At 41.8% G+C, this 116,855-nt stretch overlaps 3 long non-coding RNA genes across 4 annotated transcripts; 2 read left to right on the top strand and 1 right to left on the bottom strand.

Annotated features, from left to right (window-relative positions):
• Positions 1 to 64,456: 64,456 nt before the first annotated feature.
• On the bottom strand, positions 64,457 to 68,255 carry LOC111097852. The gene is made up of 3 exons (XR_005366000.1): positions 67,834 to 68,255; positions 66,945 to 67,096; positions 64,457 to 64,699 (listed from the first exon to the last, which is right to left on the bottom strand). It is a non-coding gene; the product is annotated as an uncharacterized LOC111097852 (long non-coding RNA).
• Positions 64,477 to 116,562, top strand: LOC119873684. 2 transcript variants are annotated; one of them, XR_005366003.1, is made up of 3 exons: positions 64,477 to 64,555; positions 82,661 to 82,755; positions 115,405 to 116,562. It is a non-coding gene; the product is annotated as an uncharacterized LOC119873684 (long non-coding RNA). The 2 variants fall into 2 exon arrangements; XR_005366002.1 differs by lacking the exon at positions 115,405 to 116,562 and adding an exon at positions 108,354 to 108,887.
• LOC119873683 lies at positions 68,347 to 70,215 on the top strand. Its single transcript, XR_005366001.1, has 3 exons — positions 68,347 to 68,477; positions 68,658 to 68,802; positions 68,877 to 70,215. It is a non-coding gene; the product is annotated as an uncharacterized LOC119873683 (long non-coding RNA).
• Positions 116,563 to 116,855: the final 293 nt, after the last annotated feature.

Here is a 116,855-nt window from a genome sequence, read left to right on the forward strand (position 1 = left end):
ATTAATAAATAAGTAATATCTTATAAAATCTTACAAAAATTAATGGAGATGATAAAAGTGCTAATGTCAGTGTTAGAAAGCTTGAAATCATTGGTGCACTACTTGTTAGGCTTATTCAGCCCTCATTGAGGTTTCAGCTGGAAACTTAAAGAGAATGTGTCATATGTAAAAAAGATATCATCAAAAACCAGGTCTGTAAGAAGAGGAATGTTTTCTAATATATTAGCTCTCTGAGAATGAAACTGCTCTTACAGCATATAAGTCACGTTCTGGTTTTCCTTTTTCAAATCTGGTGGAAGTTTTCAGGAATGCTGCATATATATACTATTTGTGTTGTTGTTGTGGTTGTGTTGTTTTTTTAGAGGACTGCTAGACACACAGGCATTACCCAAAGGGAACAAATATCATTGGTAGATTTTTTTTAGGGTCTGACATAGGTTATTGTGAAAGATTTGGGGGGGAATATTTATTGAGCACCTAGTAACTATAAGGCCCTCCTGAATCATCACAGGAGTCCTGGTAGTAGGTAGTCTCATTTAATAAGGCAGCACAGTGTCTCAATCTGTGGGCCCATTTCCCGGTTCCTCTACTGACTTGCTTGGGAACCTTGAGCAAGTGACATAACTTTCTAAGCCTCAGTTTTATGATCTGTAAGATGGGTTGTTGCGAGCATTACATGAGGCAATACGTGTTGACATAGTGCAATTCCTAGCACAAAATAAGAACTCAGCAAATGTTGGCTGTTGCTGTTATTTGAACTCTTGAAATCCTTCCACTTTGGACAGGTGCCTACTCTTCCTCCATGTTAGTTTGGGCTTAATGTCCCAGAGATAGAGATGGACACTTCTTATATCACGTGACCCCCTCCCCCATTCTCAGACCCATCATGGAGGTTGCTTGGAACCGGTGGCTTGTGCCCCTCTGGTTCCACCGTTGGTCCCTCCCTTTCTCACCCTGACCTCCTGCACAGCTTGACTTCCAGTCTACTGCCTCTTCTTCGCTTAAAATGCAATTAACTCCCTGTCTCTGACACCCTTCTACTCTGTTGCCTACCTGCTACTTCCTCATGAAGTTCAAATGATTTCAGTGTCTCAGGGAACTCTTTAAGGTACAAAACCCTGGAGCTGAGGGTCCTTAGCCTGGCCAGTTTAATTAGAATGACTGTGGAGTGTGCTGTTAATTAAGGAGTTATTTTTAGATATGGGTGTTTATTAGTCCTCCTGAGCACCTTTTCCTTCAGTTTGCAAAACAAACAAACAAACAAACAAAAAACACACAAAAAACAAACAAACAAAAAAAGGTTAATTTATGGCTTGGTTAGAAGTCATTAACTCTTTATCTTCACCTTGTTCAGCAAAATCACTCATGAGGCTTCTCCATTGTGAAAAAAACCCAGTGAAGGCGACATGAACATCACAGCTGGGGAGCAAAGCTGCCTGCCTTCCTAAGAGTGCACCCTCCCCAGTGATACCTTCCAAAGACAGCGCTCTGGGGGGTTGGGGGAGATTTGCTCCAAATACTCTCATATTAGGTGCCTTTCAGCTTTATCATAGACTCCAGCTCTCAGAGCTATTGAGCCATTTTAAAAGCACAGAGCTCGGCAGACCACACTCTGGAAATTTTCTTCCCAGGGCTGTCTCTAATGTCTTGCTGTAGATTGAATCAAACTGAACTTAGAAACACTTTAATAAAATTTGAGGCAAGATTATACCACGTAAATATATGAATGTGATTTTATATATATATAAATATAAAACAAATCTAAACATATATAAAATGTTTTATATATATATGTATGCCATATATATACTTCAAAAAATAGGTGAATCTTCAATAAAAAGATATATCCCATATGATTTCATTTCTATAACACTCTAAAAATGACACCATTATAAAGACAGAGACAAGAGAGTGGTTGCCAGGTGTTAGGGACAGTATATGACTATAAAAGGGTGGACAGGGAATTCTCTCTTGTATGATTCAGTCCTGTATCTTGATTATGGTGGTGGTAGTTACACAAATCTTTACATGTGACAAAATTTCACACACTCACACAAATAAAAAAAGAAAAACAATCCTAGCAAGATTATATGATATAACGTTCATTAAGTCAAATAAACATAACTACCACAAATAAAGTAGAGAGTAAATACAACACGTATTGCTAGGATTTGGAGCAGACTTATAGGCTGTAGCTGGACAGGCAAGAGAACACATTTAATCAAATCATATTTACACTCAATGTCAGTTGAAATAGGTTCACTGAAGTCTGCTTTATTGTAGCCTTTAGTGCCTACTAATGAATAATAATGCATTTAAATTCCCGACAAGTGTGTTACACTTTTAGTTCCTTGCATTTTGGGCCTAGTTAATAATTTCATGTGGCTCTGTGATTGAGGCACAAAAATCTTAAGTTAACAAAGGTTTTTTTTTTTTTTTTCTCATCATAATAGAACAGAGATTTAATGCATGAGTTTGTAAATGCTCATTCCTGTTGTGGACATTAGCCTCTGTGTGGCCAGTCATCAATAACATAGAATTTATGGGAAATATCTCTTTTTTTTCTCTTTCCCTTTATCACCATGATCCTACTTCGATATGACTATTGACTCTGATTGATTTTTAGGGGTGTGGGAGCAACTGAAAAGAATATCTTTCTTTTCTGTTTCTGACTCTTGATTTTTTTGGTAACATTAACTCCTTATACACACCTAGTCTTGATAGATTGTGAGGAGTTTAAGCTTATTTTATAGGATTCTTTCCCCTGCCTTTTGTGTATATTGTCTCCCTTTTAATGATCCTTCCTTTGCACAAAATTCCCAGTGCCTTCATGGGGCAGGGGTACTATTTCTCATAGTGGAAAGTGACCTGATAAGTATATGACACGAAAACATGTTAAATCACCTATGAACAATTTCATCTTAAGTGAGATTATTGGAAAGAAGCTATCTATTACAGTAATTTATTTAGGTGGTTCTTATATTGAAAATGCCAGCAATTAAATATGCCTAGGAAAATCTAATGACCCATTGGCATTGTAAGGAAATTGGAGCAGTGCCTAATATAAATAAGTGAATTTCTAAAATATAGTAGAATTTCAGTCACTATAACACCTGGGAAGGAAAGATAATTTTTTAGGGGTACATACAGTTAGCTTTTTAATACTGTTTGTTATGATAAGCAATTGCCTAAGTCAAACATGAAGCTTTTCTTACCTCTGAACATTCAATATGTTAAAGTGTATATATAGGAAATAGAATACTTTTAGCACCTCTTAGCATTTCTACTAGATTTTAAGTTCTCTGAGAGTAGATATTATGCCTTTTATATAGTACCTTAGTACTAAGATTTTTATTTATTTTTATTTTTTAATAATTTAAAAAAGATTTTATTTATTCATTTGAGAGAGAGAAATAGTAAGAGAGAGCATGAGTAGGGAGGAGAGAGAGAGAAGAAGTTTCCCTCACTGAGCAGGGAGCCCAATGCAGGACTCGATCCCAGGAGCCCAGGATCATGACCTGAGCTGAAGGCAGACACTTAACCAACTGAGCCACACAGGTGCCCCCTATTTAAGATTAATATATTTAATATACTTAATATAATTAATAGTTGATATTTAATAAATATCAGTAGATTTAATGGGTATATTGATATCCTCAAAAAATTTAGATGCAAACATAGGGTTGTATAGGTGAGGTCATTGGCTACCATATTCACATTCTTAGATCTCTGATTCATCTTAACTAAGATCTCATTCAGCAAGAATATATCATTACTTGCATTGTATTTTTTGCATTCATATTATTTAAGAGATCATTTGGGATATTATCATTATTTTTAAAAGATTTTATTTATTTATTCATGAGAGACACAGAAAGAGTGAGGCAGAGACAGACAGAGGGAGAAGGAGGCTCTGTGCAAGGAGCCCAATGCAGGACTCAATCTTGGATCCTGGGATCACACCCTGAGCGGAAGGCAGATGCTCAACCGCTAAGCCACCCAGGCGTCCCCATTTGGGATATTAATGGTAAACTTACATACATGTGAAAAAATTCTATGTTCATGTTTCAAGCATGTTTCCTTGCTTATGAAGAAAACATCTGTCTTTGGGAAAATGCCAGTCTGTCTTCTAATGGGTATCTACAACTATGGTTCAAAGAGAAAACCTAACATTCCTTTTCAACAAAAGTTACTGATAAACAACCCATGTCATTATCAATAATGTTTTTTACAACATTTCTGGGCTTATATTTCCAAATTTCATCCCTAGGTATAGAAAAACAACTGTATGTTATTCTGCTCTAAGAAAAAAAACCCCTAATTTCTGAATTTGAAAACTATAGAAGAAAAAGGTTTTAACTTTTGTTTTTCATCTTTAGTACAAAAAAAAAAATCCACATCACAAAACAGAGTTCGGCAAACTTTTTCTATGAAGGGAAAAGACAGTAATTATTTTTGGCTTTGCAAGCCAAATAATCAGCTTTTGGTTCAATTACTCTGCACTGCCCTTGTAGGGAAAACAGCCACACAATATGGAAACAAAGGGTGTGACTGATGTTAGCCCACTGGCTTTATTTAGTTTGCTTATCCTTGCTATGGGCACTATTAAAGGTATGTAAAAAATATACATATACACATACACACACACACGTACATATACATATAGGTGTATGTGTATATATGTACTTTTTCTTTTGCTTACTTTGTGGAGAAAACAAGTATAGGGGAGATTCCCTTCTGGAAGCACTATTAAGATCTCAAAATTCTGGCACTAATGAATGTTTAGGAAGAGATTAATAATAAACCTGTGGAATCTACAGAATTGGCACACACAGTTGGCACTAGCTTCACACAGAAAAATTAGGTCCTCTGGTGCCCAGATAAAAGGCAGATAATTTCGCTCTTAACCTCATTTTAGTGATAGCAGTTGGCAGGTATCTATTGGTGCTCTCCCCAGGTGATGCATATGGAGCAGATGGTCAAGTACTAGCACAGAGCCAAAGGCTGAGAAGTGGAGTTTTGATTGGTTACTCACTGCCACCTCTTTGATACCAAAATGGGTACCAAATGAATATCCAGAGGGGGCCCGTGGGCACTCACTTTCTATATTAGATAAAGGAGAAAAATAGCAATCTATTGCTCTTCCATTTAGACCAATTTAAATTGATCCTCCTACTCCCATTTACCCCGCCACATGTCTCTCTTAAACCGTAATTTCAGGAGTGAAAGTATTTATACATTTTTGCTGAGTTCAAGGATTTAATGTGCTGAGCAACATATCATTCAAGAGCTGACCTGCAATTTTCTGATTGATAATGGAAATGCTAATGTATTATTAGCCCTCTTATTTTTGGCCTAAAGTGAGCTAGTAAATAGAGTCATTATGTGGTGCCTGTAAAGTGTGCAAAGCAAAAGGGAAAGTGCGGATGTTGAGGTCTGTTTCTCAAGTTAATTAGTATATTGGAAAAATGAATTAGATGGAAGGGAATATCCAATTTCAGACCCTTTAGCTGGGGAAAAAGGTGATAGGAGAATCCACTCTGAGCTCTGCAATGCTAGTCTTTGGAGAAGTTTACTGCAGGGAGTTTTCCTACCGAACCCATGTATTATTATTAGTGCAACGCTTGCTGCTGTGGAGGTTGAGCTTTTCACTGCATGAAGCCCATCAGTTCTCTGCACCCTCAGTCTCTCTGCCCTAACAGCCTCATGTTGCCGTGGCATTCCACGGAGCAGTCCCCCAGTCACCGTGGGCCTCCTGGCCCTGTGCCTACAAGGCTCATACTGAGTCTGAAGGAGAGTGAGAGAAAAGAATGAGAAAAGAATCCGGGGTTGTGCCCAGGAAGTGTTCAGTTGCTTCTCAACCCAAGGGGTGGTCCATGACTTGCATTCTTAAGGGAGCAGTATTACCCCTGGAGGGGGGTATGTGTTAGTGTTTGAGGGACCGAAAGATCTGAGGCATTACAAGGACTTGTGGCCTCCAGGGGGTCCAAGTACGCAGACAAATATACCCTGTGTCTGTGGCAATTAAATATCCAGGGGAAGCAGTTTGGAAAAAAAATGTCTAAAAAGAATCCTTGGTGGGGAATCCCTGGGTGGTTCAGCAGTTTAGCTCCTGCCTTTGGCCCAGGGCGTGATCCTGGAGTCTCCGGATCGCGTCCCACGTCAGGCTCCCTGCATGGAGCCTGCTTCTCCCTCTGCCTGTGTCTCTGCCTGTCTCTCTCTCTCTCTCTCTCTCTCTCTCTCATAAATAAAATATTTTTTTAAAAATAAAAAGAATCCTGGGTAGAGTGATAATGAAAGAAAAGTGGACAAGCACTGCCCGTGAGTAAGAAGGAGGCCCCTTTCACCTTTCTGCTCAAACTTCCCAGAGTGGGCTTGATCAAGTGAATGATGGCCACCCATCTGCTGGTGAATTGTATCAAAGCCTCAGAAGTGCCCAGTGTTTGCCTTGATTTGGGGGGATTAGGGGAGTGGAGAGAAGCCAGATCCTCCACCAGACCTGATCTCCCAAAGTACTGTGCCACCGGTAGTCCTCTGGTCATGGTTCTCCACCTCCACGTGCTGGTAGGCTGAGAAACCAGCCAAATACTGGTTACCGTGGTTGGAGCTACCATCTAGAAGGGCCTACATAGCGCTGTTTGTAAGGGGAGACTCCATAAGACTTGGAAATCTGGGCAGCATTTTTGTGCTGACCAGTTTTGCGGTCCCAAGAGGAAAGGATTGGGATTTTCCTTTTCACCAGAAGAATTTAAACTTTTTCCAATTGTCAAAATTCCAAGTTAAGTCCCCTTCTCTAATATGTTACTTTGGGAGGGGAAAGAGGGGGAAGAAACAGCTCACTAGTCTTTCCTTGGTCCCACCTTCTCCCCCTGCGAGGCTGACCAGTTTCAGGGAAAACCGAGTGCCCTGCAAGAGTGGGGCCCTTCTCCTGATCCTGTTTCCTTTGCTTCTGGTGCTCCCAGCTCTGTTTCTTGGGTAAAACAGCAGCTGTGCGGTGCGGACCTTGAACACCCCAAGGTCCCATTAACAGTCTTGGACTGACATGTTCACCCTCAGACACCTCTTTGGAGACAGGCCACGTGGCAGTTACTGAAAGGATGTTCTCACTTCTGGGGCTGAGCTCTATCAGTCAGGAATTGGTTAAGGAGAAAAAAAAAAAGCATTTGGTGAAATTTGGGAAAGCCATTGGAATGTAATGACCCCTTTTCTTTGCCATATATTTTCGCACACTATCCTTCTATGGCCTGGGAGAAGATTAATTTAAGGTCAAGCAGGTATTTATCAGTGTCAGGCACTGCTCCTGGCATTACCAAGAAGTAAAAACCAGTCTGAGTGTGAAGGAGGTAAGAAAGTATAAGGCCAATGGTGATACAAAAAAATAAATAAATAAACAAATTTTAAAAAGCAGAAGTCAAACGTGTCCTAAGAAAGACACAAGAAAAGAGTTGTGGGTGATCAGAGATATATTGAGCACATCTGGTTGGCAGGACTAGAGGAGGCCTCCTGGGAGAGAGGTGGCCCGTGAGGGAGGCTGGTAGAGGAGGGTAGGATGTGAAGGTGGGGCGGTGGGCAGCGTGTCCCAGGGGATGGGGAGGACGTGAGCAGAAGTCACTGCTGGGAAAGCAGCAGGTGCGTGCAGGGAATCAGCAGCTGCTTTCTGGGCTGGAAGTTACAGGTGATGTGTGAGAGTGCGGTTCCCCCGAATGGCGAGCAGAAGCTACGTTGCACATGTGGGAGAAGGAGGAGGAGCAGTGTTGGTGGAGGCTACAAGGTTCGATGGCTCTTTAAAAGGGCCCAAAATGGGGTTCAAGGCCAGAGTAGCTCATTTTGCAGTGACACCCATATGCATCTGATTTCTGAAGGGTCTGTGAGCTGACTCCCTTGATGGCAGGGTCAGCTGTCTCGGTGTGAGATTTTGAGTCCTGCAGAGGCATGGAGGAGAGCCTCAGAGAGAAAGGCTCCTTTCTCTGAAGCTATTGGGAATTCAGGGTGTCTCTCTGAATCCAAGAGGCCATTCTAGAGGAAACGTGTGACTCGGTAGGATGGGCTACAGGATAGCAGCCTGGAGGCCTCGGGTCTTGCTGGAGAAGTAAGACTCCTCCGCTGGCTTAGGGACTGGGTTTACTGGGTGGCATCAAGTCCTGACCTCTCCAAGCTTCCTTTTTCTGGCACAGTAGATGGTGTAGATGATGCTATGCCCTTCCCCACGGATACAAGATCCAGTGACACTCTCCAGTGATCACATCTGTGAAACCACCTCGAAAACTTATTTTCATGCTAGTATGAGCCGTTAGTTTTGGTTCATAAATTATAAATTGTTTTTCATAAACCCTGTACTCCATTGGTCTAAAATATAGAAGCTGAGCCTTTAGGGGTCATGTTAAACGCATAGATCAATAGAATGTGAACATTAAGAGGGACTTTAGTACCATCTAGTTCTTCTCACCTACCCCAAAGGCAGCTCATCATATTGCTCAAGAGCGTAGATGCTAGAAATAGATTATGTCCAAATCCCATCTCTGCCACTCACTAGTTGCATGACTCTGAGCAAGGATATTTTTGCTTCTCTGTGCTTCAGTGTTCTCAGCCTGGAAAGTGGGTATGAAGCTGCTGTCCATCTCACAGACTGGTTGTGAGGATTAAGCGAGTTAGTCTGTGCAGAGCCCCGAGAATCTGCACGGACGAAGTACCGAATGCAATGTTATGGCAAGTTCCACTGGCTCATTATTCAGATGAGGAAACTGAGGTCTGGAGAGACAAGGCGACTTGCTCCAGGCATTTCTTAGTTGGGTGGCCAGGCTAGGACTAGAACACATTTATGACTTCTAGGTCAGTGTCCTTCTACTTCTTCCCATCGTCCTCTGCTTATTCCTCAGTCAGCAAGATTTGCTTCTCATGAAAATTTTGAAATGAAGAAAACCCTGCCAAAATCTTTCAGGTATCTTCGAGGGAGGAAAAAAAATCACCTATCTTCAGGGAGAAGGAAGAGGCTCTCAGGAAGAACTGGAGGATCATGTCCTCACACTGCATAAATTCCCTGAAAGCCCTTCACACTGAAGCTGCTCGCTGCGGTGCCTTTTCTTGCCTGCCTGAGGCCTCACATCACACCTGCTTGTCTGGGTCTCTGGCATAGTGAATAGGAGAGGTATACAAGGTTCTCCCTCGGCTCTAGGAAGAAATAAATTGTAAACTGTTGCCTCGAGAGTAAAGTCTACATTTCTTCATGATTGCATTCTAGGCACCTAACAGCATCTAATAGGGACTCCGTAAATGCCCGCTGAATTGACATGGACCAAAATAGTGTTCAGCTTGTGACACTGGGGAGTTCTGTGTGTGCAGCCTCATTGTTGCCCGGGAGAGACATTCATTTTATATTATTCCTACCCTGTCCTGTGACTCAAATAGGCTGCAGAGAGGGCTCATTCCTGGGTCTCTGGGGAGAGCCTCTTGACCCCTGGGGACCCCAATCTATGTATCCATGACACAGTAATAATAACATGCACAACATCCTGCAGCTAAATGAGCATCTGCCTGTAAAATGCTTAACCAGCTGAGGTGAGAGATGCTGGGAAGCATCACCTAACAGCCTGCACTGGGGGGCCTGGTTGGACCAGGATGTCTGCCTCAGAGAGGAGGGGAGGACACTGCACAACTGCAGAGCAAGTGGGTGGGAACTTTGACCCTTCCATTCCTCAGATGCTCAGAAGGGGAGGGGGCCGTGGGATCTGGAATCTGAGACCTGGAAGAGGCATATTCCTCCCCTGCCTACCTAGGCCAGAAACAGTAGGAAAGCCTCTGAGAGTGTAGGGGAGGCCAGCTCTAAGATAACGTAAGTCAGGGGTTCCCACTCACATTTGTGCGCCATCCATCAGCATAATGTGGGAATGTTTCCCACATTAACAATAAAATGAGAAGACAAGGCAGGTGTGTATATGTGTGTGTGTGTGCAAGGAATACTTTGTGTTCTCCTGATTTGTATGCTTCTTAATGATAAACTGTTGTTTCTTTCACAAAATGTCAGTATTGACAGATGGTAGATAAAGACAAAAACAGAATCTTTTTATTGAGAAAAAATTCTGGTGCCTGAGTTTTGAGCCCTATTGGGAAGAATAGATAATATAATTAATATATATAATGTGCTTATTATGTATATTATGTATAAACATACATTTCCTGGTGTGTGAAATCCCAAAGTCTGGGCACCACCTATGGAAATGACTTATCTAGACTTCCATGGACACAGAAATTAAGTAGTAGTGTGACTTTATTTGGAGACTGAAAGCTGTGGGAGTGTCTTTGAAGGAGCTGTTCAGAGTCCGGAGTTCAAAGTCAAAGGCAGGACTTACGTTCTGACCCCAGCTGCATGAAGGGCAATATATTTAATACTATTTGTACTAGTTATTAGTTGAGTACCTCCTGGAAGAGGGCTAGGAAGTTTATGTATCTTTATTTTTAAGCTTCATCACAATCCTGAAGGGTGAGTGAATTATCCTCACTTAATGAAGAGACTGCGGCCCAGGTATATATTAATTTGTCTAAAATTATCTGACAAGGAAGCAACTGGGCTGGAATTTTAAAGCCTGTGCCATTCATTCATAATGTGGGCTTTCTACAATAATAGCTGCCATTTATCCAGGCTGTTCTGTGTTCCAGGCACTGTGCCTAAGCTCTTTTTATGCATTATATTACTCAAAAATTATCATAACTCTATGAGGCATGTATGTGTGCATTATTCCCACTTTGCAGAAAAGTAAGTTGAGGCTAAGAAAGGCTCAATTATTTGTCAGGAGTCACAATTTATTAAAGGCCTGAACTCAACCTCTGTCTAGTGCTAAGGCCCTGTACTAAGTTGTCACCCACTGATACAAGCTTCCTGAGAAAGGGATTGTGTCACCCTGTGTGTCTTGGCAATCTCGTGGCTCATTTAAGACCTAAAAGAAAATGGATCACCTAAGGCTTGGTCGAGATGTGAGGATCTGGAATTTACCAAAGGGGGTTCTGTGGATACAGAGGATTGGTGGAAGGCACGAGTGTTTTTCGGCCTCAATAAGCAGGAATCCGGAGTTACCTTGAAGTTGAATAAAAATAAGAAAAGCACTATTGTTAAGGGGCCCTGCAATCCATACGAACTAAAGGGCTATGTCAAAATGAAGTGAAAACTGGAACAGAGAGGCAGGAAAGTCAGAGTAGTGTCTAGAGACCACTAGTGTTAGCATTTCCGAACGGGTGAAAAGGCCTCTGACCAATGGAAAGGTGGCGGTATGTTTTAGAGGTAGAAGCATGAAATCCAGAGAAGGGAAGTCTCTTTCTTACGCATGCTAAGACGTGAGCCACGCTGTACTGCAGTCTTCTCCCCCAGTCCCATTTTGTATCAGCCTTGGAAGGGCTCCAAGCTTTAGGACACCATGTCACCCAGCTGTCAGCGCTGGAACCCTGAGCACTCATCACTCGTCTGGCACCCAGGCCTGATGCTCTGGATCGTGACACTTCCCTCTCAGTCTCCATAACAACTCAACAACCACGAAAGAAGTTTCTGCTGTGCCTTCTGTAGGAGACAGCCTTACATCCCATGTCTGAAGACACCAGTTCGAAGAGACGACAAGTCACATCTTTTTTTCTGGCACATGAGGAGGAATCGATTATGATTGTAAAGATTCTATGTTAAACCTTTTAGCAACATTTTTCTCTTCAAAATGGGAAACAGAGAAGCCTACTGGAGGACACAGAACCCAGTGGGCCTGGCTGTCAAGAGGAAATACACGAGCCTTAAGAAGTAGTAAGAGGCTAAGGGCAAGTGCTTGGATCGCTTGCCTTGGGATGAAGAATGTGTCCACTTTGGAATCCATGAAAGCGTGGGGCCTGTTAGCGCTGTGGGAAGCTTTGACCTAACACAACCTGGGCGCTCTCCTTTCAGTTTGTCCCTGGCCCAAAGAGCGTGCAAAGGGTGACCTGGCAAAGTCTAGAAAAGTGACACTTACTTCTAAATCTCTCTCTCACCAAAATCCAAATCGCCTGAAATGCCATCATTAGACATTCATTGCTTTTCCTTCAGGCGTCTTTCTTACAGATCTGGGGAAAATACAGCCTATTGACATTACAGCCCATGTGAGATGGGACCCTGAGGAGCTGAGGTATCTGGTCACATGATGGGGAGGAAATAAGAAAGGGAAGAAAGTGTGCAGAAAGGAAAGGAATACCCTTCCTAGGGCTTGACCTGGTGAGAACTCTTCACTCTCCCTGACACCTCTTAAAGCCCCACCTGACCAGCCTAGAGTCCGCATTAGGAGTTGACAGCCCTGCTTTCATTGAATGTCCTTGGCCGGGGAGTCCCTGACTAGAGAATGCAGTTGGTTCTCTTGGCTTTGGTCTGTAATTGAGGAAAGGACAACTTCTTTGACCAGCGGGGGACACTGTTGTCAACCAGCTGATGGTTCTCTCTGGCTAACACTACCGAATAGGTTGAGTGGCTCTTTCAAATAGATGGACTTAGCTCCTCCCCTCTGAAGGGGCTCAGGCTCCCTTCTGTGCATCTCTATTGAGATGAACCATCAGCAAAGCCACGGTGGTCAGGGAGCTGAAAGTCCCTGGTGGTAAAACAACAGCACATACATCCTTCGGGCTGGTAGCTGGCTCCATTTTTGGAGGAGTCTAAACAATCATTTCTTTAAAATTTCAGACTGAAGTAAAGAGCTGAAATCTCAAAGTGGCTCTTCAAGCAAGTGGGCAAAACATTTTAAACATTCAGTTTCAAAAGGCTCCCTCCCCCAAATTATTTTAGAGACTGTCTTTGAGAGTAGAGAAGCCAAGAATGGAAGCTCATTTTAATCTGATTTACCCTTAGTTCAGAGGGACAGGGCCACAGTTCGTATTTGAAGGGGTAAAATAGAGCCCCAGATGCTGCTTGGAGTCTGGAAAGCTTCCATTCTCTTCTCAGTGTTACAGAGCACACCCGCAGGAAAATGACTGAAGCCTGGGTATTATGAATATCAGATTAGCTAAGAAAACCAGTGAATGGCTGCAATTTTCTGCCATGAGGTAGTGTTGTTGTTGTTGTTGTTGTTGTTTTTAATTTAAAGGTTAGGAAGCCTCTTATACCTTGTGTTTTCCAAATTTATTCCAAGAGTATATTATGCTAATCGATAGAAGCTTACAACATAAAAAGACCTTTGGCTTTCTATTCTGAATTTCATGGCATCTCCACTTTATATCATACTTATTCGCTCTGATGAAAGAAAAGAAAATTGAACATTCAAAGCTGAAGGTCATCCATACAGTTGTCCCAATAGCAATCTGTGTACCTTTAACCCTGTGGAGGAAAAGTAATTACCCTTTGGCTTCTGGTGACCTCAACTAACCTTTGTTGAAGGGCCAGAGAAAATAAAGGCTGACCATCAGCCTGCCCTGGCTGCCCTGGGCTTAACCTGCTGTGTGAATGAAGAACACCCAACAATAGGACGGGAGGATGTTGCCATGGAAATAGCCCTGGACGAAGGAGCAAAAATCAGAAATTTATCACAATTAATTGTTTTATTAAGAACCTCCGATCTTTTGGATTATTCCCTGGAGAGGAGGGGGGAAGACGTGCTCTCATTTAGATCTCACCAGAGAAAAATTCTATTCAAATAAATGAAGCAGCCCATATAGGAAAACCATCTGAGTTGTAGCTCCAACTAGACAGCTTTTTGAGAGACGAAAGGATCTATACCTCCACATAATCTATAAAGATGCAAATGCAGACGGCCAGGATGAGGGCCTAGAATCTCATGCTACCAGACGTACTGGTTGAAGGTGAGGGTTCGGGCATCTGTCTTTTAATATTTTTGGTAGGCTGTTGCCTGTGCATCCATGCCTTGGCAAGATCTGGAAAGTGCAGGTAATCATATGAACAGAAATGCAATGTCACATTTTGTTGTCCTTGTTTGACCTCCCTGTTCAATAGAATCCACCCTCTATGTGCTTTTGAGGTGAGCTCATTTAGATTAGGGACTAGAAATTTGCCATTCAATTATGTTCAGATTAAACTAGGCTAACCCGAGACACTCTGGCTGCTGTGGACTAATTGAAGGAAAAAGAGAGAGACTGAGTGAGAAACAGCTCTTTTATGGGGAACCTACAAGTTATCTCTTCGGTGTAAGCAGATTTATTTAGAAGTAGTAGTATTTATTTTTAACACCAGAAGTTTTCGCTTGTATTCACTTTTATTTTAATGCAAGGATGAAAGTAAAAATGTGAAACTTTCTTTCTTTTTTACTAAGTAGATTAAGCAGTTGCTAAGTAAACCAGAACCGGATATCACCTTACCTTTTCTATTTCGGCAAATGCTAGAAAAGCAATGTGAAACATTCATCTGCTGTGTTTCCTAAACAGTGAGTTACTTATGTTAATCAGTTTTTAAAATAATTTGAGGTACTAAAACAAAGCAGGTGGTTAAACTCAGATATTGATTTTTTTCTCTTTACTGGGTATTTCATCGGTGAAATTGTAACCACCGATGAAGGAGAATAAACCATAGCAGGTGTTCACTGAAGACCCCGTTCACGGTGAGATTTGCTTTTTTGGTCACAGACTAAGATGCCAACTTGAGTTTCACGTATGCATTTTAACTCCAGGTGTTTTAGGAAATTAATCTCATATTGGGGAGAGGGATTCTTTGGCTTTGTTAGAAATTGGAAAGTTATGATAAGTTTATGACATAAACTTTTTAAACAAAGAGGCTCTGTTGGCACTCTGTTGACCGGCAGTGAAAACCAGTTTTTGGCCTTCTTGTTTACCTACTTCCTGCCTGCAGTTAGCTTATCACTCATGTTGTGTGTTGCTCCTACTGTTAGGGCCAGGGTTTTCTGTTTGCTAACACGCCAGGTACCTGTGGTCATAAGGCCCTCCTCAAACAATGTAATAGACGTGGCTGGACTCCTTAACTACCCTCTGTGGCCTTTGGCAGTCTTTGAATCTTTTTGTCTGCTATAAATAACAGTTTATCCTAAGTGGCAGCAAACGTCCCCCAAAATAAGCCCACAACAAGGTCCCTCTTGTGCTTACCTTGCAGTTCAGCAGCACCTTGGTTGTGATCATGCTCCTTCATTTCCATGTGCTTTGGTGAGCTCATACCTGCTTGGAGGTGCTGAGAATGTTCCTTCTGCCTAAGGCCACCAGTCACTGGTCACTGTTGAGCTTGGTCTTCACAGGCCTCACGGTATTTGGTCCGTCTCCAGGTTTTCTGTTTTTTATTAACCCTTCCCTGGACAGCTTGATTGAAGCAGCAAAATGAAAAGCAATGATGGTAAGGGGTTTCTGTTGTTTCACCTGTTTGGGCCAAGAGAAGAGTGAGAGAGGGAATGAAGATGGGGAGCAAAATATAAGAATTGAGGCTCATCTGCCTTGGGTGGAGGCAGCAAACATTTCCTTGGTCTCCCCTTCTCAGGAGGATTATGTGCAGTTTCTGCTAATTTGGGTAATCATTTTGGTATTACAATTCCTGAAAGATATTTCACTACCTATACAGTTTACTGTTGGAGTGCCTCTTTATCATTCGAATTTTATTTAGAGGAAAGACACCTTATGCATGCATTTATTTAGTTTGCAGAAAGATCTTTCCAAAATAATTTTGCAAGGAACAGGATAGATCAAATCTGTCAATGACTAGATATTTTAATGAAGACATGAGAATATTTACTGACTTCTAACTGACAGTGCTTCGACTTTAATTGCTCTTCAGTAACACCTATAAAAATGGAATTAAAGTGTGAAGAATCATTTAAAAAAGGACTACTGAGGATAGTTCTTCATATTTTTCTAATTTTCTACTTTTTGCTTCTAATCCTTAATCCTACATATGCACACTTAGCTACAATATAAACCTACAAACTATGCAATGTAAATGAGCAACTAAATACATTATGCTAGGTAAAAAAGACAATTATGTAATAAATGAAAGAAAAAAATTAGATGAGTGCATATGTGGGAAAACGCTAAAAATTGCCATCCAGTACACTTTGAACATGTGTAATTGAAAAACAACATGAAATTTGTTAGTAGAGTTTATGATAATTTTTATAGGGTTAACATCCATATTTTAAAAACAACATGGAATTTTGTCAACAGAGTTTACATACTTTGTATAAGGTAAACATACATATTTTAAAAATAACATGGCATTTTGTCATGAGAGCTTGTAATAATGTTAGGTTGAGTGGATACTTTCAATGAAGGAGAGAAAAAACTAGTTAAATAGCTTATGGGTGTTAACACTCCCGGCTCCAAATTAAGCAGACATTAGTGGCATGGCATTATTCTCCTACACTCAGTATTTAAAGTATCTTTCCATGTATTATGATTCAGTGTAATGAATCATATATGGAATACAGGATATTTATGGGGGAATACCTAGTGTGACATTAGCACTGTATCTTGAGTTAAAGGTTGTAAAAACATTGAAAAAAATTATATGGCATCAACGTGCCTCCTAAATGGCCATAATTCAGTCTTCTTCAACAGACTGATGGAAATATGATGGTCTCAAACTTCCTATAGTTTCCAGCACAATGCAGAAAGCAGGTAACTTAAAAAATTTTTAGATCTATTTCAATGCCCATCAAAAACCAAAGATATTCCAGAGAGATGGTCAAATGTGCCCATCACAAATTCCTCTATGGTTCATCCTGAGTTTGAAGCAAAAGTAGGCATTTTAGAAAACATTCCATTAAAAAAAAATATATTATGTCTTTCTAAAGCAAATGATTAACCCGGTTTAAAGTTACAACCACCAGAACTCAATATACAATAGTACCGTGTATCCAGCCGCGAGGTAGCTGGCTTTGGTGCGATTTGCACCCTCGCACCACAAGCACATAACTACAGTGAGGATCTAAGCTGTGAGCAAGAGCCTAAAAGTTACCTTCAGGATGCAATCGCTTCATGCTGCAGCGCCCTGGATTTCCAGCTAACCAAACTCTGTTTCCAGCAGAAAGTCCTGGGGTAGAGAGAGAGTTCTCATCTGGAAGCCCTTCCCGCTGGTCTTCTTAGGAAGCGGTGCTGGAACGTTTTATTATTATTTTTTAATCCTGTTTCATAATTGGACTCTCTGTCAACTAGTGCTTGTCGACCCATCACTGGCCTCTCTTAGGGTGGAGATGACCGGAAGGTGGAAGGACTGCAGGCCATACATCACTCTCCCCTTCTCGGTACACCTTAGTGTGAGCGTGGCATCAGGACTCTGAGGGGAGCTGAGCCATCAGATAGTCCGCAGATTGCAGGCTTTCCCTATGTCCTGCAGTGCTGGAGAAGGGGATTATTGCTGCAGGAAAAAAAAAAAAATCTGGCCACACTGTAGAAATAATCACCGCAGTTCAGCTCGCCCCCCACCTCCCTCTGTGCACTCTCTCTTCCTCTGTCTCTCCCTCTCTCCTTCTCACTCTCTGTGCGAGGCCCCAGCTGATTCAGGCTGCATCCATCCATACATAAATCATTCCCCTTATTCTATTGGTTACATGGTACATGGCAAGTATTGATTTTTTCCGTTGCCTCATTGCTGGAGAACACTTGGTTTTTGTGAGACAGAAAAAAGAAAAAAAACACACACACAAAACAAAACCTAAACCAAACAACAACAACAACAAAAATCCTCACCAGAGTTTTGTCTAGACGAAAAATAATGAAGCAGATTTGTATCATGCTAATGACAAGCATGTTCTAAAAAGAGCATACTTTTGGGAGGCCCTTTACTGTTTGTTTGCATTGCTCATGGTAAACCCTGTCTCAAAATAAGAAAGAATTGTTCCCAGTCGTGGAGAGCTCTAGGTTCCAGGAAGTAGGGGACACACACACAGGGTCTCCCTCTGTAATTGTGCAGGGCAGGGAGACGTCTAATTGATCGCTAACTCCAGGAAAAAAGAAAGTTTAGTTAAAACATCACTCGCTCAAAAACCAAGGATAAGGAAGCAAAAATAATGCCTCATGGCCAAATAGCATGTGCGAGAAGAAAGAGATGTTTATCTAGGTTTGTGTGGTGACAAAATGTGCACGTGTGACTTGTTTGTGTGAAGTATCAATATAGAATGTGCCTCAGCTGTCAAAATAGTGTCTTTTGATACTCGGGACACAGCAAAAAAGTGAATACATCTTAGTTTAGGATTCTGACATTTGAGTGTCTGAGACAGAGAGAACAGAGAGCGAGCATTCTGCAGACCCAAGTTAAAACACACAGGAATCTTAATATATGACTTGTCACAAAGACCAATTTGTTTTAAAGTGGTAGTGGCTCTTGGAGTCTGTCCAAAGGGGTTTATTCCTGAAATATCAAAATGACTTCTTTATGAGGTAATGCTATCCAAAGGATTGGCCCACTATACAAGGAGATTGTTAAAATGAGGAAATTGTTATAAGAAGGCTGCAGCGCAACCATAAGGCTTGAAAAGACTGTAAAAAGCCCATTTTAAATTTTATAAATTTATGTGACAACTGATTATCAGTCTAACAAAGGGTGAAGTTCAGGAACAAAAATAATTCAGCATGTTATGCAGGTCATGGGACATTTTTTTAGGTTCTCCTTAGAGCCATCAGCTAGGAGATTTACCATCCACAAATTACAAATGAGCAGTGTAATGGCTTCTTGAACTTCAATTATGGCTAAGAAGAATTCCTTTTAGCCCAGAACACTTACTCTGTACATCAACAGAGTTTATGAAGTTAAACTGTCACTGTCCTCAGAAGTCAGACTAGGATTTCTCCTTTTTTGCCTCACAAAACCTGTTCTGGGAAATTCTTTTTGTCCTTTTCACCTATCAGTTTACCTTGTGACCCTCGGCCCTTGGTTCCTGTCTGGGACAGGGGGCCCAATGGAAGATTCTATGGAGCAGGGCTGAGAGGGGCTCGCCCATGTGGAGCTGGGGCCAGCCTGTCTGGACGTCTCGCCCTTTGGTGCACAGCATTGCACTTCTCTTTCTTTGCATTGTTGAGTTCCTTTTTTTGAAAGACTCTGAGCATCTCTGCATAAAAGCTGGTTTATCTAAATTGCCCTTTCAAGGGAAACTCCGTGACTTAAGGCGTGGGAGGAGGCCTGCGTGGAATTTTGTCCAAGTAAATGTTTTGCTTTGTTTCATTGTGTTTGTGCGGCTGTCATAGTTTTGGGCTGCAATCCAGTTGCACGTTCTCTCAATTCATATGCAGTGACTGGGGAGGAAGACAAGCGTGCCTATCTATTTGGCTGCCTGGTGAAGGAGTCCATAAAGGATTGGAGCGTTTTTAGATTTAAAAGGAAAACAGACAAGAAAACAACCCCAGCACCAATAGGAAACCCTTTGAACGTGACCTCTTCCTTTCTCTGCCTCATCCTTTCCTGCTTCAGCAATTTGAGCAAATGTTTATGGGCCACTTACTCTGGGCTGGGGATTTGCTGGGGCGAGGGAAGGTGGCAGAGCTAAATGCCCGTGCCTGCCGCCAGCCCAGGGAAGTCACTGAGCAAACACTCAGGTGTCCAAGCTGCTGCCTGGCGGGGCGGGCCCCTCATGCGCTGCTCCCTGTGCTCTATGGGCCTGTCTCTCCAGAAAAGTCAGGTAACTACATTAAGTGATGAACACCCAGAGAGGTCTTTAACGTCTTATCTTCATTGAACTCAAGCGAGATTTTGAGTGACCAGCATAAAGCTTTGCCCACACACAACAGGCATTTATTAGTGTTATTTTAAGACAATATGGTTCCAAAAGGAGAACTAGTTAAAATCAAAGCTAACAATTATTATATAGTTAGGGTATCAATGCATTATGTCATGTAACTTCCCAATAACCCTGTTTTTTAAAAAACTTCTTTTATGCCCATTTGAAAGATAAGGAAATTGAGGCAGAGGGAAGTCAAGTAACTTTCCCAATCAAGGCTGTCTGGCTAATAAACGGGGGGGGGGGATTGGGTCTCAGACTCTGCTGCTCTTAACCGTTACTCAGTGTGGAGGACCAGTGGCAGCTGGCAGGGGCTCTTAAATTCCAGCTGAGAGCCTTGAGAGAGGGTGTCACCAAGAGAGTGGCTTCTGTACTGGCCCGGAGGCATGTTACAGCCCATAATTTTTGTACCCTATAAATTATACTTTGATTCAGTATGAAAAGAGGAAACGTTTTAGATCTATTCATGGAGATTCTATCACAAGGAATTGGGCTTTGGGGAAAGAAAATATTTACCTGTTAACCTGTCCAGACCTGGACAGGTCTGGATATTTGCGAATGGGGTTTTCCTAAGGTGAGGTCACCCGTGGAAGGAGCAGTGACAGGCCCCAACAAATGGGAATAATCCCAGGCTGAATCCAAACACTTCCTCTGAGGAACAGTAACTTTCCACAACAAGTGGCAAGTATGCTCAGTTGAACTCATAGGGTTTTGTTTTGTTTTGTTTTGGAGATTTTATTTATTTATTCATGAGAGACACACACAGAGAGAGCAGAGACACAAGCAGAGGGAGAAGCAGGCTCCCTAAAGGGAACCTGATTCAGGACTTGATCCCAGGACCCCAAGATCATGACCTGAGCCGAAGGCAGGTGCTCAACCACTGATCCACCCAAGTGCCCCGAATTCTTAGGTTTTTAAGAAAACTGGGATACTACTCTTTCTTACTTCTTTTCTACTCCAACACTACCAGGTGAGACTATAATAATAGCAAGTGGAATTTGTCTCAGAAATTTACCCATAGTATTTCCTGACCTCCTCAAGAATTTTGAAGTATAGTTGTGGCGCAGGCTGATTAGCCTCTGCAACAAATCCCTAAGAGGAGAAAGCTGGTTCAAACCTGTCCTGAAGGGACTGACCTGAGATTCGCCTGCCTGAGTCTCCTTCTCAGAGCTCTTGGTCTCTGCAACACAGTGATTTACTTAAAAAGCACTCATTCACGCATTGAGGGCAAGGAGGTATTTCAAGATATAACAAATAATAATGACAATAATAATATGATTATTATTATAGAGTTGATGCTAATGTAGATAAAACATCATCAGGCACACATTTTCCTTCCTTTCCATGAAAGCTCTGTCATTGGCTTTGGTCTTTGTGCTTGTCTGGCTGCTGTATCGGCCAATCCCAAACCTGAGATCCAGAAAGTATGTTAGACAGTGGCAACGTGAGGGCACACCCCAATAAGCCCTGCTTCCCCAGCCATTTGCTTGCTCCCAGCCTGCGTGAGCAGTAGACAAGCCCCAGTGAACAAGAGCTGTCCAAGTTATCACACTCATTTCATGGCCCGAGAGGGAAAACAAAAGAGGACTGGGCAGCCCGTCAGGGACACAACCTAACCTATACCCCATGTTATAAAACTGGACCGATAAGCACCAGGGAAAGGTTGTTTTACCTGAATTTATTGCTTAGCAACAAAGCTTCTACCTCGAGAGAAGGCTGTTCTGTGGGTTACCAAGTAACTGGCTGTGACAATTACCACACAGCTGGCCAACTAATCTACATACCCTTTAACCCCAGCCAGCTGAACGAGGGACCGTGGACAGCTCACCAACAATAGACACAATCTAATATTTTATTTAAGAGCTGACAGGGGCCATAGTTGTATGGGTCCTGCAGGCTTGTGGATTTAACTATCTTAATTTGGACATCCGGTTCTTGAGGATCTGCTGTGCTTAAAGGGATGTCGAATCAGGGGAGACACCCAAACCAGTTTCCATCAGAATGCTACCCTATGGGGCTTATGGGGAAAATATTTCTTATAATTGAAAGCAAAGTTTTATTGAGAATGAAGACTCTGCAAAGACAGTCATTTAGAGAAATGAAAACAAGATTTGATTCTTCCTAAGTTCTTACAGGTAAATGCTGAGTTGGCCTGGCCGTAGAGTATAACACATCCACAACGGATTAGAACCTTTTGGTATAGTTAGATGTACACAAGTATTTAGGATCATTTTGACACTAGGAAGATTGGATTTCGACATTCTTGTTCTAAAGGATCCTATTATAAGTCATGATTACTTACCAAGTAATTTCTGTTCTGGACTTCAAAGGAAGAAAAGAACCCAACCATAGATATACTTGTTTGAATATATTTTTCCCATTCACATCTTTAAGATTTTTACTTACATCTGGAAATACTTTCCCCTGTATCTGTGAACCCCCAAAGTGTCTTTGCTTCAAGTTGCAGGCTGACACATTTTCCACCCACAAACAGCTGTGGAAGGTGAACTATGCAACAGCACAGTAGAGTGTCCAGAATAATTTAAAGGAGACCTTATTACAATCCTCCCCCTTGTGCCTCCACAACACCCAGTGTGGGCACCAGAGAGAACCCATTTCTAGGAAATGGAATCATGAGAAGATGAAACCCATTTTTCAAAAAACCAACCCAGAACCTCTACATGTAAGTAAGTCATTTTTGAAAGCTTTGCTTCTGTTTCAGGTATGCTGCTATGTACTGCCACAGACTTCCTGAAACTTTTCAGAATTAGTTTACTGTCACATAATAAAGCCCATGGTCTTAATAGCCACATTTCATTTGGGGCCAACTGAATAATCCAGCATCTAGAATGGTTGGCACACAGCTGCCCTCAATATGTACTTGTTGAATGAACGAGTGAATGAACCCGGCTTCATCTACCCAACTTATTAACCAGAAAGCTCTGAGTGAACTGGATTAAAAAATTCAAATTGACATCCATTAGATGGAGGTTTGCCTTTTTTGAGACTATTCAAAGGAATCTAATGTTCCTAATAAGGCACGTTCCTCACTCTTTTATTCATTTAACAAATATTTATAAGATGCCATCCATGAGCAGGTACTATTCTAGGCCCTGGGTTACGGTGGTGAACTACACAGAAGATCTCTTGACTCCCAGTGAGGGGAGACAGAAAATGAGCACATGTATAATAAAATGTCAAATAATAATAGATACCAATGGTAAAACCAAAGCAGAGAGCAAGAGAGAGTGAGGGATGGGAGGAGTGTCTCTAAGGAGATGGCATTTGATCAGAGATCTGAAAAGATGAGGGAGTAAGACATATGAAATCTGGGAAGAGGTCTTTAAGGGGAAGCAATGGGAAGTGCAAAGGCCCCAAGGTGGCTATTATAATTTAAAAAACAATTAGTGTAGACAACTTAATAGTATTTTTGTAGTAATTGAAAGCCTCCCCACCCCAGCATCCACTTTGTAGGAGGAAAATATCTACTGCATGCATAAGTTTTAGGAGACATTTGCTGCATAGATCTTATCAATCCAATCTAGGACTGCTATGGTTGTTGCTGAAGAATTTTTCAGTAAGTGTTCTGAACCTTATCCTTAGGAGATAATCTTTGAGATGCCAAGAGTCCTTTGAAATCATATAATATTTTCAGGATGCTTAAAATGGGTGCATTGTGACATGTATCCTGCGTGACCTGATGTTGGTGGTAGTTGTGAGTTTGTCATGCCTCCCTGCTGGAGTGGAAGCTCCCAAGGGGCATGGACCCCATCTGTACCTTTGTATCCTGCCCACTCCCCAGTGTGGGGTCTTCCATACAATAGGTGCTCAATAAATATGTATCTTAAAAGAGCATGAATATAATAAAGTAATGATAAAACTCACAGTTTCCCACCCGAGTGCACCCACAGCAAGTGCTGTCCCATCAGAACCATGCTTTTGGGACACCTGGGTGGCTCTGTGGTTGGAGCCTGCTTCTCCCTTGCCTGAGTCTCTGCCTCTCTCACTGTGTCTTTCATAAATAAATGAAATCTTTAAAAAAAAAAAAAAGAACCATGCTTTTGAGAGGATTCTACTTTTGTTTTTTAAGAGAGAGAGGGCGGATAGAAGGGAGGAAGGGGGGAGGGACATAGAGAGAGGGTGGGAGAGAATTGTAACCAGGATCCATGCCCATTGTAGAGCCTGACATGAGGCTCAATCTCATGACCCTGAAACCATGACTTGAGCCAAAATCAAGAGTCAGATTCTTAGCTGACTGAGCCACCAGGCATCTCTAAGAGGATTCCATTTTTTCCAGTACCAATTTCTTACTATCATTCCTTGGCACATCACATGCCAGGCAAGGAGATGAATTTCTCTGCCTTCTAGACCTGGCCTGTTCCTTCCTCTTGGAATGATCTTATTGATAAGTGGTCCATTATGTTTTGCCTTGGTAACGGCTAAGAAAAAAGGAAAACTCTGACCCCAGTTACCAGAACAATAGCAGAGTTTGAAAAACCAAGGGTTGTTTAAAATAATGTGCTTCTGAAGTGGTGGGTTGGGTGCTAAAATTCAATCAGACAGCCCCTGGAAATTCTAATGTCTTTAGGATTTCACATAATTTTCCAGCCCTATACATTTTAGAGATAGTGGCTCTTCTATTCATTTATGAATACATGGTTATTTTTAGTGACAAAATCCCTCTTAATGTTTTGAGAAAAAAATTCAAACACCATGTATTTTCCATGAGTACACAACTGTCTAAGTATTTCATATGTATTTCATTAATCAAGTTAATAATCCCAATATGAATAATAGTTGTCATTTATTAAATGCTCCAGCCACTTTATATATTTCACCTTTCATCCTCAAACCAACTCTGCATGAAATATTGTCATCCTCATTTTTAAAATGAGGAAACTGAGGCTCTGAAAAGCTCAACAGGGCAACTGGGTGGCTCATTTGGTTGAGCCTCCAACTCTTGGTTTTGGCTCAGGTCATGATCCCATGGGCTGTGAGATCAAGCCCTGTGTCTGGCTTTGTGCTCAGCAGGGAGTACTTGAAAGATTCTCTCCTTCTGCCCCTTCCCCCATCCCCCCTCAAATCAATAAACAAAAATCTTTAAAAAAGAAAGCTTAACAATTTTCTGGGATTCAAAACTGGCCTCCTAGTCTTTGAAGTTGATACTTTTTCCAGTATATTGCAAACATCTCATTTTTTTCTTAGTAAAACATTTTTTTGGTATGAGAACAATTTGAAGTCTCTGACCCTAATACAGAAAAAAATTCCCTGAACTTTCAACATTTATTCAGCAAGACATTCATTAAGAACTACTCTTGCTCATGTCCTGTACTATCTGCTGTAAAACAGCATTAGTAGAACAGAACGCCTCCCTGCAAAGATCTGCAAGTGGAGCTGGGAGCACAAAGGTGTATTCAGCCTGTGAATGTACATTTGGGCTGAGGGTTATAGTGGAGCTACAAACTCAGAGCCAAACGACATAAGTGAGAAGTTTTGCTGGGACAATGGCAGTTGAGGAACGCTGACTGTTTCATTCATGTCTTGAGGGATGAGTGGTATCTACTAGGCAGAGAAAGTCTGGTGAATATTCTAGTCAACATGACCATGAGATTGGTGAAGTAGATGAGTATGGGTAGTGTCTTCTGAGAAGAGTCTGTCACTAACTGAGGCTGGACTGTAGAAATGACTCTTAAGGGTTATGGTGGGGTTGAAAGTTGGAACATGTCATGAAAAGTGACCGGAGAATTCACCCTAAATTGAATACTTGGCACTTGTTTCCAACACTTCCTTTCTTTTTTCTTTTGGTATTTTATTTTCTCTCTTTCCTGATTATTGGAATTATGCAGGTCTGTGGGGGAAAGCATACTATTCTTCACATGTTGGAGGTAATATCAACTAACAAAACTTTGTAGTAGGCTATTCTTGCTTAATGAAGCTCCATGTTCATATCACAATACCATCAAATGCACAGTAGATGTGTCTTTGGTGCCTGCCCATCCCACATCCCTGTCTTTGGGGTTGCATTGCATCTGGATCTGCTGAGAAACAGTTAGGCCTCACCAGTTCCATGTCCATGGGATACTGTTTTTTGGTCCAGTGGCCATATCTTGCTAAACTATGTACGGATACCTGACCTAGGTTGGGCCTGGCACATCTTCTTCCCATAAGTTTAGAACAAAGGTACTGAAAGACTGAGCCATTAAAATGGTGCTGGGTTCTGGAGCCAGGATTGGCACCAAGGCCAGTTGTAGAGGAGTAGTGAGCATAGTTCCCTTGAGAGAGAGAGAGAGAGAGAAGAGAAGGAAGTGTGCAGATTGAAAAGAGCCCATGTGGACCAGAGAGAGATGAAGATGAAGAGGGGAGCTGTCTAATCTTTTCCTGTTCCCATGAATCCACCTGTACTACTTTAGTTAGATTCTTCATCAGTTTTTCATAGGAATTCATGTAAATAGATACCCATTCTTTTTAACAAAAAACATTCTTAATTATAGCAATTTATTTAGCATTTTTTTTAAGCCTTAAGATTTTTCCCCCTGATTTTTGCTTTTGGTGTTTTTAAAAAATATATATGTTGTGCAATTTTTGATAGTTATATCTTTGATCTTTTCCTTTGTCATTACTTACATTGCATTTACACATAAATTTTTTTCCCCTAATCAGAGATCAGGTAAAAATTCACCTCTACTTTTTTGTAGATTTGAAAAATATGATATTGCCTTTATTTAAATCGAATCCATATGGAATTTATTCTTGTGTATGTGTGCAACAAGGCTATAGCTGAAATATCTTATAAAAATGAAAATAGCTAATTAGTTGCTACAGAATAATCCTCTCCTTTCTCACTGGTTTGTGATATCTTCTTGATCATATGTTACATATATATATATATATATATATATATATATATATATATGCATATATTTCACATGGGTCTCTTACTAGGCTATCTATTCTATTTATTCAGAAGAAAATATTTTTTAAAAAAGAAAATACTTTTAGTCTGTGGTCAGTAATGATCCCTGGAGAAATTGACTTGGATTCTGAGAAGGATGGTGCTAAGTTAGAGGACTTAGGTTAGCATGTCATTTGATGCCTATGATTTTACCCTCCGGACTTTGAATAACAAGTTGATATTTATATTGGAAGGCTTCCATCTTCTTTCGGGGCAGCTTGGATAACCCTTACAATTCTGGTAGTTTTCGAAGACTTAATAAGGGTTTTTTATTACAGAATTTCAATTTATGAAATTATGTTTTATTTTAGAAAACACAAAACTATACAGAGTTTTAAAATGTGCTAGATTCAAGTACCTGGCAAAGATGACAAGTGCATATTGTCATTTTCTCTTTTGTTTCTGTAGTAAACATGTTAATTGATTAGGGTCGACCTTACTATGAATTTGGACACAACATCAGAATCCTTCTTAACGCAGTGCTCCAAGCAACTACTATTACCACTTGGTCTTGCCTGATAAATGTTAATCTATTGTCAGATTAATTATAGTAAGGAATATAAATTCTTAAGTTAAAAGTAAAGAGGAAGAACCCTCAACAAAGTTGGTTTAGAGGGAACTTACCTCAACATAATAAAAGTTATGTATGAAAAACCCATAGCTAATATACTCAATGGTGAAAAACTGAGAGCTTTCCCCCTAAGATCAAGAACAAGACAAGGATTGTCCACTCTTACCACTTTTATTCAGCATAGTATTGGAAGTCCTAGCCATAGTAATCAGACAAGAAAAATGAAGGAAGGAAAGAAGGAGGAAAGGAGGGGAGGGAAGGGAAGTAGAGAGAGAGAAAGGAAGGAAGGAGGAGGGAGGGAAAGAAGGAAGAAAGGAAGGAAAAGAAGGAAGGAAGGAAGGAAGGAAGGAAGGAAGGAAGGAAGGAAGGAAGGAAGGAAGGAGAAAGAAATAATAAAGGAAAAAAAGACATCCATACTGGTAAGGAAGAAATAAAACTTTCACTATTTGCATATAGCATACTATATAGAAAACTCTAAACACTCCACAAAAGACTATCAGAACTGATAAATTCAGTTCAGTTGCAGGATATAAAATTAATATACAAATGTCTGTTGTGTAATTCTATACACTTCCAATGAAGTAGCAGAAAGAGAAATTAAGAAAACAATCCCATTTACAATTGCATCAAGAATAATAAAATACAAGAAAACCAGACCCAGGGGCATCACAATGCCATATTTCAAGGTGTATTACAAAGCTGCGATCATCAAGGCAGTGTGGTACTGGCAAAATAACAGACACACAGATCAATGGAACAGAATAGAGAACCCAGAAATGGGCCCTCAACTCTACGGTCAACTAATATTCAACAAAGCAGGAAAGAATATCCACTGGAAAAAGGACAGTCTCTTCAATATAACAGAACTAGAACAAGTTTTCACAGAACTAGAATAAATAATCCTAATAATAAATGGTGCTGGGAAAACTGGACAGCCACATGCAGAAGAATGAAACTAGACCATTCTCTTACACCAGACACAAAGATAAACTCAAAATGGATGAAAGATCTAAATGTGAGACAAGATTCCACCAAAATCCTAGAGGAGAACACAGGCAACACCCTTTTTGAACTTGGCTGCAGCAGCTTCTTGCAAGATACATCTATGAAGGCAAGGGAAACAAAAGCAAAAATGAATTATTGGGACTTCATCAAAATAAGAAGCTTCCACACAGCCAAAGAAACAGTCAACAAAACTAAAGACAACCTACAGAATGGGAGCAGATATTTGCAAATGACATATCAGATAAAGGGCTAGTTTCCAAGATCTATAAAGAACTTATTAAACTCAACAGCAAAGAAACAAACAATCCAATCATGAAATGGGCAGAAGACTTGAACACAAATCTCACAGAGGAAGACATAGACATGACCATGAGCCATGAGCACATGAGAAAATGCTCCACATCACTTGCCATCAGGGAAATACAAATCAAAACCACAATGAGATACCACCTCACACCAGTGAGAATGGGGAAAATTAACAAGGCAGGAAACCACAAATGTTGGAGAGGATGTGGAGAAAGGGAAACCCTCTTGCACTGTTGGTGGGAATGTGAACTGGTGCAGCCACTCTGGAAAACTGTGTGGAGGTTCCTCAAAGAGTTAAAAAGAGATCTGCCCTACGACCCAGCAATTGCACTGCTGAGTACCCCAAAGATACAGATGCAGTGAAACGCTGGGACACCTGCACCCCGATGTTTATAGCAGCGATGTCCACAATAACCAAACTGTGGAAGGAGCCTCGGTGTCCATCAAAAGATGAATGGATAAAGAAGATGTGGTCTATGTATACAATGGAATATTACTCAGCCATTAGGAACGACGAATACGCACCATTTGCTTCAACGTGGATGGAACTGGAGGGTATTATGCTGAGTGAAGTAAGTCAATTGGAGAAGGACAAACATCATATGGTCTCATTCATTCAGTGAATATAAAAAATAGTGAAAAGGATTAAAGGGGAAAGGAGTGAAAAAAAAAAAAAAAACCTCAGAAATAAACTTAACCAAGGAAGTGAAAGACCTGTATTCTGAAAACTACAAAACATGGATGAAAGAAATTAAAGACAACACAAAGAAATAGAAAGATACTCCATGCTCATGGATTGGAAGAACAAATATTGTTAAAATATCCATACTGCCCAAAGCAATCTACACATTTGATCTAATCACTATCAAAATATCAACAGCATTTTTCACAGAACTAAAACAAATAATCTTAAAATTTGTATGGAGTCACAAAAGACCCACAAAGCAATCATAAAAAGGAACAAAACTGGATTTATCGCAATTCCAGATATCAAGATACACTAAAAAGCTATAGTAATCAAAACAGTATGCTACAGCATAAAAACAGACACATAGATCGATGAAACAGAATAGAGAACCCAGAAATAAAACCACGATTATATGATCAATCTTTGACAAATGAAACAAGAATATTCAATGGGAAAAAGTCTTTTCAATAAATGGTATTGGAAAAACTGGACGGCTACATGCAAAAGAATAAAACCAGACAACTTTCTTACACTATACACAAAAATAAGCTTGAAATGGATTAAAGAGTTAATGTTCTATCTGGAACCACAAAAATCCTAGAAGAGATCATAGGGAGTAATTTTTCTGACATTGAGCATAACAACATCTTTCTAGATACGCCTCCTGTATCAAGAGAAACAAAACCAAAAATAAAGTATTGAGACTCCATCAGTATAAAAAGCTTCTGCACAGCAAAGGAAATAATCGACAACACTAAAAGACAACCTATTGATTGGGAAAAGATATTTGCAAATGACATCTCTGATGAAGCATTAGTATTCAAAATCTATAAAGAACTTATAGAACTCAACACACACAAAAAACAATCCAATTTAAAAATGAACAGAAAAAAAAATAAAAATGAACAGAAGACATGAACAGACATTTTTTCCAAAGAAGACATATAGAAGGCCAACATCATTAATCATCAGGGAAATGCAAATCAAAACCTCACTCATGTCAGAATGGCTAAAATCAGCAACACAGGCAACAAGTGTTGGCAAGAACATAGAGAAAAAGAAATCCCTGTGCACTGTTGGTGGGAATGCAAACCAGTGCAGCCACAGTGTGGAGAAATTACCATGTGATCCACTAACTCCACTATTGGGTATTTACCCAAAGAATACAAAAATATTAATATGGAGGGATATATGCATCCTTATGTTTATTGCAGCATTATTTACAATAGGCAAACTATAGAAGCCACCCAGGTGTCCACCAATAGATGAATGGATAAAAAAGAAGTGGTATATACTCAAATATACAATGGATTATTACTCAGCCATATAAAAGAATGAAATCTTGCCATTCGCAAACAGCATGGATGGATCTGGAGAGTACAATGCTAAGCAAAACAAGTCAGTCAGAAAAATACAAGTATCATATCATTTCACTCATTTATGGTATTTAAGAAACAAAACAAAGAAAAAAGGCAAACCAAAAACAGACTCTTAACTATAGAGAACAATCTGATGATTACCAGAGGGGAGGTGAGTGGGGATATAGGTGAAATAGATGAAGGGGATTAAGAGTACACTTATTATGAGAAGCACTGAGTAATGTATAGAATTGTTGAGTCACTGTATTGTAATCTGAAACTAATATAATATTGGATGTTAACTATACTGGAATTTTTTTTAAAAAAGGTAAGTAGAAGAGCTATATTATAGAAATAGCTGGAATAGATTTAGAAGCATTCTTTTAAAAAAATTTTTTTAAGATTTTATTTATTCATTCATGAGAGACACACAGAGAGAGAAAGGCACAGATATGGGCAGAGGGAGAAGCACGGTCCACGCAGAGAGCCCCACGTGGGACTTGATGCCGGGCCTCCAGGACCACGCCTGGGCCGAAGGTGGCGCTAAACCACTGAGCCACCCAGGCTACCCTTAAAAAGTTTTTGACTGCAAACCATAATGATTAAGATGTTTGACATTTCACATTTAGCCATATAAAGAGGAGGACAATTGGACAAAAGATTGATGCATTTTTTTTAAAAAGGTACTTTATGCTAACTCTGCAATACTGGATTGAATAAATTAGCCTTTAACTAATTCTTATTATTCAGAAATAAAACTCATGTTTCAGACTCTGAGATTGATATAATCAGACAGAATGAGTTTGTCCTAGTCTTTTTGTGATTAATTTGAAGGGAAAAATCCAAATCTTAATTTCCCTGAACTTAGGTACCCCCTCAGGACTTAGAATAGGCCTCAGTAGAAATTTGCTAATATATAGGAAAAAAAATTCTACCATCATGGCTTTTAGCTCGGGCAATATTCATTTGGTTTGAGATAGATTTACAGATTTGAGAACTATCATCTCCCCTATTGCCTGATCATTATTTAGTTAATAAAACAACAATTCTGGAATGGACTCTTAATGTTACAAGCTGTGTGACCTTACCCACCTTACTTAATCTTGCAAATTTGAAACCCTACAATAGTTTTATAATACTTAAAAATCTATATGCTTTAAAAAAAACTGTATCAAACTTGAATATCTCTTCTTTTAAGAAGTTTTGATTACTTCCCTTATACTTTGCACTTGTTCTCTCAATATTTTATCCTGTGTTAAACCGAGTAAGATGAAGTGATCCTAAGACGTGTTAAGCCAAGCAAAGTGAAATAATGCCAGGGGTATATTAAAGCAAGCAAGGTCAAGTGAAGGTAGGAGTGTGCTTACAGGCTGGATGAGGATGGGGAGTGAGGAAAAAACATGGTGACCTTGCATCTTCCAAAGCAGATTGCACAGCATTACCTTTTATCCTCTGGTGATTTAACATTTGGATTTGGCATTTTAAAGTAGGCAGTGGGGATATTTCTAGGATTTAATAACCATTGTTTCCATCTTTGTCATTAGGGTCCAGAAGTTTCTAAGATTGCGAGTGCTCTAAAGTGTAATCAGTACCCTCTGCTAAGGCTCAAAGTTGGAATGTCTTGTCAGGATTTCAGTTCTGGCAGCTTTTTCTTCTCTGGTAGTTCCCAAATGAAAAATCTCTGGATTTAATCAGCACACCTTACTGAAGAGACCTAGTGAGAGATTGATGATGCCTGGTGGTACGATAAGATGGCATTCACAGAAAATGGGTGATTCTGGCAGGAAAAACAAGCAGACAGTTGGAGATAGTTCAGAAGTATCTGCTTTTATAGCTCACAAGGTAATATGTGCAAAACAGAGAGTGCCAGTGAGGTGGCTACTGACCTCAGAGGGTTGAAGACCATGGAGATTTAACCTGCTGTCAGGCTTTGGTCATGGTATGGAGGCATTGCCTCACTGGTTGAGGATTAGAAAGTTGAAAAGATAGAAAACTTGGGATGTTAGAACTCAGCATACTGATGAAAATCTTGAAAAGTACATTCTCATGGAAATAAAATTTCAATCAAAGGTAAGAATGCCAAATGAAAAATGCGTCTCTTTCCATTATGCATAGCCCTATCCCCAAGAGGCTACCACCTACAACATTTTCTGTTTTTAGCTCTCCCAACAGTTATCAGGATAGCTCTAAATATCGATTTTATAAAACTTTAAATATCTATTTTTTAGCTTGAAAGTTCATCTTGTAACTCTTTGCTGTTAAAAAAAAAAAGTCTATTTCAGCTCACATCTACCAGCCCTCTTCCTTTTTCTTATATCTTCCCTCAATTTTTTTTCTTTTGATCCTCCTATTGGTTATACTTAAGTAACATATTTGGCTTTTATTCTTGTTCCATCAATCTCAGACGTATGGGGTAACTACCCGTGGTATAAGTTATGTTAGAGTTGATGACCCCTATACTTTCTCCCATCCCTCTTCCTCTACTGCTCTACTACTGGCCAATTATACCATCATTTTTATATCACCAAGGCTTAAGGCATTTACATTCCGAAGAGTAACTTTAATTAAGTCTTCCATGCTTTCACCTATATGTTAATCCTGAAAACCGGAGAGAAATGAATGTCATTGACCATGTAATGATGTTACTGCAGAGCCAGAATGTGACTATAGAATGTAATTTATGTTCTTAAATCAAGTCTCTTAAAGTAGAGTATTTCAAGTTCCAAGTTCAAGATTTTCTTTTTTTAGATTCTCCATAAATGTATTATAATCATGCTTCATATTTTTGCTATAAATTTTTATATAACATCTTATTTTTCCTGGAATTTCTAATTTCCTTTAATTTTTCTTATTGACATGAGAAACACAAACTTTCTTTGTTATTCACCACCCAAAAGCCAACCCACAGATTCTTCAGTCAGCTGCATCAGTGTCTGCTGGGTTCCAAGGGTTCATTTTGTGAAATAACAGCTCTCACCTTTACTGTTGCTTCCCTTGTGCCTTCTCTTATACTCTTAATGCCATTCTCTCTTCTGTTTTATCCATTAGTGCAATCTCATATGCCATTCATCTTCAGGAAATTTTATACCTTTGACCCATTCATGTTCTATTCTTCACTTCCTAGAACGTTTATGACTTTATTAATTTATTTATTATCTTTACTGTCATTTCAATGGGTTTGAGAAATAATGAATATAGGGATGCCTGGGTGGCTCAGAGGTTGAGCACCTACCTTTGGTTCATGGCGTGATCCTGGGATTTGGGATCCAGTCCCACATCAGGCTCCCTGCAGGGATCCTGCTTCTCTCTCTGCCTATGTCTCTGCCTCTCTCTTTGTGTCTCTCATGAATAAATATATAAAATCTTAAGAAATAATGGAGGTAAAAATATTTTCCAGGTCCAATATATTGCACAAGGGATCCCCAATTCTTGACTGGCTGGCAGACATTGATATCAGAAGGGTAAATATACATCTAAAATTTAAATATTTCTCCCAGAATGTAACTTAGGAAGGATTTACTGCAATATGCATGAAAGTTCTGTTTTAAAATTGGATTACCCTTTCCATTTATTTGATCTTATAACCTGCTCTGAATTAAGACACCACTTGAAGTTAATGGAGCTGTAAAAACTCCTGGTGTCTCACTGGCCCAATGCAGGTATTATCAGTCCTGGGAATGGAAATTCATTTTATCAATAAAAGAGATTCAACAACTACAACTCCAGAGTTGTCCAGGGGACAGAGTACAGTACCTCATAGAGAATTTAAATACAACACGTGGGTTTATTGGATTCTGGAAATCACCAGATAGGGCCAGGGAGTTTGGGCCTTTACTGGAAAAGAAGCGTGTGTTGCTGCTGGCAGTTTCTAAAAGGAATTTCAAACTTGTTAAGGAGGTCATTTCTTCCACTTTCAAGTATAGGAATTGCCTCCTAAAAGAGATAGTGTGGCAATTATTTTGTAAAGTTAGACTCCAGAAGGAGAAGCTGTTGACTAAAATGATGCCTTGGAAAGTCTAGAGACAAAAGTTTGTGTGTGGCAGCCAAGTGCAGAAACAGAAGTGATGGGAGGTGGTTCCATGGCCCCCTGGATTAAGATTGTTCTTTATGTGTTCTTGGAAAAGCTCTTTTGTTTGTCCATTTTGAAATTGCTTTGTGGTGCTAGGAAAAAGCTGAAAGAGCCATTTATGATACATGTGCCCTAGCCAGTGATGGTTCTAGAAGGCACTGGCAGTAGAGACTAAGGGAAGTTTTGGAGTAAAGACTCAATGTTGTTCAAGTGCCTCCTCCTAACATGCCTTTCTTGGCTTGCCTAGGTACAGAGAACCAAGTCCCTATATGTACAGGCAGGGCAGAGATTCTTTTCATGCCCTTGAAGATCTCTGAGGAGTATGGTGGGTGAATGGAAGCAACAAGAGACAGAGGCTAAAGAGCATCAAGAGACTCTGTGATAGGTAAACAGCCAGAGTAATATGTGGTATTTATAAAATGTGAAAATAATCATGTGAATTTCTAAAAACTATAAATCAAGGAAACACCCCATGAATATATGAATTCTTACTAGATATAAAATGCTGATGTTAAAATCCCGTTTTTAGAGAAATAACTCCCCAACTCCTGCCAATTAGAAACTTGTTTGAATCAGTGCACTACTAATTAAGGGGTTCCAAGAGCCTCATCCTTTTAAGTAAGTTTTTGTTTAGCAAAAAAAAAAAAAGTCTCCAATAACTTTTCATGAAGTAAGCATACCCTGTATCTACTATTCAAATCAAGAAACAGATGTAATTGTAAATGGAATTGTTTTTTAAAATGTCTCTTTCTGGTAGTTTACTATTAGTGTATAGAAACAAGTTTTTGTATATTGATTTTGTATCCTGAAACTTTACTGAATTTATTAGTTTTAACAATTTTTGGTAGAGTCTTTAGGGTTTTATATATATATAATATCATGTCATCTGCAAATAGTAACAGTGTCACTTCTTCCTTTCCAATTTGGATGCCTTTTATTTCTTTTTCTTGCTTAATTGCTCTAGCTAGGACTTCCAACTATGTTGAATAAAAGTGGCAAGGGTATTGGCATAAAAACGGACACATAGTCAATGGAACAAAGTCGAGAGCCCAGAAATAAACTCATGCATATATGCTCAATTAATCTTTTGTAGAGGAGCCAAGAATAAATTATGGAAAAGAACAGTCTCTTCAATAAATGGTGCTGGGCAAACTGGATGTCCAAATGCAAAAGAATGAAACTCTACCTCCATCTTACATTGTACACAAAAGTCAACCCAAAATAGATTAAAGATTTCAACACAAGGCCTGAAACCATAAAACTAAAAAGAAACAGAGGGGGTAAGCATTTTGACATTGTTTTTGGCAATGCTTTTTTGGAATTGATATAAAAAAAAGGGGAACAAAAACAAAAAAATATATAAGTGAGGCTATGTCAAATTAAAAGCATCTGCACAGCAAAGGCAACCACGAACAAAATGAAAAGTAAACCTATGGAATGGAAGAAAACAATTTGCAAACCCATCTGATAAAGTGTTACTATCTAAAATACGCAAAGAACCCATACAATTCAATAGACAAAAGCCCAAATAACCCAGTTTAAAAAATGGGCGAAGGAACTCACTAGACATTTTTCCAAAGACCTACAAATGGCAAATAGGTGCTCAACATCACTAATCATCAAGGGAGATGCAAATTAAAGCCACGATGAGATGTTTACCTCCCACCTATTAGAATATCTGTTATCAAAAAGGCAAGAGATAATGAATGCTGGTGATGATGTAGGAGAAAGGGAACACTTGCCCACTGTTGGTAAGAATGTAAACTAGTGAAACCACTATAGAAAACAGTATGGAGGTTCCTCAAGAAATAATAAGTAGAACTACCATATGATCCAACAATCCCACTTCTGGCTATATGTCCAATGTAAATGCAGTCACTTTCTCGAAGATATATCTGTACTGCCATGTTCACTACAGCATTATTCACAATAGCCCAGGTATGGAAACAAGCTAAGTGTCCATCAATGGACACATGGATAAAGAAAATGTGGTATAAACACACAATGGAGTATTATTCAGCCTTAAAAAAGAAGGAAATCCTGCCATTTGCAACAATATGGATGAACTTGGAGGGCATTATGCTAAGTGAAATAAGCCAGATTGAGAAAGATAAATCCTGCATGGTGTCATTTATATGTCGAATTTTAAAAGAAAAAAAATGTTGAATTCACAGAAGCAGTAGAATGGTGGTGGGGGAAGACTAGGAGGTGAGGGAAATAGGGAGAAATTGGTAAAAGGCTACAAACACTCAGTTATAAGATGAATAAAGTCTGAGGATCTAATGTATAACATGGTGGCTATAGTTGATAATACTGTATTATAGAATTGAAATCTGCTGAGAGTAGAACTTAAGTGTTCTCACAAAAAAAAGGTAAATATCTGAGGTGATGCATGTGTTGACTCAATGTTGAGAATCCTTTTGCAATGTATGTGTATCAAATTATCATGTTCACTTTAAATATATTTCTATGTTGTCAGTTATATCTCAGTAAAGCTGAGGTATAAAAATAAAATCAAAGAAAGAACATATTGGCCCAGAATTAAAACATTGATTTCTCAAACTGTAATTGAGTCCTGGTATATAATTCCCAATTTTGGTTAGGATTTGGGCTGATGACAAGGTTAGTAATGGTGTTAGTTAAAATACCACTGTAAGAGGAAGACAGAGACATTCTAGAAAAGATCATGTTAACTGGTGATCAGTGGGATTATGCTTGCTCTCAGGTTGAATATTTTACAATTGGAAATTTTAACCATATCTGACTTTCATCTAATTATCCAAGAAACACTTACTACCCAGCATTGCTCAGAGCTATGCATTGTGGGTGATATAAAGACGAAGCAAACACATACTATCCCTCACATAGAGTAGCAAGAGAGATCTAGCTCTGAAATTATTATAAAAATAAAGCAGAAAGTAGTAAGTGTCGTAGGAAAGCTGCAGGCAGGTGAGATTTTTCCATATAATCTGAATCCCTTTTCTTTTTTTAGGGGAAGGATAAAATTGATGAACTTGGATGAGTGAGAAAAAAAAATTAGATTTGGGTCAGATGGTCTGAGTTATGTCCTGCTTCTTCCATTTCCTATGTGGCCTTGGAAGGCTACTTAACCTTTTCCACCCAGATTTTACTATCTCTGAAGTGAGGACAATAGTACTTTTCCTGCGGATAGCACAGAGGGCTTGTAAAAGACAGTAGCGCTAGTTTTTTTTTAAACAGCTTATGTCAAATAGGCTTTTTTTTTTTTTCCAGAGAGCAGTCAAATATTTATTTTTTTAAAACAAGGGATTAATTTATCCCCTTCTAATTCCAGTGGGGCGTTACCATAGGCCAGTCTTAGGAATAACTTCATGGGCACAATTGAATTATTTTAGATAACACACATAAGGTAGCAAAGAGCCTCTTTATGGTGCCTCCATCGAATGTCCCTCTCTTACTGGCTTAGAGAGAGCCAGTGATTTTTACTATGACACTGCTTTTGAAAGCCATGGCTGTAAGGCAGTTTGCCCAGAGTTAGCTTTCCCCCAGACCCTGGCATTTGGTCATTATCCTTGATCCTCTCCCATTCTTTCCCATTGCCCACCGTTTGCTGAATGGAGTTGATACTTCAGATTGTAAATGAGCTAAGGTGGGAGAGAAGCCCCTGAACCAGTGATTCTCACCCTGACTGCCCAGTAGAACCACCTGAGGAACTTCAAAGATAGGCTGATGGCCAACCCCATCCCAGAGATTCTGATTGATCGGTCTAGGGTGGGCCAGGGTTTGTTAGTGAACAAAATCTCCCTGGGTGATTCTAATGCATAGATGCTGCTGAGAGGCCCCCCTGCACTGGTTCTCTAAGTTTGGAGTGCACAGAATCACATAGAGAGCATGAGGAAAGGGATGCTGAACCAAGAGACATAACCTATAAACTTATAAATAAGTCCTTTGCGGATACTGGTTCCACAGACGGAAACCATCTCCATGGACTCATGTACCTGTTAGTTCCACCTGAGACTGGTAGTGTTGAGAGAAACTGAGTCCTGACTTCAAGAAGATGGAAGGCTTGTTTCCCTACATACCTTGTTGTCTTACTTTGGGGCTTCAGTTGTTCTATGTTAACTTTTGGTGACTCAGACACTGGCCGCACCCTCTGATGTTTCAGCACCTGGGATGAGAGGACAGAGGCTCACAGACCGTACTTATGTCCACACACATGAAGGTTCTAGGTCAAGCTAACACACTGCTAGAAGAAATATATTCTTTCTTTCTACCTTCATAATGAGAAGTAAAAATAATGTGTGTAAAGCCATGTTTTTTATATGATAGAAAGTTGGCATTTAACCGTTTTTAAATGTTAACATGACTAGGTTTAAGTATTATTGTGCATGCTGTGGTATTATGGTATAGACTAATGATGTTTGGATGAGTAATAAAATAAATACAAGCATGTTTTATTCAAATGTTATATATCCTGTAAGATACCTTTTTTCTTTATTTTAGCAAAATCACAACATATTGTTATACCTAATATTTTTCATAATTTAAGTGCTATTTTTAGAAATGAACTAAAGGATTAAAAGCAAAATATATTTGTACTCTAAAGTGCACAATTGATTCCATTTTGTCAAAAATATAGAGTAAATGTAAGAATAAAAACATTAAATTCATTTATCCTGTCTTAAAAATTACATTGATCTTAAAATATTCAAGATTTAATAAAAATGAGCTAAAAGTACAAATTGTAATTTATGAATATAACTTATTTTAAAAAGTGGCATTTAAGATTTACTTTTAGATTCTGAACATTTTTATAGATATAAAACTATTCACAGTTCCAATGTTGAAAGTTCACCTGTTGCCAATAGAGAGAATTTTTATTATTCTTCACATATATTATGTTTAGATCTACATGAAGATAAATTTAAGAGTAACATGAATTGCTTGATGTTGTGCACGTTTTTCAACTTCTATCTGCAACAACTGTAAATATAGTGCTTGTATCTTCAGAATCACAAATTGGTCCTTGAAGAGAAGTAACTTTTAGTTTTGTGAGAATTGAAATATTTATTCTATCTGAGAAGGAAAGTTTGATAACAGAATTTGTCCTTTCTCTTGCCTAAGTGCTTTTGTTGCTCAAATCCTATTCTACTCTTAAGCAATGTTTATTTGGACTTTAATGGTATCACAATCTATAAACCTTCACAGCATCCAGACACAGTTGCCTTTTGTTTAGAGGATATAGGACAAAAGATATAGGGAAGCCTAAATGTATTAGTCATGAGACAGAAAGTTTAAGGTCTGGATGGGTCCTATGCCAGTATTGAGTGTCAAATCCTGAGTTGTGACAAAGATGTTTTTCTTTCTTATTTATTTGAGAGAGAGAGAGAGAGAGAGAGAGAGAAGAGAGGGAGAGAGAACCTTAAGCAGACTTCTAGAGCTGGATGTGGAGCTCAGTCTCGCAACCCCGAGATCATGACCTGAGTTGAAGCCAAGAGTCAGTCACTTAACTGACTGAGCCACCCAGGTTCCCCAGTGTTCATGTGTTTCTAATACACACTTGGGTGGTTGTGTGTACATAAAGAGTTCTTAGTTCAGAGATAACACAGTCAGCACATACCCTGAGAGCAGGGATTCTGTTTCATTCATCTTTATAGCCACAGTACTCAGCTCTGTGCCTGATGTTTAGTACATAGTCAATAGACCTTTCGTGACTTAATGGATAATACACTGCCTGATGAAAGAAAGCTTCAGGAAGTATTGCCTTTTTTTTTTTTTAAGTCATGCACTATTCATGTTTTGGTCCATGTCAGTCAGGGATGGAGATTTAGACCAGGGCAGACCCAAAGACACTACTCTGGAGGTCAACTACTGCACAAGATCTGACCTAGGGGCAGCCTCTCTTGATTCTAGATAAAACTGAAACCATCCTAGAGGGCCTTCTTACATCTCATTAGCCTCAAATTATGTGTTCTATCATTTCTTTTTTTTCTTATTTCTTATACGAAGATAGTTTTTAGATAGTGTTTATATCTCTGGGGAGGAAAAAGAAATAGAGCAGCTGGTGTTGTCTCCCTCTTTCTGAATCCAGCTCAACTGTCAGAGCCTTCCCTAAACCCCTTCATGAGCATTAGAAGAAATGGAACCTCGATGAAATGAATCAGGCTTGTTGACTGGTATACCAAGTCCTGGGCAGGAAACAGGGAGACTTGGATTCTATTCCTTCTCTGCTATTCACCAGCTTTGGCTTAACTTCTTGGAAATCTAAGATTTCTCATCTACAAAATTAAGAGATTTGTACTAAATATTCAAGATCATACTTGTTAAAAATTATGTGATTTATTAATAGTGTAATTGGGCAAAATAATTTTTAGGCTTTGCATATAATGAACTACGGTAAGGACCTTATAGGACTGTTAGGTGGGTAGGCAGCAGGTCAAACAGATACTTCCAATGTTTATAGAATTTGTGGGCCATGACTAGGTGGTATTTGTTTAGTGATTCATTAAGAACAAAGAAAATCTACCTGAAGATCATTTTGTCACTGCCACGCATGTGAGGCGTTGAGGCTTCACAGATGAAGAAGCCCAAGCTCCTGTTCTCAAGAAGCATGCAAACAAATAATTTTAGCAGAATGTGATCGATCATTGGTATTACTGAGAGTTTTTCAAAGTGTAGGAGTGAGGCACAAAGGAAAACGAATCTACCATATTATTCTGAAAGGGAAGGTTTGATCAGAGAATTAATTCGTCCTCTGTCCTTTCTCTTGCCTAAGTGCTTTTGTTGCTCAAATTCTACTCTGCTCTTAAGCAATGTCCATTTAGACCTTAGTGGTCTCACAATCTACAAAAGGTTAAAGAAAAAGGGTGAGAACATCGAGGAAGGCCCCCAGGCAAGGAGATCCTAGAGGAGAGTACTAGGTGATTTTCATTCCCCAGGAGTAGGGAAGCGGTTTGAGCAGTAGCTTTTAATTAGTCTGTTCTTTTCAGCAAACCACTAGGATATCAGTGATTGGAATTACTATGGAGGATGAGCCAGTGAGCATCGGACTCTGCTGTGGGCATATGATGCATGTGCTTTTCTATGGCAGCGGATGGTTCAGGTTTCAAGTGATGCATACTTTGCTGCAGTGGGCCCAGGGGAGGTCATACTGTTGAGCAGAGCCTTAGAGATGGATTTATGGGCACGTTGCTCAAGCTCTGAGATTACTTGTCTCATTAGCAGTGGTGGGAATGGCTACGTGTAGAGGAAGGAAGAGGCCAGAGATGCTTGGTATGCAAATGATTTCATAGTCATAGACTCAGGCTCTGAGAGAAAAAAATTCCCATCTTGGCTTCTGAATCATTTCAGCCAAGGACTTCAGTACTGAGTCTGCATATAGTGAATGCTCAAAAAATATTCTCTGCATCAATAGTCACTAAATGCCTACTATGTAGCAAGAACTATTGTAGGCACTTAATATTTGTGGAATAAATTAATTTCACTTAACTAATAAAATGCCAAAGGATAACCAAATAACTTATATGAGCATTTCGTTGCCCTGAAATAGATATGAAATATTGATTACTCTCTAACCACACATTATACAAATGCATCCCTCCCTGAATATGTAGCTTGCCGATGCCTTCAACGGGAACAATAACTTTTGTCTTTGTAAAATGTTTACTTGTTAAGTAAAATGGGAAATGAAGAGATTTGTTTGGCTTTGTGTCTCTACTGGGTACTCTGCTTTCTCTAATGGTTTTTCTTATACCAGAAATACACATTTGGGGTCACCTATGCAATACTGCAGTAATGGAGACCAAAAATTAACATTTTAAGGTAACAGGCCCTCCTCTCAATATTTATGCTGGTAGGGGGCAGGGTATAAACCAGGTAGACATTTGAATCATTTCAAGACTCTAAAGGAGCAAAAACAAACATAAACATCTTTTTATTACTTTTGGAATATTGAGAAAGGAAAAAGAAGAAATAAAGCATTCTGATGCATTGTTCGTTTCTTACTCTTTTATTATAGGGATGTAGTGTTCTTAGTAAAAAACATTAGCAAACTATAGTTTTCATTATGAATGCTCTACTTTTTTGTCATAGGAAAATAAAACATTCATCAGCCTAGTCTTTAGTCATCTAATGTACAGTTGGTGTTTAGAAATCACATCCAGTAAAGATAGAAAAGCTCCTTTGGTTGTGTCAGGGAATATTGTCTCCTTAGACATTACCCAGACCCAAATGTCACAATTATGTGTCCAATATCTCCAGATCAACCCAAACTCTACCTTTTGGACCGCCCCTTTCCTTTCAAAGCACTCACAGAAAAATTGGAAAACTTGGAAAAATTGGAAAGGACCCAGTAGAACAACATTCTCTATCTGAAAATGGCCAAAGTGGTTGTCCAAAATAAATTGGTCAAGATAGGAATTACCTAGAAAATGAGAAATAGAGGGAAGGAAACCTACTTAGCTCCTAGGAATCTCAACCAGCTTGTGCTTATCTAGAGAAGGAAAAAGGTTGCACTGGAGTGGATTTTCAAGCAGCTAGGTTCATCTTCAGTTCAATTTACCAACGATGCTAATTCAGTACACTGAGCTTAAGGGAGACATCTGGACCTTGATTTCCTTGCTGAATGCTCAGGCCTTCCTTTGAACTTTGACTTATTCCTCCTCTCCTTCCTGAATTTGCATTTCACCTGTCCTCTCTGAGTTCTGCCTTCATTGCCTTTGCCAAGTGACCTTTCCTTAGTCATTGGGTACCAAAAAGGACTCTCAGTGTTCGTAGGTGTTTCAAGGCATGAAACATTTTGCTAGAGGAGAGATGAGGCCGTAAGTTACAAACATGGTAGGGAGAGGTAGAGGAAAGGCAATGATCATAGTTACGACATGTTTATTGATCAGAGTCTGCAATATGTGGATAATATTTGGAAGAATAAATGAGCTTCTAAAATTGTACAATTTAAATTAATTGTGTCGTGGTCGTGGGGGTGCTAAAATCAAAGGGTCATCTGTTCACTTAGGAATCAACTAGAGGTTAAATAATGGGTTTTTGATTTTTTTTAAAAGAATTTATTTGTAGTAAGTCGAACCTAATATAGGCTATTTTTTATCTCCAAAAGCTCTGGTGTAAGTGAGGCTTGGTATTATACTCTTATGGCCTGTCTTTTGTATATATACAAAAAACCCTGAGGACAAAATAAAAACCTGTTACTAGTGTCCTGTGCCCTGAATATAAACCTTTATAGTATTTCTCACTTGCAGGTTCCAGGGTCCCTTAAAGAGTAGACCGTACCTAGTTCTGGACAGGGAGGAGGACTGTCGACTGGTGGTGTCAAATACAGCTTGAGGAGAAAGTGAGGGGATGCTTAGAGGATGCATTAAATCAGTGTCTCAACCTTTAGTGAGCCTCACAACCACATGGAGGGCTTCTTAAAATACTCATTGCTATCCCCTACCTACGAAGTTTCTAATTCAGTGGATCTGTGATGAGACTTGGGAATTTGCATTTCTAACAAGTTTCCAGGAGACACTGAGCTGCTAGTCCGGGAAACCATTGGAAATCATTGCTCTAAGGTCTAGGGGGATTTGAGAAGGAGAAATAGAGGAGGAGTAGGGCTGTCAGTACAACACAATGAGCCAGGTTGATTCACTTTGCATGCCAGCATTTTACTACAAATTAGTTTCCCCCATTTTTCTATTTTTTTTAGTGTTTTGTTTTAAGATGCAGTTGGTTCCCTTTGAGTAGCAGGAACATTGTGCCTCCTTGACATTCCTCTTCTAGGAATAGTTGAGTCCATTTGCCTTTAGTCTCCCTGTACACTGAAGTCTGGAATATTCCATCAATGGGAGTCACTAATGACCTGGACACTGCAGAAATAAGGACACTGATGCCCAGCTAGGGCTCAGGAAGATCAACAGACCATTTTTTTACGTCCCTGTGCCCTTAATAAAGCATGCACTTTGTTTTTTGCTTTTTTAAAAAAAAGATTTTATTTATTTATTTGGGAGAGAACAAGCCCAAGCAGAGGGAGCATCAGAGAGAGGGAAAAACATGTTCCACACTGTGCAGGAAGCCTGATGAGAGGCTCTATCCCAGACCCTGGGATCATGACCTGAGCCAAAGGTAGATGCTTAACCGACTGGGCCACCCGTGAGTCTCAAGCATGTACTTTGTTTAAACAATTTTTTTTTCTAATTGTGAACCTCTCCTTTAGAGTTCAGAATGAGTTTGTGGGATAAATTCTGTGGAGGATAACCTGTAGGTGTCTGGTAACACAGGAGAGAAAAAAGAACTTTTAGTGTGAGGGAATGTAGGGGAGATGACGAATGTGGGGTCGGCTTGAGAGATGATGTAGAGGCATTGTGGCTGGAGGCATTTGGCTTAGGGTGATAACATCTGTACCATCAGAGAGAGATGGGGCCTGGGCAGCAGAAAAAAACTATTTGAGGGAAAAAAATATCAAATCTGACTGTCATGTCATAGTGGTAACGTCAGTACAACTGTCAAGTTTACCCACCCAGTGATGTGCATTCTTTAGGATACCTAAACATCGAAGCCAGCTGGATAAGGATCTCTTTCCAAGAGGAGCTGTGTGGTTTATTGGTTAGCCTTTCAGGTACCCGAAATGCTTAAATTTCTCAGGCTGTGTTTAGAAGCTTGAAGCTCACGTGTACCAGAACAAGACAAATCCCCTAGCCCCACCCACCTGTTGGAACCACCCGAGCCTGAAGTGGCCTAATCATCGCCTCTTCCTTAGCTGACCAGGGTGCTGACCTGAGTGAGTAGAACATCAAAGAGAAGTTCCTGTTCCTAGAGGAACTGTGACTAGAAGAATCTCTGTGGTCTAGACTGGGGGGGATCTTTGCTCAGTCCAGCGACCCACATTCTATCCATCAGAGTTACTTGAGTGAACAAGGGCATCCCTGGAATATAAATGCACGTTGGGATATTTGGGGCTATTCGTTAGTCATCTTGATACTATTTGCTTTAATCGGATCAATATTTAGCTTAGGTAATTAAGACATTGGAGTTTCAAATTGGATTGGGAAAAGGAAGGAAAAAGAAGAGAAAAATGCACGGGCTCTTGAAAGCAGTCATGTTTTTAGGCCTTCCATTGCAAAATCAAAACAAAAACAGAACGATGATTGTGCTCCCTTCCCACTGATAGATTTCATTTCTTTTGATTCTTTGGGAAGGATATTTGAACTTGGTTCAAGTTTAGATAATAATCTTCAAATAAATTATGATTTATTTTCCAATTTATCCTTATAAAATGTATATTTTACACATCTTACATTTTATCTCTAATTTCAACATGTTTAAATTCACAAAATCTGAGGCATAAAAAAATGGACCTTAAAATTCCACTTACCTTGGTTTTCCTAGGAAGTGAAGTTGAGATGCTTATTCAAAAATAGCAGAAATAGGGATCCCTGGGTGGCTTAGAGGTTTAGCACCTGCCTTTGGCCCAGGGCCTGATCCTGGGGTCCCAGGATCGAGTCCCGCGTCGGGCTCCTGGCATGGAGCCTGCTTCTCCCTCTGCCTGTGTCTCTGCCTCTCTCTCTCTCTCTCTCTCTCTGTTTATCATGAACAAGTAAATTAAAAATTTTTTTAAAAAGATTCAAAAATAGCAGAAATGGATCCAATCTCCTTAAAACACAGAAGGCTATTTTGAAAAATTACTAGTTCATGGATACAAACAAAATCTGAATAATAAATTCCTAGGGAAAATACAGAGGATAAAATATTTCTTTTGGTTTTTATTTGCTACACTCTAAAACTTTGATATCTATCAGCTGTCTATCTATTGGCCAATCTATCAATCTGTTGATCTACGTATATGGCCCCAGTACTGGGAAGGAATCGTCTGTCCCTTCTTGCCATGCACTTGACTGGTATGATTGGCAGGAGGGTAGGGCACTGAGCCCTTCTGGATATATCTCATCTCTTTTCCTACAATGTGCAGTGATCTTCCTGGGTGGGATTTGTGGAGAGGCTGCGGTTATGCAACTTCGCCCTTAATTGGACCAACAAATTAGTCATAGTGTTTTGGCCAAGATCTGATTCCATTTCTCATCCAGCCTTATCTGCTTATGAACTTATACTGTATTTTGACTATTTGATTCTGGTGTCTCAGTTTTTCTAATGAGTTCCTGATTCACAGCAGATTTAAGGTGGTGAGCAATCATCACCCTGCAACTCCCCCAAGACACAGTGCTGCTAAGATTCCTTAAAGTCACTTTAAGACTTTTCTTTTATCACAGAGCTTTAATTTCTCTTCTTCTCTTGAGTGTGCTCATGAGTGGAGAAGAAGGGGATGTGAGAACCTCATTATTTACTTGACTCCTACTCTACCCCATCTTCATGCATGCCCACCTGCCCCCCACTCCCCAGCTACCCACATACACACTGCTTTTCCACCTCTCTCCTTCCTTCCCTGACTCAGCACTACCAGGGACTGTTTTCTTTTGCACTGCCTTTTGGCCTTTTCTTAAATTCTTTCTTTCCCTCTTGGCCTATACAAATTTTCTGGCTCACTTACTTTGAGCTAAGCATGTCATTATTTATACCCCTCAAGTGGGATTTATTGAATACTGCTTTGCAAGTTCACCTACATTGGATTGTCTTTGTGTTGTTGCTATCGTTGTAATGTAACATTCTATTGTTATATAACAGGGCCCGAAAATGCTCTGGGGGCAGGCACATAGGTTTATACTCACTAGTGGGTCTCAAATGCTTTGCAAATATTAGGTGCTTCATAAATATTAGTTGGTTGATTTATACTGGACAGTCTTTGCAGCGCTGTTTTAGGATAAATATTAGAAAGCTGGGATCTCTGACGAGTGATTGACTCATTTTAATCAATAGTTTTAAAATATGCAAATTCTTATTAGTTGTACCTTTAGTAAGTTGCTAATGGAGGTTGACAGAAAGGAATAATAGCTTCTATTGTGGCTTAAATAAATAATAGTAATATTCTTGAGCCTCTGCAATACAACAACCATCAAGCTAAGCATTTTTAGATTTTAATCTCATTTAATCATTACAATAGCAATGAAGCTGCTGCTGTCATTACCCTTGTCTCACTAGAGAATCTGGGGCTTCGATATATTGCCAGGTTGCAGGTGTCAGAGCTGGGGTTTGAACTTGAGACTTCTTGACTCCAAAGCCCAAACTTTGAGCCACCAAGCTTTTCCATGCTTACTCTCAGGGGGTTGTTCAGGCATTCGGCAGGTGTTTCGTGCTCTTCAACTGTGCTGTTGACCAGAGGAAATGTGTAGGATGCTAGTCTAGTGGTTGAGAATATTGCTCTGAAATCAGCTGGACCAGGGCTCAAATCTCATTGCCATTACATAAAAGCTGTGCCATTGGGAATGGGCTCTTTAACCTTTCCGCTCCTCAATTCCATCATCTCAAATATCAAGATAGCAATTCTCTTAGATGAGATAATGCTAACAGAGCACTTAGTCCAGAGCCTTAAGCACTCAAGAAATGTTAGCCATTATTGTCACAGTTGCAGTCCTGCTGCAGACTACTAAAGATTACATTAGTGAAGGAAGTGAGGAAATTAGCCCCTGGAGTCCTATGTAGAAGGGATACTTGGAAAGACTGAACAGAACTTCAGTCTCTCAGGGGCTTAGAAATATATAGCATACCAACATTTTCTAAAAACTTTATTCTTTTCTTTAGATATAAGAGGAATTGCGTGGCACCTGCCAGTCAATCCGATGAGGCTGCCAGCAGATCAATAAAGTCATATATATAGACATGAAAAGATCTGGGGAATGAAATACTCACAAGTAAATATACACGTGACACACACAGCCTCCCCACACACTGTCCACTTCCCACGCATAGGCTTTAGCTGAGCCTCATGCACTGAGGGGGGAGAACCCTGAGACATTTGTGTGGAATGCTGTCCACAGGGAAGAAGGTACAGGGCAAGTCAGGAGTAAGAGGTCTTACTATATGGGACTGGGATATTTGAAGGGCTTTTTTTTTTTTCTTTTTTACCCTTTTCTATGTTTCTTTAGTTTCTCTGCTTTGTTTGCTTGCTAAATGAACTAAGAGCTGTGATGAATTATATTTGAATGGCTGCGGTACTAGAAAGCACATCGTCTTTAGGGTGAGCAGGTCCGGCTTGGGATCCTTACTCTTCCACTCACTAACCTAGTGGCCTTGGGGAAATCCCTGACTGGGCTGAGTCCCTGTCGTCTCTAAAGTGGGGACCACAGTGATGTCATTTCCCTTTAACGCTTAGGGTTGTCACTGGGATCCAGGAAGTCACAGGTGTGAAGTCCTGAGCTACGCAAACATTTTACTGAATGAGCTGTCATAGATAGAGCTGCTTCGCACCTTTGTCCCTCCCCAAATTCTCTTTTTTTTGCATACCAATGAGCCTATAGAATATGCTTTCTTGCTCTCTGCTACTTTCTACTCACCTTCCCCCCTTCTAAGTCTATAAAAAAGAATAGGAAAGTTCGAGGACTGAAAAAAACTCATCAGTGTGTTTGTGCTGTTGGCCAAGGTTGAGCGAGCATCTTGGTCCAGCCATGAACCAGCTGCCCTCCTCCCCCCACCATCCTCCTGGAACTCCTGCAGCAGCTGATTGGGACTGGAACCCATTGGAACGCTTGGGTTTCTTCCATGTCTCTCAATCCCAACCGAGGTGTCTTCTCTAAGTAGTTAGTTCACTGACTACTGTCACCAGGCAGGAGATAATGTGTCACAAGTGAGGTCACAAGGCCTGAAAAAGGAAGTTACAGAAAAAGCAAAGATGGAACTATAATACTGCCTGAACTATAATAATGCCTGTTTTCTATGATTTAAAAGGAATATTTAATATCCTGACATATCTGCTTCTAGTCTTTTTTAAGATGATAGTTCCTTATCATTATGCTTCTAAAATTATAAATGCTATTTTGAAGTAAAAGTTATTAAATTCAATGTTACTTGAAATTATAGAAGTAAGACCAGAGGCATTATTGTATTTCAAATGCAGATTTCCTCATCTCGGGAAATATTTTGTGAAAGGGCTCTTGAAAATTAAGAAAACATGAAACATATTCATGTTGGAATCAAGATTTTTAAAGTTATATTTTAATTCTCAATTCAATTTACCCTCCTGTGAAAGAATTGGACCCTAGTACTATCACATTTTCACACCTTTCTCTCCTCTACCTCCAATTTTTGGAAGTTTTTAAATTATTATTTGTACATTGTTTGGGTTTATAACATTGCATTTTTCTCCTGTAACTTCAATTTCGATGTGTTAAGGATCAACAATTTAGTGGATTGAATGTTCACTATTAGTCTTTTTTAAGAAAAATCATACTTTCTCTATTTCTGAGTTTTTAATTTAAATAAAAAGGAATTGGCAGGTGTTCATTTGTCTAGTTTTTTGTTTTATTTTCAGAGAGGTTCATGGGTAACATGACCTCTTAGTCCTTCCATGGCTTACATGCTTTTCTATTTGACTGCCACCATGGGTATAACATTATTGGGTTGTGCAATTCTCACCTCAGAACAATCGTTCCATTGTCTTACAGCCTTGATTGATCTAAAGCAGCCTGATTTTAATCTCTTATAGTTTATTTGCTTTTTCTGTCCAGATGCCTAAAACTGTTTTTTTTTTTTTTTTTTTTTCCCTGAAATTCAGGAGCTCGGCTAGAGTCTTAGTATAGAGTCCTGGATTAAACTTTCTCAGAATACAGGTTTTTTCCAACTATAGATAATTAGAAAAATGTTTCTTCAACTCAGATAAATTTTCTTGTATTGTATTTTTGAATGCATAACTATTCCATATATCAGGCTTTTTTTAGGACTATTGTCTTTTTTTTCATTGCTTTATCTTTTTAAATGTGCATGTACCTTAATTATTTCAAACCTTTCTTCCATGCCAGTAATTTGGCCATGAGTGCTGTTTATTTTGTCCCTTGCTTTTCTAACGTACTTGTTATTTCCTTAGTTATTCTGTTTTGGTTTTCCAATTTGTTTCTGTGTTTGAGGCTTTCTTTTTCATAATATTCTTGTTCTACCATTTTATCTTTGGCTTAATATTGACTTGGTATTCGTATGAAGATGTTCTGTATCAAGAAGCATTTGTGAGAAAAGTTCCTTTAGATATGTCTTTTCATAGGTTTGTTGCGTCGTTTTTTTTTTTTTTTTTTTTTTTTTTTTAATGTTTTGGACAGCATGCTTCTTCTTTCATCAGGAAGAAAAGTCCTCCCCAATTGAATTGAAACAAAAATCTCCAAATTATGTTGACATACCTGTATATTTTCCTTCTGATTTTCTAACCAAACTCTCAGGTAGAAACCAGGAGAGCAAAAGGACTTTGTGCATGACCAGGGTGAACACAGCGTCTACACAGAAGTCTCACACTGGGTCACCAAGTATTTCCTTATCACAACTTACCGGTTTTTATTCCCCACTCTCTTCAATTCCCAGTCCTCTTGTAGACTTTGTGTGCTTTTTGCAAAAGAACATTTCTAATTTTAGCTTGCTAGCTTGCTTAAGCCCATGTACTCCTATAGAGAAAGATTAAAAAAAAAACCTTCCTTTAACCCACATCTTCTTTTGTGTGTTAACTAGAAAATAAATACATTAGAAACTTCTAAGTCGAAATTAAAATTGTTATATGCTGACAATCTTCTCTATAGAGTGAGCAACTACATGCTTCCAACAATACTTTCTTTTTGGCCTCAGAAGCTAAAAAATATCTAATTAGCTGAGAAGATGAGGCGCAAAGAAATTAATGTGGAATTAAGTCTTTCTAAAGGAAACACCAACAAATTCACAGGCAAGATGCAAAGACTTTAGATGTAGATTGTATTTAAATTGTATTCAAGTAATAGCAAGATAATGGTCAGAAAATGAACCAGATTCATGTATGAGAACTCAATTCATCACAATACCCGGTGTTTTTATAGTTTCTCCTCACAGTTAGAAGGAGGCAATCCATTTCGATTACATGTGCTAAATTTTGTGGTCTCTGAAATGATATACAGTAATGGGCTGTTTCAGCAAATATAATCAAATCGTTTCATTTACTTTAGCATGCAAATTCAAGCTCCCTACTGCAGTTCGAAACCGAAAAAAAGTTGCTGGCGTGGCATATGCTGATGGCTTTGTTTTATTCTCCTTAGGCCGAGGCAGGTAACAGTTGGCGGATAATTTGGGTAATTTTGTATGGAAGACATCACCACAGCATGCAAAACATTTAATGCTATAGTGATTTTTGATTAAGGTACATATTCACCAGAATCTCCTTTATAAATTACTACCCTCTGGAAATATTTTTAAAAGTACAAAATGTAAATTTTGTTAAACCTTGCCTAGGAGTCAATTCTATAAACAAAGAAGGAAGAAAAGATTTCAACTGTCCTTTCATGGTTACAATGGGAGAAATATAAAAGCTAGAAAAAATTAGATGTCATAAGCAATGTTTCTCGTTTCTGGTAGCTCATTATTCATCAACCCTTCACTCAGAAGCATCTTTGTGAAAATCGGGGCCGTCTGAGATGTAGCCATAGAATCAAAGATGCCTCTGTCTCTTTTCTTGCCCTTTCTTATGTTTGTCAAATTCAACATTTCCTTTCATTTGGTGTCCTAATAATGGGCATATGTAATGTCTCAAGTATGTTTGTCTCAAAAAGCCAGGAGTAATGGAAAGTGCATTTATCCACCCAAAAGATGTGGTACCAATCAGAGTGAGGATTTTATACATAGGGATGGTCATTTATCTCCATTTTCAAAACCAGAACAAGTATTTGCTTGAATAGTACGGAGATGGCCATGTTGCCAAACGATACATATAATGACACTTGCAAAGAGCTGGGGGGCAAAGCAACCCGTTCCAGAACAGTGCTTAGAACTGAGTAAGAGGGTTTGATTCCACAGCAAGTCGCAGTGGGTACTGTCTCTTTCGTAGTTTGCTTTTGTTGGGATTCCTGGGTCCTCCCAGAAATCTGTGGGCCCAGCCTTAGTGGCCGCTCAGCAAATATAATAGTACTGGAGATCGTGTCCGCAGGAGAGGAGCTGGAGTACTTGGCAGGACGGAGGTGAGCGGATGGACCCCTGTGGATGACAGGATGACAGGAGTGGGTCACCTTTATGGTCTGATTTCTAAAGTCATGTCCGGCCAGGTTTGTGAGCCCCAGGCTCGCATATCCAGCCACCTTTTTGACACATCACACCTCACAGGCATCACAAAATGAATGTGTGTCTGTGACTCTCTCCCTGCTTTGCTTTTGTCACTTCTGATTTGTAAATGTGCCTAGAATTTATCTATTCTTTCCCACCGGTCCCGGCCACCATCATGTCTCATTTAGATGAAAGCAACAGTCTCCAAATCTGCAATCTGTTTTCTTCCCAAACCTAACTCGTGTTCTACGTGATGGCGAAGTTAAACCTTTTAAGACACATGTCGTTGGGTTATGTTACTGCCATGACTGACACCTATCAACAACTTCTCTCTCTCTTTTTTTATTGGAGTTCAATTTGCCAACATATAGCATAACACCCAGTGCTCATCCCATCAAGTGCCCCCCTCAGTGCCCATCACCCAGTCACCCCCATCCTATCAACAACTTCTCAGCAAATTTAGCATAAAGTTCAAGCCCCTTTTGGTGGGCTACAGAGCTGCTCATGGTCTGGCCCCAGCCTAGCCCTTCACCCCAACCCCCTGCCTTCTCCCCTACACTCAGCATCTCAGGATCTCACGTTGAGCTCTTGGCCACCCGAGGACCTCCCCCTTCCTTCCCGATGGCCTTCTCTCTAGCAGTCCCCAGCTCCGCCTCTTGGTTGTTTTCGTCATTATACTTACTCATACTCCATTACACTGGAATTACCTCCCCTATTTCCTGTCTGCCGATTCCTCCCTGCCTCTGCCTGGTAGTACGTGATGACTATGAGGAGAGGCACCATGTTTGTGGTCCTGCCCTTAGCAGCAGCACCTAGAGGGCACCCAATAAATGTTTGATGAATGAATGAACGGATGAATAATGTGAAGCAGGCCAGATTGAGACAGAAAGACACACTACAGGCTCTGCCGAGGGAAAAGCCTGAGTGAAGACATGGGCAGAATTTATAAAATTATGAGTCAAAAGGAAAACGCAGTCTGGTTATCAAATCCCAAAACACTGGGCTGAGGAGGCTGCCTTTGACATTTCAGGGAGGTGATTTTAGAACAAAAAAACTTGTGAGGCTCATTAATAAAGAGGCAATATAAGGAGGATACATAGATGAATGGGAATGAATATCTAAAGGATTGGACAAATTTGCAAATGACAGTGTCATGGAAGGCCACCAAATGAGGTCTGGATGACAGGGATTGTTATAGCCGAAGGCCGAGGAAGATCCACCATCCGTCCCCTTTTTGGAAGGTCATAGCTCGTGTCAGTCTGGGTTTAATTCAACATGAACAAAAGTAATCATCATGGTTTTTGTTTTGTTCTGTTTTAAACCAAGAACTGTACCAAGTGCTTTATCCCCTCGGCTCTATTTGGTGGACACTCCTGCTTTACTGGTGAGGGAGCAGAGGCTCAAGAGGCCAAGTCACTGGCTGGTGAGGGAAGAACCAGGGTTTGAAGGTAGCAGTGTCACTGGAGCTCTGCTCCTACCTTCTTTCCTGACCCTAATGAATATTCAGCATCCTGAGCCCGAGGGAAAATGGCAAGATAGAGACATTGGCCTTCAGCATTAACTTCTCCATCTTTAACCCTTTTAGGAGGTCCCTACCCAGGCCCTCCCTGGCTAGAATCTCTTTAGAAAGCAAGGGAGCTGATAAGTCATTAACACCTTAGCGTGAATTAGCTAATGACTCTACAGGGAAACCACTGACCTTTGTGAGGTGAAAATATTTCACAGAGGCCTTCTCCTCCCCCTCAAATCCCAGACTCAGAGCTGCAACCCTTGGGTCCATGCTGGCTAATGAGCATGTGCAGGCGGAGGAGCTCAATAAAGATTGACTGATTTATTGATCGATGGGAGTGAGGCCGAGCTTAATCTTCCCTTGCAGCTGCTCCTTTCCTTCCCTATCTCGGGAGGAGTGTGTTTGGCCCCGCCCAGCAGCCACATCCATTGCCCACCCCACTCTTTTGAACTGGGCCTTAATGGGAGTTTGGTGTGAAGTTAATCAGTGGCAGAGAAATATCTAGAAGGGAGGGGCTGAAGCTGCAGCCGCAGCGCTGGGATCCTGGCAGGAGCCCCCATATCACACAAGAGGAAGGCTGGCCAAGGGCTTCCCCACTGACAGAGGGGATCGGGGTGGGGGGCAACCTTCATCCCCCAGAGAAACAATAAGCCAAGGAGGCTCAGAGGCCCTGGCCTGGGAGGAGGGGGCGGCGAGAGGGAGGGGCCTGCATCCCTGGGATGCTCAGCCAGAGAGCGCCCCGCACGGGGCACAGAGTTGGGCATGTGGGGCCTTGCGGCCCAGAGCGGCCTGCCACCAGGTGCTGGGGGGCTGTGGCGAAGAGGTGGCGAGGTGGCCCACAGTCGGGAACGTGTGTCCTCCAGGCCCACGCTGCACACTTCTTGTGTAGTTCTGGGAGCTGCGATTTGCAAAGGAGCAAAGGATGCACGACCCACCCCCCCAATGGAGCCGGGGTTGCACACTGTCATGTGAGTGGCGTGGAAATGGCCCTAAGGGCTCCTCAGAACCAACCTCAAAGACTTGAAAAGTTGTCACACAGAAGACAGCTTTGACTATCCTCTCCCGAGGGCTGGTATCCAGACCAGTGAGCAGCAGGTGGAGAGAAGAGGGACGGGGTGCTAAGCCAAAGTCATCTGATCCCGAGGGAGTGAGCTGCTCACCGCGGGGGGCATTCAAGGAGAGGCTGAGGGATTATTAGTCTGAGCATTGCATAAGGTGCCCGAGCACCCAGTAAGAGGTGAGGCTAGACTGCCCAGAGCCCCTGCAACTTTGAGGTGTAGAGTTCCAGGAAGTGAGGCTGGTCATGTAGAGCATCCATAGAACTTTCTACCTGTGTACAGTGGGCTAAGCACTGAGGCCTTCCCTGTTCCCTTACAGGAAAAACCTGGTTTTGGAACTCAAAAGTAACCTTTGGGCACTGGGGCTACAGGTGACTTGAGAGTTCATTTCCAAATATCTCTAAACTCCAAGGCCTGGAAGGACAGAGACACAGTGAAAGGGATGTGCCTCTACCTAATATTTGCCACGATTTAGGTCTGGGCCACGTCATGCGGCAGCCACCTGGCGAGCACTTGGCATGTGGCTGGTCGCCATCCAGATGGGTAACATACATACGAGGTTTCACAGATTTCACATGACAAAAAGAATTTAAAGATGCCTCATTTATATATTTTATACTGATGTTGTTTTGTGGTGATAATAGTTATATATGTAAAATTAAGTTTACCTGTGTCTTTTCCTTTTTTATAAGAAACTGCTGGAGAATTTAGAATTACATATGTGGCTCACACTATGTGTCTGTCTATTGGACAGTGTTGCTCTAGCCTCAGGCTAGGTATTTCTTTTTTTTTTTCCTTAGGTTTTATTTAAATTCAATTTAATTAACATATAGTGTATTATTAGTTTTGGGGGTACTAGTTAGTGATTCATTAGTTGCATGTAACACCCAGTGCTCATCACATCAAGTGCCCTCCTTAATGCTCAGCACCCAGTTACCCCATCCCCCCTTCTACCTCCCCTCCAGCCACCCTCAGTTTATTCCCTATAGTTAAAAGTCTCTTATGGTTTGCCTCCCCCTCTGTTTTTATCTTATTTTATTTTTTCCTCCCCTTCTCCTATGTTCATCAGTTTTGTTTCTTACATTCTACATATGAGTGAAATCATATGGTATTTGTCTTTCTCTGACTGACTTATTTGCTTAGCATATTACCCTCTAGTTCCCTCCAGATCAGTGCAAATGGCAAATTTTCATTCGTTTTGATGGCTGAGTAATATTATATATATATAATATACACACCACATTTTCCTTATCCATTCATCTGGGTTTTTTCCATAGTTTGGCTATTGTGGATAATGCTGCTGTAAACATTGGGGTGCAGGTGCCCCTTTGAATCTCTATTTTTGTATCCTTTGGGCAAATACCTAGTAGTGCAATTGCTGGATCATAGGGTAGTTCTATTTTTGACTTTTTTGAGGAAACTCCATACTGTTTTCTAAAGTGACCGTACCAGCTTGCATTCCCACCAATGTGCAAGGGTTCCCCTTTCTCTGCATCCTCGCCAACACCTGTTGGTTACCGACTTGTTAATTTTAGCCTTCCTGACTGGTGTGAGGTGGTATCTCATCATGGTTTTGATTTATATTCCTATGATGTTGAGCATCTTTTCACATCTGTTGGCATCTGGGTGTCTTTGAAGAAATGTCTATTCATGTCTTCTGCCCATTTCTTGACTGGATTATTTGTTGTTTGGGTCTTGAGTTTGATAAGTTCTTTATAGATTTTGGATCAGGCTAAGTATGTCTGTTCATTATCTTATTTCATCCCCCCAACTATTCCATGAGGCAGGTAATCTTATCACCCTCATTTCATTTCTGAAGATACTAGAATTTAGAGAAGTTGAATAACTTGTCCAAGGCCACACAACTAATAATTGGCTGACTTGGGTCTTGAACCCCAGCCCCCTAGACTCTGTGACCACACTCTCTCATTATTTTATGCGGCTGTATTGACATCCTCTTGAGGGAATTGCTGCTATGTTATAGAACACTGAAGGAAGAATCATGAGAAACGACTGTGGAAATGCTGACGGTTGTTAAACTACAAAATTAAAAATGCAACAAGGCCTCTGAAGTATGTGCCATAGGGCTAGGAATGACAGTGAGTCTGGCTCCAGGATTGACCACAAGATCTGTGCCCTCAGGAAAGGGAAGCTGTCAATCTAGAACTTTGGAAATAAACATCACTCAGGGAATTTTTAAGTTTCTGAGATGTGTGGAGCCTGCTCAAGATTCTCTCTCTCTCCCCTCTGTCCCTCCCCTGGCTAGTACATGTGCTTCCTCTCTCTCTCTATCTCTCTCTCTCTTAAAATAGAATAAATAAAATAAAATAAAATAAAATAAATAAATAAATAAATAAAATAAAATAACACTTTCTGCGGGGTTATTTGGTAGGGTTGTTGATGGACCTGGAGGGGAAGGACAGATAGGAGATGTCTTGGGGAGAATTTAAACAGCCAGTTCAGTTCTGGCTCAACGAAACTCTTGTAAATGACCATCCTGACTTTGGCACTACTTTACCCGACACAAGAAGGCTTTCTTTCTTTCTTTCTTTCTTTCTTTCTTTCTTTCTTTCTTTCTTTCTTTCTTTCTTTCTTTCTTTCTTTCTATTAGTGTAGTAAAGGAAATTTGGAAGGAGTTCTTCACATTTCTCAATACACAAAAAGCCTTCTCTCTCCGTTATACAGCCCCAGTGCCTCCCTGGAGGGAGAGTTTTGCTCCCTGTGACCTTGTTGCATGCTGGGCCATCTCCAGGCAAGGCTGTGGCGGGCTGAGGCCTGCATGCTGGGGGGCCCTCTGGGGCTGGGCCTCACGAAGATTTCTTTGTGGGGATCATCCACCCTTCACTCACACTTAGGAAAACAGAAGGAGGCCGTAGGCTGTGGAGGGCGGAGAAATCAATGACAGGCCTTCTGCTGCTCTGCGTTAAATAAATAAATACAACCCCCCTGCCACCGCCACCACCACCGAATAACATTCAGTTGAGAAGATTCATGAGACATGAGGTAAATGGCCTGTATAAATGTCTGGCTGAGGAGAGAAAGGAGCCATGGTAATGATTTTACCTGCCCAAAGGGAAGAGGAACCAGAGTTGGAAAGAGAGTGATTGGCTTATAATTACACTGACTAGGGGCCCTGGGGCTGTGACCACAGAAAGTTACTCAAGTTTTCCATAGCCTTAGAGCAGCAGCAAAACCCCCAATACTCGAGGCTCTGAAGCCAGTTGACTGCGCTCACCTCTGGGTCTCTCAGGGAACAGTGGAGCATTGGTGGGAGGGGGAGTGGGGAACAGTGGGAGGTTGGCCAGTTCAGGAAGTTCAGGGCAAAGCTGCAGTGGGGGCCGTTTCAAGGACCTCATCACCCAGTACCATGGAAGGGGGTGAGGGAGGCAGGAGATGAGTCACAAAGGGAAAACACACCGTAAAGAAAAGTTGAAGCTCTTATCCTCCCAGCTCTAAGGGGCTCTGGAATGGTGTGGTGGGGCCCAGCAGATAGGACAGATGAAGGACTCAGCTCGGACCACAGACCCGTCAGCCCTGCACTCTGGGTCTGGGGGAGGCAACCACCAGTAGCTTTAGGGAACGCAGCTGTTGTTCCTGAATGTCTAAGAAGGCTGGGGCTCACCTGCAGACCGGCCTCCACAGACCAGGCTGTCAGGACTTTTTCCGACCCTTCGGAACCCACTTTTTACTTCTAGTGAGTTTCCACCAGTAGCATTGCTAGCAGTAAATGGTGTGACCAGTTAGAGGTCGGAGCAGGGTGAGGTGGGTCAAGAACAGCATCTTTTGGCCAAAGGCTGCAGGCCTAGGGGTCCGCTCCCATCTGCAGCTCTGGGTCAGGACCCTGGGGAGAACAAGGCTGGTGGGCCTCTGAAGAGAGTCCCCAGCTCCCCATTAATCCCAGAAAGTCCATCAAAATTCCCCGGGGTCCTAAAAAGAAGATACATTAATAAACTGGAGTTTGCTCTCTGGGTATTTGCCCGTCGCGAGTGTACTCTGCAGCGGTGCTCTTCCAAGGGCCACTCATCGTACTCCCTCTGAAGTAAGCAAGCAGTTGCAAGAGAGACTTCTTGAACCCAGGGCCTTGTAGACCATCCGGCCTCCTCCCGTCTTCCCTCCACGGCCTCACCGGTGGAACATCCGGTGAGCTACACCAATGCAGCCCAAAAAACACACAAGTCCCCCTTTTCTAGCAAAGGGAGCACATTATTTTAGGCTGCTTAGGTGAATCTTCTAGAGTTCCAGACAGAGGCTCAGCAAAGCTTGTCATTGGACACCAGCTCCAGTAAAAGCATCGAAATGATAGCAATGATTTCCGAGGCCGGTGTGAGAGGGCCAGGTGGCATCTGGAATGAAGGAGGGCTGAAGAGTGAAGAGTGGCTCAGCCCCCCCCGCCCCCCAGCGCCCCACCTCTTCCTCAGAACTGTGTAGACACTAACCTCTCCCCCCGCAGCCCCTCCGCATCCAGCTCTGGTGCGCAGTGTCAGCCAGCAAAGTGCAGAGCAGGTCACGGTATTTCTAATTCAGATTAATGACCCCATTCAGCCCTGTCTCCTTAGCAGGAAATTAGAGAGTGTAGGAAGGAGCAAATAGTGATTCATAACGCGCGACTCTGGGTATTGGCAGTCGTGCTCGTTAAAAGCTAAGATATTGTTTTGATATCAAATAATTGAGTCTGACTTATTTATGGGATAGAGTGTTCTCCATAACGCCGGGTCCTTCTTGCAAAGCCAGCTGGTTCCAAGCCCATGAGCCCGAAGGACAGGAGGCTGCCCTTTGCCCGGGGTGTTTGCAGCAGCTCTGTGGGAAGTAGTTTAGGGTAATGGGCTGCTGGGGGGGTCGGGGGGGGGGACTTCTCTTAGGCTCTGCTCTTGATTCTGTGTCTCTTCTCCCCGCCCCCCCCCCCCCCCCCCCCCGGCCAGCTGTCGCCCCGATGACCTAGTCCTGGCCTTTCATTCTCCATCGTCCTCATCTTCTTCAGCGAAGAAGTCTTTAATTTAGGGGCTTCGTTTGTCACCTGTTTGCATACAGAGCCATGGCCTTTTTTCCCAAACCTTTCTCCCCTACTCCCCAACACACACACACACACACTCACTCCTAGTGAATGAGATCAGATCCCTTGTTATCCCCCTGGATAGCCACACATTATCCACTCTTCCCCTCCTATATGTCTCCATGTCTCGTCTGCACCAAAAGTTCTTCCTTCCTCTTTGGATTCAGCTCCTTTCTTCCATTTCCACACTCAATATATAAGGTTGGTTCAGGCTCTTGTTTAAGAGGAAGAAGTGATTTCTTTGAACGGCAGTCATGCAAAGCTCATCCCTGGGCATGCCCCATAAACTTTACCCTGTGAGGATGCACTTTGTTTTGTACTCCAGGGATGTATCTACTCTGAGACACACTCTATTTTTGTGTCAACACCAAAATAGTGGGGTTTTTTTTAAAGGCTTTATTCATTTATTCATGAGAGACATAGAGAGAGAGACAGAGACATAGGCAGAGGGAGGTGCAGGCTCCCTGTGGGGAGGCTGATGCAGGACTCGATCCCAGGGGATCACACCCAGAGCTTATGCCGACCCTCAACCCCTGAGCCACCCAGGCCTCTCAACACCAAAACAGTGTTGATGAGAATTGAGAAAAGTTGGATGAGCTTTAGAAATAAGTGCAACTGAGAAGTCATTTCCAAACCTGGGTTTGGACTCTCCTGAGGAGCTTTTTAAACATGCAGATTCTTATTAAATCTGAATTTCATTTCCTATCATTCCCTCTCTTGCACACCCTCCCTTCTGCCACCAGTCTCCTTAGTTCTCCTTGAACATACTGAGCACAGTTCTGCCTCAGGACCTTTGTACTTGCTAGTTCCTCTTTGAACTCTTTTCACGTATAGATCCACGCTGCATCTCTGCTCTGATGGATACCGTCTCCTCCAAGAGGTAAGCGGCCTACTAAAATAACATCCCTCCTTCTGCCCACTTTTTTTGATCTTCTTTGGATCCCCCAGCCACATTATATATTTATTATTTCTGGCTGGTTGTTACTTCTAGATCGCGAGCCATGTGAGGGCAGAGATTTTTTTCCTCTTGGGTTACGGCTCTATCCTCAGAATAAAAAAGAGGATAGTAGATATTCTAGTAAGGTCTGCTGAATCAGTGAATAAAAGATAAATCAGAGAAGCTGAGTTAATCCAGGAAGGCTTATTCTAAAACAGTGGTTCTTAAAGTATGGTCCCAGGACCAGCAGCTTCAGCATCACTTGAGAAATTGTTAGAAATGCAAATTCTTGGGCTTCACACCAGTCCTGCTAAATCACAAACAGGGAGGTGGCCATGTGTGTTTTAACAAGTCCTCTGGGTGACTCTCCTGCTGGCCAACGCTTGAGAACTACTGCTTTGAGATATTGTTTTGGTGCCATGTTATCTTTTGCTTGTACCACTAATTATCAAGGCAAAAAAATCTTGTGGCACTCATATTTGACATTTACACTAATCTCAGACTATTCCCTAATTGTTTCAGGTGCATTGGCTTGGGAAGCTGGCTTGTCATGTGGCCCTCAAGCATCCGGGAAGCGCTCAGTACATATTTGTTGGCTGGTTAATTTTACAGTATTCCCTGACTATTCTTTTTTTAGTTTTTTTGGCTCTAAATGGCATAAGGAAAAAGAAAGTTTATATTATTCTACTTAGAATTAGTACAGTATTTATTTTATTAGAATAGAGAAAAGACATTATTTAAAAATACTTGTAAGCTGGTTTGGACTCATTGTTTTATTACTTATTAAGAAAGTAATAAAGTAAGAACATGGGCTTAGGAGTCATATTTGGGCTGAATCAGGCTTTACTTTGGTAAAATGGGCAACAATATCTGCCTTTAAAAAAGGGTAGCGCTGGCATACAGTGGGTACTCAGTCAATAATATTGATAATAATTGATACTTTAAACATAATATGGTGAGTGTGAGTGTAATTATATTCAGGCAGAAAGATGACAGCAGAAAGTATATTTTAGAATGGTAGTTCTCACCAAGTGGTCCTAAGACCACTAGCAGAGCACAACCTGGAAATTGTTAGAAATGCACATTTGTGGGCCTCACCCAGATCTCCTGAAACGACTCTCACAGTGGGCCTGCTACTGTTTTTATAAGCTCTCTAATGACCGATGCATGCTCATCTTTGGGAACTCTGCTCTAAAATCACTCACACACACACACACACATACACACACCCTCTATGCGGGGTAGCTCTTTTGGGAAATAATCTAATAACAGATGGAAGGACCAAGGTAGTCAACGACTAGAGTATTTCTGCTGAGGGACAAGTCAATAGAATCTGAGTCATCTGAATTTGAAAAAGGGACCCGATTCCTGGTTTTTGTATCCAACCCAGTCGGTGGACTAGCTTTCTGACAGGTCTTTGAAAAATGAGGTCCCCAGTAACAGCCCTCTCTCCCTCAAATGTTTCCCTGGCTGCAGCAATTAAACTGCTGAGCAGGAAACTGGACCTGATGTTCTGTTAACCCTTTGTCAGCTGAAGCCCAGAGGCAATTTGTCTGGCAGAGAGATTTTCTTCTCAATTACCCCCCCTGCCCCCCCACCCCCACACTACAAAGGGAAAGGTTCCTAAACCATCTCCCAGTTGAGTTTTTTCCAGTTTTGTTTCCATGTCTGTGTGATTGAAACAGCTGGGTCAGAGAGCAAACAGAGGGGAAAGGTCATCACAAACTAAATGGGGCTGCCGAATCTCCTTGTGTTTCTCCTTGGTGTCATGAAGACAAATTGCAATAAAAAAAAAAAATTCTCCCAATGAAACTCTCCTTTCTCATCAGCCTCCAAGCATTTCTTAATGAACTACGACTCAGTCGCCTATGAGCCTGATGGTTTGCAGTCCAAGCAGAGCCCAGGACGAAATGGTCAGCCTGGAGTCGATGGGGGCCAGCGCTCAGAGCACTTTTGTCCTTGTGTCCTGAAGGTCGGGTCTTCGCCACAGCCCAAGTGTTCCCTTTTACCACTTAATGACAGTGTCAAACAGACATGTGGTCAGGGTGAGCCAGTCCTTCAGGCCAGGCAGGACAGGGCCACTGGGCCACCACTCCCTGGTTACTTACTGCCTTTCCCTTTGTCTTTTACAGACATCCATTTTGTTATTGTCCACACAAGCTTGATAGATTTTCTCTGTAAATTTTGAATTCTAGATGGGCATCTACTGTCTTGAGGGACTTCTCAGCCAATTTGAATGTGAATTTAAGCAAAACATAACTTGTATCATCATCTTATTGAAGCTACATCTGTTAGAACCCAGTTACTTGTTTTTTTAAAAAATTTATTTAAATTCAATTATGAACATATACTGTGTTATTGGGTTCAGAGGTAGAGGTCAGTGCTTCATATCTTATATAACACCCAGTGCTCATTACCTCACATGCCCTCCTTAATGCCCATCACCCAGTTACCCCATTCCCTACCCGCTCCCCTCCAGTGACCCTCAGTTTGTTTCCCATGATTAAGAGTCTCTTACGGTTTATCTTCTTCTCTGATTTCATCTGGTTTTATTTTTTCCTCTCTTTTCCTATGCTCCTCTGTTTTGTTTCTTAAATTCTACGTATGAGTCAGATCATACGATAATGGTCTTTCTTGGATTGACTTGTTTCGCTTAGCAGAATATCCTCTAGTTCCATCCATGTCATTGCAAATGGTAAGGTTTTAATTTTTTGATGGCTGAGTAATATTTCATTGTATATATATACCACATCTTCTTTATTCATTCATCTGTCCATGGACATCTGGGCTCTCTTCATAGTTGTGGCTATTGTGGACATTGCTGCCACCAATTACCCTTTATTATGGGAAGACAATCCTGTCTTCTGCTTTTCCCATTTCTAAGGTTGAGAAGAGTTTTGATTTTGGCAAACAGAATAGGAACCGTCCAGAAACATCCAAATGAGTGCCTCTTTGGTAAGGAGAATCCCCTGTACTCAACCCTGTATTCACATGCTGATTTCCATGAGGTCTTTATTGTTGTCCACATAGTGCCTTGTTCGCCAAATACCCAACAACCCTTTTTGGATTCAGTATTATTTTCAAATGTGAGTTTTAGCCACATGAAGCATAAAAACTGGAATGGAGATATAAGAGGTAGAGAGATCTGATTTTACAGTAAAATGAGGATTTATTAATCAAATTTGGATTTCTATTCTGTTGATGCAGGTGATAGAAGAAAGAATTGGACTCCTGCTTTTAAATGAAAATATGTATACAAACCAGCCAATATGGATCTACTCCTGTCATGTAAGTGCTCAATAATAGGACTTTTCTTCTCCTCCTCTTCTCAGGTGAGTGATGTCCCTTCAATACATCAAGAGACAACCGTACTAAAGAGTGGGCAGGAATCAAAACTGTAGTCAACGGTTTCGCACTTTGGCCTGTGGACATCTTGGGGCAAGGGTGGCGGGGAGGTTAGCAGAATGTCTGCAAAAGCTTTTAAATCCATATGTGCAATGAGCATTGCATATGGATGGATTAAACACTATGTTTTACACAGAGTTCCTATTCTTTCTCAAATATCCACATATCCACTATTAAGGTAATTAAAACACATACTTATCTATAATCATACAAAATGAATTGTAATTTTTTTTACCACCCTGCCTCTTCAATTTCTCAAGTACTATCAAGTGATGCCTGAGAAGTTTTTTGAGTAAAAATTTTCCTTGTATTGAAAAACAAGGAAAATTGCTCTTCTATAGCATTGCTTACGGCAGGGCTTCCCAGGTGTGGTCCTAAGACTCTGAGGGACAGTGCAAAGTGCAGATTGCCTGGCCGCAGCAGGCAATTCCGGGGGTGGCTGGAAATCTGCTTCTAAAACCAACTTACTAACACCAATTTTTCCCATACATTGGCACTTGAGAACCATGGGTTTAAGGGAATTGGAAAATAACCTTCACATAATCAGGAATCAACTTCAGAAGGTTAAAGCTTTGTGTTTTCAGTTTCACCTGAAGATGGAATATCCCTCTCCTCTTTAAATACTTGCATACTGTCCAGAAACTTGCTGGAATATCTATCAATCATGTCAGATAGTCTATTGACTGTATCCCTGTTGGAACTCTAAAACAGCAACAACAACAAAAAAATGGTTTTGGATCATCTACAGATGTGGCTTAGTCACATGACTACTTGCCTTCATTGGTGTGCACTGAAATGCCACGTAAATGAAATTACAGTGGGCAGAGGAGCTCAGATCTGAAATCATTAGTAACTCCTGGGGGCATTCACCTGATTTGTGTGTATTTAAATATAATCTTCAATAAAATGAGGAAACCTTTACCACCATCTGTGTTGCCATAGCAAAGTGCAGGCGCAGCAAATATCTGGCCAATGTTTTCACACCCCCCTCTCTGGCTGCATGGCAGCTAGACATTTCTAATCAATTCCAGTAGTCCTTCCCCTTGAACCAGGATATTTATGCCTCAAAATCCTCTGCCCCAGGCGACTGTTAGCTGATGGGATGACTAGATGATGAAATCTATTTGCTGTGTCCGGAGTAGAGCAGGGCATACACTCTGCAGTCAAATGGGATTAGAAGGCTCAAACCCCAGCTTTGCCACTTAGAGGCTGTGGGACCCATAGCAAGATATTTCAGATTTGTAGGTCCTCTGGCAGGCTCGCTCTCCTCACCTGCAAGAGCAGGGTCGTAGTCCCATCTCACAGGATTATCATGAAGGTGGTAGAAAGAACCCCGGGTGAGTTGCTTAGCATTCCTAGTTCATACTCGGTACTCAGTACATTTTTAGGTGCTATGAATTTTAATACAGCTTGAAAAGATGTAGTGATGAACACAAGGAGAAAATCCATTTTGAGGGACGACTTGGGTTCTACAAAGGGAGCATGGCGCATTTTACAGCAAAGCGCATCCTTATTGCAACCCCTTCTCTGGGATTATGACTTATATGGCCCACATTTATTGAGAGCTTCATAAATTCCAGAAAGTATCCTAAGCACTTTATGAGGGGTAACTAGTTTAACCCTCACAAGAACCCTGTGAAGTTGATGTTCTTATCCCCCAGTTGATAGATGAGGCACCTGAGGTGTAAAGAGGTTCAGCTGCTGACCAGGGATAGTGTCAGACCCATGCTGTTCACAGCGAGGCCCCCCACTCCTGCCCGCGGCAGCCGCAGCCCCAGTGAGAACCATGAGAAATGCAAACTGTCAGGCCCCACACTCCTGAGCCCCAAATCCAAAATTTGGTGTGTGGGCCCAGAAGTCTGTGTTTTTACAAACCCTCCTGGTAACTCAGAGGCTTGTTAACCCATCAGAACCACAGGCCAGAAGGCCAAGGCATTGAAGGCACAGCAGAGGGGCAGGAGTGAACCTGTGACCAAGCAGGGAGCAGCCTGGACTAGAGAACATGCACCCCGCTGAGGACCCGGGAGTGCCTTTTTGCAGACTTTCCTTTCTTATCTGTATTTCTTCCAGTAAACATCCTGGAATTCTGTATATATATATATATATATATATATATATATTTTTTTTTTTGTATGAAGAAAATTGGTTGGTGCTATTGTGTTTTCACTTTGTGTTACAGGTTCCCATAGAACAAATGAGAAAACCCATGTCTCTGAATTGTGTATAGGAACTAGTGTGAAAGTACCCTTCAAATCCGGGGGCCCCCCCTTACTTTGTGCAGGTGTGAGCTCCTGCAGGTCCCCTCTCCGCAGGCTCTCCTCTTCTCCTGGTCCTCGGGTTTAGTTCAATAACTTCCTGACCATCAAGGAAGGTTTTGAACCCTTTCTGCTGCATGAATTTGAAAGGGCCTTAGTTGGGGGCCTGCTGCACATAATAAAAATCACAATAAAAATCTAAATGTGTTAAGAAGCCCAGTGCTAGGGGCTGCCCTGTCCCCACTTCACTGAGTCTTTGTAAAGGTCATCATGGGGCAGGGACCCCATGCTACCCCGGTGCCGGTGCCGGTGCTGATGAGAACCCTTACCCCCTGACCGTCCCCAACTTTGGGAGCTACTGGAGCACCCCGCGTGAACCACTCGGCCAGGATTCCACCCCAGGTCCGCCTGACACCCAGACCCACTCTCCTAGCCACACACTTGATGTGACAGAGGAGGAAAGATTGATGGAAATCTGAGGCCACTGACGTCACTAGGGTGGAAAAGCCAGAACCTTCTAGAAGCTGGATGCTGGGGGTTCAGGACCTTCCCTGGTGATTTGATCCTGATCTGCTTCCAGCCCAGCCATGTGATCCTGAAGCCAGAAGGCTCTCTGGCTGTTGTTTGTTGACTGGGTTCTGGGCCCACAGCTCTTCAGCTTCAGGGATGCAGAGAAATGACGTAGACCTGGACCCAGGGCACGGCCTGTGTCCCTGCGGGGTGCTCTGGGGGCCGCCAACCTCGTTACCCTGGGGTGCGCTTGGGGATGGGGGAGGAACTATCCCAGAAAACTGTGTGCCCTCTCCCAGCAACCTCTGGGGTAGCCTGCACTTTAGGGAAGAGGACAGAAGGCAAGGGATTCTTTCTGAGGCCACCTATGGGCGCCCCTCTCCTGCCCTCCCTCACCGGTTGGTCTGCTTCTGCGACACAGGCTGGTAAGACATGAATAGCCTGTCACACAAAAGACAAAGCAAAGCCCAGCCACAAGCTGCCCTGGATCTCTGGGGCTCAGCCAGCCTTCCTCTCTCCCGTTGTGCCCACGCAGATCTTCCCTAGCTTGCTTGTTGCTTCTCTGGCTCCAACCTCCTCCTCTAAGTGTTTAGCGCCCTGTGTTCACTCCAGACTGCCTTTTCCCAGCGACTGACACTGGACCTTCACCCCAGGCCTCAGTGTTGGCTGCTCTGGGCATGCTTGTGAGGTTCGCCTGGGCCCCTGCACCCAGTCGGTGGTAGGGGTGGTCTCCGAGTTCCAGCCCTGTGCTGGGGAGAGGGCATCAAATGTCTCGGGGAGGGGGGTGCGGTGGAAATTGCCCAGCTCCCAAGACCTGAGCAGTGGGCCTGGAACTTTGAAGTAGCTAAGAATCTACTGGGGCTTTTGTTAAAATGCAGATTCTCAGGTCCCTTCTCCCAGAATTCTGATTCAGTAGTTTTGAGGTGAAACCCAGAAATCTGTATTTTAATGAGCAGCTGGGTAGTTCATATGCTTCACTTTGGGGAAAAGGGGTTTGGCGGTGGCAAGATGGTATTGGACCATATGACATTGAGCCTTTGGTTAGCAGAGGACCTGAGAGTGTGTATATGTTGGGGGAGGTAGGTGGTGGAGTTCCTAAACTGATACCCCAACTGGGGGAGTCAGACACTGCTGTGGGAGTCAGGGGAACAAGATGGCAATGGACATCCTCATACTCTTCCTCTCCTTCTGTCCCTTTTCTATCACCTTCCCTTCCAAAGGGAATTTCTTTACAGGATCTCTTACAAGGAAACTTTATTATACATAAAATAGCTGCCAACAAAGCTGTGCCAGCTGAGGCCGAGGGGGTCTGCAGGGCTCCAAGCTGACCTCTCTTCTACTTCATCCCCTGAGGAAGCACCTAAGGTAGATCCATGGACACTGCGGGATTCCTTCAGGATTCATTTGAAAACTGTCTTAACCTAACCCCCATTTTACAGGTGAAGTTGAGCCCCAGGGAAAGGAAGTGACTTCCATAGAGCCGGTTAGAGACATCACTGGGTGATTACCTGGCTCTACTCTCAGGCCACTGAGATTTTCCAGACAGCTCATTAGAATACCAGTGTCCAAGGTGAGGCTACTAGAAGTTCTGGGGGACAGAGGGATGAGCTATGGCCTTATAAATAAGTTTAGGCAACACTGGGTATAGCCTAGTTAACCAGTTTTCTTTATTGCAGGATTTCATAGCCCCCTGAATATTCTAATGGGAGCTGTGAATCTCCAATAAAAGTTATAGAGGCAGAATTTTGCAAACTCATTTAATAATAGACAGTTTCTCCTCCTTTGTAACGTATCCATGTCTCAGCAGACACTATTGTAAGGAGTACTGTTTGGGGGGATTGCTGTGATATACTGTCCTTGCCCTGAGACCAGCCAGAGAAAGGGCATAGTCACCAAAGACTAGAGTCCTCAGCAGGTTGTCAATCACATAGACTTGCTCTAGACCAGCCAACTCTGACAGCTAGGCTGCCACACCTGGGCTCCAGGTGGACCAGTGTGACCCATCCCACGAGAAGGAAGCCACAGGCCAGAAACATTAGTGACCTGGCTGACAGAGTGGCTATCAGCCCGACTCCCGCTGGATGCAGAAATTCAGCTCTCAGAATTGCTCAGCCTACAGGACAGCATCGAGGATGTCAGGAAGGCATAATTGGCCCAGTGTCCCATTGAAGACCCCAGGACTACGATGGGCAAGGAGAGAGCCAAGGAAGAGCCATGGAGGAGGCAGTTACTGAGGAGCACTCCTCAGCCCCCTGCTATTGGAGCAGATGCATTACCAGGGAAATCAACAGAGCCAAGGGGTGCTGGGGCCTCGGTCACCAGACGGGTCAGGGGCTGGCTAGCTAGCTGGTCAAGGGGAAATTATGCTGGCAACTTTGCCTTTTCTGCCCATTTTCAAAGCTGTGATTTGTGGACCTTCGCAGCCCATCCTCTGAAGGCTACCTGCAAGTGAGCAATGTACGCTCTGCCACAGAGGAGTCGGAGGCCGGGTAGCGACAGGAGGCTAGAAGGGAAGCAGGCACTAAATCAGAGTCTGGGAAAATAGAAAGGTTGATTCAAACCAACCGTGATCAGGTCCCTGTCATATAACCTTAGTTCTGAAGCAGATCACCCAGGGAAGGTTCCCAGGGAGGGCATGAGCTGAGCTACCACCAAGGAGGGTACTTCTCATGGCTGGGTGCTTGCAGGGTGGTGTGGCCTGCAGGCACACAGCCCGGGATGGACTGGAAGGCCCTGCCACCCAGGTTAACCTGTATGGTGGACAAGGCACCAAGCCCAGTAAATTCCCATGTCCTGCCCGTAATCATGCATTGAAGAAAATATGGCTCCAGATCTGATTTTATCTTAATATTTAATTTTTTGTGTGATTGAAAAATAAATACATGTCCGTTATTAGTGGAAGGCACCAGAGTAATATGGTTATGAGCAAGGTCTTCAGAAATTGAGTTTGAGCCCAGAACTCAGAACCTGTATGACTATGGGCAAGCCATTTGCCATTTCCTGTTTTATAGAATGAGAAAAATAATGATAACTGCCCCAAGTGGTTGTTATGAGGATTTAATGAGACAATTTATATATAAAGTCTTTAGCAAAGTCTCTGACATGTAGTAAACACTTAGATTTTAGCTATTATTACAATCATTATAATTACCAACCTAGATTATCTGTTAAGAAATGCTTTAGCATATTCCCTCTCAATCTTCTAATAATTTAATCATGCATTTATATTTTTAAATAGGTAGGATCATATTAGACATATGTAACTTTGTGTCCTGTTTTTTTCAATCAGTGTGCTGTCCTATATGCTGTTTCTAATAGGTAGAGATAAAGGGACTGATTTGGGAATAATTAGTCCTGGGTTAGAAATTAGCTTTACCACTTACAGACCCATGAGACTCAGTTTCTCAGCTGAGTTGGTGTGATCATTGAGTTCCTTTACATATGGGTATGATAAGGGAACTGAGTTAGCTACAAATATTAGTTAAGGCGACCTACGGGCCTGGTACCAAGAACAGTTGGATCTTTTGTTTGTAAACTGTTCTTTCAGGAATCTCAAGGGTTCTTAAGATGCACTCTAGGGACCACTGAGCATATCTGTGTCTGCCTGTCTCCATGCTTTAGCACTTCCAACTCTCAGCTGTAGGTAGAGCCTCTTAACTTCTGTTTCCTATATCAGGATTTACATGCAATTTTATTTGAAGAAAGTCATGGTGCTTAAAAATAAATTTGAGTTCTGTTGCTTTAAAGAGTGATACCCAAGCAGGGTTGATTCCATAGGAATATTACACATATTATAAGTGTAATACTTCGAGGGGGTTAGATATCACTGCAATTAATAGCAGCATGCAGGAAATATAACTAGAATTGTTCTAACAGGCCCCATATCCTACTAGCCTGTTATTAATGGAGGAGGCTTCTCCACTATGGACCTATTCATCTGGGCCGAGGCGTTGTAAACAGTACGGAGGACTATCATCATAGCTATTGTTGTGTTTGCCCTGCATGTCTCTTGAGCCATCTCCTCTTGGCAACAAAACCCCTAATTTCAGTAGGGAGCCGTTTCCAAGTGCTTTAGGCTGAGCATATGACATAAGGCTGACTAATTTGACTGCACAATCCACGGGGTGATGCTTGATTAAGTTAGGTCGACCAGAGTGCACCCTGGCTTTTGTATTGGGATTATTGGGACCACTAGCCATAAAGACGAGATGAATCGAGAGCTGCTGGAAACCCACCTTGCTAACACACAGGGAGCCCGCACCTCAAAATGAAGCTGAGACCAAAAAAGGCAGAGCTGAGAAAGGGTGCCAGGTTTCTGAGGCCATTGTCAAAACCCCTGATACAACCATGCCTGGAGGTACTTTGCCCCTTGAACATCCCACCTATGGAAATCTCCTTTGTTTAAGCATGAGAGGAGTCTCTGTCTGTTACAGTTGAGAGTCACAGCCCAATCACTGCATGACTCTTGCTGATGGATGCTCTGAGCAGCTTTGTTGGGGAGAGAGGAGGGTGGGGCCCTTCATGGGGGAGCCGACCCACTGATGGGGGACAGGAGGGCTAGAGCATGAAAGAGGAGGGCGATGTGAGGAACACGATTTCCTACTGTTGCCCTGAGATGTGAGTACCTGCCCTTGGAATGCCTCACCGCTGGGTATCTAACCCCCTGGAGGCATTTTGCATCCATTTCCTTGGGCACCTGAAGACCCATCTGACATGGTATCAGAAAAGCCTTGTAGGGGCCAGTGATGGGGGCTGTGAGCACCAGCTAGGGGTGGGAAGCAGAAAGCAGGCTGGCTGGGAGGGTGCTCTGGTGGTTACCTGGGGCAGGACTGGCAGCAGGAGAGCAGTAGAGCCTGGAGGAGATTGCAGATGGGAGAATGGCCATGCTTTTCCTGGATCCGAGACAGACAGCTCTCAGAGGCAGCAGAAGAGCCAGGGAAGCAATGTCACAAGTCTCTTCACCTTGTGATCCATGCCAGTCTTTCAAATCTGGCTGGTTGATTAAAGTACCCTTGTGATCAAATGGTGGGGGCAAATCTATAGTCATCAGAACTCAGCACTTAAATGTTATTAATAATATTTCTATAGCTTACAGGTCGACATAGTTTGGGTTCTGAGTTGTGTACTGTGTCTGTTAAAACAATTAAAAATCAGTCCCACCTGCCCTATTCCACACCGCCCCTCCCACCCCACCCCAGAGGGTGGTATTATAAACCTAGTTCACACACATCAGCCTCAAATTTCTATTCACCTACTGCCATTTTACAGTCCCAAGTGAGAGCAATGGTAATCAAGTTCCTGGCAGGAAATGGGTTTCTTCCATGAATAGCCAGAGTATTTCTGAGTCGCTGTTGCTGAGAGAGGGGCCAGGTTGGGGTATATATCATCTGAATGGTGGGCCGGGCCCAGCAGCTGGTTCTTCACTGAGACTATCACTTATTTCCATGGTTCCCAGTGGCAGCTTCAATAAGATCTCAGGGAAGGATAACTGGGAATAGAATACATGTTGCAGCTGAAATAAATGCAAATAAAAATCTGCAAGATCACTAGCCCAGGAGCAGTGGATGAAAGCAAAGATGCTTTCCGTTAATAGCCTGGCTGGTCGTAGCAGGGTGATCCCATTGTTAGAAACTGCCTATTGTCACAATCCTGAGACAGTAACGACTTCTTTTCTTCCCTCTGAAGCTGGAGATATCAGAGACCAAAAATATCCTTAACATAAATCATTCTATTCCAGCATTTGACAGCCACTGTCTCAAACTCAATTAGTCATTGGGCACAAGGAAAGCCGAGATCATCACAGATTCACACGTGTTTAATGGATAAAGCACAACTGGGGAGAGATTTCCTCTGATTAATCTCTACTGTTCAATGTTCGTTAGTAGATCACATGGTTATTAAAATAAATAGGACAGTAGAAGTTTCTTTTGGGCAAGGTTAAGCAGATGTGTTCTGTTTAAAAAAGACTGAATGAATTGCATCCCAGAGAGAGATAAAGGAGGCAGAGCAGATGAAAGAGTCACAGGAGCATATAAAGGGCATTTAATTAAAAAGCTTGTCTCATTGCTTGGATGAGGACCCTTTCTACCAGGAAGCTTCTGTCTGAACCGGGTAATCCGAGGGCTGATACAAAAGCAGACCTCGAGGGTACCAAAACCTGATTCAGACACTTCTAGAGAAGGTGCTAAACAGAGACATGGTTTCACTGATACTGGAAAACTTGAACTGCTCAGAGCACTTCTATTAATCCTGTTTAGCAATTCTCTGGGCAATGATGTCTCCACTTCCTGTGTCCTCTTTCTTGGAGTAATAATGACAGTCATCATTGCATTATGCCAAATGGGGTTTATTAATGCTGCACTGTTGATTGGTTCTAGGCCGGAGACATGAATACAAATCAAGTCTGGGAATCAGTTTTAGACAGTATGTTTCTTTTTAACAATTCAGGGTGTTTACCTAAAGCCTGCTAATTGTTTTCCTTCTCTGGGTCAGAATTGTCTGTTTTTGCTTTTTTTTTTTTTTTTTTAAGTTTATTTATTTTTAGTAATCTTTACACCCAACGTAGGGCTCAATCGCATAATCTCGAGATCAAGAGTTGCATGGTCTTCCAATTGAGCCAGCCAGGCACCTGCTTTGTTTTTAAGTTTGAAATCAAAGAGCCTATGTGTAAGCATAGGCAAGGGTAATGCTATGTAGAAAGAGGTTCTTAGGGGCACCTGGGTGGCTCAGTCCATTGAGCATCCAACTCTTGATTTTGGCTTGAATCAGGTCATGATTTCAGGGTCGTGAGATGGAGCTCCACATCAGGCTCTGCACGGGGCTTGGAGCTTCTTCCTCTCCCTGTGTCTGCCACCCTACTCCTGCCTCCCACTCTTGCTCTCTCTCTCTCTCTAAAAGAAAAAAAAATGAGGTTCTTAGGATTATAACAATTTTCCTTATAGGTTTATGAGGTTGTTCTGAGGAGTCCCGATGCCCTAATGGTGGGCATGTGCAGGGATCACTACATTTTAATATGGAAAAACTGAGACCCATGGGGTTGAACGGTTAATGCCAGATTCTCTATTGTCTGACTCTCAGGCCTGACTCCTGGCCAGCTAATATTGTCCAGCTAAGTAACTGGGAGTGGATTAGATTTTATGAGGTCAAGGCTAGGGCTGTGAGTTCCTATCAGAGCTCATAGGGGGCCCCAGGAAACCAAAGGACAGGCAAAGACAAAGTCTGTAGCTGAAATCTTGATGATGGAAGATGTCTAAACATCATGTTTACAGAAGCTAAATACAGGGATTAAATTCAGAGGTCAGAGCCAAAAGTCAAGATTTAGAAGAAGGTGGATCCAAGTATGGCAAGCTGGAAATGCTCAGGATCTGGGACAAATATTTGAAACTGCAGCTGGATTGGACGTGGGTGGTAGGGTCTACTGAAGGACCAGGCCGGCTCTCCCTCAGGCAAGTCCTTGGCAGGTCCCTTCTGTTACAGGATTTTATGTACTTACCCAAGCTCAGGAAGGCTTTTCATTTGAAATCTAGCCAGTTAGGGTACAAAAAGGAGATCAGAAAATCAGGCACTAAAGTTATCTTTCTTCTTGGTTCTTTATGAGTATTTTAGATTTGGCAAGATGGAAGAAAGGGTAAATAAATCACTTGGCTATATCAAATTGACTTTCTGTTTCATAGTTCTTTCAGTCATGTATTTCTTTTAGTCAAGGTTATTTGTTCATTGTTTTCTTTAAAAGTACCTGTAAGAGCTCCTGGACATAAGGACTGGGCATCAGCTCAGACACGTGGTCCACTTAGGTACCATTTTATTGGCCAATAGGGGGCCGAAGGGACATCCAGTGTGACGTCTCTTCCTTTCCTCACACCCACCTTCCTGTTCCCAATCTTTTCGACATCTGAATTTCATTAGTTCGTCCGTAGGGGGGATAGAATTTTCCTCCACCCGCCTAGGGTTTCCATTTGGGACTGACATCAGAGAAATAAATAGGAGAAAAAAAACATATGAATTTTATTTATATGTATGTGGGAATTATCATAAGAAAAATGAAGATCCAAAGAAATGGTTATATACTAAATTGAACAAAGAATGGCAAAATGGAAGGTTACTAAAATATGTGGGGAGACTAAAGGAAAATAAATTTGTTAAAATTATTTTAACAAGGTCTGTTTTTCATAGATTTCTCTTGGCCCTGACCCCTGTCCCTGGTGATGAGAATGTTTCTTTCTCTGGTATAGAGGGGCACCTTTCACATGGAAATTTTACCACCTGTTTTCAGGAAGAAAGAGGAAAGTCAGGGTGTCTTTCTTGCACCTACTGTTTATCAAGTGATTTTAACTCAAAATAATCAATATGCCAAAGTGGCGTATTTTGGGGTAGCATGTTCCAAACTCCTTTATATCCAAACTTTGAAAAATATGTATTTCTTGCTTGTTCTGTTTTGGGGGTAACAATTTTATTACTGTCTGCAAGGAGCCAAAGATTTCCTTCTTTTGTACTAAAACAACTAGACAAGCCCCCAGAAGGTGACATAGAGCTTGATGCTGAGACCCCATCCCTGCGCCAGTGTTGAAGGAAGATGGAAGCCAATGAAATGAGGAGCCTTGTGAACTTTGAGGTGAGACAGGAGACCCCTGGAGTCTCTAGTAGTTCAAAGCAAATCTCAGTTCTTTGGAAGATAGAGTGACCAAACTGTCTCTGTTTTCCTGGAAGCTTCTTGGTGTTTGCACTGAAATTTCCACATGCTGGAGAACCCCGAAAAACTGGGACAGTTGGTCAGTCTATTGGAAGACCACAGTGTTGACTCATCTCAGATGTCATATGCATTTCTAGCTCCTTTTTCTCTTCCATATTCCTATATTGGTTTAGAAGCTGGTCCCCTTAACCATATGCTACTGGTTAAGCTCCTAAAAGTCTTGGCTTGAAATTTCTGAGTGAAGTTCAGTGATAGTGTCCTCCACCGGCCAAACACTTCTTCTTGGGCTCTGCAGCTCCTGCAAAATGACTTGTTTTGGCCACTGCTATCAGCCTGGTGCCTCTTTATGGACTCAATGGCTCATTTGATTCATAAACTTATGCGTGAAGCTGAAAAATGAATACTTGTCCTTTTTGGATTGTGGCATCTGAGGCAACATGTGGCTATTTTTTCTTCTAAAAAATGGGATGATAATCACACCAACCCCATAGAGTTGTTTTAGGAATTAAATAAGTTAATACAGGAAAAGTGCCTAGAATGGGAACCAGCACAAAGCATATATTAAATAAATATTAAGAAAAAAGAAAAAGTTACATAATACTATAGTAATACAGACTTGAAAGAATGGTCTATGTTATCCCAATTTGCCAGTTCCCATGGCCAAGGGCTTTCAGGCTGTGGAGCAAACATAAGATTAATATGGAAGTCGTTCAGAATTGGTGAGGGTTTGCCCAAGAAAACCTAACCTGGGAGTCAGGGGGCCTAGTTCCCCCACCACTTAACCGAAACTGTCACCTCATATCCTTAGGAAGCCATTGAACTGAGCCCATAAATCAGCAGGGCCATCAAACCTTCAGCTTTGTGTGGTGGCCCGCGGGTGTGGCTTTGACCACCAGAGGGAGACAGAGGAGCAGATCACTGAAAACTCAGCTCCAACCGGACTGGGCATCTAGGAAGCTTAAGTGGTCTCGCAACCAGAAGATCATGCAACTGACCTTGAGGGGTGACTCAGCTGTGACGAGTAGGGGAAGTAGAGCCAGATGTTGATCCTTTCTCCAGGCAGAGAGCAGGGCGGTAAATAGCACGGGAGGAGGGCTGTGGGGCCCATCTCTTACCCAGTAAGCCAGGGTGCCCGATCCCAGGAGTATACAGGAGCTCACAGCAGGGGGGCAAGAATGTCACCATAATAAGCTGGGCTTGAGGAAGGTTTTGGGAGCTGGAAAATAAAAGTCTTGGAACCCAGCAGCTGAGATGAGAGCAGGTAAGGACACGTCAGTCAGATGCAAGGTGGTTGTGGGTCGGGCTGGGTGTTACCTGCTTGTGCTTTCCCCCATGCTTTAAAGGGGCTAGCTAGCAACGCCTAAAGAACCAGGGATGGATTCCCCCAGAGAAGCGGTTCAGGGCTTCCCTTCCAGGAGGGAAACAGGAATGCATTCAGCTAATAACCGGTGATGGTTTTAGCTCCAAGGGTATCAGGTAGCCAGGTCCCAGCAGCTCTGGGCTTTGGGCAGCGGGACAATCCCGGTAACACCTATGTGGGTAGGCCTGGGGTTCCTAATCCACTGCCAGGCTTGAAGCACGGGTTGGTTCTTCATGACCTGAGTCTGGTGAGCTTTGTTCCCTTCACTTTCCTCAGAAGCTAAATTCAAATTTCTAAGCTCATGTTTCCCAGTGCTAGAGGCCTTTTCCATCTCATTTATTGGCTTCTTTGCTTGCCAGCATACTAGAATAAATCTTCCTACAGAACAGGCTCTGCTCTACCCGCCGCCCCCCACCCCATGGCAAAAGCAGCCAGCTGGGAGCCAGAACATATGGGGTGAAAATAAGGTAATAAGTGGATGAGTTCTATTCTTTCCAAAATCATTAGAAGTGAATGGTCAAATTTCATTGAGTGTGGAATATTTGCAAATAGCCTTTCCAAGGGGAAATTAAAAAAAAACCCAAATGACTCGTGAATGCGAGGATTATCTAGGAAGATGGTGCTATGGGGAAGGGATTGTCAAAAGGGGGTATTGAGACTTTTTTCTCATGTAGGTTGGAAATTGATCATGAGATTACATTTCTAGAGAATGATTTTCTAAATTTTTTTTTTAAAACAATGTGACAGCATCATTTGATCAGCTGTAATTTCAAAGTTTCATCCTTTTGAAGGGCAGTACTCAGTTCTAACACCCAACAGTCTGATGGGTCTATATAAAAATGTTCTAATTTATGACACCTTATGTGTAGAACCTACACGATTGTTTACATTTTAGAAAAATCAATGAATATTTTAGGTGGATGTTCAACCTGAAGCTCCTCTTATTTATCTGTGTTTGATAAACAAATACCTCCCCCCCGCCCAAACACATGCTCTTCACTCTATTTTCTGGGCTGTCTGCCCTTTGTGGGCAGAAGGTAATTGAAAGTTGTAATGGGGTGCCATCTACTGGGGAAATAGAACAATAGATTAAAGGAAAATTCGATGGGGGTCTCATTGTACAGGACAGAAAAGTTACAGAGGACTTGATGAATTTGTCAAGGCAAACATGGAAAGAGATGGACCGTACACTTAGCTTCGTCTGGAAGATTCTTATTTGAACCCTTATGTGCTTCCTTTGATAAGATACTATGTTTTACATCAGGTCAAACACTGGTTGTCAGGAGAAACCCTCAGTCTATACTTAAAATCCCAGAACTGTCAAAGGGCTGAGAGCTTTGCGATCACCCGGCCCAAAGCCCTCATGTTACAGACGGGAAGCAGGGGCTCAGAGGAGTAGAGATGCTCCGTGCTTCCCAGCTAGGGAGCTCCGCGTGTCTCCCAGCACCCAGATGGTCCGCACTTAGATGAGTGGCCATTGGGCTACACATTATGACTGAAGGGACATCTGGAATTTATCCAGGGCCCCAACCATCATCTCTCCTGCTGGCTAAGGCAAACTATTAGAAAGTCTCATGATTAGAGTTGCTCCTGTGAGTGGAAACCTCTGCTTCTTCGTTTGCACTCTGCCTCCACAAACACCTTCACACACACAGGGTTTTTCTGAGTAGTTGTTATTTCCCTGCTTATTTAGAAAGTAACCAGAAGAGCTGCCGACTTAGATCCAATTCTGACCAAGAGAGGGTGATGGGGGGTGAGAACATCGTGGGAAGTGACCATGGCACCCTGAGGCAGTGAGGGCCTCGGAGGAAAGCTGAGCTCTGGAGTCACAGGCCCTGAGCTCTTGAGTTAAAGAGAAGTGGGTACTTGGGGGGAAGACCATGCACGAGGGACGAGGGACTGGAACTCCCAAAACCTGGGAGGCTGGCTGTGCAAATGGAAATTTGCCCACTGATGGATAATTAACTAAGTGCTTAGGGAAACCACTGGTGCCTCCACAGGAGCTCACCTATGAGTCCTGATTTCAAAAGAACACGAGACAGAGAGAGAGAGAGAGAGAGAGAATGAGTGCTTGAAGCCAGAGATGAGAGGCAAGACCATTGAGACCAGAATTATGTGGGCTTTAATTCCCAGGAGCTTGTGGGAAGTGCTCAGGGTGACAACAACCATAAAATTACTTTCAGAGTGAGACCCACAAGGAGGTGGGGGCATGTGTGGGTCTGCTGCTCGGAGGGATTCTTGTGTTCTGGCCAATAATACCAAAAATATATATATATACCAGAGCTCCACACTTCTGTTCATCTTCATTTTTTGCAACAAGGAATGATCCCTGGGTTGAAAAGCATAGAACAAACGCTAAGAAAGGGAAAGGAAGTCCAGACTGGAGAACTGCGCATCACATGGGAGCAGAAACGCACCTGCATGCTTCCAGAGCTCAGTGTTTTACCTGCATCATCTCCTTTCATTTGTCCAATAAGTCTACGGACCCAGGCACTATCTTCTTTAGCTACCAGGAGCCCTGCACTTAGGGAGGTAAAGCCAGAATGTTGAAATTTCATGTCATTTGGAGGAGGGGAAAGAGCACCTTTTGCACCTGGTTGCAGGATCTGCAGTCTGAGAGCTGGGCTGAGCTGCTCCCTGGGGAAGGGGGGTCTCCTGAACCCCATGCGGGACACCCCATCTTCTGGGGGAACCTGCAGGCGGGGACTGGAGACCACGGTGAGCAGCTGGAGATCCAAGGATGGAAAAATGGGGTTTTTGTTTTATTTTATTTTGGGGGGGTAGTTTTAAACTTTTTTTTTTCCCTAAAGAAGGAGACTAGACAGTAATAAATTCTACAAAGTTCAAAGGAGTGAGCTTGGTGTGATTCGGAGGGAAATCCTTAGACACAAGACTGAAAGATTAAACACCTGGGAAAGGAAGCCACTGCTCCGAGCACCCAGCAAGGGTTGTTAAAACACAGTCATTTGGAAAATCCTGGGGTCCTGCTCTTGTGCCTGCTGCTTGGCGGACACCCTGATAAACAGAGCCCTCTCCTCAAGTGAGGGGACAGGCCCACAGACGACCTCACTGCTGTGGAGACACCAGATAGTGGGAGCGTAGTGACACAAGTGTGAGGGAGCCCGGGGGGGGGGGGGGCACACAAACCAGCCAAGGGGCAAAGGGACCCAGAAGGTTCCCTGGGCAATGTGTTCCTTTTCCTTTCATTAAAAAGGCTTTCTGAATTAAATTTCGGTTACACTTTTAGTTTGAACAATATGAACATATGGCTTTGCCTTTTTAAAAAGCCATATGGTCAAATATTGGCAGTTTCCTATGTTCTAACCTAACCCAAAGTCTTGAAAGTCCAACAGCAGGACAAACAAGTCTTAATATCAAAAGGGCAGGAGTTCTCTGCTCTCCATCTCCTCATCCCAGACTTCTCTCCCCTAAGGCTGCCTCCTCCAACTCTGGGAGCTGTTCTTAACTATTTTTAGCTACTTACTGCCACCTGATGTGTTTTGCTGTCATTTCTTGACTTTCCATTTTTGACAATCCACTGTGCATTGGATTTCTATTGTAAAGATAGGGATTTGGCTGCCTCATGCCTCTACTATCGTAATCCCCCGAATTCCCTCACACTTCTTACGTTGCTCTATTATAACTTCTGGTGAAATCACTACGTTGGCATTGTTAGCATCAAGGGGGGAAGCCTGGTCCCTGCTCCTCATGTTTTCTTCCACGAGGTGGGATTTCCCCTTAACATCCAGTGCTCTCTTCCCCTTTATTCGGTTATTACTTGGCTTCTGTCTAGGGGAGGAGGAGCAGCTTCATCTGGGTGGGAGATTTGGATCAGCCCTTTGTCCTGCCCAGTGAAAGCTCTTTGTTGCCAAGGAGCAAGCTTTCCCTGGAGCACTGCCCTGCCTGGGCGGGAAAATCTGCCTAATTCTGGGGTTCAAAGCCCATTTGGCTCTCAAAACTGAACTACATTAGCCAAATAAACCTTTGTCATGAAGAAGAAAAACAAAGAGATATTTTGTCCTTCATCTGAATTCCTTACTTTTATTGATCAAATTATTTAAAACTTGGGTAGGGAAGAAGAAAATGATTTATGAGATTGCTTGCAAGGACCCTACAATTATAAATAGTTATAATGTGCCTCTAAATTTACCCTTCTTTTCCTATAGAATTCTCTTTTCTCTAGAGCAGTTGACTGGCTTTATCTATTTGCTTAGCTCATTGCTAAAGGATTGAAGGCTGAAGATTCTCTATCAAGTCATCTCTTTAAGTAATCCCTGCACACCCACCCTCCCCCATGTCCCTCTGACCTTTCAATCTTTCCTAACTTTCAGAATCCTCCTCCTCCTGCTCCTGTCTGTCCCACAGCTTGTGACTCTCCACTCTCTGGGCCTGAAGCTGTCACCGGGAGTGTCCTTCACCAGCATCCTGGGCATTTTGCTTGCTTCTCTCTGGTGTCGAATCCCAACTTTTTAGATGACATGACTTTCTCTTTCTTGGTCTACATTCTCCCCTCACAATTAACCAATGGTTTTGCGAAGTAAGAAATTCTGTGTTGGACAGAATTTCTCTTAGACCTTGATGGCACTGTTCCAGTGTGTTCCAGAATCCCAGAGTTAACGAAATTTCACAGTGATGGATACCTGGTAGGTCCCTTCAATTTAGAAACATATTCTTTTATGTCCTAGGAAATTTTATTCCATTCTTTCTTTTTTTTAAAAAAAATTATTTATTCATTCATTCATTTGAGAGAGGGGAGGGGCAGAAGCAGAGGCAGAAGAAGAGAGAGAATCTCAAGCAGACTCCGTGCTGAGTGCAGAGCCTGACTCAGGGCTCGATCTCATGACCCTGAGATCATGACCTCAGTCAAAACCAAGAGTCTGATGCTTAATTGAGTATGCCACCCAGGTGGCCCTGTGTTATTTTTTTATAATATTCTCCTCTCCATTTTCTCTGATCTCATTGTCTACCCACCTCACCATGGAACTTCTGTTGTTTTGATGTTTGACCATCTGGATTGAGCTTCCAACTTTTTTGTCTTTTTTCTTATTTCCTATCTCTTTGCCATTTTGTTTTACTTTCTGTGAGTTTCCTAGACTACCTTTTAATGTAGAGCAGTGTATTCAATTCCCCTGTTTTTAGTTGACCATCTCACTCCTTCCTCTTCTGTGTCTTAGATCCCTGAATCAAGAGCCTAAATCCTGAGTCTGAGACCCACCACTTCTGCAGAAAAGAAATCGCTTATTGATTCTCATCAGAATATTAAAAAAACGTAAGTATGCAAGGTGGTTGGATGTTAACTAGACTTGTTATTATTCTGCAGTGTATAAAAATATGGAATCATTATGTTATATACCTAAAACTAATATGTTATGTGTCATACTTCAAATTTTTTAAATTAAAAAAAAAAAGAGGAAACCATCTGTCTCTCTCTAGCTAAGGTAGCAGAGTGGGGTTGGGGGTGGACTTTGTAGTCTAGCTTCATGGTTTAGGAAGGGGATTTGATTCCCTCTTATATAAACTTTGAACCAGCACTCCAACTTCCAGCCTTATTCCATACCCTGGGTCTTCAGAATTAATTGATGCTTCCAATTTGTGAGCCTTTCTGGAGCTTTCTGAAGCATAAGTATTCCATCTTATCTTTTCCTACAGGCTTGGTTTTCAGTTTTCCTGGGTCTGTTAGGTCGTGATACTTGTTCCTCTACTTCCCAGCATCCAGAATTGTGTTGACGTCTCCCCTTTGCTGTGTGTGCTCTCTTCTCCCATATTATTTGTCCACGTGGGAATATGTCTTTTTAAGGGCAGCCCAGGTGGCTCAGCGGTTTAGTGCTGCCTTCGGCCTAGGGCATGATCCTGGAGACCCAGTATGGAATCCCACGTCGGGCTCCCTACATGGAGCCTGCTTCTCCCCCTGCCTGTGTCTCTGCCTCTCTCTCTCTCTCTCTCTCACTGTCTCTCATGAATAAATAAATAAGACCTAAAAAATAAGAAAATAAAAAATTCTTTTCTCACCATTTTATTCGAGTTTTGAGGAGAGATAAATGAGTACATTTAATATTACATATTTTTTATTTTTATTATTTTTTTAATATTACATATTTAAAGAGAACTCTATTCCTCCTTCCCTCATTCCATCACTTTTAGTTACAACAATTTATTAAAATAAATTCACATATCATACAACTCACCCATTTATGGTTATTTTTAGTATATTCAGTTATTTTTAGTATATTCACAGAGTTGTGCAACCACCACCATAATCAATTTTGGGATGTTTTTGTCAATTCTGAAAGAACCCTATATCCATTGGCAATCACTACTCATTTTCCCCTAATTCCTCCAGCCCTAGATAACCATGAATCTACTTTCTATATCTATGGATTTGCCTATTCTAGGCATTTTATATCATGGAATCAGACAATATGCAGTCTTTTGTGCCTGACTTCTTTCACTCACCATGAAGTTTTCAAGGTTCATCCATGTAGTAGTGGGTATCAGAATTTCATTTCTTTTAATCAGTGAATAATATTCCATTATCCAATAATATTAATGTTATCCATTTGAATATACCACATTTTATCCATTTATTCATTGATGGATATTTGAGTGGTTTCCACTTTTGGCTATTAAGGATAATGCACCTAGAAACATTCATGTCCATGTTTGCGTATGCTTTCATTACTCTGGAGTATTTACCTAGGACTGGAATTTCTGGGTAATTATATTTAACCTTTTGAGGAACTGCCAGACTCTTTTCCAAAGTGTCTGCACTATTTTATATCCCTAGCAGCAAGCCTGAGGCTCCAAGGACCGCCTCCTCACTGACACTTGCTATTACCTATCTTTTTTGTTTTGGCCATCCTAGTGGATGTGAAGTGACATCTCATTGTGGTTTTCATTTGCATTTTCCTGGTAGATAATAATATTGAGACTCTTTTCATGTGCCTGTTGGCCATTTGTATATCTTCTCTGGAGAAATATGTATTCAAACAATCTATTTTTAAATTGGGTTACTTGTTTTTTTTATTATTGAGTTTTTGTGTATGTGTGTATGTGAAATGTATTCTAGTCCCTTATCCATTACATAATTTGCAAATGTTTTCTTCCATTCTGTGTGTTGTCTTTTTGCTTTCTTGGTGGTGTCCTTTTGCAATACAAAATATGTCCACCTTATCTATTTTTTCTTTGGATCTTTGTGCTTTTGCTGTGATAGGATGAGTTATAAAGTATTCTAGTCTTTGGAAGAATCTGTAATGAGTTGGGATTAATTCTTGTTTTTTTTTTCTTTATTTAAAGTTTTAATTTAAGACTTTCCTGTTTTGCTAGTTAACATACAGTATTATATTCGTTTCAGGTGTACAATATAAAGATTCAGCACTGCCATGCAACCAGTGCTCATCACAAGTGCCCTCCTTCATCTGCATCATCCATTTCACCCATCTCCCCACCTCCCTCCCTTCTGGTAACCATCAGTTTGTTCTCTAGAATTAAGAATCTGTTTCTTGATTTGCCCTTCTCTTTTTTTTCCATTGATTGTTTTGTTTCTTACATCCCATATTATGAGTGAAATTGTATAGTACTTGTCTTTCTCTGAATAACTTGTTTGGCTTAGCATAATATTCTCTGGCTCCATCCATATCATTGTAAATGGCAAGATTTCATTTTTTTATGGCTGAGTAATATTACATTATATATATATATATCTCACATCTTCCTTGTTCATTCATCAGTCAATGGACACTGGGCTGTCCCATAATTTGGCTATTGTAGATAATGCTCCTATAAACATTGGGGTGCATGTACCCCCTTGAATTGGTATTTTGGTATTCTTTCGAAAAATACCTGGTAGAGCAATTGCTGGATCATAGGATAATTCTTTTTTAACTCTTTGAGGAAGCTCCATACTGTTTTCCACAGTAGTTGTACCAGTTTGTATTCCCACCAACAGTTTAAGAGGGTTCCTTTTTCTCTACATCTTCGCCAATACCTGATATTTCTTATGCTGTTGGTTTTAGCCATTCTGACAGATGTAAAGGGATATCTCACTGTAGTTTTGATTTATATTTATTTCCCTGATGATCAATGATGTTGAGCTTCTTTTCGTGTGTCTGTTGGTCATCTGTATGTCTTCTTTGGAAAATATCTATTCACGTCTTCTGCCCAGTTTCAATTGGATTATTCATTTTTTGAATGTTGAATTTTATAAATTCTTTATATATTATAGTTACTATACTTCTTTATCAGATATGTCACTTGCAAATGTCTTCTCCCATTCTGTAGGTTGCCTTTTAGTTTTGTTGATTGTTTCCTTTGCTGTGTAGAAGGTTTTTATTTTGATGAAATCCCAATCATCTATTTTTGCTTTTGTTTTCCTTGCCTCAGGAGACATATCTAGAAGGAAGTTGTTATGACTGATATTAGAGAGTTTACTGCCTGTATTCTCCTTTAGGATTTTTATGGTTTCAGGTCTCACATTTAAGTCTTCAATCAATTTTGAATCTATTTTTGTGTTTGGTGTAAGAAAGTGGTCTAGTTTCATTCTTTTGCATGTTTCTGTCCAGTTTTCCCAGCACCATTTGTTGAAGAGACTGTCTTTTTCCCATTGGATATTCTTTCCTGTTTTGCTGAAGATTAATTGGCCATATAGTTATGCGTTCATTTCTAGCTTTTCTATTCTGTTCTATTGACCTACGTATGGGTCTATTTTTGTGCCGGTATCATATTGTTTTGATCACTTCTTCTTTAATTGCTTTGACAGAATTCACAAGACATGCTGGTTTGTACTTTCCTTTGTGGGTAGTTTTAAAATTAGTAATTTAACCTCCTTATTATTAGTCTATTCAGATTTTCCATTTCTCTTTAAGTCAATTTCAGTAGTTTGTGTCTGTCTAGAAAATTTCCCATTTCATCTCCTTCCATTTATATGTTATTTTTGTTTTAGACACCAGGCGTAGAAAAATCAAGGTTAAGGCAATATGGTGGTGTGTCTGGGTTACAATCTGCTGTATGAGATCATGTAGGCTGTAGTCATTTGAACTATCTTCCTCTAAGTTGTGCAGTGTGCAGGTTGTGGGCACACATGGTAGTGATCTTAAATAGCAAAAGTGTTAAATGTGCCACCTTTGGAGACAGACCATTTGGGTTTGAATCCTGTTTCCACTACTTTCCAGAGGTTTTGGGCAAATTACCTAATCTCCTGAACTTTAGTTTTTCTTCTATATGAATAATAGTACTTTCTTTAGGGTTTATTATCTGTGAGGATTAAATGACATAATACATGTAAAGCACTTAAAATAGTACATGATTCAGTAAGAAAGATACCTTTCTTATTAGTAAGAAAGATAACTTTCTTATTATCTTTATAGTCTTCACTAGACACTTCCCAGGTTATAAATGGGATTTTTTTCTTGTCTTTTTAAAAATTATTTTTTAGATAGGCTCCATGCCCAACATGGAGCCCAATAGAGGGCCCAAACTTATCACCCTGAAATCAAGGCCTGAGCTAAAATCAAGAGTCAGACACTCAAGTGAATGACCCACGGAGGCACTTCAACTTTTTTCTTTTTTATTGCTGAAAGCTTACTACCTATCAAGATGTCTAGTACATAGTAGGAGGTCAATATTGTTTATTTAATGATTTCATGTCAAAGAACTAGATTTGAGGGCAAAAGAGCTTGTTTAGGTATTGATTAGAGTTCTGACTGATAATAAATGTCAACTGAAAGAGACCAGAGGTGTGATGAAGCTAGTTTGGCCCTTGTTGGGGTGTAAATAGCTTGAATAAAGTCAGGGAGCCTATACATATAACATTTACACTTGACATAAAGTTATGTGGGAGAATGAAGTTTGGGCATGCATGTATTTGTATGTATATATTCCTGATCTTGGGTCCTAAAATAACAGCTGCATAAGTAGACAACAGAAATATGTGATTAGCAACAACATAAAAAAATTCTAAGGGCTCCTGTCAATAACAAACTCATTATGAGTAAACAGCTCAGAAGCAATAACAATCTGAAGCTACATTCATTATGTGTGGAACAAGGGAGGGGACAGGCATACACACACACAAAGATATATTGTGGCTTCATCCTTTTCAGCCTTTTTGAGAAAAACTTCACCATCTCTTTCAATAAACTAGAGGAGATGTAGACCCTTAAGCAACAGGCAATAGACACTGAAACATTCTCTTTTATGAAAAAAAGAAATGTATTCTTTATTATGCTCTTAGTAAACAGGTTACTATATCCTACGTACAGCATGTTGTCATGATTGATATAAGGATGCATTCTCTTATTACTGAATTATCACTGAATGGGTGTTGGCCTTTTTTTCTAGGCATGAGTCTTAGGTTCCTCAGATTTCACGCAGTTATCAGTCCCATTTCTAATTCCATTGAACTGAAACATGGAATAAGGGTACCTGAAGGTACCATCATTACTCAAGTACTTTTAAAACTGGAACTTAGAGAAATAATATTAATAGTACACAACCTGAAGGCTATGCAATCCATTCATCTACACTCTAAAGTTAATCCCTGAATGAAGCCTGTCAGAGAATTAGACTTGGAAAGCATTGTGGCATGGCTCATGTAAAATTTGCTATTATTTCATTGACTTTGGCATGAGGGTATCAAACTATGTATATTAAAGATCATTGTAGAAATCTTTATGAAGCATGTCTTTGATTTATATTATTCAAACATGTTTTATTATAACATGGTTCCTAGAATAATTCTTTGAATTAAGTCTGGAAGATAAAGGTTTTCCTGGGCAAATATGATAGAGGAGGTAGTGTTGGAGAGGGATGAGGAAGCATTAGAGGTGAGAAAGTACAGTGTGTATGTGGGAAATTATGGTTATGCCAGTTTACCTGGAGCGAGGTATACAATTAGCACTGGAAAATAGAATAGAGCCATATCGTACCAGGCTAAAGAATGAATATTATTTGGGAATGAATGGAACATCACTCATTTGTAAGAATATAATTTCAGGGCTTATTCTTCAAAAGGTGCTGGATGTGGAATGATAAATAAATGGATGTAATGATTGGCCCCCTCAAGCTATGATGACCAGTGAGGTAGATAATAATCCAGTAAGTAAAATCCAATAAGGAAATGTTTGTTTTCTCCCTATGGAGTCAGAGAACAGGGTGCTAGGAGAGTACAGAGTGAGAAAAATCTTTAGAAAGGGTGATCTAATCTCTGAGGAGATGACATTGAGCCAGAGACCTAAAGGATGAGAAGGAAGCAGGTGGGGAAGAATGTTGCTGCAAAGAGAACAGTAATTGTGAAGGCCTTGGAGTAGGAATTGCTCAATGCCTGAAGGGAAGGAGAAAGGCCAGTGAGGCTGGAATATGGTGAGGGAGGAAGTAGGTGACAGGCAAGATGGAGAGGTAAGCCATGCCCAATCATGTAGAACATAGTACTGATTGGGAATTATTCTAAACGTAGTAAGAAGCATTTTACAAACTTTTTGAAAACTCTAGGTGTGTGGGTATGTTAAGATCCATTGGTAATTCAGCACAAGGTTCAGATTAGAGCATTTTTTTTTAAAGTAGGGAGAACTGGAAAGAAGTTAAGACTGAGCAGACTGTTTATAGGGCAGGAATTAGCAAACATTTCCTGCAAAGGGCCTAATAGTATTTTGAGCTTTCAGGGCCAGTCTCTGTCTCAACTACTCAACCTTGCTGTTGTAGTGTGAAAGTACCCAGAGATGATACAGAAGTGAATGAGTGTGGCTGTGTTCCAGTAAAACTTTATTTATCAAAAACAGATGTTGGGCTAGACTTCGCTCTAGGGTCCCAGAGCACTAGAGATGTGCCAATGGACATGAACAAAAGAATGGGCTAGGAAGAAGCTAGGATAAAAAACTGCTAAGCTTCAGGACTCCATGCAAGGGCTTAGATGAAAGGCATCTAGGGATGGGGTTCAAAACCTCAGCTACAGAGAGAATGGTGGTATTACTACTAGCAGTAGTAGAGCTACATGGAAGTCAGGACAAATAATGCATTTGCTTTTAGTTTCTATACATTTGCTTTTAGTTTATACCAAATTTTCAATTGGATTTGGCCAGTGTGGAAACATCCAGAAGTCTGGCAGTTGGAAATGATATTCAAGGTCCGTGCAGGTTATGAACAAACGGTGTATGGGACCCCTTGTTTCCATTTGAAGGTGGGGTGATTTCTCTGATCTAGCTCACAAGATGGCTGTGAAATGCTGTCCCCTTTACTGTTGAGGAGCACTTTCTGGAAGGTGAAGATTCAGCTGAAAAATGCCCTTCTCCCCAAATATTTTGAAAGTTTTATTCTTTTTATAGGGATGTGTTTATGTTTAAGTGAATGTGGTAGATGCCACAGAAAGTGTCACCAGCCAGACCCCCAAGACCTGACCTTTACTGCCCACCTGCTTGTACTCACCAACCTTTGTCCCACATTTTTCCTAAAGCTCTTCTTTCCAGCTTGTCTCTCAACTCAGGCAAGTGGAAAGTGAAACCACCCGTCCAGTGACAGGGACTGCCCTGGTGAGACCTCCGGCTGGGCCCAGAGCACCCAGGCCAGTTTGAACTTAACCCCTGACTTGAGCCTGTACACGTGGACCATGAAGTGGCCTCTAGAATAACTGATGACTACTTTTATCTCATTATAATACTAAAATCTCCACCCAAGAAGGAGATTTTCTTATTACTGAATTATCACTGAATGGGTGTTGGCCTTTTTTTCTAGGCATGAGTCTTAGGTTCCTCAGATTTTTACAAAGGCTCGTTTACATAACAAGCAATGGGTGTATAGGCATATTTCCTTAAGACGTATGCGTGACTTTATGCTTGCCCCTATATACTACATTCATCCTAACCCTAAATAAAAGGAATTCATTCACCCTTGCCCAGGGAATCATGGCTTTTTTGGAAGCCATTCCCCATGACCTCCTTAGTTGCTGCAAATAAAGTTTACTTTATGGGACAACTTAACCCAGTACAGTTTCTGACTCACCAAGGATCAAATTTAATGTTGGTTCCATTGCAAAATTTCAGCAAGGCCTCCAGTTCTATGCAGTGAGCAGCCATCACCAGATACCATATGTGATTTGGACACCTTGTCTCCCCCAAGAAAACTGTCTCCTGGAGTGGATTTCCCAATTTTGGGTCACCCTTGATTTTAGCATATTTGTGTCTTTTTTTTTTTTTTAAGATTTTATTCATTTATTCATGAGAGACACACAGAGAGAGGCAGAGACACAGGCAGAGGGAGAAGCAGGCTCCCTGCAGGGAGTCTGGTGCGAGGACTCGATCCCAGGACCCGGGGATCACTCCCTGAGCTGAAGGCAGACGTTCAACTGCTGAGCCACCCAGGTGCCCCGCATACATGTGTCTTAAAATATTTTGCTATCTACCATACTGATACATGTTTGTATTTGTTTATTATTTAAATCCTAGAAAATACATTTGTTTAGCGAAAGGTGCAAAGTATGCCTGAAAAACACGCTGAAGCTAATATAGGAGAGGATGGGAATCAGGATGTGGCTTGGCTTTGTGTGGCAACATGATTCGTACAGAAGAGTTATGTGCTTTGCATCTTATGCGTGGGTTTGGCAAATTGGAGGCCGTTGTGCTCTTTGCTGCAGGCCTAGGTTACAAGACTGGAACAGGAGCCCGACAAGGTTTGGCTAACGTCAGGCCTCTTACACATCTTAGGATAGTTGTCTAGTATAGTGAGACCTCTTGTAAACTCGTGCCTGCCCCCCTTTCCTCACAAGTCTGTTCTAAATGCTCCCTGTATCCCATATTCCGATTGGGGTGGCTGACCACAACAGCTACCGTGAGTGGTCATGTCTGAGCCAAGTTATATCTTCCCTTTCCTATCCCCTTCTTTTGGGGGGAACTCCTCTCCCCACAACCCTGGTCATGTGGTCTAAAGGAGGACTGTCATCATTTTACATGTCCCTAGTTCCCTGGCCACAGTGATGTGTCCAGAGATGGCCCTGAGTTTTCCCTTGTAAGGTCTTAAATGGGAGCCGCCCCACTCTGGTGCTGGAACCACAAGGGGCAAGTGTGCAGTGGTGGTGCTCTGCCCACAGCTGGGAAGCAGAGGCTGTCTGCAAATGGAAAGGATGAGGAGCACCTCGGGAGAGCAGCGCCAAGGCAAGGCAGGGAAGTCCCAGCTGGTATGCCTGTTTCTGTTTTCTTCTGAGGTCTTTAGAGTCTAAGGTCTTCCCTGGTTCTGCTCACGGCTCAGGAGATAAGCTTTCTCTTTGATTCTCTGAGCTACCCTGCAATCTTACAACACATCCCTCTTTGCTTAAGTGATTTAAAGTTGAGGTTCTTTCATCTGCCATTTTATAAGGTTTTGGAGTGGGGATCAGGACAAAGCATCATACCAGAATATTCTGCAGTCACACCAGCAAAAGGAAAGTGTCTATTTGTTCTGAATGGGCAAGTGGAGGCACCACCTTTGTGTAGTTTATCAGAATTAGTATCAAGACATTCAGAATTTTATATTATTTTATATTTTTAAAGATTTATTTATTTATTCATGAGAGACAGAGAGAGAGAGAGAGAGAGAGAGAAAGGCAGAGACACAGGCAGAGGGAGAAGCAGACTCCTTGCAGGGAGCCTGATGAGGGATTTGATCCCGGTCCCAGATCACACCCTGAGCCGCAGGAAGGCGCTCAAACACTGAGCCACCCAGGCACCCGACATTCAGAATTTTAGGCAGGGGCTGTCCCTGAGGGTCACTAGAACACTTGGGGCCCATCTTGTGGTGAGAAATCACATGTTGTGGTCTAATGATAGCTAGCTAAGGAGGGATACATGGAGAAAAAGATCTGGAGTCTCATTTACCTAGAAAGGTCTGTAGTTCTGGCTTTGCGCTGGAAAGGATACTTGTTCGACTCTCTTGGTTCTCCTTCAAGTGGCCCCAGGCCATTGGTCCATCTTTATCGTTCACTACTAGACAGTGTATTAAACCTTCCCTGAAGATGGTTTCTGCTTCCTTGCCTCTATCTTAGAACAGAATGCCCGTCTTCCTCTCACTTTTCCACCTACTGAAATCCTACATATACTTCAAGGCTTAATGAAGATGCCATCTCTTCCATGCCTATCTTATTGATCCCCGCTAAAATTAATCTCTGCCTGTGTAATTTATAATAGAGATTTTATAGTTCCCTTAGCATTTATGTATACTTCTTCCAATAATCACAGGTATACTCATCTTATTTTCATGCTAGCTTGTAAAACATTAGGTCAGTAGGGTGGCCTATATAATTTCCAGACTCTTGCAGTAATTCTATAACTTCTGTAATTCTATAATTGGTATGAATTGCTCATGAACTTAGGGTGCAGATAAAGGCATGTCTTTTTATTTTTTTTAATGACTATCCTAATGCCTCTTACACCTCTTTATTTTTCCAGCTTTATTGTGATATAATTGACATATAACATTGTATAAATTTAATATGTACAATGTGTTGATTTCATACACTTACATATTATGAAATGGTTACCACTGCAGCATCAGCTAACACCTCCATCACCTCATAGAATTACCATTTCTTCCTTGTGATGAGAACATTTAATATTTACTCCCTTAGCAGCCCTTAAGTATATAACCCCATGTGGTTAACTATAATCACCACCCCATACCTTAGGTCCCTTATAGTCAGGAAGTTGGGATGTTTTACTTCCTTGAGATTTCCCCTCTCCCTAAAATACCCAATAACTAAGGAGGCTACTTCCAATTGAACTTTCTTCCCTGAGGGTATCTGCATGTAGTTATTGAGCACTTGTAATGTGGCTAGTTCAAACTAAAAGCTGAACTTTTAATTTTATTTAATTTTCATTAATTTAGATGCAAATTTAATGGCTACCATGTTGGATAGCACAGCCATAATGTTTGCTTCAACCTCTGTACCCATGGGGAGTGTCACTGGACTCAGTAACCCACAGTAGGTGACGCTTCCCATCACCAAATTATGTTGCTTATTGAAGCTCAGGGCTGCACTGCCGTCTTACAGTTGCCGGTTGCTTGCTGTGAAGGGAGAGGTAATAGAACCCTGCTTTTCCTCCTGCAAGTCTTGGGGAATATGATCCTACTCCCTCAGGCTAACCTTGGCCACACTGCTCATGGTTGGACTCCAAGGCTGTAAGTCTTCATGTTTCTGTGTAAAACTACTACCTGGGACTTTTGCAGCTACCAAGTCATAATCAGAGGTGATTCTGTTGTCCATCATCTCATGGACCCAGAATTACTGACCCTTCTTTGTCTAGGTACCCAACACTTGGAGGCAGATAGCTTTTCTTTTTGAATCCTCAGAAGCACAAAGGACTTGCCTTTGGATTTCTCCAAAAATAGACTATTAGACAAGGGTTCAGTAGCCCTGGGCAACTGAACTCAACCCTCCTTGGCAACTTGAAGAGGTAATGTAGAAATATGCGTCAGAGTTATCTCAACTGAATGGCAAATGAAATGTGGTCTATCCACCAAATTCCCATTGGCCATTGGATGAGCACTTCTCCTGGAGGCATTACTTCCCTAGCATTCTCAGCACACGTTGCCACCGTCAGAGAAGAAAGACATTAGGCAGAGTTATAAACATTTGCAGTAAGAAGTCACTGGACTGTAGAGGTGAGTGAGGGAATGACAATGCGTGCTCCAGCGTCCTGGACAATGGAGTACTCATACTTCATTTTATAAGATTGGCTATGTTAACTGGTTCTGGAATGTTCACACCTCCCCTTCTAGGAATAGCACTCCCAGAAGTTTCTCAGAAGAGAAGTAGAACCTGCTAAATTGTAAAAGCTGGGGTAGGGGCATCATTTCTGACAAGCTACCCCATTTCAAATTGATTTGTCTGTTAGGTAATATACTGACCATTTAATGTACTAAAAACATCAAATAAAACCTGTATGTGGTCTGAAAAGCAGAATAAAAATTAAATTGAAACCACCTCCAGGGGTTCTACTGGTAGCGCCAGCTTTGTATAAAGGAAAGGGGTTTAGGATTTGAAGGTACCTTATAATTTCAGAGTTTAAATGCACACATTTTCATAAATTCTTGCCTTCCCCAGTTTTAGTAGGAATGAGCAGTAGTATGTTGGCAGAAGGTGAATAGGATGTATGAGTTTCCATATGCACAAAATGAAAAAACAATTTTTAAAAGATAAATCTGCTCTGAAATAAAGTCAGGTAGGATTTGGTGATATGAGAGCCACTCTAAAGGTGACTCAGTGTTCCTTAATGGTAAAAGCTTTTAGCTTTGTTTAAAATGGATCATTTTAGAAAGCTCATTGGGAACAGTATCTCCTATCACTACTTCCTGGGGCCTGAAATAAAAGGATTTTTGCCTTTACACTTAATCACAAATTTAATGTGGTCTATAAGCAAAGATTTACAATCTCTCCAGATATGCAGGGTATTAATAATAGAGGGGCTGCTGGGCAGTCTGCTGCTTCTCATTGCATATTCAGTGTGTGATATGCAGATTTATCTTGTAAATATCACTGCTTATAGCCTTGTAAATTCAGAGATACATCATCTACAGTTCAGCTTTGAATATAGAGCAAATGAAGGAAGAATGGATTTTTTAAATGAAAAGATCAAAAAGGATAATTAATATTTCATAATCTTAATTAACTTTTCCACTGCACATTGATTTTTAATGCTACTTGGGGTGTAAGGTGTGATTATTGCTTTCATAGACAAATCAGATAATCTGGTCACAAACTCGAACATTAAAAAGGTAATGTGAACATCTTGTTTGGCTTGAGAGATTAGTCATTAAGTTCCTCAATTAGCTCTGTGCTTATTCTGGAGAAATTGCATTACACAGTGAATAAGCTTTTAGAATAAGAAGCAAGTCATAAGCGTGTTGGATTGGAACCACCGATGACGTGTGACATGGGTTTTGGGGGAAAGAGGAACTCTGCCTTGAAGAGCATGGAATAAACCCTGTGGATTTATAAGGATGATGGGATTTAATAGATCACCTGGCACAGTAGCATTGGTCAGTGCTCCTGTGCTAGTAGACACCTGATCCTTGAGGCCAGCCAGGATTACTTCTACAGATTTACCCGCTGACCCAACAGAGGTAGATGAGCCACATCAATCGGGGTGAGAGGGAATTGCCCAGGATCATCTACTTTTGATCACGACTCACTTTCCCTTTGGCCCCATTGTTCCATCCCAAAGCACTGGCTCCAAGACCCCAAGACTCCAAGACTTTAATTCCTACTTTTGAACAACTCTCAGATTCAGCTCACTTATACCGATTTCTGAAATTGTCAATTCGTTCTCTACTTTTCTCTTCCTTGCTCTATTGACTCTCTGTATCAGCTGGAAACTCCCTGTTCCAGTTTCTATTCTGGTGACTTAGCTAATCTCCAGCTGGGTTATCTCCTGACCTCTTTGAGGTTGAGGTAGGATTTGAGGGAGAAGGGGAAGGAGGGATGCAAATAATAAACTGGAAGGTGACTAGAACTTCCCATTCCGCACCTGCCACAGTGTGCTAGGATCACAGAGGCAAAATGGGACCCAGTATGAGTCTTGGAGAGGGGTGCCTGGGTGGCTCAGTGGTTGAGCGTCTGCCTTTGATTTAGTGCATGATCCTAGAGTCCCAGGATGGAGTCCTGCATTGGCCTCCCCATGGGAGCCTGCTTCTCCCTTTGCCTATGTCTCTGCCTCTCTCTGTATGTCTCTCATGAATAAATAAAATCTTAAAAAAAAATTCTTGGAGAGGTAGCCAAGAGCAAGGAGACTCAATTGTAATTTATAGACAAGGACTGAATTTTATATAAATTAAGATATGCTAGACTGTGCTGTAAGAACACACAGCCCCAAATCAGTGGTTTAACAAAATAAAAGTTTTTACTTTTATAAAGTATCCTGAGTGGTATGGTGTAATGATCTGTTCCACACAGCCACTCAGGAACCCAGGCTAACCAAGGCTCTGCTATTTTAGTATCTGCAGACATCTGGGTCCTGTAGACTTTGTACTCCACAGCAGGAGAAATTAGGCCGGACATTCTGGCATAGCCAGGTGTAGAAGAGTTAAGTATAATACTTGGTGAGAATTGTGTCTCTACCACAAGATCCATGGGTAAGAATCCCATCCGAAGGAGTGGAGGAGGGGAGCTGCTGCTGAGAGGCAAGCCAGAAGTTTGAGGGAGTAAGTGCAAAGGAATCCATCCGAAAGAGAGGTGGAGGAAGGCATCAGGAGAGCCTAGTCTGGCAGGAAAAGGTTTCATAGGGCCCCCAGCTAGCTGAGTTCTCAGTCTGACTGCTAGGATGGTCTGGGCAGAGACTGACATGCAGGGTCTGAGAGTAACTTCTAAAGATCATTATTTCACATAATTATGAAGGGAGTGTAAGAAGTGACTTCTGAGTATATTGAGAATGCATATACCTTTTTAAAGCCACTTGCACTTTAAAAAAAAAAAAAAAAGCCACTTGCATTCTTGTCTAATGTTTTGAACTAGTCAGGCATCATCCTAAGGAGGAAATGTACCATCTTCTGGGAATCAGTTGATTAAGGGAGTCACCTATCCTTCTGACTCATATACGTCACATAGAAAATAGAGCTAAATTTTGATAAATTTTTACTACCATTTATACCTTAAGGACTTCACGTGCATGACCTCATATAATCTTCTCTAGAACCCTAGATTATTATTAGGAACCCCACTTTACAGGTGACCCTACTGACTTTCAGGGAGGTTAAGTCAAATAGCTAGTAGGTGGTAGAGTTGGAATTCAAATCTAGGTCTCATCCGACTCCAGTGTCTCATATCTGATTGTTGGAATTGATCAGAATATAACGTGTCTGGCATTAACCATGAGCTCAATAATGTTGGTTTTCTCCCTCTTTTGTCTTTTCCTTTCTCTTTCTCATCCCTGGGACTCCTGGCAAATAACTCTTCACTTGTTGGGGATTTCTCTTTAGAGAAAAGCCAGAAAACCACTGACACTGTGATTTCTCCAGCTGAGCAGGTGAGGAGAGGGGGAGCTGGTAATGTGGAGGACTGGGCCCACGCTCTTGCTTCTGCTCCTCCGCCTGCTTGGGGTCTGGGAGAGGTAGGCAGAAGAATGGGCCAGAAAAAGTTCTTCTGCCCATTTACCTCTTCAAAAATAAGAATATGAGCAGTAGCCCTTGCCCCACCCTTCTCCCTTTTTGCAGTATTTCTCTCCTTAACGCTGTTTCAGTTGTTTGTTTACAGCTGGAGAAAGTGATTCACTTGGTAATAGAAACATTTCTCCCTTTTAAGTGGAGGAAGTTCTCTGCCAATTCCCAGCTCTTCTCAGAAATGAAGACATTCTGACATTCTTAAAAACATGTAGCTCCATCAATCAGATTCCTTCCCTGAAAGCCAGGTTCCTAGGACAGTAGGGTTGAAGGTCATGGATTGGAGGTAGGAGGATGTGACTCTACATCTTGAAAACAAGATTCTCTCGGTGCTTTTTCAAATTTAGAGGAAAACAGGAGATGCTTCTTTATGGAACCCAGCGTGGAGCCCGGGGATATGTCTTTTCTTTGATCTCATTCTATAAATAAACTGGATGACAGCCAGGGAAAAAGTAATGTGGGGCATGACTCTTAGTGTCTACGATAGTGAACTACTCCGAAAACCCTGGGATGCCACTTGGTACAAGTTTGCAGGTCTTAGAGGGTATTTTGAGTCTTTTCAAACAGGGAAGCTTGATACTTTGTCTTCCTTATCTAGTTTTCACTTAAAAAAATCAACAGACTCGCAGAATGATTGAGAATCTCTCTGTAATCAAATGCTAACAACAAACATCCGCCTCAGCAAAATGTCTTGCTGATTTGCTTATTGCTTACACTGTGCTGGGTGAAGGGCTCTTTTCTTGGTAATTTAAAGAACAGTAATGATTCACTACCACTAGTCCAGGAAGACCAAATTCTTTTTTTCTAATTTTATTTTTTTAATTCATTTCATTAACATGTAGAGTATTACTAGTTTCAGAGACAGAAGTCAACTATTCATCCGTTTCATATAACACCCAGTGCTCATTACATGATCTGTCCTCCTTAATCCTATCACCCAGTTACCCCATCCCCCACTCCCCTCCAGCCATCCTCATTTTGTTTCCTATAGTTAAGAGTCTCTTTATAGTTTGTCTTCCTCTCTGATTTCATCTTATTTTATTTTTCCCTCCCTTCTCTATGATCCTGTTTTCTTTCTTAAATTGTACATATAAGTGAGATCATATGATAATTGTCTTTTTCTGATTGAGTTACTTCGCTTAGCGTAATACCCTCTAGTTCATCCACTTTGTTGCAAATGGCAAGATTTCATTTTTTTAAATTATTTTTATTTTTATTTATTTATTTTTTTAAGATTTCTTTTTTAATGGCTGAGTAGTATTCCATTATATATATAGACCACATCTTCTTTATTCATTCATCTATAGGAGGACATCTGGGCTCTTTCCATAGTTTGGCTATTGTGGATATTGCTACTATAAACATTGGGGTGCAGGTGCCTTTTTGGATCACTGTGTTTGTATTCTTTGGGGAAATACACAGTAATGCAACTGCTGGGTTGTAGGGTATATGGGTATATAGGTTAAAAAAGTTATTTTTAACTTTTTGAAGAACCTCCGTATTGTTTTCCAGAGTGGCTATACCAGTTTGTATTCCCACCAACAGTGTGAGAGGGTTCTTCTTTCTCCACATCTGTTGTTTCCTGAGTTGCTAATTTTAGTCATTCTGATGGGTGTGAGGTGGTATCCCATTGTGGTTTTGATTTGTATTGCCCTGATGCCAAGTAATGTGGAACATTTTTTCATCTGTTTGTTGGCCATTTGTTTGTCTTCTTTGGAAAAACGTCTCTTCATATCTTCTGCCCATTTCTTTTTTTTTTTTTAAGATTTTATTTATTTATTCATGAGAGAGAGAGAGAGAGAGAGAGAGAGAGGCAGAGACACAGGCAGAGGGAGAAGCAGGCTCCATGCAGGAAGCCTAATGTGGGACTTGATCCTGGGACTTCAGAATCACACCCTGAGCCAACGGCAAGTGCTAAACTGCTGAGCCATCCAGGGATCCCTCTTCTGCCCATTTCTTGATTAGATTATTTGTTCTTTGGGTGTTAAGTTTGATAAGTTCTTTATAGATTTTGAATACTAGCCCTTTATCTGATAAGATATTTGCAAATATCTTCTCCCGTTCTGTAGGTTGTCTTTTGGTTTAGTCAACTATTTCCTTTGCTGTGCAAAAGCTTTTTATCTTGATGAAGTCCCAATAGTTCATTCTTGCCTTTATTTCCCTTGCCTTTGGAGATGTGTCTAGCAAGAGGTTGCTGCAGCTGAGGTCACAGAGGTCGCTGCCTGTGTTCTTCTCTAGGATTTTTATGGATTCCTGTCTTATATGTAGGTCTTTATACATTTTGAGTCTATTTTTATGTATGGTATAACAAAATGGTCCAGTTTCATTCTTCTGCACATGGCTAATTTTCCCAACATATTTGTTGAAGAGACTGTCTTTTTCCTATTGGGTATTCTTTCCTGCTTTGTTGAAGATCAGTTGACCATAGAGTTGAGGGTCTGTTTCTGGGTTCTCTATGCTGTTTCATTGATCTATGTGTTTGTTTTTGTGCCAGTACCACACTGCCTTGATGATTACAGCTTTGTAATATAGCTTAAAGTCTGGAATCATGATGCCACCGACCTTGGTTTTCTTTTTCAACATTCTTTTGGCTATTTTCTGGTTCCCTACAAATTTTAGGATTTTTTTTTGTTCCGGCTCTGTGAAAAAAGTTGTTGGTATTTTGATAGAGCTTGCATTAAATGTGTAGATTGCACAGGGATTTTAACAGTATTTGCTCTTCTAATCCATGAGCATGGAATATGTTTCCATTTCTTTGTCTTCCTCAATTTCTTTCATAAGTGTTCTATAGTTTTCAGAGTACAGATCCTTTACTTCTTTGGTTAGATTTATTTCTGGGTATCTTATGGGTTTTGGTGCAATTGTAAAGGGGATTAATGCCTTAATTTCTCTTTATTCTGCAGCAGGACCAAATTTTTAAGTTTAAACTTTTAAGTTTAAATTCTGCTCTACTGACTAATTAGGCCCAGTAACTGAGGTAGAGCCCTAGGAAGTGCCTGCCTGCAGGCAGGAGACCAAGCAATTTATTAGTTTTTAGAATTTAGCCCTCAAAGATGTTTTTGGAGCCTCACATCTTTTCTGTTCTTGCAAATTGCTATTGAGGGCGAGGACATCTTAAATCAGGATGGCAAGACTTTGACCATGGGGCACTGAGTCTTCAAAGAGAGGACATGTTGCATCTTCCAGGCACTTAAAGATTTAGAAAATCATTCTCCTCCATTTGCTTTGAATATGATGGGGTGGGGCAGTGTAGAGAGTATATCTTTATTTGGGGAATAGGCAACCATCTTGAATAGCTAATTTGATAAATCAACAGAAGACCACAGGGGAGTTTGTTATGAGAAAACAGAAGAAAAATAAATGAATTCTGCAGGAATTGGTTCATCTATTGAATTTCCTTTTAATCTTAAAGGAAAATCTTTCCTTCCTTCTTCTGAACCGTATGCTCCTATTGCCAAAACTATCCACTTGGCAGTGGCACTTGTCACATTCTATTCCTATTGTGAGTGGGATTTTCATGTGTGAGAACCTGCTATTTCAACTAGATGGGGAGTTCCTCAAGGCAAGGGACTGGGCTTTCCAATCCTTTGTGTCCTTGCATCTTCCAAATTTGAACTTCCTCCATAATGATGCATAATGCACCAATCATTATTATGAATTATGCATTGTTGTTATGAATTATGATGATGATCATTATTATGACTCATTATTCATACTTGATAAAAATTCATTCAAAGGTAAAAGTACACAAGATGCTCTCTTTCCCCTGCGTTTGTGTAGAGCCGAGAAAGATTTGTCTTGACTCAGGACCCAAAGCTCCTCTATAGGGAACTTTCTTTATAGAGCACCTGGGTGGCTCAGTGGTTGAGCATCTGCCTTTGGCTCAGGTCGTGATCCCGGGGTCCTGGGATCGAGTCCCACATTGGATTCTCTTGCAGAGAGCCTACTTCTCCCTCTGCCTATGTCTTGTCTCTCTCTCTCTCTCTCTCACTCTCTATGTGTCTCTCATGAATAAATAAAATCTTTTTTTTAGAAAAGAGAAGGCTTATAGTTAGAATGAAGTTTATTTAATTCAGTGAGAATTTACTCCATTTCTATCACATGAAGGTTTATAGACTATAGAAAAGAAATAGTATAATATCCAAGCATGCAATGACTTTATAGTCTAATACATGAATAGCAAACAGATCAACTTAAATGTGTTTATCTATTGATGGTGACTGCTTGGGTTGCTGACAAGGACTATAAAATCTGGTTTAGATTCAGTAGGAACTAATGCTGTCATCAATTAGTAATCTACCATTTATTTAAGAATGGAGAATGGTAGCAGGAATGCCATATATTCATAATTCCCAATTTGCAGGATGAATTCAAAGTCTAGATAATAGGGATGCCTCAGTGGCTCAGCGGTTGTGCGTCTGCCTTTGGCTTAGGGCATGATCCCAGTCTGAGGATGGAGTCCCACATCGGGCTCCCTGTGAGGAGTCTGCTTCTCCGTCGGCCTATGTTTCTGCCTTTCTCTCTGTGTTGCTTATGAAGAAATAGATAAAATCTTTTTTAAAAAGTCTAGATAATAGAAGAAGCTTATATATTTAGTAGAATCTAATCAGGTAATACCTTAACCAAATTTGTTTGATGTACAGTACCAATAAAATATATGAATCACATGAAATAGCTATTTATTAGTTGGCTTCAACCACCATAACAAAATACCATAGACTAGATAGCTTAAACGATAGAAATTTATTTTCTCATAGTCGTGGAAGCTATAAATTCAAGATCAAGGTTCTGGCCAGTTCAGTTCTTGTAGGGCTCTTATTCTGACTTATAGACAGCTGCCTTTTGTATGAACATCACCTCTTTTTTGTGTTTTAGAGGAGAAAGAGTGCTAAGGCTTTATGGGATCAGGGTCCCAGCCTTATAACCTTAATTATTTCCTCAGAGGCCCTATCTCCAAATACACCTTTCCTAAGCTATCCAGAAGTAGACTGTTCCTGTGAAAACTTTTGCAAGCTGCAATGGCATAAAGCCAGGACTACCCCCCACCCAACTTTGGAAAGTTCTCATTACATCACTTTACTTTTACAAAAGACCTGCATTACTGCAGTAACTGCCTTTTTTTTTTTTTTTTTGTAACAGTGAATATTCTCTTTGTATTTTTTCCAGCTAGTGAAAAACAGGTACTAATGTAGGCCTTTTGTAAAAGTGAAGTGGTATAATGAGAACTTTGCAAAAGTGGGGTATACTCATGTAGCTACATTGGGGGTTAGGGCTTTGACATATGAATCTGAATGAACATATTCAGTCCATAATAATATGTGATATAAAAGAGATTTATGTCTCATATTTGGAGAGGTGAATATCATAGAAGTCACAGATCGAGACAGAGTAATCATTTTTAAAAGGTGAGACATAGAAATTGATTTCTTTATGTTTTTTTACATTAGATGAATTTGAGTTTTAAACACATCTGATCTTATAGGCTGTTCATTGTAACTCAAGCAATCTACATAACAGAACATAAAAAATAATATCAAAAATGGCAATTGTTCAAAGTAACAGATGGTCAATGGATTTGCAAAAGCACATTTAACAAAAAAAATCATGTACTTTTCTAAATCTTAGTGGGATCTTAAAATAATAACCAACCATTAAAAAATACTATCCTCCAAATGATGTTAACTGCAAACTTTTTGCCTTGGAATAAGCCACCTTACATCTAACCACCAACATGCCTCACTTTTGTATTGATGTGTGCTTAATAGACTGAAAATTGCATTTGTTTTATCGCTATATCCATTACAGTAGAATTAAAAAAAAATGAGTTCTTAAGGCAATGTTTGCTCTCAGTAAAATTTAAATCTGGATCCTGTTAGGGTAGAGGCCTGGACCATATTCACATATTTGTGGAGAAAAAAAGCAAGATAGGGGCACAGCTAAGCCATATCCTTCCCTTCCAGGGATCTCCTCTTACCCTGGGAGTCAGGAGCAGCTGTAAGAAAAATGAGGGGCAGAAAAAAAAGAGATGTAGAATGGAAGTGAAAGAGAGAGAAAAGGAGAGCAAGATAGGAGCTTCAAGAACAACAAGCAAGTGTAGACTACCCTAATTGAAAATAGGTTCTACTGAAGTTTCTCATAAAATAGTAGTACAATTACCAACTTTCCACTTAGGTTCATACATATGAATGCATATCCCCTCCCCCCCCCAAAAAAACTAATGAAGAAAAAAAAGAGAAGGTGACTCTGAATAAATCAGTGTTTTTATAAAATTGGCTAGTGGAGTCTTTAAATTGGTGATTCAATTGTCTAATATGTTTTTGAGAATCTTCTACATGCTTTGTGTGATAGACCAGTGCCTCTCAAATTTTAATGCACCATGAATTACCTGAGGATCCTATTAAAAGGGAGATTCTGATTCAGTAGGTCTGGGATAAGACTGGAGATTTCACATTTCTACAGAGCCCCCAGATTTTGTGGATGTATAGAGAGCCTGTCTTCTAGTAGTTGACACTTTGTGCTTCCCACCAGGAAGCTGATATGCCTAATGATCCTTCATCCTCTATTGTCTGCCTTTAGCAAAATGATATATGATCACTCTTTACTTACAGACTTAATCCTGGGCTTAGATCAGAAAACAGAATATGGAAATATAGTAGGAAGACTTGTCAATTTATCTTATGGCTCTAAAGAGTAATTTTAGTTGATGTCTTTTCATTAGCCCATTCAACAAATGTTTTTGAGTGTCTCTTCAAACAAGGAAAATAAGAGATAAAATTTGTGTCTGACAACTTAGTAATATTCCTCAATTGATGGTACATTAGCCTCGTAGTCCATGCCAGGATGCTTTCTTGTTCTGTCATTTCCCCTCCTTGAATGTGGATCCCCACTCCTTTTCCATGCTCTTCCATAAGCACCTCTTCTAGGATGTTTAACACATAGAGTGGATGGATATGCATGCTTCCTTGAAGAATATATAATGTTTTGTGGTTTTGAGAATATGTGTTTTTAACTGACTTAAGTTATATTCACAAAAGTAATGTTATCTTAACATTTTCCGCTCCTAAACATTACATTAAGCGCAAATTGAACTCTGTCCTTGTTGTGAGCGTGTTTAGATTTTTGCCTGTAATTGCAGCAAAAGATTCCATGGTGTCCGCCTGAAGTCAAAAGAGGAAGGAAATTGTGCTCAAATCATTATTCTGAGATCAAATATATATTCATGAGTTGTTATTTCTTGAGGAGAGAAAGGAGATCATGATTAATTATGTGACTACATATGTCTACAATGGGTCTATAGGTTCTGAGACAGCTGCAAGAACTTTTAGGAATGCTTAAACTCTAGTATCCCCTTACAATATTAGCATTCCTGAGGAGAGTAAGACTGTTCTGTCCATCCCGCACTTACTCCCATGGGTAATGGGCAGCACGCCATCGACTTTAGGTGGGGGCAGCTGAAGTCAGAATGCGGTGCCCCTCTTCTACTCTGCGATGCGGCACTGCAGCTAGGAACCCCAAAATACCTCATGTTTTGTATCTTCAGCATCATCACAGTGTCTGGCACATAGGAGGCATTCAAAATTCAAAAAAGATTTGTTGAATGGGTGAGTGAAAAGGAATCACTCTCAGATGAATCTTAGGACAATAAGGTAGGGAGACCCAAATCCTTATTGCCCAAGCAGTGAAGGATTTCCAAGGAAACAGCTCATAGTTCATGAGATAGAATTCACTCATGTCTTGTTCTCCTTTTTTTTCCTCAGCACGTAGAATGCTACACTTCCTAGCCCTTTTGCAACTAGGTAAAAATTTGACTGATCTGATGAGCTATGCAGGAAACTGTTATGTGCCATTCTTACATCCAGCATGGTAGAGCTGGTGTGTCACTTCCAAACTCTCTCTTCCCTTCCCTGACCCAGGAGGTCACATGTCCCAAATCATGCAGCTACAAGATGGCAAAACATTAAACAGCCTTGGACTCTGGGTGTAGGGAGAGACCACCCCCCTCCCTCTCTTTGCCCATCCACCTGGGGAGGGAATTACATTTGAAGCGATGTGGCCAAGGAGGCCCTTGTGGAGATATTGAAGTTAAGACCTGAAAGCCTGAAGGGAGTGAGGGAGAGATGCACCTGGGACAGGAGTATTCTGGGCAGAGGGAGCAGCAGGTGCAAAGGCCCTAAGGTGGGACTAAGTCCAGTGTGTTAAAGGAAGCAAGACAAAGTCGGTGAGGCTGGAGCAGAGTGAATGAAGGGGAACGTACCAGATGTAAGGCAAGACAGATGAGCGGAGGTGGAGAGAATGGATTCTATTTCCTGACAGGTGATTTTTAAAGTCTTTGGCTTTTCACTTTGAGTGACTTGGGGGGCATTGAAGAGTTCTGCATGTTAGAGTGACATGATCTGATTAACCCATTTTGAGAATAGACCCAGGGTGGCAAAGCTGGGAGGCAGGTGTGCAGTTAGGGGGCAAGGGGTAGGCGTGGCTCGGATTAGGGTGATAACAGTGCAAGTGGTGCAAAGCAGCCAAAATCTGGGTATATTTTGAAGGTAGAGCCAGTAGAATTACAGATGATTAGAGGAGGGGTAATGAGAGAAAAAGTCAAGGATGAACCCATGGCTTTTTGGCCTGTGTAGCTGGGAAAATGGAGCTGCCATTTGCTGATATGGGGAGGCTGCAGGGCGAGCGAGTATGAGCATCTGTCAGGAGTTTGGGTCTGGACTGTCTAGGTTTGAGGCAGCCATTGGACATGCAAGTATGTACAAAGGGAGGTTGGGCCCGGCTAAGCTGGCCAGGAGCTGGACTGGAGAGGGGGACAGGGATGGTGACTCTCTTTACTTAGGAGACTGAGGTCTGGGTTCTCCAAGTGGGGACTCCAATACTGAGAGCATTTGGGAGCCCAGTCCATGGTTTCTGTTGGACACACTAGCCTGGAACCAAGTTTCCAGTCACTGATTAGGCTGAGTTTCTGTAAGACTAGCTGTTGACCTAGCAGCAAATCCATCTCCGTATGACAACCATCCATCCGGCCAGTCCGAAGGCCAGAAGTTCATTCACACTCTGAGCCTGAAAAATCACCCGAAAGCCCCTTTCTCAAAGGTCCTCCCTCCTCGGACCTGGGTTCATTTCCAGGTTTTCAGATCTCAAGGCTGGACACTGGGAGTGTATTTTAAGGCAAGGCACTTCATGCTTATTCCTCCAACATAAAAAAATTGCATTTCCACATCAGAGTCACATTTGGTTTCTAAACCTGTTACCGTAGCAGGAACTGTATTCTCCAGCTCTCCCTGGTGGCACCGTTTGTGTTTCCTAGCCGACAACATCTAAACCTTTTTTGTTGTTGTTGTTATTCACTTGGAACTGCCATTTATTCCAACCCTTTGCTTCATGAAACATTTATATATTGTGCACGTGAGCCTTTCACATGCCACCCTCTCCTTTTTGGAGACACGATACAGGTAGGGTTTGTTTGCTTTCCAATGCCGGCCCTATACCATGGTTCTCCGGGCACCGCATGTTCCACTCCTAATTGTTGCACACACCTTCAAACTTGCCAGCAGCATGTCTGTGGCTGGTAAACAATGATTCAGTCCGTAGGCCACAGCTCTGTACAAGTGCCACTTCGGGGACCCAGTTCTCATTGAATGCTCTGTCAGTTGTTATTTCTGTTTATCTCCCTGTTCATTTACATGGTTCCTTACTTTGTGGGCTTATTTTGAGGTTTGGGTTTTGTTTTTGTTGTCCTCCTCCTGCTGTTTCGGATTTCCTCTGTTCTCTTATTCTTCACTGAGGGGAAATTGAGTATATGGAGCAGACCCGCCAGTCCAGGGGAACGCTGTGGTTCTGTCAGTGAAAGGAAGGGTTCAACGTTGTACCCTTGACTCATGTCAGTCATGTAACTAAGATGATTATCCGGGTGACCCCGAGTAAAACATTAAAGAGAGGCTGCATTCAAACAAATTATAAGGTGACATGCCCTTTGTTGGGGCGTTACGGGGAGCCCATGCCATGATCAGTCCAGAGACTATGGTGGGATTGAGGGAACCACAAAGGCATGACTACAGTGTCCTTGATTCTGGAGAAGAGGTCATTTCTTAGAGCGGTCCTTACCACGGAGGGCAGGTCACTGGGTGTGTTTATGTGGATTCTACACTAGCGTGCCCGGCTGATGGCAGATGGGAGTGGAATGCAGCCTGTGGTCCACCATGCACCCTAGTTGTGTTGGTTAGTTTTATGTGTCAACTGGGCAGTTGTGTCCAGATATTTGACCACGTGTTATTCTAGGTGGGTCTGTGAGGGGTTTCTCAATGAGATTAGCATTTGGATCGGCAGAGTGAGTAAAGCAGATTTCACTCCCTAAGGTGAGTGACTCTCATCTAATTCACGGAAGACCTGGATAGAATAAAAAGTGAAGTAAGGGCGAATTTGCTCTCTGATCGCCTCTGAGCTGGCACATGGGTCCTCTCTCTTGCTTTCAGACTTGGATTCAGACTGAACCATACCCCGTCAGCTCTCCTGAGTCTGTAGCTTGCTAACTGCAGATCTTGGGACCTCTCAGCCTCCAGAACTGTATGGGCTAATTCCTTATATTATATATATGACGAGGTACGCTCCTTGAGATACCACTCAGGAGAGGCATGCCTTTTGCTAATTCAGGCATAGTCTTCCAAAGACTCTGGCAATGGATATAGAGTTGGGTATGGAGAGGTGGGTATGGAGGGGCTGATAAGCATCATTTGAAAATTTCCTCCCTCTTCACTTCCTTAGATTTGGCTGTGCTGTGAAACTCCTACTCTCAGCATGAGTCTTCTAGAAGGTGGGTGATTCTTCCAGAGGAACGGAAGCAATTAAGGGCTTTTGTTCCTCTGCTACATTAGTGGTGAACCCTGAGAATGCCTTCGCTTGCTGGAGGGAGATTCAGCAAAACAGGGATGAGTGATATGCATGGAAATTACTCAAATGGTGCATTTTGGGGAGGCGATGTGTACTTTTTGAAACGTGTTTCTCTCATTGTATTAATACGAAGATGTATGGCTGATGCTTGTTATCATTCTCACTTGAAAGATGTGCAGATACAGCTGCAGAGGGGACACTTGCGTAGGTGGTGGCTAGAGGGGAAGTCTCTCCTCTGGCTGAGCGGCTGTCCAGGGTCCCAAGCTCTTTCCAGCCTTCCTCATAGCCCTATGGAATTCTCAGAACATTAGTGCATTCTTTCTAAGCATTTCATTTTTTTTTTAAATTGAACAGTATAATAAGGAACATACTTTCCTTCAAGAACAAATACTAGAGTTCCTGGCTGGTGCAGATTTTAATTTTATTTCTTGAGAAAAGGGCTATGTTTACTTGAGCTGAATTATATATTTTAGCCTAGTTTTCTACTTTCATGGTTCAAAGTCTAATTGCTGTAAAGGCAAGAATCCACACAGTACACAAATGCACACACACACACATACACATGCACACAGTCGCACCATACACATATCCTAGGACCACTTTGTTCTGTAATTTTCTTAAAAAGCTCTCAAACTGCATGTATTCTGGGTACTGCAATATCACACAGATCACTGCAATAGAAGCTAAATGTGAGGTCATGTTTGCAGTCCCTGACATAGTATTTTCAAAATAAGAATTATTGTTGGTGATCAGCTGCAGGGGTAGGGAGGTGACGGGGGGTGTGCTGAAGGGGAGAGAGGGGGAAGACTACCAAGGCTATTATGATGCGCTTGAGAGTTCTCTGTGCCCTAGGGAGAAGATGAAAGCCAATGAACTAGAGAACCAATGTTTTGTTTTTGTTTTTTCAGCGCCTACCCAAATTGGTTTCATGATTTCTTGTGCTTTTATGTAACCTTGCCTCTGGGGCATTTAATGCAGATTAAAACCACACAGCCACACCTCTGGCTCTGGAAAGACCCAGTTCTGAGGAATGAACATTATGTTTATGAGCATGAACAACAGATTCTTAAACCATTTTCTAACATTTTGTGATCTTCATATTCACACATAATCCTAGGAGGGCTGGCTAAGTGACCTGACGTCACCGCCTACCAAAAACCAAAGTCTAGTTCCCAAGGCTGTGTGCCGGGAGGAACAGAAGGGAGTTCCATAAACTCTCCTTGGCCCCAGTTAGCTTATACCCTCCTCGAGGAAACAAGACCTTCAGGAATGCAAGAGTGAAGTGATAAGCCCTGTTTCCCTGACTCACACTCTCCTTGGATATGACCAAGGCTTGAATATGTCCATAGTGGAATTTCCTCTAAGTGAAGGAATTCCTAAATTGTAAGGAATTTCCTCTAGTTCCCCAAGCTCCTACTTGCCATTGGTATAAGTCAGCACTTCGCAAATGTTGATGTTCTTACAAATCGCCTGGAGATCATCCCAAGGTAGATTCCCATCTGGTAGTTGTGGAGTAGGAATGGGGATTCTCAGTGTTCGGCAAGGTCTTCGGCAAAGCTGATGCTGCTGGTCCACAGGCCACACTAGGAATAGTAGGAGCCCAAAGTAAAGTTAATTCTTCAGGTGCTTCATCCCATTTCTGCTCTTTGTTCTGATGCCATCACTGTGCAGCTGGAACTTCTATTCCCTACCACTACACATCTTCCACTGCAAGAGTGTCCCGCTTACAGGCCATCTGGTCAACCTTAGGTGCTCTTGCTTCCAGTTCTTTTACAAGCCCCCAAAGGATGTAGATCACTTTCAGGTTCCCAGGACCTTGGAATGAGTTTCCCAGAAAGCACAATTTCTCTGCTGCCCTGAATATGCTCCCAAAGACAGTGGTGAGTGTTAAATCATAGTGTTTAGAAGGTAACATTAACCTTAAAATCGAATTCATGGCTTTTCACTGGCAGACAAGTGATACAAATGCAAATAGGATTCATAGGATACTCTCAGGCATCCCAAAGACCCAGAAATGAGTGTGTGAATTAGGTTGTTGCCATGACTCTCACTGCAAAGAGAATGAAAATTGTGTGAGGGAGGCAGGCACGGGTTCTGTTCCACATGCTGTTCTGCGGATGGATCAGCCCAGAATCAGCCCAGAAGCAACCATCAAATACACATTTCCAAGGCCTCTACTGCCTCTGGTGAAATGAATTAGCGTTGGGGTGGGGGTGGTAGTGGGGTAGTATGTATTGTCACAAAGCAAAGAGCAGTTAGTGGCTTGCTGTATTGATGAGCAAATATTAAACACCTTCACGTTATCCAGTCACAGAGTCACCGAGTGTCTTTCGGGTCAGGCGCGTGGCTCCTCCCTTCATCCCTCTCCCAGCTCCAAGTAGAGAGTAAACTAGAAAAAACTGTGAAGGATAAGTGTTCTGAAGGAAACAGGTGGTGAACTCACGAGGCAGGAGGAGGCCCTTTAGATGACCTGCCTGGCGAGGGTGTCCCTGGGGCAGTGACTCCGAGGGGTACAAACTTTCCAGCATCACGGTGGTGCTTAGGCAGAGAGCATCGCCGGCGAGCATTCCTCTGGGAAAGAGCTTGCTTTATGAACATCTGTAGATGCTACCAGACAAACGAAAGACACAATTACGAGTTCCTTGCAAATTATTCTGCAATTAGGACTCTTTTTTTAGGTGGCAAAGGCATAAAGACTTCATTTATGTCCATTTTAGAGCCAATTCTTGTTCCTTGCTTGCTCTACCACTAAAGCCTAAAAACCTGGGTCTCACCAAACACACCAAGGAAGCCCCCCCCAACACCTCTTGTAGGCTGTACAGAAGATTGGGGGCGTAAGGGCCACCTACAGAGTCCTCAGCCTCCTCCTGTCTCTTCTGGTGAAGCTCATCATCGGGATGATACTCTGCAATGACTGTGTGAGTCTGGCCTGAGCCTCATCTGGAAAATGGGGTAAGAGTGCCTGTCCCCAGGTCGATGGCTTACGATGGGGTGCGTCATCCAGGATGGTTCCTGTCCAGTCGCAATGTGATCATGGCCCTTGGAAGGTTCCACTCTGAAAGGCGGCGAGTGGACCTCAGTGTTCAGTCTGTCATTTATCATAATTTAGTGCATAGGGGCAGGATAAGCCCGCATCTCAGGTGAGACCCATGCTGCCAGGGTCGGACTATTTGAGAAACGGCCCAGGAGGGACTTCCTTATCAAACTTGCCCACCCTCAGGGCAGCTGATTTCTGTTAGGAGAAAAGCTCTCTTATGGAGCAAATGTGTGAAGAGGCATTTTCACTTGTGAGACTTAACTATGTCTATTTCAGGCAGCTTAGCAAAAGGACTGGAAATTTCCAGATCGCATGGGGGTGGGTCTGCGTGGGGACAGGCAGGGGTAGGCCAGTTCCATGGGAATTGGCCTCAAAGCTCAGATCTGTCAGGCAGTCCTTCTTTTAGAGCTTTCTTCCTCTTCTCTACTCCAGGGGTCACGCCTTCTCAAAGACACCTCAAGTGACCAGGGCAGGCAGGCGCTCCAATGGACGTCTGGGATGTTTGTGATCTGTTGCTTTCCTAGATAGAGACCTCTTCGGGAGGCGGCCTTTCTTTCACGCTTTCCCTGAACGTGCGCACCAGAATCTGGGCATCCCCGAGGCTGAGCTTCAGACGCTTTACTGTGCTCCTGCAACAAACACTTTACTTGCTAAGTGTGGTGGAGGGTTCATCAATGAATAAGACAGGTCCCTGCCCTCCGGAAAAAAAAAAAAAAATCAATAGGTATCCAACCAGCAATAAAAGAAGAAAGACTGTGATAACTTCAATCATGCAGATAAAAAAGGAAGTGCTTTTTTATTAAATGGGCTGTATTACTTTTCTATTTTGACTGCAAATTTAGTAGCTTAAAACAACAGAAATTTATTCTCATAGGAGAATGAGAACAGAAATCTGCAATGAGATGTTCAGGGCTAAACTCAAAGTATCAGAAGGGCTGCGTTTCCCCTGGAGGCTCTAGGGAGACTCCATTCCTGGACTCTCCCAGTGTCTAGTGGCTGCCAGCATTCCTTTACTGTACTCACCACTCAACCTTTGCCCCTGTGGTTACATGCCCTGCTGATCCATCTGTGAAATCTCCCTTGTCTCCCTCCTACGAGGGTATGTGTGATTGCGTTTATCTACTAGGAGAAGCTAGGATGATTGCTCTATCTCAAGATCTTTAACATCAGCACATCTGCAAAGTCCCTTAGTGCACTAAACGGTAACATTAACAGATTCTAGGGATTAGCACGCAGATATCTGGGGTAAGGTCATTATTTAGCAGGTACCACTCTTATTGTCCCCCAACCAAATGATCTGCAGCTGTGATGTCCAATGTGGCAGCCACTTACTGGTGGCCACAATATTGGCAGTCACATGTGGCTCTTGAGCGCTTGAAACGTGGCTTGTTTGGATTGAGATATGGTGTATATGTAAAATACACACTAGATTTTTGAGGTCTTACTACAAAGCAATGCAGTGTTTCATTAGCAATTTTTTATGTTGATTCCATGTTGAAATAACATTTTGAGTATATTAGGTTAAATGAAATATATTATTAAAGCCTGTTTCTTTTTACTTTTTAAGTGCAACCACTAGAAAATTTAAAATTCCATCAGTGGCTTGCCTTTGTCATTTGTATCATAATTCTGTTGGACGGTGCTCTGCACCATCTACAAGAGTTAATTTTCAAACTGCTGAACAGCAGAATCACATGGGGAGTTTTTTAAAACCCCAAAAGGCAAGCTGCACCCCAGAGCTATGAGATCAGAAATTTCTAGGGAGAGGCCCAGGCAGCAGTATGTGTTAAACTTTCCAGGTGATTCTAATGTGCAGCCAAGGGTTGAGAATCTGTGGGATAGAGACCTAGAGGAGGGTTGAGGAGGGTTGATAATGGAAGTTGCATTAGTGGCCCCGGGCACTATCAAATGGGTCTGCCCATTTTCTTCACAAACAGAAATTATGGGTGCCTGAAGGACCCTCTGCTTTCGGTTTTCCTCCCTGAAACGCGTGTCTCATCCTACCCACAGAGAGCAGATGGAGTGGAGGTGGGAAGGGCACAGAGCAACTGTTTTCATGACTCAGAAGACACCTGGGGTCTCGACACTCTGAGGGTCAGGCTGGCTGAGCCTCTCGTCCTTGGGTGTTTCTGGAAGCAACCCTTCCTTGGCAGTTTCTGCTAGAGTACCTGGCAAAACAGAACACAGTAAAGGCCAGCAAGCTCCTTAATGTTTGGTTTGTGGGGCTGGATGGAGGCAAAGCACCTTCACAGAGGCTCACGGTGGCAGCAGGTTTGGGAGACATCCATCGGTAACACCTGCCTCCACCAGAGGCTTCTGGGACTGCTGGGATTCCCAGCTACTCCGCATTCCCACACAGCTCTCATGTTTTCTGGATTGGGCCTCAGAATTAGGTACCAAAACAAAAATCTCGGTGTACTTCATTGGGTTTTAAAGTATTGCCTGGGTATCTGGTTCTTAGTGGAGCAAGATGAGATGTTTCAATAGCTGCTTGTTGCCTGACACAACCCAGACACGAGGAGATAAGCCGCAGCCGTGTGCACGCGGTACCTTTATTTACGTCCCACATCATCGGTGAACAAGCCCGCACCTGAGTGCAGTTCACAGCGATTTGAGCATTAAAACACCGTATGATCCTATACTTAGACAGTTTAGAAAAGTTTTCTGAACTGCATAGGACTCATGTGACTTCCAAAATAGCCTACTTTAAATGTCATTAATATTTTCTTTCTTTTTTTTTTTAAATTTATTCATGAGAGACACAGAGAGGCAGAGACATAGGCAGGGGGAGAAGCAGGCTCCCTGCAGGGAGCCCGATGTGGGACTCGATCCCAGGACCCTGGGGTCACCCCTGAGCCGAAGGCAGACACTCAACCACCGAGCCACCCAGGCATCCGTCATTAATATTTTCCCAAGGAAGGGGCCAGTCCGGGTGGCTCAGTAGTTTAGCGCCTGCCTTTGGCCCAGGGCCTGATCCTGGAGACCTGGGATTGAGTCCCACATCGGGCTCCCTGCATGGAGCCTGCTTCTCCCTCTGCCTGTGTCTCTGCCTCTCTCTCTGTGTGTGTCTCTGATGAATAAATAAATAAAATCTTTAAAAAAAATAATATTTTCCCAAAGAAGAAGTCTTCTACTTGTGTTGCAGGTGAGGACTCGCCTTTCCAAACCAGCGGAATAAAAAAATTGAACCAAGGCCTTAAGCAAGCTTGTTTCCTCCTCCCTTCCCTCTTTTATTGAATGCTGCTGCCTCTAGGTTAGCAAGTGGCCTGCTGCTAGAGGGAGAAGGCCTCAAAGTGAATGAGAGAAAACATTATGTATAGAGTCTCTGACTAGCGACCCCCCTTCCCCTTTAGCCCCTTCCTACTGTTTCCCACCTTACGCGTACATATATACACATACACACACGTGTGTATCAGGTAACTTGCAGAGATAGAAGAAATGAAGAGGGAGAAATTTAAAAGTAAGAAAATGATAAAAGGTTAGTCAACAAGGCATATTCCTTAAGTCTCATCTAAATTGCTGAGAGTGGGCTGCAAGTTTAGATCTGACTTCCCGGCAGCCAGTGCAAAGAGAAATGTACACCAGTTGCATACTTCACAGTGTCTGTAAGATTAAAACTAATGAGTCCCAAGGAACCATATGGATTAGGGTGTAGTGTCGTAATAAGGCATATGGGATCCACTCAGCAATGTCCTTGACAGCATTTCTAATCCCATCAAGGCGTTTCACAGGGCATGACAGAAGTTTACAGGGTTTGGAGAAAGTGCAAAAGAGGGAATATTAAATTCTAGCTAGAGCTAAAGTCTTCTGCTGGGGTTGGGCTGGGTTAATGTGAGCTTCCGCCTATAATAACAGAGCTTCCACCTGTGGTTCAATGTGCTGTTTCAGGTGCTGGGCTGGAGGTACGCGAGAGGCTATGGGAGTGGAGAGGAATACTCCCTTCTGACTTCGTTGGAGAAATGTGGGCTGATGCCAGGGCTCTGGAGGAGATGATGCTGATAGAAGGATCTAGGGGACAAAGGCAGGGAAAAGGCATTCCACGCATTGGGAGACTAGTGTCAGGAGACAGGTATGGAGAGCTGCTGGTGGGGATCTAAGGGCAGTGGGTGCTGCTGGAGTATGGTGTGAGGCAAGGTACGCTGGGGGTGGAGGCAAGGGCCCTCCTGGGCCGTCTTATGCGCTCTGCTGAGGAATGTGGCTTTGCTCTGTGCAGAGGTGCTGAGTTGCCGCTGCAGGGATTTGGGCAGGGGAGCCAGGGGAGCTGTAACCCTCACTATTGCCTTCATGCTGCACGATGTGTCTGACCAAAGTTCGGTGGATTAAGCAACAGCCCCACACTCTTGCACACAGATGCGAGTGTTCCCAAGGGGAGGGAGGCTCCACCTCAGGGTGCAGGTCTGTGGGATGCCTGGGGTGGCACTGGGTGGTGCTGAGACCCAAGGAACAGCAGCTACCCAAGGTCAGCTCTCCTGCCAGGGACCCTGCAGAAGTACAGGGCGGCAAGGGGACAAACAGAAGGGACCCACCTCAGGTGGCACCCACATTCCATCAGCACCACAAGCCCATGGCCAAGCACAACATCCCTGGGGAGGGAAGATAAACTCTGCCCCCCTCCGTGGGAGTTCCTGCAAAGCCGCATGAGGAGAGGGGGGCTGAGCCACACTGGGAGGCTGGGAAGAACGCTGAACAATGATTCAGTCTACACTGGGGGCGAAGCAGCTGCACTTGACTTTGTAGAGAGATCACTTGGGCAGCTGTGTGGAGAGCAGGTTCAAGAGAGGCGATGCTGGCATCAGAGGGACCAGTGAGCAGGACCAGGTGAGACCTAGTGAGAGCCTGGGCTGGGCAACAGTGAGTGGAGAGAGGTGGTTCCAGCGACAGCTGAGATAAAACCATCATGGCTTAAGGACTGGGAGTCACCTACGGCTGGTTTTTAGGTGCCTTCCTGTACCGTGCCCAGAAGCTACTGCCAGGTCGCATACAAAACTGCTGGTTGCCCATCACATAGCTCTTTTCTTATTTCTTATTAAAACAACTTTGATTTTACTTGTGCCATTCATGTGCTTGTCTTTTTCTTTTTTTCCAGTGGAGTATGGAGCCCACCTCAGGGCCTAAACTCATAACCCCAAGATCAAGACCTGAACAGAGATCAAGAGTCAAATCTTGGGGCATCCGGGTGGCTCAGCTGCTAGAACATCTGACTCTTGATTTTGGTTCAGGTTATGATCTGAGGGTTATGAGATTGAGCCCTGCATTGGGCTCCATGCTCAGCTGGGAGTCTGCTGGAGAGTTTCTCTCTCCCTCTGCCCCTCCTCCCATTTGCACACTTTCTCTCTCTC

Source organism: Canis lupus, chromosome 10 (genome assembly GCF_011100685.1).
Source record: "Canis lupus familiaris isolate Mischka breed German Shepherd chromosome 10, alternate assembly UU_Cfam_GSD_1.0, whole genome shotgun sequence".
NCBI classification, from domain to species: Eukaryota; Metazoa; Chordata; class Mammalia; order Carnivora; family Canidae; genus Canis; species Canis lupus.